Source organism: Onychomys torridus, unplaced genomic scaffold (assembly GCF_903995425.1).
Source record: "Onychomys torridus unplaced genomic scaffold, mOncTor1.1, whole genome shotgun sequence".
Classification (NCBI taxonomy): domain Eukaryota; kingdom Metazoa; phylum Chordata; class Mammalia; order Rodentia; family Cricetidae; genus Onychomys; species Onychomys torridus.
In genome coordinates, this window is record NW_023413825.1 from 181,438 (window position 1) to 325,616 (window position 144,179).

General features: G+C 44.4%; 3 protein-coding genes and 2 pseudogenes across 4 annotated transcripts; 1 reads left to right on the forward strand and 4 right to left on the reverse strand.

The window, feature by feature from the left end:
* The window catches only part of LOC118576495, a 15,306-nt pseudogene extending 14,241 nt beyond the window's left edge, over positions 1-1,065 (forward strand).
* A 26,207-nt stretch (positions 1,066-27,272) lies between these two features.
* On the reverse strand, positions 27,273-62,675 carry LOC118576496 (annotated as a pseudogene).
* A 19,422-nt stretch (positions 62,676-82,097) lies between these two features.
* Positions 82,098-93,930, reverse strand: LOC118576497 (hereditary hemochromatosis protein homolog; the record flags this gene model as incomplete). The annotated part of the gene is made up of 6 exons (XM_036176745.1): positions 82,098-82,176; positions 84,640-84,771; positions 84,875-85,153; positions 87,765-88,037; positions 88,282-88,501; positions 93,877-93,930. Coding segments are annotated over 5 exons (924 nt in total), but the record flags the coding sequence as incomplete, so codon positions are not given.
* Positions 93,931-96,791: 2,861 nt separating this feature from the next.
* On the reverse strand, positions 96,792-114,759 carry LOC118576511 (zinc-alpha-2-glycoprotein-like). Of its 2 annotated transcripts, none has more exons than XM_036176761.1 (6): positions 114,526-114,759; positions 104,665-104,928; positions 104,174-104,446; positions 101,081-101,359; positions 100,846-100,977; positions 96,792-96,933 (listed from the first exon to the last, which is right to left on the reverse strand). In XM_036176761.1, the coding sequence occupies exons 1-5, from the start codon at positions 114,620-114,622 to the stop codon at positions 100,880-100,882; spliced, it is 1,011 nt and encodes a 336-aa protein (XP_036032654.1). In that variant the 5' UTR covers positions 114,623-114,759; the 3' UTR covers positions 96,792-96,933; positions 100,846-100,879. The 2 variants fall into 2 exon arrangements, with proteins under 2 accessions (XP_036032654.1, XP_036032653.1); XM_036176760.1 differs by lacking the exon at positions 96,792-96,933 and adding an exon at positions 97,126-98,051.
* Positions 114,760-124,021: 9,262 nt separating this feature from the next.
* Positions 124,022-125,087, reverse strand: Igfl4 (IGF like family member 4). Its single transcript, XM_036176746.1, has 4 exons — positions 125,072-125,087; positions 124,646-124,690; positions 124,291-124,550; positions 124,022-124,117 (listed from the first exon to the last, which is right to left on the reverse strand). Exons 1-4 carry the CDS (start codon positions 125,085-125,087, stop codon positions 124,022-124,024), a joined length of 417 nt encoding a protein of 138 aa, XP_036032639.1.
* Positions 125,088-144,179: the final 19,092 nt, after the last annotated feature.

Here is a 144,179-nt window from a genome sequence, read left to right on the forward strand (position 1 = left end):
TCCACCTGCAGAGGAGGACGTGTTCTGGGTAACTCAGCCCAATCATGTCAGTCAGCCTCAGTCCAGATTCTTTGTTTGTCACCATGCACATGGCCCTGAGCAAGACCCTGTGGGCATCAGGAAGCCCTGGCTTCAGACTTCTGTTGTAGATTCAACTTTTGTTGACCCTAGACAGCATCTCTTCAAGGCTAGAATTTGACTTCATGTTAGAGCTGACAGGGAACAAGGCTTTACTGATTGTACAAATTCCATGTCCTAGAGAGTGGTGAGCCAGCTGTGCACTGCTATGACAGCTGCAGTTCATAGGTCATCTGAGTATCTCCTTCTCTTGAGTCTCAGTGGACATGTGCTAGGACATAAGTCAACTCTTGTGATGGGCTTAGGAGACTTCACAGGAAGATCATAGTCCCCAAGAGGAAGGGACAGAGGAGACAGTTCTCCAGGCAGCTCCTTATCCTCAGAAGTCTAATCTAGGGAGTCCTTTTCTGCAGGCAAAGAGTAACAGATGTTGAATAACAGCTGCTCACAGCTTACCATCCCAAAGTCATGTCACTGCTCGTATCTAACCTTAACTTATAGACATGAGTCCTATTATAGGGAAACTGAGGCACAGCAAATTCAATATCAGGATCTCACAGGCTCTGGGTGGAAGATCAAAACTGACTATAGTCACAGTTCTAACTTATCAACCATGGAGGCTTTATTGAGTGTGAACTATAGGTGGGGCTGGTTAAGATCTCTGAAGGACTAATGTCATTGTGTCCACTCCTCTGTTTCTTTATAGAGCCTGTGACAAAGCCCTTCCTGGGAGTCTCTGACACCACAGTCACAGTACAGAGCTCTGTTCTTTTCAGTTGCCTCTCAGCTGACACTGGAATCTCCATCCACTGGATCTTCAATAACCAGAGTCTGCAGCTTACAGAGAGGATGACTCTGTCCCCGACAAAGTGTGGACTCAGTATAGATCCTGTCAGGAGATATAAGAGTGAGTATAATTGTGAGGTCTCCAACCCAGTCACTTCAAAGACCAGTCTCCCAGTCAGCCTGGCCATAATGAATGAATGACCTGTCTTCTAATCCTACAGCAGGGTGATAGCATTTTTTTTTTAATCAGTGAGGTACAAAATGGAGAAAAGTTACATAGTAAAAATTGTCAGTTACCACTCAGGTACAGACAGCATGGTGACTCAAGCCTGTAGTCTTGTGATAAATGTGTGTACAAAGACAGGCCAGGATTTAAAGTGAGACTTAGTCTCCAAAGGTAAATAAAGACATCAATAAAGAAAGTGCAATTACAAAGGGTTGATAGGTTGTGGATCAAATATATAATCAACGAAATCTGTGGGAACTAATTTCAGCAATCCCCCCAAACTTCTTTATGCTCTGAGTCCCCTGTTAAAAGATGCAGTGTTCACACTGAGGTAAACATCCTCTCATATGTTCCAATAGTTTACATTGAACACCTAACATCGATGCTCTCTAGACGACTCTCACCCATGTGAAGTGAGGAAGAGTGACAGAAGAAGGAACTGCCCATGTTTCTCTGTGGACATAACTGGTTTCTAAATAGTTTTGACTCATAGTTCTTTGATGCACAGAATTCAAATGCATTGTGTAGGGACAACTGGCATGTTTCTATCCTGAGTGTGGCATTCACAGTGCAAGCTTGCACACAATTCTTTTTCCTGTTAATAATACATTTTTTCGAGATGTCTCACTTTAGCCATTTTGAAGCATACAGAACATTCATATTGTCATCTGGTCACCACCATTGTCCATTTGAAAAGCATTTCTAAGCCCACCCTGCTCCCCCCATCCCTATATAACCCCATCTACTTCTGTCTATGTGCATATGACAAAACAGGACATCTAATGGTTTGTGGTCAAGATTAGTTTACAGTAGTACAGCTCAGGTGGGCGTGTTTGCCCATCATTTCCAGAAACTTTTGTGGAATCTTAAGATTTTCTCCAAATAAGTTCATGTCATCTGCAGACATATTTTACAGCCAATTAATTGCCCACCTTTTAGTTATTTGTGTTGCCTAGTTGTTCTGTCTGGGATTCCTAAGGGAATACCAAGCAGAAGTGGCCCCAGCAGCATCCTTGTGTTGATCCTGATCTTGGAGGGAAAGCTCAGTGTCCTCACTGAGTAAGGAGTTGGCTGTGTGTTTCTACTTGCCCTCTACTGCTCTGATGTATCTTCTACCCCCTTCTTTGGCTGTTTTCATCATTAAAAACTGTCCACTTTTGTTAGATATCTTTTGTGACTCAGTCTTATGAGTTATACATGGAATCAGCTTTGTGTCTCTTCATGCTTCTATTATCTGTAGGTTCTGGGCTTCTGGGAATTTTTCTACTTCATCTAGTTTACCCAGTGGTTGGCACTAACTGTTCAATACTCATGGAATTATTAGTGTTCTGAGGAGTGGATAGTAAGGTCTCAAATTTCACTTCTAGTGCTAACAATGTTAATCTTTGAAAAACAAAGTTAATCTAATTAAAGGTAGTTAGTACTGTTAATCACTTTGAAGAATAATCTTTTGATTCATTGATTTTCTCTACAGTTGTTTTCAGTTTGTATCATTATTCTAACCTGTGGGAAGTGAGGCAGAGACCATGAAGAAATGGTATTTCCTGGCTTGCTCTCCATGGTTTGCTCTTACCTGTTCAGGCTAGAATCACCATCCTAGGAATGGCACTACCCGCAGTGGACTGGACACTCACATATTAATCAACAACCAAGTTAATGCTCCTTAGATTACCCACAGACCAAGCTGATGGAGGCAACTCCTTGAATATCTCCAGGTGTCTCTAACTTGTATCACATGACACAAACTAACCTACACACATGTCAAACACATTTGGCCCTTCAGGCTAGTTTCAGCAAGGTATTGCAACTGGTTTCTAAAGGTCAGAAAATCAGTATCCACCTGAACCTCAAGACAGCTGTCTACATGGTCCTTATTTATGAGAGAAGGGGTGTTAGAACTCAAGAGAAAAAAGGTGGTTCTGTTTCCAAGCCTGCTCTGACCCTTCCTGTTCCTAGATTCATGCTTTGTCCTTAGGGAACCAGTGGCTTTTGTCAGCCATCATGAAACATCTGAGCAGAATGGTTCATGTTCTGATCCAGCTGGACCACACTGACTAAAGGCAGGCCTGCTCTTAGTCTTGTGGGTGAGATTTCTGTTCACACATCAAGTCCTGAGGACAGGCTGTGGTGCTTCTCATGGAAGCAACATGGGAAATCTCATCACAATCTATCTACAGGACATCCTTAGACAACAAGCATTGTCCTAAGGAGGGCATTGGCCCAGGATGAGCAGGGAGGTCAGTGACTCTAGAGGGATACAGCACTTTGGGTTGCATGGCTGTCCTAAGTCTGTCTACCATCAAGCTCTGTCACTCAGCTCACACCTGAAGAAGTCTGTGTTTCTCCCAGACAGAACATGAGGCCCCATCATCTTTGAGCCCTCAGATCCACCTGTATCTGCCTGTGATTTACCTTCTCATTTATTTTCTCTAGACTATAGTTGGCAAGGAGACAAGAGGACAACACTAGTAGAAAGAGACCCTTGTAATTGTCAGAGGTCCCTCATAGGGCAATCCCTTCTCTGTTGTCTGCACAGCACTGTTACACACAACTACAGCAACAACTACAGCCCAGTGGAGGGTGAGGATTCAGTAGCATTAACATGTGAATCCAAGACTCAGGATATCACCTCTCCTGTGGTGGATAAGTGGTCAGAGACTCTCAGAAGGTGACAGGCTGGGGCTGTCTGAGAGCAACAGGACTCTCACTCTACTCAGTGTCATGAGGACTCAGACATGACCCTTTGAGTGTGGAATCTGGAACCTAGTGAGGGCAAAACAAAGTGACCCAGTCAACCTGAATGTTACCAGTGAGTTAATTTTGTTCCATCATGGACAGAGATAAATTGCCGAGTCCCGTTTCATTCCATGACACAGACCCATCAATGTGAACACCTAGGTTGGCAATGTCATTCTGTTCTTGTTTATTCACATCCATCCAGGTCCATCCTGGAGTCAAGAATGACATGGAGGGGCTTTGTCTGGAGAAGCTCAGATTTATCACCTGTGATGGAGAAATGTGACATTTCAGACTCATGCTCAGTTAACACATGGGAGTATAGATGGGAATTTTCTGTATATATGATGTGCTGGTGTTGGAATCAGGGCTATTATGCTTGGCACACAGTACCCACCTACTTCGGTACACTTCTAGCCTCCATTGGGTGGTATTTAATGGGTGTTGACATGGATTTTGTGCTATGGATATCACTCTTATAAATAAAATGCTGTTTGGCCAGTGGCCAGGCAGGAAGTATAGGCGGGACAAGAGAGAAGAGAATTCTGGGAAGTAAAGGGTGGGATGGAGAGACACTGCCAGCTATGGCCATGACAGAAAAGACATGATACCCATAAGCCACAAGCCATGTGGCAAAGTATAGATTAATAGAAATGGGTTAATTTAAGATAGAAGAAATAGATAACAAGAAGCCTGCCACGACCATACAGTTTGTAAACAATGTAAGTTTCTGTGTGTTTACTTGGTTGGTTCTGAGCGTCTATGGGCCTGGCGGGTGAGAGAGATTTGTCCTGACTGTGGGCTAGGCAGGATAACTCCAACTACAATTTTGAAGCTACGATGGCCTTCTAAGAAACAGGAACTTCCCATTCTCTCTGGTGATGTTACATTTGAATTTTTGTTTACACCATAAACCCATGCCCTCCCCCCTCAGTTTTCATCCAGGCAAGTATTAGTTCCTTTTCAGTTGCTGTGATAAAACACCATGGTCAAGGCAACTTATAGAGAAAGTAATTTATTAGGGTTTATGGTCCATCATGGCAGCAAAGCTCAGCAAGAAGCTACAGGCATTGTGGCAAGGAGCAGGAAGCTAAGAGCTCACCTTTTGAGCTGCAAGCACAAACCAGAGAGATTGAACTGGAAATGCTGCAAGGATCATCAGTCTAAGAGCTTACTTCAGTGATGATCTCCCTGAAGAGGTCATGGTTCCTACGCCTCACCAAACAGTGCCACCAACAGGGGTCCAAGAGTTTATATGGCTGAGAGTATGGGGGACAATTTCATTCAAACCATTACAAGAGGGCAAACTCCCAACTCTTCCTATTCAGCCTCTAGTTGACCTGCTCAATATTCTTGTCTTCTCAATAGGGAGCCTCAGCCATCCTCCCCAAAACTTTTACCTCCAGTATCATTCCTAATAATCAGACCCAATACATAGCTCTGTCACTGGTCTCAGTAGGACCATAGCCAAGAAAACCAAAGTCCTTTCTAATGGCAACAACCCTGGACTGTCAGCACCAAGCTTTGATGTGAAATATTTGTATTTTCTGAAAAGATACAGTAGTTAGTTCCTAGTTTGTGTCCCTGGGTACCAGAAAATTCCAATCTTCCCAACTTGAAGGTTCACTCCCAAGTCTCCCCCTCCTTGCTTCCCTGATTTCTTTTGTCCAACTAGAGATATATCCTGGAATGTGAGTATCATATCTTCCAGCCCCTGGCAGTCTCAGGTAGTGGGAAGGACTTCTCAGGGGGTGGAGTGTCCTCAAGGGCAAGCTGATTCTTTTTGTCTTAAACTCATGACTTTCTGTCCCCTCCATTAACTTTTAAAAATGATTTTATTTTTGTTATTTTGTGTGTAGGAGTATCTTGTCTGTATATATGTCTGTGCACCATATGTGTGATGCCCTCAAAGTCATAAGAGGGCATCAGATCCTCTAGGAATGAAGCTACATGTGGTTGTGAGCCATCATGTGGGTACTGGGGATGTTTTCTTCTAGCATTTTCAGTCTTTCATATTTCACATTGAGGTGTTTGATCCATTTGGAGTTAATTTTTGTGCAGGGTGACAGATACTCTTCTAAGTTCATTCTTTTCATGTCAACACTCCATTTTACCAGCAGCGCTTGTTGAAGATTCTGTCTCTTCTCCAGTGCATGCTTTTGACCTCATTGTCAAATATCAGATGGATGTAATTATGTGCATTCATATTTGGTATCTTCCATTTTGTTCCATTCATCTATATGTCTGTTGCTGTGCCAGTACCATACTGTTCTTATTACTATAGCTCTGTAATATTTTGAAATCTGGACTTGCAATCCCTCCAGCATTGGTCTTCTGCTCACATACCTCTGGCTATTTGGGGTCTTCTGAAGTTCTATATGAAGTTTAGGATTTTCTTTCTATTTTTGTAAAAAAACAAACAACAAAAATAAAACATGAAGTGGGATTTGATCAGGATTGCATTCAATCTGAAAACTGCCTTGTTAGAATGATTATTTTCACAATATTATTTATACTAATCCATGAGCATGACATGTCTTTCCACTCTTTAGTGTCAATCTCTGTCTTTGGGGATTTTAAAGTTTTCATCATAGAGGTCTTTCACCTCATCGTTTAAATTTATTCCTAGATTTTCTGAGGCCACTGTGAATGGGAATATAGCCATGATGTCTTTCCTAGTGTGTTTGTTGGTGTTGAGAGAGACTACTGATTCTTGTAAGTTGGTTTTGTATCCTACAACTTCACTGAAACTGTTGATTGTTTCTAGAAGTTTTCTTTTGGAATTTTGGCATCTTTTCTGTATAATGTAATACCATCTGCAAATAGGGATATTGTGGCTTCTGATTTTCCTATTTGTGTCCCTTTAATTTCCCTCTCTTGTCTTCTTGCTCCAGCTGGTACTTCCAGCACTATATTGAAAGGGAGTGGAGATAGTAGGGGACCTTGTCTACTTTATGGTCTAAATGGAATTACTTAAAGATTTTCTCTCTTTTATCATGAAGGCATGTTGGATTTTTGTCAAAGGCTTTTTCTACATCTATTTGGATGATGATATAGTTTGTGTTAAAATGTGGTGCTTACACATCATAGAACACTATTCAGGTAAGAAAAATGAAATAATAAAATTTGCAGGTATGACTAGAAATTATACTGACTGAGGTGACCAAGACTGAGAAAGACAAACAACGCATGTTTTTCCCTATTTTCAGTTACCACCTTGGAATCTTCAGATGTGTGTACATAAGAGAGAGAGCCATAGAAACCAGGAAAGTTGGAAGAGACCATTGGGGTAGAAGGAGCAGGTCATGGGTGCTATGAAGGAGGAACTAGGGGAGAAGAACAGTCTTAAGTGGTGAAGGAGAATGAATACAATATAGAGGGAGAAGGAAGGAGGAGGAATAAATACCACTAAGAGTGTTTGAAAAAGTCATAGCGACTCATTCTGTTTAACCTAAAATTATATCACACACACACACACACACACACACACACACACACACACACACAGAGAGAGAGAGGGGGGGGGATATGAAATTGTACTATTTGAGGTGACCATGCACCCTAAGAGCCTCTATCAAAACCCCAGTACTAGGGATGTATCCCATCACTTGTTGGATGATTCCTCTCTGATTACAATTGAGATAGTCGCCAATCTATGAGTATAGCAGAATATCATTAGCAATAATTTCATTGAATTTTTCCCTAGTCATGTTTGATTTTATCCTGTGTCTCTGAGGTGTCTATGTAGGGACTGGTGTCGTCTCAGGATACCCCAAGACCAAGTTTTCAGCACAAAGGAGATTTATTTGCCACAGAGGGACAAAGGGCAGGGAATAAGAGACAAAGACAGAGGATAGAGGACTGGAGAGAAGGGAAAGGGAACAAGGAAAAGGAAACAAAGGACTTCCTCTGGATGGAGAGGAGAAAGACATGGCCCATAGGCAAATGGTGGTTTATAAGGGTAAAAGGGGAAACTCTGTGTTAGGATGAGTTGGTTTATTTTGATTGGGGATGCTAATTAGAGCAGCCAAAGGGGCTTTTGATTGTTGGACTTCAATTCTTTGATAGATGGAACTTGGTAGTCAGTCTCAGGAGGAGGGATTGGCTAAATAAGAGAATAGGCCTTGGTGGATAGCTTTAGGAATATAATCTAATGTCTTTCAGAAAGGCAGAGGGAATTGGAGAGAAGGACAAGGCCTTCCAGAGCCATGTTTGCCTGCTGAGGCTGTCTAGAGTCCCTTCATTCCCTCATTTTTGTTTCATTATTGGGTCACTGGGTGTTGGATAAGTGGGTGCTGTTCTCTCTGGCTGCTTCCTGCTGAGTTGGGGGTGCTTATTGTTGGTGGACCTAAGGAAGCTAGATTGTTGGTCCAGGCCAGGAAGAACAGGCTGTGTCAGTCGACTCCAGGTTCTGTGGGACCATCTGATGCTAGGGAAGTGTAGTCTGTGAGGCTGGACCAGGATGTAGATTTTGAGGAAATAGCTGGAACTATCACTGGAGTTGCTGTAGTTCATTTGAAAAATGTTGGAACAGATAGACTAAGGACAAAGGTAAAGTTAGGGAGTTTAGAAGAAACTTATTTTTATCTTGAATGTATATTTGAAACTTTTAGGTTCATGGTCTTGATAGTTGGGAAGACCAGGGAAAGTGATAGGCAGTAGGTGGGGAAACTTGACTGTTGGTTGGCAGGAGTACTAATCTGGAAAGTGTTTGAGAGTTCTTGAGAGGAGTTAGGACAATTTACATCATAATTGAAGTATTTTAGGAATATCATGATTTGGGATGCTCTTGGTAAAAGGTGAGAGGGATGGTCTGTAACAAGTTTTTGGGTTTGGTGTAGAAACGTTGAAAGAACTTTGTTGCTGGATATTTGATCACATTGTGACACTGAGACTATTAATAAAGTTAACCTTGAATCAGGTGGCCGAGTCAATGACTTGTTGACCAGAATTAGCCACAGAGATTTGGGAGGGCCCAGGATATGATAGACACAGGAAAGAATAAGGAGGGGCTTAGAAAGATTCAGGGGTGCTGTGGGGTGATCTTTCCATATGTTGTCAATATGTGTTGTTACCATTGGTTAATAAAGAAGCTGATATGGTCTATGGCAAGGCAGAATAGAGCCAGGCAGAGATACAGGAAGAAGAAAGGTGGGGTCAGAGCAAATGCTGTGAGTTGCTGCTTGGGAAGCAAAATGTTATGGGACAAAGGTAAAGCCACAGAACACATGATAATACATAGATTAATAGAAATGGATTGAGTAAGGTTGTGAGAGCTAGTTAATGATAAGCCTGAGTCATAGGCCAAACAGTTTGTAATTAATATAAGACTCTGTGTGTTCATTTGGGACTGAGTAGCTGCCGGACACAGGAAAACTTCTGGCTATACATGAGCCTTTTTGATCTCAGAAGGGTGAAGAGAGAGGGTCAGTTGGTCATTCCTCTTCTGCTCTCTTGATTTGTTAAGTTTTTACCCCAATATTTGACTCCCAAGTTTTTATTGATAATAGAAAAATTTAAATAAATCTTCAGAACTTGGCTTTGGTTCCCAAAGGGGACTTGGATGGTCAAGGGGACAAGCAGTCAGTAGTGAGGGTGGGGCATTGGCAACTGGGGTATTGGTGACAAGAGGGACTGCAACTAACAGAAGGCTTTGAAGAGAGGGGCAAAGAAAGTAATGGGAGGCATTGAAGGAGATATCAGCAAAGTTTAGGAGAGAGAATTTGTTGGATGACCATGACCCAAATGAGGACGTCTGGACAGTTAATGAATTCAGGGTAGTCAGTTGGCAATGCATATGTGGCAATCATTTGGCCAGAAGAAAAATAGGAGAAGATAGATGAGATTTGTGGGGAATGCGGATCTTGAGAGAACAGAAACTGGAGGGTAAGGATGGCTATGCAAAGCAGGCCTTAAGAGAGTATCCTGTGTTGAAGGAGGATTAGGTATGTTGTTATTTTGGTTATGTAGTAGGGTAGCCTGGAGGGAAGTGGAGTGAGCCATAAAAGTAGGATGAAGGGCAGCTTGATGGGCTGTCATGTTGGCATGATTGTTGTCATACTGATAATGGAGGGGTCAGGAACAGGTGATCGGGAGGGAGATATTGGTGAGACTAGATTGTGAGAGGGGATCCACAGACTATAAGGGGAGATCCCAGAGTTTGTTAGATTTAGAGGCTGTGTCAAGAGTGTGTAGACAAGGTCAGCTGCAGATAGTGTTGTCTAGAGTTTTGATAGGGACAAATGTAGGAAGTGATTATGTTTTTTGGAAATATAAAGATAGAAACATCTGCATAGATCTGGGAGGTGGAGTGATGGACTAGAAAGAAGAATGTTTTAAGTTTAAGGAATTGTTTGTTATTTGACAAAGAGGCTCTTGTGGGGTTGGGGGGGGGAGTTCCAAGTTCCAGAAGCAGCTTAGTATAAAGGACATACTAGGATTGCTAATCCAGGGACCCATGAGTGTAGAAAATGGCCATGCCCAAAAAGGAAGGCAGTTTAGATTTTGTTGGGGGCAGGGCTAAGGAGCAGAGATGGGCAAAGTGGTCTAAAATGAAGTGCCTATGGGTTGGGTTGAAAGAGAATCCAAAATAGGTGACTTTGAGAGAGGAGAGTTGTTTTGTTTTGGTGACCCAGTACCTACTGAAGCCAAGGTAATTGAGGAGTGAGACTGCATCAGACTGGCTGTCAGAGAGGGAAGGATTGTAAAGGAGGAGGTCATCTACATACTGAAGCAGGGGGAGAAAAAATGGGGAAGGCAGGCCAAGTTCTTAGCAAGAGTCTGGCTGAAAAAGGCAGGGACTATCTCCAAATCCCTGGAGAGGGACAGTACTGGTCAGTTGTTGAGATTATTGAGTATCAAGTTCCATCTAATGCAAAAAAGGTCTTAGGAAGTGGACATTTGTAGTATAGAGAACGTATCTTTAAGATTCAGGACTGAAAAGTGAGTGGTTTTGTCAGGGAAAATGGAGAGGATTTTATAATGGTTAGAGACTTAAGGGTGCAAAGGGATGACAGCAGCATCAATGGAGCCAAGGTCCTGAACTAGATGGATGGTTTGGTTAGGTTTTCAGACTGTTAGTATGGAAGTATTGTAGGGTGAGGAGGTATTGGGTAGAAATGATGGATTTGAGGCCTAGGCAGAGGCTGGTTATGAGTAGAGAGTGTTGGGGTTTGGAGATAGGCAGAAGGGTCTTTGCATACTATAGAGAGGGATTTATAATGCACAGCAAGGGGAGGGAGTTGACTAAAGATGTGGGCAGAGGGCAAGAGAGGTTTTGAGATTTTTGGAGAGTGGGACAGTGCAAACAGAGAGGCTGAGGAAGAGGAGGGATGCAGGCGTGTCCTGGTAGCTGTTGTTGGGGTAGAAGGCAAAATTTATGTCAGTTCTAGAGAGGACACCCTCTCCTGTAAGGGGACAGGGACTGAGGGAATGGGGAGAAAATCTCTGAAAGGAGTGTGGGGGGGTCTGGAGGACTGGTTGTACATTCTCATTATGAGTGACGGTGAGTGGGACTCCAACAGAGGCACAGAGATGAGAAAATAAATCTGAAACAACTATTCATAGGCCTTACTTTCTCAGACCCATAAGTCGCTTTCTTAAGCTTTCATGTCTTTAGACCTTAAACACATTTTCCTGGACTGCCATAACATCAGACCTATATATATATATATATTTAAATGACCTTCTTAGACCTGTATAACTTGCATCATTCATTTTCTCTGACCTACACAATTTACTTGTCTGTCTCTCACAACCATTAGAAATTCTAATTTCTGTTAGCGTGAAGCCTGCCAGCAAGGTAAACTGTACATACAAAATGGACTGACCAGGCGGCTGGGTGTTTGCCGTTGTTAAAGCTATAGTTAGTCATCAATGCCATTGGAGATCTGAAAATGGTGAATTAGACTGGGAAGTATTATTTCAGTAGTTTTTGTGTTAGTTACTACAACAGAGACTTAGCCGTCTGAGGCGTGTGTGGTTCAGAAGGTAGAAGCAGTTGGTCTTCAGCTATCACACAAGAGCCACATTTTGTCTTTAGCTGTCACACAGCGCTGTGGCCTTCAATTGTCAGACCAGGTCAGAGGGATTTTTCCTGTAGGGGAAGAACTCGGGAAACTGACTTACTCTGCCCAGGCAGGGTACAGCAGTTAATCTAAAATGTCCACAGTTTGTGCAGGTTCCCGGCAGCCGGTGAGGCATGGGGCAGTTTTTCCCAGTGGTTAGCATTTACCACAGTCTAGGTGGAGCCAGTGGTGTACTGTCACATCTATTTCCTTTTGAGACCATAAAGGTTTTTTATTGTTGTTGTTAGCAGGGGGTGTCTGTTTATTGTGGAAGATTTTGTTGAACATTTTAAATCCCATATTCAGCAGATCTCTGAGGAGCTTGAGAACTAAGTATTTATTACATATTCCTGATTTTAGGGTTAACCTTGAAAACATATACAGGAGGGTAAATAAAGCTTATATTGGTAATTAATCATAACTATGAGTGTAGTTCCAAACACATTAAAGAATTTGATTATAAGGCAACTGATTATTAATTTGTATGTTTTAATTACCTTTGACAGTTTATAAGATGTTAACACAACTTTTATAAGATTAGGACTTGTAACTTTATTCCTGCTAAATTTGATCCCTAAAGTTTGAGTTGAAGATTTAATTGGAAATATTTTAGCATGAAAATACACCATAGACCATAAATGTAGTAAACTTTCATCATTACAGACTATTGCAGGGTTTGTTTTGTTTTGTTGTTTTGTTGTTTTGTTTTGTTTTGTTGTTTTTGTTTTTTTGTATGGCTCAGTTTAATCTGTAGGCAGTGTCAGGACAGGAAAGGGTTAAGGTAGGAAAGTGGCAAGGGCCTTGGCAGAGGGAGGTGTGAGATAGAAGACCATAAATTACAGGCAGCTGCTGGCCTCAGCAATAACAGGGTAACAGCTGTGGGTGGGGATCACATGGGAGCAAGTGTGGCCCGGATGGCTGGAGGGAGGAGGATGGGCAAGGGGATTCGGTTTCAGGACCAGAGTGTGCTTTAGGATGAAAGGAGGGGGAGCTTTGGGGGGTGACAGCGTGTATGTGGGGAGGGTCATAGTAACCCAGACACAGATCTAAGAAAGCTGCAGTACTTCCCAGGAAGAAGCTGAGGGACCAGAGGGACATTGCAGAGGCCCAGAAAGAATGAGGAGAGCTGCGGGACTCAGCAGGGCAGCTCTTGGGGGAGGTAGTGGAGAAAATGTCTCACTGTGCCCCAGCCGTGGTCTAAGGAAGCTACAGTTTCTAGGGGTACAGGAGAGAAGACATGGATCTGTTTGGGTTGCTCGTCATTAAGGAGTGTTGGACAGACTGATTTTGGACCTTTTTTTTTTTTTTTTTGCTTTTCAGTGAGTATTGACTCCTCCTCACCAGGCCAGGCTGAACCGGGCCATGCAGAGTGGCCGGAGCTGACATTGGACTGAGTGTGGCCAGTGGCAGATGGATGGGTAGAAGGAGGTGGGGTTGTTGGAGCTTTACTGGAGCTCAGGAAGGCTGTAGAAGTGGGGGCTTCAGCAGCTGTGGGCGGTGGGAACTGTAGCAGTGGCCTCAGCAGCTCAGGCTTGAGGAGTATGGCCTGCGGCATCCTTGCTAAGGTTGAAGCTTTGGGCACAGGCTGGCTCTGCAGCAGCATGGGCTGTATGGCAGGGGGCCAGGGCCAAATGCACAGCAGTGTGGCAGCTGGTGGGCACAGAGTGCCTGACAGTCTGTTATTCCTGCAGTGGGCAGAGAGTTAAATAGGACACAAAACAATGCAAAAGCTGATAATGGAGTGTATAAAAGTTCAGAGTCACACAGAAGACTTGGAGCAGACAAAAGAGAAAGCAGAGGCATGTTCAGGCACCAAAGTTACTGCTGGGTGCCTAAGGGCACCGTTGATATGAACTTTTTGGGTAGAGGGAACGTTTCTATCAACAGTGAAGGTGGGTGGGCCAAGATTGAGAGACCAGACCGGGCATCGCAATATCTCTTGAAAGACCAAGAACATGATTTCTGGGAGGAAGGGGTTGTCACCCAGATTCCATCACTAAGAGAGTGACCCTAGAGGGTCTGAGGAAGAATCCTTATCAGCAGGGTTCTCAGAGGGGGAAGGGCTCTGATTCTGGCAGTGCAGCCACCAAAAGTGAAAGGAAAGCTGGCCAACCACACCCAACTGAATGGAATGTGCTTATCAGATCTGTAGGAATGCAGGGAGTTCAGGGGAAAACTCCCCAGTTCCCCACTGTCGGATGGAGAAGGCTGGTGCCTGAAGTGTATGTGTGTGTGTGTGTGTATGTGTGTGTGTGTGTGTGTGTGTGTGTGTGTGTGTGTGTGTAAGGATTAAGAAAAGGAGGTGAAGTGTGTGCGTTGGGGGGTATGCCACTAAGTAAACACCACCAAGCACAACAGGTTTACTGGGGGAGAGTGAAAGAGTGTAAACCTGTCTAGGGGTTGGGGCATGAGAGAGACAGACAGACAGACAGACAGACAGGAGAGCAAGAGGAGCAAGAAACAAAAACAGCAAAAGAGAGAACTGTGCTTGGTGGACACTTTTAAGGGGTGAGCATGGTGACAGGTGATGATGTAACTGCTTTGGCAGTGGAGGCAGGACATTGCTGCAGTGGGAACTAACATTCCTCCCTTTTATTATAAAAATGTGGGGAAAAAGGAAGGGGTGGCTGGTGAGGCGGAAAGGGGGCACTGTGTTCTCTAGACTGCTTCCTGTTGTCTGTGGCGATGGCATCTTGTGGGGGGCCTGAGAAAGCTGGGGTGCTGGCCAAGTCCTGGGATAGCTGGCTCAGGTCCATGTGAGGTGTGAGGAGGGTCCAAGCCCACTCCCTGGAGCTTACAAGAATTCTGCATTTACAAAAAGAGATAAGTGTTAGACACATTAGCAGGGGATCCTGTAGGCTGATCTGATTCTCCTCACCAGTGTAGGGAATGGTATTGGCTCAGGACACCCCAAGACCAAGTTCTCAGCATAAAGAAGATTTATTTGTGGCAGAGGGACAGAGGGCAAGGAGTAAGAGAAAGACAGGAGACAGAGGATGAGGGAGAAGGGGAAGGGAACAAGAGAGAGGTAGGTGGGGTATTTGTGCTGGAGGTAGACAAAGGACTGCCTCTGGATAGAGAGGAGACAGACCTGGCCCATAGGCAAATGGTGTTTATAAAGGTGCAAGGGGAAATGCTATGTGAGGATAAGGTGTTTAATTTTAATTGGGCAAATTAATTAGGGCATCCAAAAGGGGCTTTTGATTGCTGGACTTTGCTTGCTACAATCTAAGCCACTCACAAAATCTATTCTATTTCCCCCTCCTAAGGAGATCTATGTGCCCCCCCCCCACCTCCACCCCTAGCCCTCTTGTTACTCCCGTCAGTATTTTGTGTCCACTTGGGGTTCTAGAAGTTAGTGCAGGACACACCCAGAGTATACAAACTGCAGTATCAGAAGGTTTCATGTGAATTCACCCTGGTGAGAGCAGGATGTGTGGTGGGGTAGCTCAATCAGAGTCAGAACAAGATTGTCTGGGTCTCACCATAAAGATAGCCCTAAGAAAACCTTGGGACTCAGGGAGGGTCTGGCTGAGGGAACTATGGAATCTTACTAGAGGGGGACTGACCACCAGGAAGTCCTGACTCCAGGTGAGCTGGGGAGTGTGGAAAGGCTTGGAATCTGACCTGTTTGAGCTAACAGGGAAGAATAATTTATCAGTTGTCTGAATCTTCTAGCTCATGGATCCAGCCAGTGCTCTGCCATGAGAGCCAAAGTTGGGCGAGGCCACCTGAGCATGTCCTGAGTCTCAACATGGAGAGCACAGCTGCATAGGCTCTCGGGCCTGTAGCCAACTCTGATGGGCTTATGACACTTTACAGGAATGTCATGGTCCAGAATTGCGGGGGTGGGGGGTGGGGGTGGGAATAGAGGATATAGGTCCTCTAGATGACTGCGTGTCCACAGGGATTAAGTGTAGTGGATTAACTCCTGCAGGAAAATAGTAACAGATGCTGATGATGTGGACAGATGTTCTGTCCTAGTTACAGGCCCTTGTTCATATTTAAGGCTACATTATAGACACTGCAACACTCATTCACCATGTGTGCTGTGGCTGGGAACCTGAGGCACAGAAAACACAGTGGCTACACCAGGCTCACACAGGTCGCAGGTGGCAGATATGAAGCACCAGCCAGCTGTAATGATACGGTTGTGTGGGAGGCCTTGGCAGGTTTTAGACCAAGGTGCCCCGAGGTGGGTGAGACATGCCATACTAGGTGATGCACAGTGGAAAGTTACTCACACAGCAGACTTGTTGTCCACGTGGCAAGTTTATTTGGAGGGAGGGTAGAGAGAACGGAGGGAAGGAGAAAGGAGAGAAATGCACACTGCCTCTGGTGAGAGGGGAGAGAGACAGAGCAAAGGGGAAGGAATTCTGCCTTAAAGGGAACATAGGATGGCATCAGGAGGATGCTAAGTGGGTCCCCAGGGGGTGGGTCAGAATACTAACACCAGCTATCTGTCTGCAGCCAGGTATCCCATGTCTCTACCCTAGAGGCCTTCTCAGGTGTCTGTGGATCTGGGAAGACCTGTTTTTCAGAGATGTTAATCTTGGTCCTCGGTAGCTTAAGGGGGCATATTGTCCAGGACATGAAAACCAATGGACAGTTAGATTTGACTCTAGAACTAAATCACGTGCTTCTGGAGAATTTCTGCAGAATTCCAGGACTCCCCAGCTCATGTATTAGACAGGAAATCATTTTCTGACATGCCACTGTCTCTCCTCCTGGAATGTGAAGGACAGGGCCTTGCTTTGTCACTGCCAATAGATCCTGAACCTAACACAGGGCTCTCTATGATCAAGATGTCACTCATCTCACCTGACTTTAGCATCTGTTGCTCATCTTACCTCATTGTGCCCTTCAGAGAAGTATCCCTTTCAGGGATTGGCCTTAGATCCTGGGTATTAGTAACAATTGTTTCATATGGAGAAAGTTCACATCCCATATCCTTAACCCAGATCTGCCAAACACACATGTCCCTTCCAGCCAGAGTTGCAGAAAGTTCTTGTTCTCTACCTTCTACCATTCAGGTCTACCTCTGAAAACATCCATCTGTGAGTACTGGAGAGATGGCTCAGTGGTTAAGAGCACTGATTGCTCTTGTGGAAGACCCAGCTCACCCATTCCATCTCATATCCAATCTGTAATTCCATATCCAGGGGATCCAATGTCCTCTTCTAGCTTCTGTGGGCACTAGGCATACTTGTGGTGCATAGACATGAATGCAGCCAGAATAATCATACATGTTAAAAACAAAACAAACAAACAAAAAAAACCCAAACTAGCTGGGCAGTGGTAGCGCACACCTTTAATCCCAGCACTTGGGAGGCAGAGGCAGGCAGATTTCTGTGAGTTCGAGGCCAGCCTGGTCTCCAAAGCGAGTTCCAGGAAAGGAGCAAAGCTACACAGAGAAACCCTGTCTCGAAAAACCAAAAACCAAAACACACAAAAAACAAACAAAAAAAACCAAACCAAAACAAAAACATAAGAAAAGAACTGCCTGAGTTTCAGTAAACGTATCTGCATAGTCCTGACCTGTGGGAGACAGGGCATTACAGGACAAGGACAATAATGGTTCTGTTTCAAGCTTGCCTCTACCCCATACCCGTCACTCTTCTATATTAATTCTGAGACTCATTCTTTGCTTTTTGGGGTCCTGTGACTCATGTCAGTCACCATCAAACACTTGGTAAGATCACCAATGTTATGGACCAGGCTGGTTAGTGAGCTGAATGCCAGGTCCACACCTGGTCCCATGTGTGCGATTTCTGTACACATATCAAATCTCGAGGGCAGGCTGTGGGTGCTTCTCAGGGAAATTCAATGGAAAGTCTTACTATGTCCTATGAGGAGGCGGGCCTTGAACAGCAAAGCCTTGAAGGATGCTGGTCCAGGCTGAGCTGTGGAGGTCAGTGCAGCTGGAAGGATGCAGCACGCTCTGTTTCCTGGAGGCTGTGGGCCAGTGAGGATCAGGAGAAACACTGGGTCTCTGATGCCAGTTCTTAGGACTATACCATCAAGTTCTGCAGCCCAGCTCACATGTAACAAAGACCTTTTCTCCCACACAGCTTAGGAGACCCACCTGTTTTCCCTCCTACCCTCTCTTCCTCCCCCCTCCATGGCTGCACCTGCTGTTTCAAATAGTAACTGTGGCTCTGCCATTACTGGTCTGAGTCTCAGGCAGTGACTTGGTGAGACCTGCTGGATCTCCCATCTGCTGCTGCCACCAAATGCAGTTTTTCACTAAGTCTCTATCATTCTATTTACCAAGAAAGACTTGGGAATCAGAGGCTGGGGTGAAAATCTGCTAGCTCAGAGAGGTTGAGGAGAAACTAGCTGACCTCCTTTCTCCCCATCCCATCTTAGAAAGAGCATCCTTCTGCTCTGCCAAATGAAAAAAGACTGCCACACTCAAAGTCCCTCCCTACTACTTCCTATGTGTCTCTCTATCGAGCTTCTAGACTCCCTTTGAATCTCTATGATTACTTTTTGTCAGCTAGTTGTTGGCTTCACCTCCTGACCCAAGGTTGAATTTATTTAATTAACACAAATTCAAACTTGGGATTCACAGTGTGATCGAATGTAGTGCAAGGCCCCCCATCTCTGAGCACTCAGGTCCTCTGCATTTGCCTGTGAGTCATCTTCTGCCTGGTTCTCAAGAAAGTGGATTGGGGTGGGGTTTAAAGAGATCAACACTAGTTGAAAGAGTCCTTTTTAAGGACTGGAGGTCCCACAGGGTGCCATCTTCTCTCTGTTGTCTGCACAATACTGCTACCCAAGGCCAATATCATAAGCAGCAACTGAAACCCCACAGAAGGGGCATGAATATGTGCACCTGAGATTCAATATACAACCTGCCTATTTGTTCAAATGGTCAGAGCCTCTCACATGGTGACAGGGTATATGTGTCTGAAAGAAATGTGGCTCTCACTTTACCCAGTGTCACAATGAATGACTTAGGATTTTGAGTGTTGAACCTGTAACTTACTGAGTGCTAACTGAAATGACACAGCCAACCCGAACGTTAGCTGAAGGTAAATTTGACTCCTTCATGACTGCAACTAACTAAATACATGGAGAAGAGCATGGCCCCTCAGTTCCTCTTGGGTTCATGACCCAAAGCCCTGACATGGATACTTAGGTTGGACATGATACCCTATGCCATCCCCACAAAGACCTATGTGGCCTAGCCTTATGTCAATGGGGCTTGGGAGCCATTACTGTTTGGTGATGATCCAGTTGTTCCCAGTGATGGAGGAAAATGGGCCTCTCAGAGTCAATCTTAGTGAACACATGAGAGCGTAGTTGTCTTTTTAATGTGTGTGCTGATGGCGACAGAAGCCATGGCATTGTGTATGGTAGACAAGCACTCATTGTCCACTAAGCTACACCCTGATCTGTGATTGGAATCTATTTAGTTGAGGTTGTAACATAGCCCAGAGACACTGTGGCCTTCTACAGGCCAAGAGCTCCCTCTTCCCTCAGTTCATATCAGAAGTGGCTTTATTCTGTTTTCACCATGTGGCCCTGATGCCCCATTAATAACACCTTAGACTCTTATTTCCAGCCAGGAACAAACCTGCCTCTTGCCACAAAGTCCTTCACCCATCTTTATAGTCTCGAAGGGCATACAGATGGGGACCTCCAGGATCCTTATGAAAATATGTTTTCCTGAACATCACCTATTAATAAAAGGGATTTCATACTTGCCTTTTCCATAGCTCTGCCACCAGCCTCAAGAGGGTAACAGATAAGAAACTACATTCTTTGCTGAGCTTTGGAGTGGAGTCATTTGCTTTTCTAGAAGGTGAAGATGATTCCTAGCTTGTGTGGGTGCAATAAAATCTCAGTCACTTCCTCGGCCTCTAGATCTGGCCCTGAGTTATCTTCTCTCTCTGCCTCTTTGATGTATCCAAGTTGGCCAGGTCTGGCCTGTGGTGTAGGAAATTGTGGAAAATCTCAGGTAGTGGATGGGACATTCTGGGGAGAGGCAGAGACCTTGAGGTCAAGTAGATGTCTCTCTTTCACTAACCCATGTGTTTGTAACCCCTCCTTTTCCTTTTTTGTGACCATCATGACCAAGAAGGGTCACCCAGGGCTTTGGAAAATGTTCATAGTCACTTACCCCAGATGATGGGTGAAAATGTACCATAGATGGGCAACAGCAAGCAGCTCCGGGCTCTGCTCCCAGGTCGGTTCCTGTCCCACCTGGTGACTGACTCACCTCTGATGTCATTGTGGTTGGAAGGGGAAGTGAAGGTGCCTGGAAGGCCTGTCCTCAGTCAGAAGAGGACATGTTACTAATTTCACTACTCTTCTCACGGGTGAAAAATGTCACTGATGGACACCAGAGAGTCCCCTGGTTGAGGATCAGGGAAGTGGGGAAGTGAGCTTTAGGGTAGACCGACTCTGAGCTGAGTCCTGGTTTTGAAGGTCCAGCTGTGTGAGGCTGTGGGATGAGAGGATTTGGAGGTTTCTGTTTTGGAGACATATTCCTTTAGTATGGGTGAGTTACTTTGTCTACAGTTTTGTGACATGTAATTTCCAGCATGTGAAAGAGTAGGGTCCGGACTGGCTGGTGCACTGTCTGTGTTGGTTAATGTAAGTAGCCATCCACGGAGTTTCTACTTACGCAGTCTCTGCCATGTAAGTGAGGACTGGAACAGTTTCCTGGTAAAAGATGACACTTCACAGCTTCCTTTGCAACCAGGCAAGGAAACTCTGGGAGAGAGGAAACATAAGACACATGTTGTGATCATTTCCAGCCGTGATTTAGAGTTACGCTCCTCCCTGTGTGCACCATAAACACAGCCCTGACTATCTAAGGTTGGGCACCTATTTTTCTGCCTTTTTCCTTTTTAAGCCCTCCAGAAATCTAACAGGTTGTCCTCATTGGTCAATGCTCAGTCCTGGGCAGAGGCCCCAGTGACAGGGCTCAGGGCTGCTGCTCTGGTCAGGTTACAGTAGTCCATAGCTAGAGGTTTCACAGTAGGGGAGTTTTCTCTGGTTTGCAAATTTTGAAGCAAGCTTGGGGAAAATCCCCAATGAGACATGTTCTTTTTTGTTTTCTCCTGGTTTCCCCATGGCATTCCTCAAAGCTCAAAATGTGTAGCAAATACTTCCATAAAGAAATGCTTCTTCCTCTTTCTCAGCTAACTATAAAAGAGTGGAATCCTTGTGGCTTTTGTAATAAGTCTTGGGCCAGCACCAAATGGGAACTGAATTTGAGGTGAGCACAGCCTAGGCCAGTAGTTAATTACCTGAGTGTTAATAAATCTAAACGAACATTCCTATGGCACCATGTTCCCTGCAAATGATTTTTAATTTTATCTCATTTTTATCTGGATTCACTATAGCTTAAAGGAGTAACTCAGGCATATTTAAGGCCAGCAGGACACAGTAGAGCTAACTGATGCTGTGTTGATTATACTGCATCCCCTAGGTGCAATACCACAACTTTTAAAGTGTGAGACAAAGCTATAGGTTTGTGTCTATGCATTCTTGTGTTGCCAAAGCCACAGAAGTATTAAAGCGAACTGATTAATGAAATGGGCAGTGCGCACTTGCAGGTCAGGGCCACTGTGGAAGCAGCTATAGAAGCTATAACAGTGACTACTACAGAAATGTTACTTAAAATACACCTAAAAACTGCTGGGTCTGGGAATCGTGCAAATATTGAGGATGAGGCCACCAAAATTAGATGAGGAGAAGCAACTTTATTCCATCACCATGGGGTACAAAAACTTCTAACTAGTTAGGGCCACAGACAGTTAGTTGGCTCTGTGACCCTGAGAAATGACTGCATGTGTCTTTTTATAGTAAAAGACCATAGGATAGGGAGTGCATTTCTGGGGTCAGAATTTGTGGCAGGGTCCTGTACTGTTGTTCCCTTTTGGGGGAGGGGGCCAAGCAAGCAAAGAGTCAACGACACAGACTCTGGGAGAATGTCCAAACAACAAGCTCAGTTTATTCAGTTAGAGGCAAGCCATTCCACTATTAGGATAAGAATTTATACTGTATCAAGCTGGTAATAGAAAATAAATTAATTTTAAAATGGACAAGTACTATAGAATTGTATTACATGAAATATATAGAATATACAAATTCATAGAGACAGAAAGATTAGACGTTATCTCAAGATGGAAAAGAAAATAATATAGAGCAATGATTTTGTAAGTACAGAGTTTCTGTTTTGCATGATGGAAAAGCCCCACAAATGGACAGTAGTATCAGGACATAATATCATGAATGTAATTAACCAATACAACTAATGTAATTAATGAATACCATAAATATAGTTATTGAATGAATATTGCAAATACCACAAATAATATCATGAGTGTAATCAATACCTTGAATGTAATTCATGCCAGTGAATTGTGAACTTAGAAATGTTTACAATTGCAAATATTATATTCATTAAAAAAATAAGGTGGAATGTAATCACCATACATTATATGTGTGTATGAAATTGAAGACAGTGATGTTCCAAAAACAGGAAGTGGTGATGGTGTCATGGGTCTATGAGGATGCTGGACTAAAGTCTATCAAATTGTGCAAACAGGAAAATTATATACTATGTGAATTATCTGTCAATAAAGATTTTATAAAACATTAAAAAAAAAGGGGGCAAGCCTTATATACCCTCCACCCCACCTTGGGGGAAGGTCTGATGAATACTCATCTGCTGGTGTGACGTGGCTGCCTCTTATTGGCCCAGGTCATCTCAGATCATGTCTCAGCTGCTGTTGCTAAGGCCATTAGGCAGACCCAGGTCGACTCTCAGAAAGTATCTTTTTTACTGGTTTGGGCCTGCTGGCCCTAAAGCCTGTTAGAGATGAGTCACCACATAAGAATTTATAGCCATTGGAGATTACTCTGGAGGTCAGGATTTACCATTACTAATCCTCTGGGAAGTGCAGGGGTTTAAGATTTACAATTGACTTGAGTCACCCTCAGAGTCAGAATTGACAACTTCTGGTTACAGGGTGTTAGTTTAAGATGTTTACATAGCCATGGGGTCTGTTCTAACTACTTTTCTGTATCTGAGAGAATGTAGGACAAAGGCTCAGGTAGCTTGTTTTGAGACAGTTAGCACCCACAGAATACACATATAGGCTACAGGTATACAATTTTTCATATTCCCGGGCTTTTTAAAACCTTCCTTTCTCTAGAAAGAGCCTGAGGATCTGTCCTTCAAGATCACATGATGTATCATCAAGATGCACTGGAGCCACAACTAGGGAGGCTGTGGAAGCAAGAGAGGCTCTTATTATGAGCACAGGGGAGGGGGGTTACACAATTACAGGGGATACAATTGATGGAGGTCATTTTGAAGTGTCCCCCACCCTCTTAAATAAAGGAACTCCTGGTAAGTAACATACATGAAGGGTTAAAAAAGACAGTGACTCCAATTATAAAATTAGGTCCATGTTGTAATTGCTCATTTTCTCCATATGTCTCATCAACAATCCTACTGCCTGGGGCTATGGCTAACATTCAAAGCTCTGGCTGAACCTTTCCTTCAGGAGACACTATAACAGAATGTGGGCAATGCAGGTGTCCTAAAAAGTTGTCTTCATTCAGATCCCATGGGCATCTTCAGGACAAGTTGACCAGTTGACCAGTACCTCAGGTTGTTCATCCAGAGGCACAGAGTTCTCTAGAGCCCTGGAGCACACCACCCAAGAGGGAATCCCACTCTCAAACCAGGTCACCACTCTCTCACTATGTACTGAGAAATGTTCATCCAATGGGGTAACCTGTGGGTAATTAGAGATTGGAAAACTTAAGTGATGAATGAATTGGTAATGTCTGAAAAACTATATCCAACCCCTAGTAGATCTCAAACCCATAAGCCTAACAGGTCACTCAGATTGGAGGGACACATTAGTACTGACCCACCAATGATAAATAGGAATGGTGAATGATACCCCAGTACAGTTAGAGATAACAGTGCAGCCCCCACATGGGAAACATGTAGAACAGTGGTTCTCAGCCTTCCCAATGCTGTAACCATTTAATACAGTTCCTCATGTTGCAATGACTGTGAATCATATTGTTATGAATCATAATGAAAATATCTGAGCTGGGTGGTGGTGGTGCACGCCTTTAATTCCAGCACTCGGGAGGCAGAGCCAGGCAGATCTCTGTGAGTTCGAGGCCAGCCTGGTCTACAGAGTGAGATCCAGGACAGGCACCAAAACATCATAAAGAAACCCTGTCTTAAAACAAAAACAAAAACAAAAACAAAAACCAACAACCAACCAACCAACCAATCAATCAATAAACAAACAATAAATAAATATAGAAAATATCTGATGTGCAGGATGTCTGATATGTGACCCCAAAGGGGTCATGACCCACAGGTTGAGAACCACTGAAGAAGACCAACTACATCAGTCCAATACTTACAAATGTCATCTAATGTTTTAAAAGCCAGATATTTAAAAATAATCCTCGCTTTGACTTACATTACAGTCCTTTTTAAAAAATCAATTAATTTTACATTGGGAGTGCAGTTTCCACTCTCTCCTCTCCTCCCATTCCCTCCCCCGACCCCTTCTGTGTCCCTCAGTAGATCTTCTCCTCCTCCATTTCTATTCAGAAAAGGACAGAGGATATTGACAAAACACAGTGTAATGCCTGTGTGTGACCCCCCCCCCCCAACAAGACCGCCAAGGAGCCTATTTCCAATGTAAGAACAACCAGCCTAGGCAGGGACCTTCCCACCACCACTTTATAGAGGTGAAAAGAGGGAAGGTCCCCTGCACTCATTTTAAGGGGTTTATATAGGAAAGGGTCACATGCAGAATGTTACATATCTTAGCAGCTAGGGATGAGGTAAGCATAAGGTTGCTAATTGCTAACAGGGTTCAGGGTATCTACAGAGACATACATTTTTATTCCCTATGTCCTGTTTTTGTTGAAACATTCAGATTTATTGTTGCATTCCAACACTCTCTTTTGAGTTCAGCTTCTGGTCAATCGAGCTCATTACTCTTTATACCTTATTTTGCCAAGTCTAAGATATACAGATTTATTGTCCCAGCCTTATCTTTCCCACAGGTTCAACTTTTGATCAATTAAAAAAAAAAAAAAAAAAACCACTGGTCAGCAAATACCTTTGGAGGAAGAAGTGGGGAGTGGGAACATCTTTTAAGATGGCTACTAATTTCTGCCTTTCATTCCCTCCTCTCCAAGTAACTTGAGGACACCCAATCATGCAATACCTTGTTTGCAAATGTCTATCCCGAGTCAAATGGCTCATTTCTATATCTTGGTTGAGGGTCTCATACTGAGTTTGAATCCTCTGTACCATTAATTGGATGGACCCAATCTTTCTCTGATGAATTGCATCACCTTGTTTAGGAGGCAAGGCCCAAATGTTAATATGAGGTCTAGTAACAGTAGGGGTCCCAAAGGAGTGGAGATTAGAGTCATTAGCCAGTGGGAACTGTTACACCAAGATATGAACATCCCTGGCCAGCTTCCCTGTCTCTTTTTCATTTGTTGAGGCCTTCTCTTACTTTGGCCATAGAGTCCTTAACTAACCCAGAGTGATCTCTATAAAAACAACATTCTTCTCCCAGGGCTACACATAGTCCACCTTGTTGCAAAATGATGAGATCTAGTCTTCTCTTGTTTTGCATAGCTACTTCCACTAAGGAAGTCAGATATTCTTGTAATGAGAGGTGGAGGTTTCCAATCTCTCTATATCTAAATCAATAACTGCTCGAAGGTTAGAATAATGTTGATTCTGGGTGATCAGGGAGGCAGTTCCAGTCCCCATCCTGACTAGGCTAGCTCCCAATAAGACACTGAGAGAGTGAAATCAGTCATGGGTTCCCTTTTGGTTCTGATATGCAGATTCCCAGTCTTATCAAGGAATTTGTCTTCTGCATGATAAATGAGTCTAGGGGCCAGGCGAACTAGTACACAGAAACCCTCAGTGCATTTGAGAGTCATAGTGTAAATACAGGGGGTGAGGCCAGTGGAACACGCCCACCAGGTATCATTGTGGGGAATTAGGTAAAAGGCCTCTATAGGACTGGTCTGTGTGAGGAGTTACATAAAGACTGTCTATTGACTGGGACATTTCTGATGCATGTCCCTGCCCCAGCGATCTGCTGGAGAGTCAGCTGTGCCATGGACCTTCATTGACACTGAGTAGGATCTAAAGTTTGACTGAACGTTCCTACTACAGCCACACCCTCGTAGTAAGAGGGGCCATGTTATAATAAAGCCAGCAAGCCATGGTCAAATCAGGCTTTGAAGCATTAAGGACTGAAAAGGACTGAGCTACAATACCTAGAAGCAGGTCTTCTGACTGGTGAGTGTCAGGTGCTGTGGGGTGGTTTGCCTTAAGGACATATGGGGCTACAGTCACTTGAGATTGTTGGGTACAAGTCTATGTCTGTGTCGGTGTGTTGATCACAACCGTTATCTGGGAATCCAGGGTTGGTTTAGGCATAGGGGGAGGAGCTAGGATGACGTTAGGACCTAAGGGCTGTTGGTGTATAGGCTTGATCTTTAGTTTAAGGTGATAAAGCCTTAATCCCCATGTCCTTCCCCTCAACCAATCTGTAAACTCATGCCCCCTTTTTGTAAACTTGATGATTAGGGGGCTACATTGATATTTAACATATTCTCCCCGCCCCACCCATCATCCTACAGTGTCTGAGCTAAGTCCCATGTAGACCATTGAATAACCTTTACAGTAATTCTGTGTGAGTCCTGCTCCAGAGTGATTTTTGATCACCATTGTGAGGTCCCAAGAGGAGCTGGGTCCCCAATAGGTGTTGTTAGATGTTTCACATCCCCATTCTTTACAGAAAAACTCAGCTGGTCCCCCACATCTGTTAGCTTCTGACCTGTTCCTTCCATCTCCAGGGCATATATAAACAGGGATGTTCCTCAGGTATCACCAAAGTGATGGATGACTACAGCCTATCCAATCTCTGCTTAGTTCCTCTGTCTTTCCTATTCCCGAGGAGGGGCAGGGTATGTGGTTACATTGCTCCTGGCCCTCACATTCAGGGAGCTCCTTCCCCAGGACTTGGTCCAGCAAGTTCCAAGAGCCAGCTGCCAAGTCACATAAATCTACTCTAAGATCTGGCCACCATGTGCCTTGAGGTGCCTCTGCTGAGGCCACTTGGATTTGGTCACCGTTTTTAGAAGTGACCACCCAGGTTTGTTTCCAGGGTATGTGTGGATTCACAAAACCACAGGCAGGAGAAGAGTCGTCATCAGGATGCAGTCTCTGGTCTGGATGGGCCTTGTCATGGAAGTCTGACCTTGAGCAGGTTGGTTGGGTGCCAGGCTGCTTCCCATCCTTCCCCTTGGTAGTCATCTTTCTGGGTGAATGGGTTGGTGGGTCACGCATGACTGAGGTGAACCCAGGTGGTGATTCCATCCACTTTCAGGGCTGTCGATGTAGTCATCAGGATTACAAAAAGGTCCTTTCCATTGTGGCTCAAGGGTCTTTTGTCGATGAGGATGGATGAAGACCCAGTCTCTGGGCTGGAACCTGTGGGGCTCAGGGGGATTGCCAGACTCATAGAGGGTCTTAAGTCTAGGTCAGACATGCTTGTGTGCATGTTGAAGATGCTCAAGAGAATCAAGCACATCTTGATCATTCATTTCAGCTATAAGTTTAGACTGGAGGTTGGGGATTATAGGGGGAGGGGTACCAAACATAATCTCGAAGGGAGTCAAACCCATCTGGTAAGGAGAATTTCTTACATGATAGAGGGCAAAGGCAAGGAGAGTAACCCAGTCTGTGCCAGTCTCTAGGGCTAATTTGGTTAAAGTCTCTTTAAGAGTCTGGTTCATTCTTTGTATCTGTGCAGAACTTTGGGGTTGGTACTCACAATGCAATTTCCAATTAATCCCCAAGATTAATCCCCTAAGATCTGACTCACCTGGGACACAAATACTAGTCCATTACTGACCCTATCATTACGGGGAACCCATAGCTTGGCAAGATGTCTTCTAATAATCTTTTTGCCACTGTCTGAGCTGTGCATCAACCCATCCAGAAAAGGTCACAGAACACCAGGAGGTACTTGTAGCCAAACTTACTGGATTTGATCTCTGTGAAATCAACTTCCCAGTATGCACCTGGCTTCTTACCCCTTACTCATTTCCTGGGGTTTCTGGGTGGGTAGTAGCATTGGTTAGCAGACAAGCTTTACAACTGTTGACCAGATCTTCTATGGCTTGATTCCTATTTTGTATTTTCACTTCTGCATGTCTTAATAAGTCTGCATCCACTAGATGCCCATGTGGGAGGCACAATGTATTCGATGTAGGAGGTTAAGCCCTAACTGCCTTGGCAGAATTACCTTATTGTCAGTAGCCCTCCACCACCCCTTGGGGCACTGAGTCATGGAGAAGGTCCTAATCCAGGCTTTATCTTCCTCTATATAATCAGGGGTTTCTTGCAGCACAGGTGGGCCTGGGTCCAACAAGACTGGTGCTAAGATGTCATGGCCGCTTCCTGGGCAAGTTGGTCAGCCAAGTTATTACCTCTCAATATTGGCCCACTGCCCTTCTGATGCCCTGGACAGTGAATTATAGCCAGTTTGAGGGGCCCCTACAAGGCCTTAAAGAGATTCTGAATTTCCTCCTTATTTTTGATAGTCTTTCCTTCAGCAGTTACAAGCCCTCTTTATTTATAGATGGTCCTGTGAACGTGAGCCATGGCAAATGCATAGAGACTGTCAGTATATATGTTGATCTTTTTCCCATGCCCCAGCTCTAGGGCCTTAGTTAGGGCTATCAGTTCTGCTTTCTGAGCTGATGTTCCTGCTGGCATTGGTGATGCCCAGACTACCTTGTCTGTTGTGGTGACAGCCACCCCAGCATACCTCGTTCCATTCCTCACATAGCTGCTCCCATCAGAGAACCATGTTTCCTCAGCATCTTGTAGTAGTGTGTCTTGGAGGTCCGGTCAGATGCAATGAACCTGGGCTAGTATTCCAGAGCATTCGTGAAGTGGTGCATCCCGATCTGGGTCAGGTAGCAAAGTAGCCAGATTCAAAGCTGTTGGGACCTGGAACGTTATACTGGCTGGACTATACAACAAAATCTGGTAGTGAGTCATGCGAGCATTGCTTAGCCAGCCGTGGGGGGCCTGTTTAAGCACTCCCTCTAATGCATGTGGGGTTGCTATTGTGAGGCTTTGTCCCAAAGTTAGTTTATAAGTGTCCTTAACCAGGAGGGTTACTGCTGCTATAATAATGCACAAACATGAAGGCCACCCAGCCACTACAGGATCTAATTTCTTTGACAAGTAAGCCATTGGCCATTTCCATGGTCCTATTGTCTGGGTGAGCACTCTCTTTGCTATTCCTTTATGTTTATCTACAAACAGATAAAATGGTTTGGTAATGCCCGGTAGCCAAGTGCTGGAACTTCTAGGAGCTTTTTAAGAGCTTCAAAAGCCTGTTGTTTTTCCTCCATACAAATAAAGTCCTGGCCTTCTTTTGTGGCTCCATATAACGGTTTGGCCAGCTCAGCTCAGCCTGGGATCCAAAAACAGCAGAACCCAGCTGTGCCTAAAAACTCCCTCACTCCTTTAGCAGAAGCAGGAGTGGGGATTTTTAACAGTCTCTTTGCGTGCGTGCGTCTGAGAGCCACCTTTGTTCCCCCTCCAGGACACATCCCAGAGATGTTACCTGCTGTTACAGATCTGAGCTTCATGGCTGAAGCTTGGTACCCCAGGTTTCCAAGAGTTTGTAGTAAGCTTTCTTTCTGTACCTGCCAGGCAGGTTTCTTGATCTGTGGCTGCAATCAGCAAATCATTTACATACTATAACAGACTGATACCTGGGTTGTGGGTGTGATATTCACCCACGTCCTCATGGAAGGCTTCATCAAAAATGGTTGGTGAGTTTTTGAACCTCTGAGGTAGTCAGGGCCACGTCAGTTGTCCACTGACCCCAATCTCGGGGGCCTGCCACTTGAACGCAAAATAAGGCTAATTCTGGGGTGTCAGGGATAGGCTGAAGAATGCATCCTTAAGATCTAGGACCATGTACCATTACTAGTCCAGATACAGAGTGCTGAGTAGAGTACATGGGTTTGGCACTCTAGGGTGACTATGACCCTTTTATTTTTTCTCTCAAGTCTTGGGCCGGCCGACAGTCATTAGTATGGAGCTTTTTGACTGGCAGGAGGGAAGAGTTCCAGGCTGACTGAATAGGCTTTAGTACACCTAGTTCCAGCAGCCATCTAATGTAAGGAGTTATCTCCTTTTTAGCTTCCAGAGCATCAGATATTGTCAGACTTTTACGGGGTCTGCACTTGCTTTTATTTCCATGTACAAGGGGTGGGTGGTGGGTGGTGGGAGGGGTGGGAGGGGTGAGGGGGTGATGGACTGCCAAGCCCACGCCTCCAGTCTCTGCCTATGCCAAGGGGAACTTGTGAAGCCAGATCTGGACAGACTCATCAAACTCTGGGGGCCTCTGGTGAAGTCTATATTCCTCCCCCAAGTCATGTGTTATCATTGGAGTGGTTGGCTATCCTGCTGGAACAATTTTGCTCCTTTTTCAGAAAAGTGAATTTGTGCTCACATTTTTGCAAGCAAATTCCGGCCCAGGAGGGAATATGGGCACTCAGGTATTATCAGAAAAGAATGGGTTACTCACCCCATTCCTAGATCCACTGATCTTTGAGTAGTCCATGGGTATGGTTTGGTTCCCGTGGTGCCCTGGACCCATGTTCTCTTATTGGATAGAGGGGCCTCCTGGTTCCAACAGTACTGAGTTCTCAGCTCTGGTGTCCACCATAAAGTTTATCTTTTCCCCCTCTACTTTCAGGGTTATCCTGGGTTTGGGGAGAGGATCCAAGTCCTGACACCCCTAATTGCTGTCTATCTGGAGAACTTTGGTTGTTTCTTTTTAGGGCATTCCCTAGCCCAGTGTCTTCCTCTTTGCAATAGGTGTATTGATTTTTTTCCCCAGTCTCGGGGTTTTGTGCTCTCTATCCTTGGACCATACCTTATTCAATCTTATATGCCCTTGCCTGTAGCTGAACAGCTTTTCTCCAGGTCCCATCAAGCCCCAGCAGTCCGGTAGCCCGCTTGTAAAATAAACACACAGACGCTTATATTATTTAAACTGTTTGGCCTAATGGCTCAGGCTTCTTGCTATCTACTTCTTCTATCTTAAAATAACCCATTTCTATCAATCTATACTTTGCCACGTGGCTCATGGCTTACTGGTACCTTACATCTCCCTTGTCATGGTGGCGGCTGGCAGTGTCTCTCCCCTCAGCCTTCCACTTCCCTGAATCCTCTTCTCTCTTATCCCACCTATACTTCCTGCCTGGCTACTGGCCAATCAGTGCTTTATTTACTAACCAATCAGAGGAATGCATTTGGCATACAGAACATCCCACAGCACTTGCCCTGGTGTATGACCGCATTGGTTAGAATATCAACAAGTTGCTGATGATGTCTCTCCTGCTGGACTTCTAGGATTCTGGCCAGGCTTCTTTCTGGTCTCTTCTCTTTTTAAATTTCTTTTTCCTTTGTACTTTCCCTATTATTATAGCCTCTCTCTGCCACCATCATTAACTCTCTTATACCTCTTTCCCTTCCCCTAGCCTGTCTAGTTTCTGAAGTTTTTTTCTGATGTCTGACGCTGCCCAATTTACAAAAGCAAAGATTAGAGTCAGCTCTGTTTCTGGTGCTTCTGGATCATACAGAGTATATCTCCTGAAGGCCTCCTGCAGGTGTTCTAAAAACGCCACTGGACTCTCTTCAGCTCCCCGTCTGAGGTTATATCCCTTACTCATATTTGAAGGCTGTCTAGCTGCAGCCTTGAGACCCACTAACCAAGTCTGGTGATAGACCTTGAGTCTCTCTTTAATTTCTGCAGTGTTATAATCCCAATTGGGCCTTATTGTCAGGAAATCCTTGTCTGTGATGGCAGGATCAACTGTCGGCTCTCCATTTGGCCCAAGGGACCAATTTTCAAGACTCCAATATAATCCTGCCTCTTTCTTCTCTGGTAAACAGGACCTGTAACAACTGCTGTACATCTTTCCACATGGGTGTGTGCGTGAAGAGGATAATTTCCAATAGATTAATAAGATCTTGAGGGTTCTCAGAGAAAGGGGTGTTTTGCGAATGCCATTTGTATAGGTCACTGGTAGCAAATGACCAGTAGTGAAACTCCTGGCTCCCATCCATCCTCACCAGATGGCCCTATGGGTCTCAGGGGTAGGGCCATAGGTCCCTGAAGTTGGGGTGTGCCTCCCCTTCAGTTCTGGGTAGCTCAAGCAGGACCCCCTTCCTCAACACTTTCCTTTCTGGGATCTCTTACTCCCTCCCTTCCCTGGCTCGGTGCTAGGGGCATCACGGGCTGCACTGATGCTGGGTCCTGTGGTGTGAGTGCCACTGGCAGTAGCACTGAGCCCAAGTCATTAGTTGTAGCGAGAGTGTGGATGGGCAGGTGTTGGGACAGGAATGGAGGAAGCCACCTCTGGAATGGAAAGGGAGCCTGCAGTGGGATTACTGCTTTGAACCTGGGGAGCCAGTGGCGGGAGTGCAGCCCTGGGGGAGCCTGAGGGATATAAGGAAGGGGAAATACATCTTCCTCTGGGGTGGCATCCCATAGAATCAGAGAGGAATGTGGAGCCTGTTTCTTCTCTGATGTCAGTATCTCCACCTGTTGAGGCAAGGAAGGTTTAACCCAAGGTGTGTGTGTGGGGGGGTTCAGTTAATGCCCTCCAAATGACTACATATGATATTTGGTCAGGATAACCATCCCGAGGATGAAAAACTATCTGTTCTACCACATTAATGAGATCGGCATCGAAAATTCCTTCTAGAGGCCATCCAACACTGAATCTTGGCCATTCTGAATTACAATAAATGTTAAACATATTCTTGCTGATCTTAACATTGTTCTTTTGAGGAATACTTCTCACATCGCTCCAGTGTGCCAGACATAAACATAGAGGTGAGGAAGTTTTCTATCACATGTTAGCTGTTACCATCAAGTCAATCGTCAACATCACACATAGAGAGACACGACAGCTAAGGCAATTACAAGGGCCCAATGACACGAACAGGCTATCTCACACAGATTCAGCAAATGGGAGTCCTGTCTCTGCCTCCAAACAGAGTCTGGAGGACTTATAACTCTGAAAACCTTATAAACTGGAGGCTCTCCATCCTCCAAGAGGGATTCCAAATCTCTGTCACTGGGGTCTGGGATGTCTCCCAGATTCCTGCAATCTGGGTTATCCAGTGCATCTGCTCAGCTCCACTGATCGCCTCAGAAAAGCATACTCAGAGGATTCCATGTCTCTGAGTAACAACAGAAGCTTGCAATTGACAGAGAAGACAGGGACACAACAAGAAACAGATAAAACTCACCAATTGGTCAAAACCTTCAGAGTTGGGGTCCTGGGGTCACGAAGGGGGGAAATCCCAGACAAGCCCCCAAATGTAATGTGCATGGGTGTACTCCCTCCAACAAGACCACCAAGGAGCCTATTTCCAATGTAATAAAAAAAGGTTTCATATAGTCTGGCCTAGGCAGGGACCTTCCCAATACCACTTTACAGTAGGTAAAAAGAGGGAAGGTCCCCAGCACTCACTTTAAGGGGTTTATATAGGAAAAGGTCACATGCAGAATGTTACATATCTTGGCAGCTAGGGATGAGGTAAGTATAAGGTTGCTAATTGCTAACAGGGTTCAGGGTATCTACAGAGACATACATTTTTATTCCCTATGTCCTGTTTTTGTTGAAACATTCAGATTTATTGTTGCATTCCAACACTCTCTTTTGAGTTCAACTTCTGGTCAGTCGAGCCCATTACTCTTTATACCTTGTTTTGCCAAGTCTAGGATATACAGATTTATTGTCCCAGCCTTATCTTTCCCACAGGTTCAAGTTTTGGTCAATTAAAAACAAAAACAAAACAAAAAACAAACACTGGTCAGCAAATAAGAAGAAAGGGGAAGGGGGAAGGAATACTTTTAAGATGGCTACTAATTTCTCCCATTCAACAGCATATCAAGTGAGAGTAAGACTAAGCACTTTACCTTGTGTTAAGTTTGGGCACAGTGAACTTGTTTGAGCAGCAGGGATTCAAAAGACAGCAAAAGGGTCAGAGACAGCCCCTGTTCCCACTGCTAGGAGTCCCACAAGAAGCCCAAGCTACATAACAGTCACATCTATGCAGAGGGCCCAGGTCAGTCCCATGCAGGCTCCCTGGTTGTTTGTTCAGGTTCTATGAAATCCCATGAGCCCAGGTTAGTTAATTCTGTGGGCTTTCTTGTGATGTCCTTGACCTGTCTGGATCATGCAATCCTTCCTCCCTCTCTTCAGCAGGATTTCCTGAGCTCTGCCTCATGTTTGACTGTGGGTCTGCGTCTATTTCCACCAGCTGATGGATGAAGCCTCTCTGATGACTATTGGGCTAGAGACCAATCTATGAGTTTAGCAGAATATCACTAGGCATCATTACCTTAACATTTTTTTCTACAGTTATGTGAGGTTCTATCCTACGTCTCTGAGCCATCCAGCCTCTGGGTCTGGCACTCCAGGCAAGTGTCAGGTGTGGGCTCACTCTCTTGGCATGGGTCTGAGGCTGGACCATTGGTAGGCCACTCCCACAGTCTCTGTGTCACCCTTCCCTCAGCACATCCCATAGTCAGAACACAATGTAGGTGGAAGGTTATGTAGCTCAGTTGGGGTGCAGACACCTCCACTGGAAGTCTTGCCTGGTCACGGGAAGTTGCCAGTTCAGTGTAGGTGTGTCTATTGCTAGGAGTGTTAGCTGGGGTTGTCCTTGTAGATTCCTGGGAGTTTCCTTTGCACCAGGTTTCTCTCTGACCCTGAAATATCCCCTTCCCCATTGGTTCTTTCGGTACTCTCCCCCAAACCACCCCACCTGATTCCCGACCCCACCCCTACCTTGATTTGACATACTTTACAGCCAGTTTTTTGTAATTGTTAATCTTAGACCTTAGAAACAAATATCATGTATATTATTTTTAAGTCTTCTCCTTAACTACATTAAGTGCCTTACTCAGACCTTTGTAACTTATAAAAACCTTTTGGTTTTTCATTCTATAACCATATGTCCATATAATCTTTATACATCAATCTTTACTCCTTAAGTAATTTGTATCATTTTATAACATTTTACTATTTTAATACCACATCACTTGTTTATCACATTTTTATTTTTTTTTAAACCAAAACAATGTACATAGATGTCCCATTATTATTTTTAAAATAAAATTGTTTGGGAGGGCCTGTTCACCTCCTTTTATTGTGAAGGGAGTATTAACATTTATCAAATTTTGTTGTGATTGTTTTAGGCTGGCATGGCTGAAAGTAGAAAGAGAGTAGTTCAACTTAGAAGATAGGGCAGAAGTCCTGTATTGGATCTTTAAAGATCCATTTGATTATTAATACAGATTTAAAGACCCACATAGATTAAAATATTTTCAAAGTCTGTCAAATGTTTGCATTTATGTATACATACACTGTCTCAACCAGATGTTTCATGAATATCTTTTGAGAAGTTTCCATGTTTGAATCAAGATGCTAATTGCAATGGACATCATCATCTGGTGAATTGCCTCTCAATCATCTTTAGGGCTACCAGGTCTCCTCTGTATTGTTTGGCTCTTTGCTTTCTACATATTTGTTGAAGAGACAGGAACATTTGTGGTTTGTCACAGTCTGGACTTTGCTGTGAGTATCCTGCCTGCTTTCCTGCCCCTGTGTTTCATAATGTAGCTAAGAACACATGGGGAGCAGCACCGTACATCCACCAGGGGGCGCTGCCTCCCAACAGCGGGGCAGGTTAACAGGTCCTGGATGGAGCCATCCTTGGATCCCTCCATTTACCAGTGGGGCAAAAAGTTGCTTATGTGACTACCTTTCTACCTGTACAATTTACAGAGAGAAGAAAAGTCCTGTCACTCTCTTTCACAACCTGCAGGGATGCTCACCTGGTCTCTTGCTGTCCTGTGTGTTCTTGCTGCTCTAGGCCCGGGCTAGAAATACCAACATGGCAGGAAAAGCAGAAGCCACAAGAGCAGAAGCTGAGCTGGTGGTTCCACCGGTTTTCCTGGCTTGATCTCCTGGAGGTCACCATGAAAGCTGTGGTGACTGTACTCCACAGGGGCTTCCCGACCCTGCCTCCCACCCCCTTAGGAGGGATGCTTGCCCAGTATTCTCACCAAGGACAGGAGGAACCTCAATGGTCTTGCTGCGGTGCCTCAGGCGGCAGGTGAAGTGTGGTTCCTGTCCAGGAAGAACCCAAATAGACACCCAGGTCTGGTAGGTCCCATCTCCGCTGGGCAGGATGGTCCCAGGCCCAAAGGTATGCTGCTGTACTGGCTTCCCATGCTGAAGCCAGGCCAAGGTGGCCACTGGAGGATTCAGACTAAAAGCCCAGCATGTCAGAGTGATCTTGCCCAATTTGTGTACCTTGCTGGTCACTGTCATGTTTGCGGAGCCTGAGAGATGATAAAGTGGGTCAGTTAAATGAGGACCTTTCAATCTCTGAATGGAGTGTTGCCTAGAAGAATCATCTTGCTCACATTCACTTCCAACCCTCCCTCCCCCACTAGATGACACAGTCCCAGTGGTTGTAACACTGTGGGAGGCTGGGGCTCAGCTCCAATGGCCCCTGATGCTCTTGATCCCTTATTTACATGCTGATGAGGACATGGTCTTCCTGCTGTCACCAGCCACCAGCTTCTCTTTCCAACACAGGTCATAGATGAACAACAGGCACTGAGAGGACAGAGGCTCAGTGTTTATAGGGGCCACAGATCAGACCGTGGTGGCCTGTGCCTCTTCTCTATGACAAAGCCAGCTCTGCAGTCTATAGGGGACAGGAGAGGGACTCTCTAAGTACAGTCAGCAGACTGTGGCCATGATTCTTTGTTCCTGGAGTTGCCGAAAACTGATGACCAGTATCTTTCTTCTTCCACAAATGTCCCAGGACAACCTCTTATTTTTTGTTACAAGATTTATTCAAAGCTTTAAACCTCACATTTCAGATCCCAGTCAGGTCCATTATCATAACACTAGAAAGGTAGAGGCAGGTAGTGGGTGAGTGCAGATGAGAGGCATTATGAGACTCTGCTTTAAAGAAAAAGTAAAGCCAAGTGAAAATATGAAACTCGATCTTTTAAATATTTTAGATTAGTTTACTTTATTTTATGTATATAAATCTTTTGTCTCCAAGAATGTACGTGTGCGATGTGTAACCCAGTGCCTTTAAAAGTCAGCAAAGGGCATTGGATCCCCTAGAATTGGAATTACAAATTGTTTTAAGCCTCCATGAGGGAGCTGAGAATTCACCCTGGGTCCTCTGCAAGAGCAACCAGTGCTCTTACCCACTGAGCCTTCTCCCAAGCCCCAACTTGGGGGGAGGTGACAAAGATACAGGTTAAAAACAAAGCAGGGCCTGAAGGTGGTGGTGGCACATGCCTTTAATCCCAGCATTAGAGAGGCAGAGGCAGGTGGATCTCTGTGAGTTCGAGGCCAGCCAGGCTACAGAGTGAGTTCTAGGACAGGCTTCAAAGCTACACAGAGGAATCCTGTTTCAACCAAAAAGAAAAAAAAAAAAAAAAGCAGGTCAGAGTGTCCCACCCACTGCAGAACTGTGGTGGATAATAGTTATCTCCTGCACACCTGCTGACAGACAAGGCAGAGCTCAGTGAGGCTGAGGACCCTAAAGGCCTTTTCTGGTGAGAATCTGAGGGCAGAAACAACCAGTTATTATGAAGTGTCCACATGTGGCCATTTGCCTCCTGCCTCCTCTCCCTTAGAGTCAGGTCCCCTGTGGTCAGATGAGTGTATGACATTCACAAACAGCTCCTTAGGCTTCTGATACTCTGTGGGTGTCAGTCCCCATCTATCTGGAGAACTTGAGAGGACATGAAGACCTCACTCTCAGAGGCCTGCTGATTCAGCTTGTGATGTAGAAGAATTTATAGGCAATGATGGGCCAAAGAGCCATCTAGGCTACAGGGACTGAACACGTAATCTTAGTGGACAGTAGCTCCTTATTTCATAGAAGAAAAGAAAGCCTGTTCTGCATGCTCTGTGGCAGAGTGAGGGACCATCCTTCCTAGGACAGGGTCCTGATTGTTTGCCTAGAGCTGTTTTCCCCTTGAAGATCCCTGGATGATAGGTGGTTTCTTCATCCTGACTGCCCTCTCACCACACTGTTTTCTGTGGACACTCATTGTTGGGTCTCTGTGTACATGATGCCCAGCAGAGAGTGTCGATCCACAAGAGGCAAGAAGGAATTCTGGTTAAACACTGAGCAGTAGCCAGTGTTATTTCAAAATTTGATAGAATGATCTTGGGTAGATTGTTTTAGGCATATTTAAGTTCATAATTAGAAAAAAAAGATTCCTGGTGATAATTCAATCCTGTGTACACAATGAAGCTTGAGACATGACTACATTAAAGTCTTGTAAGGTACCAGTGACATTGTTTATAAAAATAGATCCTATAGATGAACTGAAGAAATGGACTCAAGATAAACAAGTTCATGATGAAGGTCTAGAGGAGGATAGTGTTGTAGATTGAATGAGTCAAACAAGATTAGGATAAGGGTCTTGGGGAACCTGTGTGCCCTGATCATACAGATGGCACATAGGTCAGAAGGCTCTTACCCACATCTGTCTGCTCCCACATTCCTGGGTGGGAAACAGCTCTCCATTTGAAGAGACACCCCTTTGTGTTCAACATTTCTGGGTTCCCTGATGCCTATCTGTGAGCACAAGGACCCAAAGGCCCCCTACTGCTCTGTGTTTTTGTCACAAGATTAAATTGAAGAAGAAGCATGGAACTCGACCTTTCTTTTTTTCTCTTTCTTTCTCTCTCTCTCTCTCTCTCTCTCTCTCTCTTTCTTTCTTTCTTTTTTTCCGAGACAGGGTTATTCTGTGTAGCTTTGTACCTTTCCTGCACCTTGCTTTGGAGAACAGGCTTGCCTTGAACTCACAGAGATCCACCTGCCTCTGCCTCCTGAGTGCCGGGATTAAAGGTGGGCACCACCACCGCCCAGCTGAATTTGACCTTTCTTAATTAAGAGAAGAACAAGAGCAGAATGACTTTGAACCATGACACAGATTACGTTGTGAACCAGCTCTAGGTACAAAGGTCTCCTATCTTGATGATCCTCATTATGATGATCCCATCTAAGGGACAGGACTCCACACATCAAATTGTCTCAGATCATCAAAGTGAGCACCCCAGAAAGTGGGGGCAATGGAGTGAAATCTAAGATTACTCACATCTGGGGACTTATTCCTATACACTCATGGCAGAGATACCTTAGCTTCCCCATCTGAGGTGCACGACAGTGGCTCTGGAGGAGATTGCTCACACTCCATATGAGTGTCACCTTAGGCTATGTGATGCTTGTCCAATTTAGTGAGAATCTAGCACTTCATAAGCACTGTGGTAAGATGCAGTCAGACTAGTGAATGAGAACCCACAAACCCATAGTCATTACCTGTATCCATGAATTGGTTCCCCAAATAAATCAAATATTTCTGGAGATGGTCAGGACATATGTCATTCAGAAAAGTCTTAACTTGATCCTCACTGGGGCCATGCCTCTCCCAGAATGTCTTGGATGAGTGTGCTGAAGGCACAGACACTTTCCACATTTGGATCTTCTGGTCAAAGGTGAGGAAGTCTTGGCCATCATAGCCCAAGCGCCAGAAACCTCCAGTGTTGTTTCCTTGGGTTTCACAGCCAAAAGTTGCCTGAAGGGTGTGAATGCCTGGCCATACCAGGCAGAGACTTGTCACCTTACTTTTTAAGGACCTTTTCCCCCTGTGTCTTAAGGTGAGTTGGGCACATCCTGTGACCTCTCAGGAGTCAAGCCCTGCATCCTTCACAGAAGCATCACTGGTTTATTCAATCCTAGCTGTGTCTGCCCCCCAACCCTGACTTTAGAGACCAGAGTTGAATTCTGTGCTTCTGTCTCTGCCTACTCACCTCCATGCTGGCCCTTCTGGGTCATAACCTCACTCAGCATCCTCCTGAGTTGCTCCTCCTTCTCCTGAATGTCCTCAGTCTCTCTTGCCCACATCTCAGCTCCTCCTTGTCCCTTGATCCTCGGCCCGCAGGGCTCTGTTCTTGTCCTCTCACCATCATAGCACAGGAAGAGCTCATTATCAATGTATCCCTGGGCCCTGAATTCCAACTTCCTTGAGCCCTGCAGAGACAAGGCCATGAGGTCATAGTGCAGAGTATGGGTTCCTGAAAACGGAAGAGAAAGATGACACAATTAACAAGTTGATGGTTTTCACAGTCTTCTCTGCCTTGAGGAATTGAACTCAGACTATACTGTGTTGCTGTGTGAGTGTGAGAAGCCAAGTGGAGTGTTTCGTTATAGCGTGAAAGACAAAAGGAATGGGAGAGTGAGAGTCAGAAGGAGAGACTGTAGTAGAGAGATGTAAAACCGCCTTCTGCTGTCTGAGGGCCTCGGCACCACAAAGCCATGGTGCTCTGGATGTCTTCTGCTGCCATCCAGGGCCCTGGTGTTGTCTGGGCTGGGCTGCTGCTGAGGGTCATGTGTGTGTCTGTGGCCCTACAGCAGCCAGGGTTTGATTCAATGTCTGTGGCTCCTGTTGCAACTGGTCTATGTGGTTGCCTGGGGTCTGATCAGCTGACCACGACCATGTTGGTGTCCAAGGACCGTCTGTGCTACAGCTGGCACCATACAGATCTGAGTGGCCTGTACTTTTGCCAGTGTAATGGTGATGTCCCAGCCATAGCTGCTTCTGAGTGCCATGTCATGGGTGTGGCCCAACTGCAAGGGTCTGTGTTGGTGTTCAAGACTCCTGTTACCGTGGACAGCCATGCAGATACCTTTGTTCTGGAGCCATGTTTGTGTCTGAGGGCTACAGTGTTGCTGGGGTCATACCAATCTGCCTGGACTGAACTACCACTGGGGCAATGGTGACATCCAGAATGGCTGCTGCTGAGGATCATGTCTGGGTCCATGGTCCTGCTGCATCTGGGATCTATGTTGATGTCTGTGGCCTGTGTGATTTCAGGGGGGCATAGGAACCTATGGGTGATAAAATCTGAAGGTCAGGCTGAGCTGTCCCTGCCATTGGTGGGCCTGGGGAAAGTGACCCTGACCCTCACTGGACACTGAGCAAGAGAGCTGGTCCCTACCCTCATGGGAGAACTGGCTCCAAACTTGGGAGAGATGGCCTCACCACTCACTGCAATTGAGGGAGAAATGACTTTAATGTAATGGGCATAGGGTATAGGGTAAAATGGCCAGACAAAGAAACACACCCTGTGGCCCTGGAACCAGAACCAGTGAAAGAAATACATCTTGTCCCTGAAAGCAGAACAAGAAAGTTAAGAAGGGCCAGTGAAAGAAACACACTTTGTCCCTGAAACCAGAGCCGAAGAAACATTCTCTGCCCCTGATCAGCTGAGCATGAAATCAGCCAATCTCCGATTGTCCAAGATGCATGATTGAAATCTGACCAATTCCCACCCTTAAAATTTTCACTGTGGAAAAACTCTGCCCCCAAGAAGTCCTGTATAGGCCCTGTGTCTGTTCCTTGGGAGTTTACCTTTTTCCACCTTGGCAGAGGCAGCCACTGGTCCGGATTCCTCCCTCCCAATAAATCTCTTGAATGAGTTTTAGGTGAAGATTTTCTTTCACTGGGATGGAGATGCACAGAGAAGTAACAATTTTTGCAGGAGCAGGAGCAAACAGCTACATTTCTTGGGGGTGGGGGGAAGGAGTTCTGGCCTAGCAGAGTATGGCAGAGAAGTAGCAATTTTCATTGGAGCAGAGAAGCAAGAGACATCTCTACAGGGAAACGCTTTTAGTAGAGTGGAGTACAGATGAGCTGTAAAAAATCTCTGGGAGTGGACCAGGATTAGCACATTCCTGTGGGTAAACCATCCACCATCAGACCACAGCCATAGGTATATAGTCTGGCTTCTGAAAGCCAGGATACCATTCCCTTCAAAGCCATACACGTAGCTTGGCTTTCAACAGGCTACCTTTCTCTTCAGAGCTGTAGGTATGGCCTGGCTTCTGATAGCCAGGATTCCTTTCAAAGCCTAGTCATGGGTTTGCAGACAAAAAAACCCAAAAAAACAAAAACAACAACAACAACAACAACAACAACAACAAAACAAAAACAAAACCAAAAAAATCACAGGATTGTACTAGAATATTTTAAGGTGTGTTACTTTTGTTTATGTTGCATTTGTGTAACTCTGTGAAGCTGTGTTACTATTTCTGTCTAAAACACCTGATTGTCTAATAAGGAACTGAATGGCTAATAGCAAGGCAGGAGAAAGGATAGGTGGGGCAGAGAGAACATATAGAGGGAGAAATCTGGGAAGAGGGATGGAGAATGAGCCAGAAAAGGGGAGGACATGAAGAGCCAGCCACCCAGCTACAGAGCCAACAAGCCAGGATGTAAGAGTAAGATTTACAGAAGTAAGAGAACGGGAAAAGCCCCAGAGCAAAAGGTGGGTGGGATAATTTAAGACAAGGAAAGCAGACTAGAACCTAAGCCGAGCTAAGGCCAGGCATTCATAAGTAATAATAAGCCTCCATGTGTGAATTTATTTGGGAGCTGGGTGGTGGGCCACTGAAAAAGAGTAAAGAAAACAACAATATTACAGGACCATTTCCACAGTTCCAGAAAAATACTTTGAAAAACATCAAGTATGCACATAAAGAAAACAGCAGAAAACATGAAATACACGAAAGGACAAAGAATTTTACTGGAGTATTGACCCAAAGAAATAAGGAGCCGGAGCTAAGAGTGAGAGCATGCATGGGGCTGTGCATCCAGTCCCTACAACCACAGTGAAAACTCTAAATAGTATATAAGATGGGAATTCCACTGAAGAAACCTATAGCATCTGAAAGTTAGGACTCATGATGGGATTTGGAGCCAATCTGGGTGTTTGGGCTCTATTATGGTGAGCAAATAAATATATGGTGGGGTATGAAAGAGAGAGAGACAGAATGGTTCATGTCCTATGAATGGAGGCAGATCCAGAGAGGAGAAGGCAGTGAGGAGTTTGCTGAGGTCAGTTGCCTGCTTGACACCCAGGGCCAAGGTGATATCTGGGCCTGAGCTGCCTGCAAGGGCCATGTCTGTACTGATGGCCCTGTCAGAGCCATGGTCATGTCTGTGGTTCCTGTTACCACCAAAGCAGAGAGGATAGGGTTACACAGAGTGTGACTGCCTGCACTGGCTGCAACAGTAGGAGAACTGGTCCTATACCCACCAGCTGCAGCACTGGAGAGAGCAGGTCCCTGCACCTCACCTGGGCATCATGACAGAGATGACTGTGGGCAGGGGAGCAGGTCAGCTGGCCCTGAGGGCATGAGACTGGGAGAGCTGGTTCTGCCTCTCTCATCTGCCATGTGGTGGCACAGGCAAAAGATGTTCTCCCATGCTAGTCCCTTACCACTTGTGGCATGTGAGAGAGCTGACCCAGCCTCTCTCCAACTAGGGGGAGCAGGCCCTGCCCCTTGTCTGGGCAAGACAATGGAGCTGACCCTGTTGATGGGTGTGTGGGTAAGACAGTCCTGAGAAAGTAAGCATGAGAAATCCGGCCCCACCTCTCATCTGCAATATGATGGTGCTTATCTGCAGAAAGCCTCCTCCCCCACACATACCTCCTTCATCCGGTGGCAGGTAGGAGAGCTGTCCCTGAGGTCATGAGGACCAGTGCACTGGCCTGACACTTCTCTCTGGCTGCAGCACTCAGGAGAGCAGGCCCTGCACCTTGCCTGGTCAACACAGTCGAGCTCCCCTCTTTTGGGGGGGGGGGTCTGGTGTGCCAGCTCTGATGGCATGCGTGTTGGAGAGATGGCCCCAGTACCTGCCTGTCATAGTGCAGTGTGGGTAGAGAAGAGATGCCTGCCCTCACTCCTCAACCCTTGCTGCCTGCAGCAGGTGAGAGAGCTGGCCCCTGGGTTGTGAGAGTGGAAGAGCTGGCCCTGCCCCTCCCTGGCTGCAGCACTTGGAAGAGTGGTCCCTACACCTCTCCTGGGCAACACAGTAGAGCTGGCCCTGGTGGTGTTGGTGTTGGCAAGCCATCTTGGAAGACATGAGATGGACAACAGGCCTGCCCCTTTCTGCTTACTACATAGGGTGAGTTAGCCAGGGTGGCGATCCTTCTACGATCTGCTGGAACATGTGAAGGGGCCAGCCCTAAAGACCTGAAGTTGCATGATCTCCATGACACAGGACAACAACAGGATATCCAAAAGGAGCCCCAGTGAGTGCCCAGTATCAATGGTGTAGCAAACCCAGAAATCTTGAAACCAGGTCAGTAACTCACTGCAATGAACACTTTCAAGTAAGATATGTAGACTAAGGTGACTCACTGTGTCACACTAGATTCCATGATGAGATTGTTCTTTTCTTTTGAATTCTGTTTTGTTTTATCTGGGCGGGGAGGTTGAAGGGTAGAGGGCAGAAGGGAAGGGATAGAAGAGAGATGAGACATATCAAGATCATAATATGAGATCCACAAACATCAATAAGAAATTAAATTGGAAAAAAAAAACAACATTCTTATTCCAACTTTAGTAGAATTTGGACAATGGAGTGTGAGCATACCACAACATGTTTGGTAAACCCAGAGTAAATCTGAAACAATGTCCTTGAGTCTACTGACTTCTTGTCCACGCTTGTCCAGACACTTCCCTTCTGCAACACCTCCTCCACTTCCCCTTTCACGTGGTCCTCACACCCATCATGGCTCTTCTCTACCTCCCTGGTGTAAAGGATACTACTGCTTCCCTTTCTTATTGCTTGTTTTCATACATATCTCTCCCATCATTACCACCTCAAGAGCTTGCCTGCCACCTTCTCAGAGAGTAACAGAGACCCCACACACATACACATTGTACCAAATACTCATTTCACAACAAGTTCTACTGACACTAACCCCATGGATTCCCACAAGTACCTTGGGAAGGAGCCTCTTGCCCACAGGAATATTCCCCTGGGTGTTATGAACCAACCCCGGTGACAGTCAGTACCTATGTCTAGCAGAAAGTTCCTCAAGGAAGCTAGGTATCTCTGGAGCTGAGCAGAAAGTCCTTCAAGAAAGTCTTAACTTTATCAGTTCTGGGTGTACATATCTCCTTCCCAGAAGGGCTTGGTCTGTTGGGTAGAGGGCACAGACACTCTCCATGTGAGGGTCAAAGGTGAGGGAGTCCTGCCCATTGTAGCCAAGGAGCCAGAAACCCCAGTGCTCAGGTTTCTCTAAAGCTCACAGTCCAAAGTTGCCTGTAGGGTGTGATGGCATGGTCCCCATCAGATAGGGACCAGTCATCTTCTTGTCTCTGGATCTCATCTCCCAATGGGGTTCAGAGCAGGCAGGGTACATCCTGTGATCCACCAAGATGTGAGGCTCTTGTACCTCATAGGGAAGGACCAGTGGTTTGTTTAGTGAACTTAGACATACCTTGCCCACACCCTGACTTCAGGAACCAGGGCACTGAACTCTATTCACTTACCTCTGTCTTGGCCTTTCTATCCTGTGACCTCAGCCAGCATCCTCCTGAGTTGCTCCTCCTTCTTCCAAAAGTCCTCAGTATCTCTTGCCCGGGTATCAGCTCTCACATATGCTGACATTGTGTCCCTCAATATATTGTGCACCCTAATAAACTTATCTGGGGTCAGAGAACAGAACAACCACTAGACAGACATAGAGGCCAGAAAATGGTAGCACACATACCTTCAATCCTATCACTTGGGAGGCAGAGATCCATCCAGATCTCTGTGAGTTTAAGACCACACTGGAAACCAACAGGCATGGTGACATACACACTTTTAATCTCAGGAAGTGATGGCAAGAAGCAGAAAGGTATATAAAGCATGAGGACCAGGAATTAAGTTTATTAAGCTTTTAGGCTTTTAGTAACAGTTCAGCTGAGATCCATTTAGATGAGGACACAGAGACTTCCAGTTTGAGGAAACAAGATCAACTGAAGAATTGGTGAGGTGAGGTTAGCTGTGGCTTGTTTTGTTTCTCTGATCTTTTAGCATTCACCCCAATATCAATCTGGCTACTGGGTTGTTTTTTTTTAATAATACCTTTAGAAATTTGTCTACATCTGGCACCCAATTTGTCGGATATGAATTCACCTAAAAGCTACTTGCCTGTGGCCTTACGGGCCCCAGCTCTGGCCCGAGCTACATGCAGCCGGTTGTGGTAGCACATGCCCGTAGGATTTGCTAGAGAAGACAGAAACAGGAAGATCCCAAGTTTGAGGCCAGCCTGGGAGGCTTGCTGAGGAGAAACTGTGGCTGGGGCTGGGCCACAAACAGTGGCAGCAGGACCATGAAGTGGTGGCTTCTGCTCTAAGCTACAAACTGCTTCTCATCATGTTGGTACTGGCAGCTAGGCTGCTACCAGGGATGAAGGGTTTACTGCTGCTTGTTGTGAGAACAATTGCCAGGACCATTGTGTCACGAGAAAGCATCGGCAAAGGTCAGTTTGGAAAAGTTTAACAAGACAAATGGTGGGGATAAGTAGTTGCTGTGAAGATATTCTCTTCTAGGGAAGAAGGTTCATGGTTCTGAGAGACAGACATTTGTCAGACTGATTGCTCCAAGCAGAGGAGGTACAAAAAACAAAACAAAACAAAACACCAAAATCTTCAGGGAACCATAGCCACGCCTAACAGCGACTTTGAAATTTTCAAAAATATGACATGATCCCACAATGACGATTCCACAGGGACAATGATAAAGCCATTAAGCTGATTAATACAACCCAAAGATCTGCTCTGGACTACAAACTACTCAGGACAATTTTGAGATAGCTAGCTGAGAAGATCCAGATTCACGGACTACTTGAGCAAGGACTTGAGACAAGCCCTGCACTTTCCCATTATGCAGAGACTGGACAAATAATACAGCTAACTCTCCTAGGACTTGACAATTAACCCCAATTTTTTCTTTTCAGGATTCCCTAAAGATGCCTTCACCCTAGGGCAGCAGGAAGTAATTTTAAGAACACAACGCCTAAATTCCCAAGAGGTGGGGTGGATGGTCTTTGGTTATTTAATGAGTTATGGATATTTGTCATTGTTTATGATGGTTGGCTACAAGTTGTTAATTGTTAATGGTCAGGGAAAAAAAGCTAAACAAAGGAAATTAGATTCAGGGTTCTTGTTGTTTTTTTTTTTTTAAAGAAAGAAAGAAAGCCAGGCAGTAGTGGCGAATGACTTTAATCCCAGCACTCAGGAGGCAGAGCCAGGTGGATCTCTGTGAATTCAAGGCCAGCCTGGACTACAGAGTGAGTTCCAGAAAAGGCACAAAGATACACAGAGAAACCCTGTCTCCAAAAACCAAAAAAAAAAAAAGAGGATATAGATATGAGGTAGATCATTGAATCTACTCTGAAAAAAAAAAGATGTAGAAATAATAGGATAAAAGGGTAGATTATTGAATCTACTCTGAAAAGAAAAAAGAGAAGATATAGAAATGATAAGATATAAGGTAGATTTTTTAATCTACTCAGAAAAGAAAAAAGAGAGAATATGGATATGATAAAAAGGTAGAGTATTGAATCTACTTTTTAAAAGGAACTACTTGTTTTAAATATTTTACATTGGATTGGATTTTTGTATATTATATACAAATTTTGTATTGGACTCACCAAAATAGGATAAATAATTAAATTTTTGTCTGAATATGTTAAATGAACTAGACATTGTTAATGTAATTCTTTACTGTATATGTTGCGTATACTTATTGGATAGTTATAAGCTTCTTTTATTATCTTAGACAAAAAAAGGGGAAATGTGGTGATATTGTGTCCTCCAATATATTGTGCACCTTAATAAACTTATCTGGGGTCAGAGAACAGAACAACCACTAGACAGACATAGAGGCCAGAAAATGGTAGCACACATACCTTTAATCCTATCACTTGGGGAGGCAGAGATCCATCCAGATCTCTGTGAGTTTAAGACCACACTGGAAACCAACAGGCATGGTGACATACACACTTTAATCTCAGGAAGTAATGGCAAGAAGCATAAAGGTATATATCAGGTGTGAGGACCAGGAACTAGAGCCTTTTAAGCTTTTAGGCTTTTAGCAGCAGTTCAGCTGAGATCCATTTAGATGAGGACACAGAGGCATCCAGTTTGAGGAAACAAGATTGGCTGAGGAATTGGCAAGGTGAGGTAGGCTGTGGCTTGTTCTGTTTTGCTGATCATTCAGCATTCACCCTGATAACTGGCTCCTGGGTTTGTTTTTATTAATAAGACCTTTAAAAATTCATCTACACCCACATGTCCCTTGATGCTGGGCCCCAAGGGCTCTGCTATCCTGCTCTTTACCTTGTAGTACAAGAGAGCTCATCATCAAAGATCTCAGGGCCAAGAACTGGCTCTGCCCAAACCCCTCCAGAGACCAAGTCATGAGTTCATAGCACAGTGTGTAGGGTCCTGGGGAGATAAGTTCATGGGTTCCCAGAGTCAGCTCTGCCTTGAGAGATTGAAACCAGACTATTCCATGCCTCAATGTCTCATAGGTAGATATGAACAGCATGAGCTGTGCTCCCAAATAAATAAGTGAAAAAATAATAAAAAATTTAAGAAGGTAAACAAAACAAAAAGAAAATAGAAATTCTTTGAACTAAAAAAAGAATTATGAAAAACCTGTCAAGCTCTCTAAAATATTAAAGAAATTAACCTAAGGGCTGGAGAGATAGCTCAGTGGTTAAGAACTCGGACTGCTCTAGAAAAGAAATGGTATTTGGTTTCCAGTATCCACGTGGTGGCTAACAACCCTCTGTAATTCCAGTTCCAGGAGATCCAACACCCTCTTCTGGCCTCTGAGGGTACTGCATGCACGTGTTGGACATACAAACATGTAGATAATGCATCCATACACATAAAAATATATTAGCAAATTTAAAAGAAATGAACTTGTATTTGGGGTTGGACGCACGTGCACTTGAGTGGCTGAAGCAGGAGGAAGACAGGGTCTAGGGTTCCCACAGAGTGAGACATTGACAGAGGCAATCAAGTAAAACCTCAAAAATTTACCACTGAGAAAACTAAACTGGGCTGTACTGGGTTCTGGGATTGATTGGTTTAGTCTTCCAAGTATCTAAACAATCTTATGTAAACTCCAGCAGAACAAGGACCATGGATGGCCCCTCAGAACGATTAGGCTGCCCCCTTAACTTCCATCTGCCGCCCTGCCTACACCTGCCTGGATTCTCCTGTGCACATCCTCCCCACACTGCCCCATTCGCTTGGTCCCTTCACTTGCTGTAAGTCCCCTACATCTCCATGGTGGGAGACAGACAGGGCCACTCTAATACTGTGAGGAGCCAGATCCATTCAAGACCTCCTCAGAGGCCCTGATGAAAGACAAAGGGAACTTTGGGTTTGTGTCCTTGTCCAGGAGTGGGCTTGGCCAGGCTGGAACTGTACTGGAGCCAGTGCCTTGGAGGCAAGGTTGCAGTTTCCAGGGACCCAGCTCCTCCCTCTGGGCAGTGGTTATCTGTCCTAAGGGAGCTGTGTCTATAGTATCCTGTGTTCGTTTTCCAACATTGACTTAACTCTCTGCTGACCTTTGCCATTTCTATCCTGCAAAAAGTGTATAAGATGTTACACTTCTTAATAAACTTGATTGGCATAAGGCATCAACTATTTCTTTTGTATTTAGCTCCCATCTTCTCTATTTCCCATGCCTGGTCCTCAACTCAACATTAAAGTCCTGAGCCACCACCTGCCCAGCTTAGGTGAAAGTTTAAAGACAGACTATCACCTACAAGTGTGGTTGGAGAGCTTCTCTCCAGGTCCCACTAAGCCCCAGCAGTCCAGTAGCCCACTTATAAAATAAACACACAGACATTCATATTATTTAAACTGTTTGGCCATTAGCTCAGGCCTACCATCATACTCTTATATTTAGCCCATTTCTATTAATCTATATTTTGCCACGTGGCTTGTGGCTTACCGGTGTCTTTACATGTTGCTTCTCCTGGCAGCGGCTGGCAGTGTCTCTCCTCCCCAGCCTTCTACCTCCCACAATTCTCTTCTCTGCTTGTCCTGCCTATATTTCCTGCCAGGCTACTGGCCAATCAGCATTTTATTTATACAGAGTGATATCCACAGCATACAAGGGTGATGTGAGTTTCATATTAATGTGTTTGCACCGTGGAATTTGATAGGAGATTGCTTAGACCCGTGTCATAAAGTTGGTTAACAACTTTAAATTGTAGTTCAACACCCACATAAATATGGTTGGTTTACTCCAAAATATGGGAACAAAATATAAAAATTAAAAATAAAAAAACAGCAATAAAAGTCCTGAGAACAAAGAAGCAGTGTCAGTTATTGAATCATTTTTACTTCCTGATGCCTCATAGGATGAGGGGGAAGTTGCCCTTTTAATGATATGGTTTTAAAATCCCCTGAAATGGCTCCTACTCCTCTAGGGGAGCCAAGTGCACCTCCTAGTCCATCCCACACAGGATCATTAAGGGCCCTGTTAAAGCTTTCTGCACATCATTTCAGGGGAGCTGGAGGGGTTTGAGACCCAGGATAAAGTATTTTGAACAAAAAAGCCTGCTGCAAGCCACAAAAATATACAAAGTGGGATTTCAGCTGATTATGACAAGATAATACCTGGAAGATGCCAAGGGCCTTCCAGAGGTCACGCTGAGGCTCAAAGAGCCTTGGTGATATTGGCTTTCGATTATCAGCCGTTTCCTGCTATGAGTTTCTTGTGTGCTGTTGTAGCTTTTCCATCATTTATTGGGCACCATTTCTCCTCTACTAAAGGACTATTTAGATAACCATGTGTGCTAACAGCTATGCACAGCCAGAACCCCAGTTCATGCCTCCCTGTAATTATCATCATTGGCAGCATCCGGCCAGGTCCATACCCAGACAGAGGAAAGCCCCTTATCAGAGATATCTCTGTACTCGCTAAGAACAGACTTAAGCATCCAGACTACCAGTTTGAGAAGGCCTGGCAGATGTGCCAATTAAGCTTAACTTCCTCCTTTCCCAGATCTTACCTCTAGTTCCAGATCTCCCTTTAACTATCACCAGAGGCATCTAGCTGTACACAGGTTGCCTAGCGACCAAGTACACTTTTCCCCACCCTGCAGAAAAAGACGGCAGATAGCTTGGACAGATATGAGCCACAGGAAAAAAGAAGGCAGTTTTATTTTTTTCCCATTTCTAGCAACTTATAGATTCTTGACATTTTTCTACCAATCATGTTTAAGACTATAGTGGAGAACATAAGATCCCTCTTCTTAGATATTACCCAAATTTAGCCTTAGTTAATTCATTTCCCCATTAGTCACTTCACTTTTGGGCTGCAAATGATAATTAACAATTACTGCCCCTCTGAGTGATTCTTATCACCCCTCCGTTTGACCCTGGAAGCCTGGTGGTCACTGCCTGAGGAAAATTCTTACCTACCTTTATGACCCCATAGAATTCAAGCCTGGTGACCTTGCTTGACCAGGGGATTGCTATTGCTTGGGTTTATAACTGGACTCCTGAGAGACTTGGGGAGGTCGGAGAGATGGAGAATGGAGGAGGTTAAGGAGGACTTTGACCAGAGAGAACATGTGGATGAGAAGGAAGATGAGGAGGAGTCAGATGGGGAAGTACTAGCTGGGTAAGAACGAGATGAGAAGAACCTAGATGAGGCAGAATTAAGACGAGATAATTAAGATAGAACTTAGAGGGATCAGTGGATAGATACAGAGAGAAATCAGGCAAGAAAGGAGGTAGACAAGAGAGCAGAACTGAAGCCGTGAAAACAGAATGTTATTCCAGAGAATTAAAGTGAATGGACTAAAGAGCTCGGTGTGCTGAGATTCTATTTCATGAAAATAGTCCTCGCTGTTCCTAGTTCTCACTCCTGAGCCCCTGGGATGTATACTATTAAGGCTGGTCCCTGTAATATTATACAAGAAAAGCCTGCTTGTTTTTTAATGGATTTCCCTCTACTAGAGCAGGGGATTCGACAGCATAGAAAAAGAGAGGTGCAGTGAAACACAGTGGTTACTGCACAGACTCGGGGCTCCCAGAGCAGCATCCTGCATTGCCCTGCAATCTTACACTAACTCAGACAACTCCATAATCTCCACACATCAGGTTTTATCACTGACCATCACCCCTGGCCATTCCCCAAGACTGTGGTCTGAGGCCTCATTTTTTCATTCTTTTGTTTTGTTTTGTTTTGTTTTGTTTTGTTTTGTTTTGTTTTGTGGACTCTTGTCCTTCAGGAACACTGAGTGACTTGTGCCATTCTTAATTGATCCTTGATTAAACGCGGGACACCTGAGATATTAAAGCTAATGGATCTCATTTATTTTTTTCTTCTTTCTGCCACAGCCATGGGAAATAAGGACTCCAATCCCATAAGCCCCACATATCCTCTGGGATGCCTTTTAGAAATCCTCAAACCTTTCAGCTTAAATGTTCTGCTTACAGATTTCTAAGCTTATCCTCCTCTGTGCTAAAAAATGGCCTCAATAAAAAAGGCTACATAATGGCTCCCTGGACACTGGTATTTTATGGGAGTTATCTAACTTCTGTCAGTGAATGGGCAAATAGAAAGGGTTACCTTCTATCCAAGCCTTTGTCTATCTCAGCTCCAAACCCTCTCTCCTTGATCCCTGTTCACCTGCCCATGTGCTCCTAGGTGTGCAACCAGACCCAGAGGAATTCCACACTACTGCTCTAGACACTGCTAATGAGCCCCCACCTTTCTGACCTCCTGCTCCTTCCTCTCCTCCAGGGACTGTTCCTTTGACTCCCCAAGCTCCTTCTTCCTCTCTGGTACTGGGCCGATTCAACTGCCCAACTCTGGTTCTCACCTTTATTCTTCCTGTCATGCTTTCTTGAGCTGCTAAGGAACCCAACCCCAGTCAGCCCAACCTGGCCACCATCTTCCCTTCGTGAGAGGTAGCCAGAGTGGATGGACTGGTTAAGGTACATGTCCCTTACTCACTGGCAGAACTCTCTCAGCTGGAAAAAAAATTGGGTTCTTATGCATCTAATTCCACTTCTTTTATTAAAGAATTCCTATATATTAACCAATCTTATAATCTTGCCTTTAATGATATATAAATGATCCTAACTAACAACCTACTTTCTGAGGAGTGCAGACGAGTTTAGGAACATGTGATGATATTTTATTTGTGCTGAAATGTGGTGAAATTTTATTTGTGTTTTAATAAATTTTGCCTGGAGATCAGAGGAAAGCCAACCACTATAGCAAACACAAAAGTCAGGCAGCACACACCCTTAATCCTATCACTTAGCAGGCAGGGTCTCTGTGTGTTCAAGGTAGGGAACAGAGCCTTTAATCCCAGCATCAACCAGACAGAAAGTGACAGAGCTCTGTAGGAAGAGGAAATGAAGGAGCTGGGCTAAGAGAGCCAATGAGAGGGCAGAACAGCAAGGCAATAAAGGGAAGTAACTCGCATTTGGAAGCTGCAGAGTTGGTGAGGTAAGATTAGCTGGTGGCTTTCCCTATTTCCCTGATCTAAGGCTTTCACCCTATATTTGGCTCTGTGTTTTTTATTTAATAAGATCATATAGAAATTCATCTACAGAGACAAGCTAGGATACATTCAGAAAAGGTCCACCAGATGAAGGCAGCATATCTTCCCAGGGCTGAGGTGGTTCCCCATCAGGATCCACGATGGGATTATAATACCCCGGGAGGCTCTCTAGCTAGATCAGTTTATGACCTGCCTCCTAGCAGGTCTTTGAAAAGCTGCCCACAGACCAGTAAACTATGAATAGCTTCAAGACATAGTTCAGGACAGACAGGAAAATCCACCTCATATTCTAATCTAGATCCTGAGAGCCCAGAGGGCAGACAGCTCCTTATGACCCATTTTTTTACAGAGCTTCCCCAGCATTAGGGCTAAGCTTAAATGTCTGGAGAGAAGATCCCAGACCCCATAGACAAAAGTCTTAGGACTGGCTTTTAAGATGTACCATGGGAGAGATGAGAAAGCCCCTAAACAGAAATACCACATGCTGCCAAGGCCATCCAACCACCTGCAGCGACCGCCAGAGTACCCCCAGGTCCTTGTTTATTTTAAATGTGGTCCATAAGGCCATTGGGCTCATAGTTGTCCTGCTCTGTGTGGGCTGCCTGGTCTGTGTCCAAAGTACCACCAAGAGGGACATAGGTCAGTTGACTTCCCCCGTGCACCTCATGGCATGGGAACATCAAACGTAGACCACCCTCCAGGTGACCTTCTAGGCTTGGCCATGGACAGTTGATGGTGCCCAGGTTCGGACCTGATACCTGTCATCTGCCACAGGGAGCCTCAGGTGGCCATTCCAGTATCAGGGTGATCCATTTCCTTCTTTGTAGGCACTTGGACAACTTACTAGTTCCTGATGGAGTTTTGGGGACCCACCTCTCCTTCTTGTCTCCCTATTGTCAGGTTAGGGGGACAGCCTTATATGCACCATCAGTCCCTACCACTTAATTATATTTTCAGGGTTATCCTTATTACCCACATCTTTTGGGTTGTGCCAATTAACCCTGTGCCCTTAATGGGAAGAAATATTTTAGCCAAGATAGGAGCTTCTATTTCATTTACTCCCCCATTTGCCTGACTCACCAGCAGCTCCTCTCCTCCTAGCCACCTACCCCATAAGCTCTAATGTGTTATTTCCCTTGCTGACCTCTCAGGTAGACCCCCAAGTCTGGGGCACTCAAGACACTTCTATTACTAGGCACCATTCCCCCATTAGTATCCAGTTACAGGACCCTACCTAGTACATAACTCAAGCTTAGTAGCCTCTCTTACTCTAGAGCCTTAGGAGACTTAAACCTATCATCTCTGATCTTCTAAGAAAAAAGGTTACTTTGCTCCACCTCTTCTCCTTTTAATACCCCTGTACTTGCAGTTAAGAAGTGTAATGGAACCTACTGCCTGGTTCAAGACCTCCAGCTCATTAATTCTGCAGTGGACCCACTCATAGGATGGATACCCAATCCTCATACACTCCTCTCTACTGTGGAAGAATGCCCTTGTACACTGGTTTAATAAAATGCTGATTGGCCGGTAGCCAGGCACGATGTACAAGCAGGATAAAGCAGACAAGGAGAATTCTGGGAAGAGGAAGGCTGATGCAGGAGATGCAAGCCCGCCATCCAGGAAGCAGCATGTAACGACAGACAGGTAAAGCCATGGAACATGTGGCAACATATAAATGAACAGAAATAGGCTGGGCTGAAATGTAAGAGCTAGTCAGTGGTAGGCCTGGGCTAATGGATGAGCAGTTTTAATTACTATAAGCCTCTGTCTAAGTCTGAGTGGCTGCAGATCAGGTGAGATACAAAAAAACTTCCAACTACACCTCTCCTCTATCCCCTCAGGAACCTCCTATTTCTCAGTTCTGGATCTCAAGGATGCTTTCTTCTCTATTCCTCTCATCCCTCAGTCTCGACATACCTTCCCTTTCATCTGGACAGACTCTGACACTCACCTGTCCATGCAGCTGACCTGGACTGTCTTGTTATAGGGATTCAGAGACAGCCCACATCTATTTGGTCAGGCCTAGCCTCTCACTTACCTTCTCTGTCTCTCCCTGATTCTAAACTCATATAGTATATAGATGACACTCTACTCTGCAGCCCATCATTACAAATTAGCCAAACTAATATCTCTGCTCTCCTAAGTTTCTTGTCCAGCTGGGGTTATAGAGTCTTGCCTTAAAGGTCCAGCTGTCCACTCCTCAGGTCACATATTTGTTTCTAAGCATTACTCCAACCCCCAAGACTATTTAGAAACTTTATAAAGAAATCACCTAATCCAGTCTCTTGCAGTCCCCTCTACTAAACAGGAGATTCTATCATTTCTGGGAATAGCTGGCTTCTTATGGTTCTGGGTGCCATCTTTTCCCCTCTTTCTTAGCCCCTTATATGAGGCAGCTCTTGGCACCCCTCATGAACCCTGCCTTCACCCCACTACTAAACCCTTTGGGAGCTCCAGCAGGCTCCCCTCCAGGCCCCAGGACTTCACCTCCCAGACCTAAGTCATCCCTTCTCCCTCTATGTAACAGAAAGGGAGGGATACACCCTTGGACACCAGCCCTAGTACACCAGCTGGGACCCTCCTTTGTGCCTGTAGCATGCCTGTCAAGAAATTTAGACCTCACCACTCAGGGATGGGCACCCTGCATATGTGCTTTAACAGCTGCTGAGCTCCTTGTTCATGAATCAAAGAAACTAACCTTTGCATCACCAACCACTGTCTTCTCCGACAACAACCTGTCCCATCTCTTAACTTAGAAAGGCTTACAATCTTTACCTCCTTCCTGAGTTCTTTCTTTCCAAGTGGTGCTAGTGGAAGTTGCCACACTTACTTTCCAGACTTGCCCTCCCCTTAATATCTCAAATTTTGTCCCTCAACCTAATACCGACTCCTCCTCATCTCATTTCTGCACTGAAACCCTAGGGGAACTATTGTCCCATCCTTCACACATACAGGAGGGCACATTGCCTCAGGCCACTTATACCTGGTACACAGGTGGCAGTTCTATTTTACATGAGGGGACCTGTAAAGCAGGCTATGCCACGGTGTCAGACACTGGGGTGGTTAAAGCCGAGGCACTGTCTGCACACAGTATTAACCAACAGGCTGAGCTGATAGCTCTTACCTGTGCCTTCCAGTTGTCACAGGGACAATCCCTAAATGTTTACACAGACTCCAAATATGCTTTTGATATCCTCCTGTCCCGCACTGCTATCTAGAAAGAGCGTGAGCTTCTTACACCAACAGGAGGATCCATATCTAACTCAGGCCAAATAATGGCCATGCTAAAGGCCTCCCATCCCCCAAAGCTACAGGAATTATTTGCTGCCCATCTCATCAGACTGACAGCTCCATCATCTCCAAGGGAAACAGATCAACCAGATAGCTAAGACAATGGGCCTCTAGCCATCCCACCCACCACAGGGAATCCATAACAACCCACATCCTCACAGCCTCCCCCCACACACACACACTCGGCATATTCTGTCCTATGTACATCAGCACTTTCATTCTAACTGGCATGCTCTGTCTTGTTTTGTCAAGGCCCACCTGCAGCCCACCCCTGAGGACTTGCACTTCTTAAGAACTATTCCTGCCTCTTGTAAAATTTGTCAAAAGTTAGATCCCAGTTCCAAATATCAGAGCCAACCTTTTCTCACTCATCAGGCTAGGAGCTCCCTTTCAGGGACTGACTGGCAACTCAATTTTACCCATATGCCCCCTGCCAGATGAGTTAAATACCTCCTTGTCCTAGCAGATACATTCTTTAGCTGGGTGGGGCGTTCCCATTTGTGTTTGCTTTTTGTTAATGGGCTCAGACAGTCTCTGGCCTCCTTCTCCAGGAAATTATGACCCGATTTGGGATCCCTGCCTCTCTCCAGTCTGATAATGGCCCAGAGTTTTGGTTTACCTCCCAGATTTCTCAAACCCTATCTAAAGCTTTTAACAACCCTTAGCATTTCTATACCCCTTACAATCTTCAATCCTCAGGGAAGGTAAAATAGACTAACAACTCCTTTAAAAATATACTTATTAAGAAGTCACAGGAACTTCACTTTGACTGGATATAACTATTGCCTCTGGCTCTTTTCAGGCTCTGGGCTCTTTCCATGCAACCCCTTTAACTTACGCTGTTTGAACTCATGTATGGGAGGCCAGTCCTCACCCCTGGCCTTCTATTCAGACCTTTACCACTCCCTGACCTGCTCACCCCCTACTCTACCACCTCTATTCTCTCCTATGGAATTTTACTGACCATTCCCTACCCAGGCCATGTTACAACCCCTGCCCACCCCCAGTCAACATCAGGGATCATGTCCTTCTTCCACCCAAGGCCAGCACCCATCCCACTTCCCCCTAAATGGCAGGGACCCTTCAAGGTAATTCTTGTGACCTCCATAGCTGCTAAGCTCAAGAGCTTTCCTCACTGGGTTCACTTATCTCACCTAAAACCTTTTACCTCACCCCTACCCCGGGGCAATTCCTCCTCATACACAGTGATACAAACAGGGCCCTGCTCACTTAAGCTCTAGAGGACAAAGAGATCAAGTGCCTGTTTCCAATTCCAGAAGAATAAGAATTCATCCCACAACTGTACCAAACCTCACTGGATCGGAGACCCCATATGTTTTTTCTTCTTGATTCCCCCTATGCATTCTCCTATCTCTACTGATCACATTCTGCTTCATCAGTTTCCTGCCCCCATCTCTATTAACATATTCAAATTTCTAATTAACTACTCAGCTGATTGTTACAGGTCTACCATCAGCCATAGATCTGGAGGTGCAACGACCGTTCAAATAACCCAGGTAGTAACAAACAGTAACACTCCAGAAATATTCATATCCCCTGACTCAAAAGGTTCTAAACTCTGCAAAACAGGCTTTAATATATAAAAGTTTATTATTGTTAACTGCCCTCAGCAATCAATCACCCGTGTCTCCTGGATGCTGAAGTGATATGGCAATAATGAAAGGAAACAGATGCCTTAAGGTTTGTCTCAGGTGAAGATTAATTGATAATAACAGAAAAAAATAGTTTCTGATTCCTCTCTCTCTCTTCGCTACATGACTCCATAATTTTAACACTAACCAATAAAATTCTGATATCAGAGTACTCAACACTATAATATCGTAGCTACAAGCTCAGGACCTTCAATTGCCTTTGGTCACTTCTTAATATGTCAATTTGTCTCCTTCGTAAAGTTAAAAATTCTTCTGAGATCCAGGGAGTTGACTTGGACCTACCCGGACAGGTCAGATCCACTTCAGGTAAGTATCATTCAAACATTCCTGGTCCTGTGACCCCCTCCCTCATCCTTAGGGTTCCTCCTTGTCTCCTCCCTCACCAAGTACTAGGACCTAAGAAAAAATATTTTCTAAACTTCAACTTCTGCCTCACCAGCATCCTGTTGGGCCCAAGCTGTAAGATCCAAGTAACACTGGATGATTGCCCAGAGCTCAAAACAGCATTGAGGACAATCAGCTACCTCAGGACAACCGGCTACCTTGGAAAAAGTCCCCTGCTCCCCCAAATTAACTGATGCCCACCAAGTCAGCTGGGAGCAGTTCCAAGAGACAAGGTATGCCCCAGTTCTCATTCACCCACTACTCCTAATCCCTTACTTTTTATAATAACAAAGAGGGTGGAAAGTTATTATTCCTTGTCATTTCTGGAGTCACATGACCACACACGTGGTGTCAGCAGTCAGGCAAATGCTTAGTCACTCCAGGGCCTTACATCCTATGTGATCTTTGCATAGCATGGTCAAGTAATCTGCACAAAGTGAGGTCACGGAATCTATGTGCATGTGTGGCATAGCTACATAAGCCCATATGTGCATCCATGAGGTGACCTGTAAAAGCAGACTCCACCCTGCCCTCCCTGCACATTTCTGTCTGGTAGGCCTACTCCGGTCTATCCTTTCCTTTCCCTGATAAAATCTTGTATAGTGGGTTCTGTTGTACCTCGTATTCTCTTGGGCCCTGTAATGAACATCAGTAAATAAATAACACTGGGGACCCCTCCCTGGCCTGTGGTTATCATTTGTAGGGTATAAGGGCAGTGAAAGAACCACTGTCCCTGAGACAAGAGCCAAAGAAATACACCCTGCCCCTAACCATGTTCAGGTCTTGAAATCCCATCAATCCCTGAGCACAAAATCTAACCAATCCCTGAACTTGACTCAGAGTCTGATCAGAGTTTCCCCAGCAAAGTGTTACAGCCTTTGGTCTGGGAATGGTTTCCTTAATGTGAGTGTAAGAACTCTGCTACATCAGGGGAGGGGTTTACGGCTCTGCTCTGCTCCAGAGAAAGAGTCATTACAACAGACCTCACTCAATAGATTTATTGGAAGGGAAAAATCCAGGAGAGTGTTTGCCTCTGCCAGGGTGAAAAGCAGTGACAACTGAACAGGATACAGAGCTCACCTAGGTTCTTGGGGGCAGAGCTTTCCTGCTCTGGGAAACCGTTGACCATCCTGCCCCCACCAAGTGCCCAGGAGTCTGTGATTATACTATGCTAGGACAGCCAAGGACACTTCCTCCCAAAGTCAGTGTCCTTTAGACATTAAAGTTTCCTCCAAATGCATCTCCAGATATGCATCTTTCCAGGGACTCAACTAGACAATACACACATAAACACAGAGAGAAACACACACAGAGACACACAGACATGCACACAGACACTCACAAAGACACATACACACAGAGACACAGACACAAACATACTACACAGACACAAGATACACAAACACAGACACACACACAGAGACACACACAGACACACACATAGCACACACACACACACACACACACACAGCACATGAACACACACACACACAACACAGAAACACAGATACAAACATACAGAAACACACAGGTATTCTGCAAGTCACAGGAAAATGGAATGGAATCCAGCTTCTATCACAAAAGCTATTACTTGGAAAGGTCAAGGACTTTTCCGAAGGTTAATCCATGGCTTAAGAAGTCTTGGTGATATTTTGGCTTTTGTATACATATTAGCCGATTCCTGCAATGATTTTCTTATATGCTATGTATGCTTCCAAGAACTCTAACAGTGTATTTACCTGATATTCTTCTCAAGCATCCTCGGCCATAACAGCAAACCAGGCACCGTGTAGCTATGAGGCAGGTTCCTAGCTCTGCAGTTACCCCACCCTGCCAGTATGTGGCGGCACAGGAAAAGAGAGGCAGTTTTGTTATAGTGACTTACAGACTCTTTTACATAAACACCTGTGAGGTTGTAGTTTGAGCACATTTATGATAGACTGGTAACAGTTCCCCTAACCACTTATAAGAATATATATTGAGCACATAAATTCCCTTTCTGACTTACTCCAGGACTTATCAACCCACCTCCTCTAAACACATCCCCATTGAGGATGAAGCTGGCGGTGAGGCAGAGACCAGAGCCGGGAGATGGAGGGGAAGGAGCCGAGATGGAGGAGAATGAGGATGAAGAAGAGGATGGAGATGGAGGAGAATGAGGATGAAGAGGAGGATGGAGATGGAGGAGAATGAGGATGAAGAGGAGGATGGAGATGGAGGAGAATGAGGATGAGGAGGAGGATGGAGATGGAGGAGAATGAGGATGAAGAAGAGGATGGAGATGGAGGAGAATGAGGATGAGGAGGAGGATGGAGATGGAGGAGAATGAGGATGAAGAGGAGGATGGAGATGGAGGAGAATGAGGATGAAGAGGAGGATGGAGATGGAGGAGAATGAGGATGAAGAGGATGGAGATGGAGGAGAATGAGGATGAAGAGGAGGATGGAGATGGAGGAGAATGAGGATGAAGAGGAGGATGGAGATGGAGGAGAATGAGGATGAAGAGGAGGATGGAGATGGAGGAGAATGAGGATGAAGAGGATGGAGATGGAGGAGAATGAGGATGAAGAGGAGGATGGAGATGGAGGAGAATGAGGATGAAGAGGATGGAGATGGAGGAGAATGAGGATGAAGAGGATGGAGATGGAGGAGAATGAGGATGAAGAGGAGGATGGAGATGGAGGAGAATGAGGATGAAGAGGAGGATGGAGATGGAGGAGAATGAGGATGAAGAGGATGGAGATGGAGGAGAATGAGGATGAAGAGGATGGAGATGGAGGAGAATGAGGATGAGGAGGAGGATGGAGATGGAGGAGAATGAGGATGAAGAGGATGGAGATGGAGGAGAATGAGGATGAGGAGGATGGAGATGGAGGAGAATGAGGATGAAGAGGATGGAGATGGAGGAGAATGAGGATGAAGAGGATGGAGATGGATAAGAGAGAGGTGTGAGAGGATGGGGAGAAGGGACCTGGAGGAGGTAAGTACAAGAACAGAGAAGAAGCGGTGCAGAGAGAAAACTGACTCAAGAAAAAAGACTGTATGAACTAAAGGGTTACATGTGCATAGACTCATTTACTATTATCAAAGATTAGATTATCAGCTGGTCACAGATTCTTCCCAGACCCTGAAAGGGCTTTCAAGGGTGTGGACTCCTATAGTCCCTATGACAGACACAGACACACAGACACAGACACACACACACAGACACAGACACACACACACAGACACACACACATTCACATAGAAACACATGTACACAAACACACACACATTACACAGACACACAGACAGAAGCACACTCACACCATGCAGACACACACGAGACACATACACACACACACAAACACACACACAGACACATATACAACACAGAAACACAGGCCCACACTCACATAGAAACACACAAATACATACATTACACGGACACATATAAGCACACACACACCATGCAGACACATACAACACATACTCAGACACACAGACACATATCACACACATGCACACACACAGACACCCAAACACAGAGACACACACAGGCCCATACACAGACACACTCACACACCACACAGACACACACAGAGAAACATACTCACGCCACATAGACACAGACACACACAGATACACACACACCCACACACTCACATACTAACAGACACATAGACACATATTTACACACCCCAAGTTCCCTCATGCTGCCCCCCACAGCACAGGGACATAGGAGGGCCGTCTCCCTGCACAGCACTCACCTGCACAGGTGACCAGCAACTCCTCCAGGAACAGGTACTTTAGTGACAGCTGGACCAGGACTAGGGCTCCACGTTCCAAGGACAACATCATCTTCATCTGCCTTCATGAATCATCTGAGTTCTCTGCAGAGTCAAAGCCAGACACGCTTCTCTTCTAGGTCCACCCAGCCCAGGAGGCCAAGAACTGCAGTGTGTCACAGAGGGTGGAGTAGATCTGGCAGCAAGTGAACAGCTGGGCTGGTGTGGGGTTCAGTGGAATATGTGAGGAATCAAGCTGTGGGGTCAGGCAGCCCTGACTCAGATCCTCTACTTCCTCCCCCTCAAAGCATTACAGCTTTCCTTTACAGCTATCCCACTGCACTCTCTCAATAAGCAGGAAAGTTTCTTTTTGATTTTGTTTTGTTTTATTTTGCTTTTTTCAAGACGGTTTCTCTGTGTGGTTTTGGTGCCTATCCTGGAACTCACTCTGTAGATCAGGCTGGCCTTGAACTCACAGAGATCCGCCTTGCTCTGTCGCGGAAATGCAGGGACTAAAGGTGTATGCCACCACTGCACATACTTCTTGATGTTTTAATCAGGAGTCTGGAATACATATAAAGAAAGCCCTCATCAACCAGAAACCTGTGATTCATTATCCACGCCCCATATCAAGATTCCATAGGCCACTCAGTGCTTGGAATTCCCCTTCTGCAACTACAAAAACAAATTATGTAAGCAGTTTATATACTTCTCACTAGTTTAGAAACTCAGGGTGTCACCTTGGTCTGCTGGCGTGGTCCAGAGGGTGCCTCGACTGTTCTACTCTGGTGACCGGTCTAGAGAATAACGTAGCTGTCATCATAGAGCCTTTGTCCCGTGACTGATGGAGGCAGATACAGAGATTCTCAGTCAGGCACCAGGCTGAGCTCCAGAATCCAATCTATGAGAGAGAGGAGAGATTCTGCAGGAGCATGGCAAGATCATGATGGGAAGACATGCAGAGATGACCAGCCATACTAATGGAAGTCTATGAACTGTGGACTGCTGGCTGTGGAACCCCCATGGGACTGGACTAGGCCCTCTGTATATGGAAGACAGTTGTTTGGCTTGAACTGTTTAGAAGGCACCCAGCAGGGGGATCAGGATCTGTCCCTGGTCTACAGGCAGGCTTCTGGGAATCTGGTGCCTGTGATGTAACACCTTGCACAGCCTTGATGCAGTGGGAAGGGCTTGGACCTGCCTAGGCTCAGTGTGCCAGGCTCTGCTGACTCCCCATGGGAGACTTTGATTTTGGGGATGTGGGGATGGAGGGTGGCTTGGGAGAGAGGGCTGGGGTTTGGGGAGGAGGAAGAAGGAGGGATCTGTTGGTGGTATGTGGAATGAGTAGAAAATTTCTTACTAACGAAAAATGGAAAAAAAAAGAAAGCTGGCAAGAAACAAGCCAAGCTAAAGCCAGTTATTTATAATTAGTAATAATAATAATAATAATAAATAAATACAAAGATTGAATGCAATACTTGAAAAAATGAAACTCAGGGAGTAAGGGTGGTGCTGTTAATCCTAGAAATTTTTTTTGATAAATGAATTTATTTATTTATGTGCCATTTATTTTACTTCCCTGGCACACCCATCTCCTAGGGGAACAGAGAAATTCATGAAGCCAGCATAGCTGCTTGACAAAGCTCCAACAAGGCTGAGCCACATGCTATGATTGATAGTTGACCTGAGGCCCTTCACACTGATTTGAATCTCTGTGTGTTACACGCTTGGCAGGCTATTACCGTAATGATTCACCCATGTTGTTTCTGTATCTTCTTGAGGAAGTCCTGAATGTACTACCCCCTGCTTTCAGGGAAGTAACCTTAGTGGATCACACTTGGGAGTCTTCTCTGTGCCTTGGAGCTTGGTATTTGCTCCACACAAACTGAAGAACAAAACAGAACCTTACAAATTCAGAGGAGGCTGACATGGTTGAGCAGGATGGGAGAATTGACAGCAGATCAGTGTAGCTGGACGTTCTCCGGTGCTGCCTTGAGAAGAAGTCCAGACAAATCTCTCCCACCCAAAGTGCCACAGCTGCCTATAAAATAATTATTTAGAGGTTTATATTAATTACAAACCTATGTGTATCCTATGGCTTCAGCTTCTTGCTAGCTAGCTCTTTTAAATTAGCCCATTTCTTTTTTTATTTAAGAAATTTTTTATTCATTTCACATACCAAACAAAGATCCCCCTCTTCCTTCCTCCTGCCCCTCCAGAGACACATAAGGAGCATTCTCAAACTTGGTCTATACCAGCATCAGTCTCATACCCAAATTGGGGAAAGACACAGCAAAATCCCCAAATCACAGACCAATATCCCTAATGAACTCACAGACAAAATCCTCAATGAAAGACTTGAAAACCGAACACAGGTACATATTAAGGACATCCTCCACAATGATCAGGATGGCTATATTACAGCAATGGACCAGTATCTGCTGTGGATATCGCTCTGTGTAAATAAAGTTCTGATTGGCCAGTGGCCAGGCAGGAAGTATAGGCGGGACAAGGAAGAGGAGAAGGCTGGGAAGTAGAAGGCTGGGGAGACTAGGTATTTAATAAACATTAAAGTTGCACCTCAGTGATTTTATACACAAGAATGTACCTTGCTCTGGCAGCTAAACTTTGTAATTTAAGAGTCACCTAGGTGATAGTCAACAGAAACTGCGATGTTCATTTCTTGTGATGCAGCAAGACAATGATCTAGGCAAAGGGCTTGGAACAGCTTCTGACTCCATGAGTCACCACCATTTGGGGTTGAAAAACCTTTTCACAGGGGTAGCCTAGAACTACCTGTATGTCAGATGTTTGCATTGAGATTCATAACAATGGCAAAACTGCAGTTATGAAATATTAGGAAAGTTGAGAACCAGTGACTTGGAGAATGTTTCTCCTTACTCAAAGTTTATTCATGCTTAAGAATATATATCTAGGGTTGGGAATTTAGCTCAGTGGTAGAGCACTTGCCTAGCAATTGCAAAGCCCTGGGTTCGATCCTCAGCTCCAAAAAAAAGAATATATGTCTAGCTTCTTTGTCTTTGCTAACTTTGTTAAGCTTAAGCTTTTTGGATAAACTGAGTCATATAAGTGTTTTATATTGATACTAAAAGGAACTTAGGACCCTTCCATTAACATATGGCTATTTTGTTTTGGTTTCTTTACTAAACCCCTATTGATACTAGAAGAACTTCAATTCAAAATTATTTTTTAAGGCTACTTATTATAGACTGTTAGAAAACATAAGTAAATAGTCACCTTATAATTAATCAAGTTCTTTAATTGTACTCATGCCAAGAAGTGATATAATTAATTACAGGGATAACATTTACTCAGTCTCTTGCATAAGTTTTCAGCGTTGAGCTTAAAACAAATAGAAACAAAGTTTGTCTATTCAGATATACCTGGACAGCCCTCATACTTTAGAGATCTGTGGAATATGGCATTTAAAATGTTGATCTAAAAGCTTAATGTATCAGACAGACTCCCAGATCCTAGCGGTGACCCAAGATCTCCAAAGAAGATATGTATGGGACACCACAATGTCTCCACCTGGATTATGGCAATGCTGACACCAGGGCAACATGTTCTAATGCAACAACACCTACCACCAGGATGTGGCCTACAGTGTGGACAAGCAGCAGGCAGGACACTGGAGAATTAATTGCACTCCATTTGCCTAGACATAATAAGATCAGTCTTCCTTGTGTCCCTTCCACAGGATAAACTAAGCCTTATGGGCCCGATGGTCAAAGATTGATGCTGTTCTGATACTTATGCCTCCCAGCACTATGGAGACCTGGGTATGGACTGGCCCCTGTCATTTACAGAATCAGAAGCTGCTTAGTCTGCCCTTAAATTTATCCTTCCCAGATCTCTGATAGTACTGTCATTGAGGATAGCTATAACTTTGTCAGCTTGACAGCATCAGACAACCAGATTCTTCCACAAGGCTATAACCAGCTTGTTAGCTCATTTTTAAGAAAATGTCCTAAGATATAAAAGTTTGAATAAGTCATAAAGGGTTAAAGATATTAAGGCTTATAAGCTTTGAGAATCTCAGAAAATGATTTAAAATATAAATACAAGTTGTAAAGACATAAATAAGTGATTTAGATTATGAAAATTGATTTCTATTGCTCTCCCCTTCTATGATATAACAATTCAGAGCTTAATATTTAATAGAGCTCTGATAAGCTGGTTAAGCAATGACTACTTACTGTTCAGTCACAAGCTCAATATTTTAGATTTATTTTGATTATCATCTAAATATAAATTTAAAAGTGTTATTCATCAGGTCAAAAAACTCTGTCCAATTTATACATGGCTCTCTGGACAGAAGGAAAATGCACATGCTTTTAACCCAAATCTGTAGTTCTTACTAGGCCTCAAAGGTATGAATCCACTTCTGCTATTTTACAGATATTTAATACCTGCTTTGTCTACAATATGGATTTCAGTGCAGATTGGTAATTCTAATGTATCTAAAACTTTTATGTTGTTCTGTAATATAATTCATATAGGGCTCAGAGGATTAAGAGTCATAAAACTTGGATCCACTTCACAGATGTCAGAAGGACCCCAGAAAAGTACAGCTTAAATTTTCCCCACTTGTCTATTCCTAAGGGTGATATTTTTTTTCTCTCTCCTGGTTTTGGGACTTCTGCTCTTTCCAATTACTAAAAATATAGGCCTAAAAATTCCAAATAAATTCATAAATTTTAACTTCTGTTCTTAGCTTAAATTTGTCTCAACAAGTTCCTACTTGACTGGCAGACATCCCCAAGCTTCAGTTGTTGACTACACTGCTCTGGATGACTATGAGCTCTGGACTTGCTAAAAGCTGACATGGACCAGCCCAGTCAATGTAATTGTTCCTTGTCTCTATAGATGCCATATGCTTCTGACAAATGGCCCATTGTCCAACCTTTGACTAGCCTTTCATCTTTTTTGGGGTCCTGACAACAATATCCCAATGCCAGCTTGAAGTAGTTCCAGAAGTGGATACAATGTCCCATGTTCTCTGCCCAAAATAGGTTGAAGAGCCAGGTCAAAAGGAAACTCCCTAGCATAGGGGCAAGTTGGCCAACTATAATGCTCATTGACATACCAGGAAAATAGGTTTAGAGTTGTAAATTGATAAGTTTATTAACTGAAATGGTTCTGCAATAAGACAAGGCACTTGGCTTTCTTTGTGCAGAACCAAAGAGGTGTTATATAAGATCATAACATTGTTGTATTCTAAGATCAGAACTACAGGGCCTCAAGAACGGCAATAGACACAGACGTTGCTGCCCTGGAAAAATCTGTTAGCTAAGGGTTCTTAGGTCCCAGCACAACAAGTAGGATTCATGATTGATTCCTGTCATTGGCACTTGTGAAGGGAGGAATGTGAAGGCAATATGAAGGCCTAGACTTGACTTTGCAGACTCCATCTTAGGGAAGAGCTATCATCTTAGACCACCTGGTTATTAGGGGCTGTACTCAGTTCCAGGAAGAATCTGAGGAATGTGCCATGACAAAAACAGAAAAAAAAAAAAAAAAAACCCTCAATCTCATACCCTAGAAGCAGCCAATTAGTTTCAAATGTGATTTTACACCAAAAGTCTAGACCAATAGTTTCAAAAATTCAAAAATTGCCCCATATCCCTTCACCCAATCCCCAAACGCCAAGGCATGTAATTCCTGGCTGGCAGTTTTTACCTTTAAAAACTGTCCTATCTCTGAACCCACCACTGCTACTACATTTCCCTCCATCTGTGAGGTGGCAGTCCAGGTTTGAACCTGACAATAAAAAGACCCTAATATGCTTCCATCAGAACCTGGCTCCTTGGTGGTCTCTGGGGGTTTTGTGACACAGGTACAATTGTATCATCTCTATCATGATTGTGTGTGGTGAAAATTTAGTTTTGACACTAACAGTGAATCCTTGCTCTTCTTTCTCTCTCTGTGAATTACAGTAAAATCTGGGGAGACTGAAGGAATGTGACAGAGTTTTAAAGCCAGGGTGTCCAAACTTCTGATGCTTCTGAAAGAAGCAAGTTGGCCATACTTTCAATCCAAAAATCACTTGTGGAAGCTGATAAGAATGAAAATGTATGTCAAAAAGACCCACATAATAATTCCAACTATGTGGCAGTCCCATGGGGAGAGTGTGTTACAACCCTCAAGCAGGTCCCAAGACTTAATCATAATTAAGTAGTACAACTTGATTTGTTGTTTTGACAGTTTGTTAGAAAAGTAAAAGAAAGGTGGCAACACAAAACTGTGGGAGGTTTGATTCTGCATTTGAGAAGTGAATTCATCATTACTCCGGATGTTCCCAGGGAGCTCCTCAGAGATTTGGGTTCTGGTTTCACTCTTCCTGTGCTTCCTTCATGCAACATTTTTTTAGGCAAGTCAGTACTGCCCTGAAGAAATGATGTGAATGAGATATGGGTGTGAGACAGGTGTGTTTATATCTAAAAGATCAGATCCAGAGTTTTGAATAGTCATGAGCCAAGCTTTCTTGAAGTTGATGTTAACAGAAATGGAATCACAAATATACCAAAGTACTATTGCCCCCCAAATCTTTAAATCTGTTTTCAAATTCTTGCATCAAATAAAAAACTAGACTACAGATTTTTTTTTACTGTGCAAGAGAGATATTTTGTCCAGTTTTAACAGAGTTCTCAAAATTGTTTGCCTTACTTTTAACATTCATAATTTAAGTTTTTAGAATGTTAGTGTGACTTCAAACACTGGGTTGATAAGTTGGCTTTTACTTTGAAGATACAAGTTTGACTCATTTTAAATGAGCAGTTATAACCACTAAAATGCCAAAGGCTTTATTAGAGAGATGCAGGGATGGCTTACCAGACGTAAGTAAATAAATGTTATAAAGCCTAATAATTGTTAGTTGTTTATTGGCACTCTTACCCTGCGAGAAGACATTCTGAACACAACAAGACCACAGAAGAGTATTTATTAAAAGAGGATAGAGAATGTAACAGGCCTGTGTGATGCACACGTGAGTGAGGAGACAAGAAGAATCATGCAAGATGGTGCCTGCTTTATAAAGGTTGGGCCGCGCATGCGTACAGGAACTCGTGTGGCTACTCCATGAATGCGTGTAGATTACATGGCTGCGCATGCTTTACGCCACTTAAAGCCACGGAGTCCCAGTCCCACAAGACATTTGACCCGGAAATGGCTATTTTGAACTGGAAATAATTAGGCGGTCCGCCAGTCAAGCCCAACCATGTGAACATGTTGTGATTTCCTATCAGTAATGGGTTTATATAAAAAAAAAAAAAAAAAAAAAAAAAAACAAAAAAAAAAAACACAAGATCATTTCCATACTTGCAGAAAAATCCTTGAAAAAAATCAAGTATGTAAATAAGAAAGCAGCAGAAAAGATATGAAATATATGAACAGACAAAGAATTTTACTGGAGTATTTGTAGCTCAAAGTTTTTCTGTGTCCAGCCTGGTCCATAGCTGCTCAGACCCAAGTAAACACACAGAGGCTTATATTAATTAAAACGGCTCAGACTCAGCTTTTCTGTTGCTCATAACCACCTGACTTCAATGGAAACTTTGAGTGCTATGTAGATGAGTAGAGGTGGAGGAGAGGCTGAAGCTGAGGCTCCTGCTGGGAGAAAGGCATCTGGGGCAGCTGTGGATGCTGTGGATGCTGAGAGTTCCTGATGAGTCCTGGCAAATCCAATTCTGTTCCACATGGAAAGTGTGATGCAATTTTTACAGAGTGACTTTTGCACCCTGTAACACATAGAAAGTAATCCTTTCATGACCTGTTAGACAGGAATCTAGAAGTCTTAGATTCTCCACCAACCAGACCAGCCCCACCTTGTGGCAGCATTCCTGCTGACCTATATCTGGCCAGGTTCCAAAGTAGCAGTCCCTAGCCCTAATCTGTCTTTTGTTTTGCAGATACCTGTTGTTTCTTTTGACCCTTTGTAATTCTTTTCTGAGAGTCTCCAAAGAATGCAAAGCCTATACAAAACTTGGTTTAGGAAAACTGGTACCTGATGAATTGAGAAATTTGGTCCTTAGAGGCTGATACCCCTGCAGCCACAAAAGTCTAGATTCATTCTTAAGGTGCCTCTGGGTCTTCAATCAGTGGACCTGCATGAGCCCACACTCCTGTGCTCCCCATGAGGTGCACACCAACCCACTGTGTGTCTTGAGGGCAGCGCACACTAAAAGGCCCACCCCCACTGTGTTAGAGACTCCCTGCATCCTTCCCCAGCTGCAAGCACCCCGCCCCCCAACAGAAGGCCAGTCACCCAGCTCTGGGATAAGGGCTTCCAGTTCCTTCCTGCAGCAGCTTCCTGACTACACTGTAGTGGTCAGTACACCCCAATACCCATGTGTCCCCCAGAGCACAAGGAAGCCTCTGCAATCTGTAACCACACCCCTTAGGTCAGCCAGGGGCATGTGTTACAGAATTGCTAGGTTCACTTAGCCTTCAGTGAGTATTCTCCCTCTTCACTCCCACAAGAATTTTCCAAGCCCTCTTCTTATTTCTTTCCTCTCCATTTACCATGTTCTCCAGCTCTCTGACTCACTCTGTACCCCTCTTCTCCTGACAAGGATTCCCACCATGCCCAAAGCTCATCCTCACCCCTCCACCCCAAGGAAAAGGCAGGATTCCCCTGAGATTTCCAGAAGCAGCTAGCTTTCAAGACCAACAGTAGAGCCAGGCTTCCATCCTGTCCCTAAGGGTTCCTGTGGCAAACACACCCCGCACCTCTTAGCTCCACACAGCAAGCCTACCATTCCTCTCTTATTCCTCATGGCCTGTGAGAATGTCTCCAGTTGCTGTCTCCCCATAGCCCTTTTTCTGACTCTTTAAGGTCAGGTGAGTATTTTGCATCTGAATGTCTAAGAGACACTGATATCCCTTACACCTACAAATGCCCCCTAATATTTCCAAATGAATCATCAACATAAAGAGTTTGAGCATCATGCAGAATGCACGTTAAAGGATGTAAAAGCATTGAATCCTTGTGTCTTCTGTAATAAGTCTTGGGCTGGCAACAAAGGGGAACTGAATTTGAGATGACCACAGCCTAGGACAGTAATTAATTGCCTGACTGTTAATAAATCTAAATAAACATTCTAATGACACCATATTGCTGTAAGTAACTTTTAATTTTATTTTATTTTTATCTGGATTTATTATAGCTTAAAGGGGTAAAACAGACATATGTTAAGCCAGCAGGGCACTGTAGAGTTAACTGATGTTATACTGTATAGCACAAATCCTAAAAGGTCTTATTAATACAAACAAACCCAGGGCTAGGTATTGGGGTGAATGCTGGAAGATCAGAGAGACAGAAAACAAACCATAGCTAACCTCATCTTGCCACCTTCTCAGTCTATCCTGTTTCCTCAAACTGGAAGCCTCTAAGTCCTCACCCAAATGGATCTCTGCCAAACTACTGCTGAAATCCTAAAAGCTTAAAAGCCTCTAGTTCCTGGTCTTCACACCTTTTATACCTTTCTGCTATCACTTCCTGGGATTAAAGGCGTGTATTTTTCCCAAGCAAAACCTAAGATCTCAAGTCCTGGGATTAAAGGTATGTGCCACCATAATGTTGCTTGTACTGTATCTCCTAGGTGCAATACCTCAGCTTCTAAAGTGTGTAATGAAGCTTTCATGTGTGTGTCTATACATTCTTGTGTTGCCAAAGCCAGAGAAGTATTAAAGCAGGCGATTAACAAAATGGGCAGTGTGCCCTTGCTGGGTCAGGGCCACTGTGGACTCAGCTGCAGAAGTTATAGCAGTGACTAGTGCAGACCTGTTAGTTGAGATATGATCTAAAAACCTTCTTTTTTGTAGAAATAGCATGTTATAGTTCCCAGAGAATTCCTTGTTCAAAATAGCATGGTGTCTCATCAAGCTGCACAAGAGCCATAAGAAAGGCTGGGGAAGCAAGAGAGGCCCTCAGGAGCAGAAGGGGGATTTACATAATTACAGGGGATACAATTGATGAAGGTCATTTTGAAGTGTTCCCCCTATTCTTAAATAGAGGAAATCCCAGCCAGCAGCATACATGAAGGGTTAACACAGGCAGTGAGTGCAAACACTAAATGATGTCCATGTCATAATTTCTCATTTTCTCCATATGTCCCATAAACAATCACACTGCCTGGGATTGTGGCTAACAACCAAAGGTCTGGCTGAACCTGTCCTTCAGGAGACACTATAACAGGTTGTGAGCAATGCAAGTGTCCTAGAAAGTTGTCTTTATCTAAACCCTGTGGGCATTTCAGGACAAGTCAGCCAGTTGACCAATACCTCAGGTTTTTCACTCAGACGCACAGAGTTTTCTAGAGTCCAGGAGCACACCACCCAAGGGGGAATTTCACTCTGAAACCAAGTTACCAGACTCTGACTGCATACCGGGAAATGTTTATCCAATGCGGTTACCTGTGGATTATTAGAGATTGGAAAGCCAAGAGATGAGTGAATTTATAATGTCTGAAAAACTATATCCAACCCCCAGTAGATCTCAAAGCTATAGGCCTAAGAGTCCACAGATTGGAGGGACACATTCGTACCTACCCACCAATAATAAATAGGAATGGTGGATGATACCCCAGTATAGCTAGAGAGAACAGTGCAGGCCCCACGTGGAAAACATCTAGAACAGTGGTTCTCAGCCTTTACAATTTTTCCGTTATTTTTTTTCCCTTTGTTTTTTTGAGACTGGGTTTCTCTGTGTAGCTTTGGAGCCTATCCTGGAACTCACTCAATAACCTAGGGAGGCCATGAACTCACAGAGATCCAGCTGAATCTGCCTCCTGAGTGCTGGGATTAAAGGCGTGCGCCACCACTGTCTGGCTCGGTTCTCAGTCTTTCTAATGCTGTGATCCTTTAATACATTTCCTCATGTTGTGGTGATCCCCAACCATAAATTATTTTGTTGATATTTCATAATTGTTATTTCAATACTGAAATGAATCATAATGCAAATATCTGATATGCATGATGTCTGACATGTGACCCCAAAGGGGTCACGACCCACAGGTTGAGAACCGCTGAAGAAGACCAGTTAACTTGGTCTGATAATCATAAATGTCATATAAATTTAAAAGCCAGATATTGAAAAATTAACCTTGATTACACATACATTACAGTCATTTGTAAAAAAAAAATTAATTTTACATTTGGACCATATTTTCCCCTCTTTTTTCTCCTCCTATTCCCTCCCCTCCCCCTTCTTGTGCTACCCAACAGATCCACTCCTCTTCCATATCTATACAGAAAAAGGCAAGGGACATGGACAAAACACGGCATATCAAGTTAGAATAATCACCTCTCTATGTGTTAAGGTTGGACACAGTGACCTTGTATGAGCAGCAGGGATCCAAAAGCCAGCAAAAGGGTCAGAGACAGCCCCTGTTCCCACTGCTAGGATTCCCACCAGAAAACCCAGCTACACAACCATCACATCTATGCAGAGGGCCCAGGTCAGTCCCATGCAGGCTCCCTGGTTGTTTGTCCAGTTTCTATGAAATCCCATGAGCCCAGGTTAGTTAATTTTGTGGGCTTTCTTGTGATGTCCTTGACCTGTCTGGATCCTGCAATCCTTCCTCCCTCTCTTCAGCAGGATTTCCTGAGCTCTGCCTCATGTTTGACTGTGGGTCTGCATCTCTTTCCACCAGTTGCTGCATGAAGCCTCTCTGATGAATGGTGGGCTAGAGACCAATCTATGAGTTAGCAGAATATCACTAGGCATCATTACCTTGACATTTTTTTCTACAGTTATGTCAGGTTCTATCTCTGGGCCATCCAGCCTCTGGGTCTGGCACTCCAGGCAGTGTCAGGGGTGGGCTCACTCTCTTGGCATGGGTCTGAGGCTGGACCATTGGTAGGCCACTCCCACAGTCTCTATGTCACCCTTACCCCAGCACATCCCACAGTCAGAACACAATGTAGGTGGAAGGTTATGTAGCTCAGTTGGGGTGCAGACACCTCCACTGGAAGTCTTGCCTGGTCACGGGAAGTTGCCAGTTCAGTGTAGGTGTGTCTATTGCTAGGAGTGTTAGCTGGGGTCGTCCTTGTAGATTCCTGGGAGTTTACTTTGCACCAGGTTTCTCTCTGACCCTGAAATATCCCCTTCCCCATTGGTTCTTTCAGTACTCTCCCCCAAACCACCCCACCTGATTCCTGACCCCACCCCCACCTTGATTTGACATACTTTACAGCCAGTTTTTTGTAATTGTTAATCTTAGACCTTAGAAACAAATATCATGTATATTATTTTTAAGTCTTATCCTTAACTACATTAAGTGCCTTACTCAGACCTTTGTAACTTATAAAAAACCTTTTAGTTTTTCATTCTATAACTGAAAGAGCCCTGGGATACTTTCGTCTGCGAGAGGGCTCCCCCAGAAACCAAGATTCCAAACCAGCAGATGCAACACACAAGAGGAATGTATTCAGCACTGGCACAAGTGGGCTCTCTGTCCTGGTTAGTCAGAGAGCCCGGAGCAGTGGTTACAAGCATTTTTAAAGGCAGAAACTACAAAATTATCATAAGATACCAGGTGTCCCGGGTTTGGCCCAATTTAAAAATCATCATATATTTCAGCAATCATTTTGTTACACGGGAAATTTTGTAACATTAGTAGTAAACTGGTTGGCTCGGGGAGGTCTAGGGGGAGCGGTTACTCTGGAGGGGAGTTCGCATAGCTACAGGCTTATGATTGGCTGACATTTGACCTAGTTTGCTGGACTCGCCAGATGGTCCTTATCTTGGGTCCTCTTTGAGGAATTTTTTAAACAGGGACTTATTATTATTTTAATCTATAATTGCAGACCTTGTCCCAAGGCTGACTGCTGGGCTCTGAAACTTTTTACTTATTTCCAGGGAGAGGATGGGTCAGTGTCTAACGCAAGCAAGTTTATAGAAGCAAAGTCAGCAATTTGCAATTGTAAAATGTATCTCTAATTTTTTTCCCTCATTCCCTCCTTTTTCTTTGGACTAATTTTAATCTTAAAATTTAGGGTGTCTGTATATTATCTTGTGGAGTGTCAGTCGTTCTTAATGCTTGGTATTGTTGGGTTAATACCATAGCCTGCATAATGGACAGTCTCTCTCGGATAAACTGAAGCAGCCTATTAAGAATGTAGGGGCCAAAAGTGAAAAGCAAAAGTAGGATGATGATGGGCCCTGCTAACACAGACAACAATGTGGTGAGCCAGGGGGATTTGGACCACCAATTTTCAAACCAACTGGCTCCGGCGGCCTTTTCCCATTTTCGCTCCTCCAGTCGCTTATGAAGCTTGGCCATGGAGTCATGTACTTCCCCAGTGTGGTCCGCATAGAAGCAACATTCTTCTTTTAGGGTCGCAAATAATCCTCCATCTCTAATGAAAACCAAGTCTAGGCCTCTTCGATTTTGGAGCACAACCTCTGACAGGGAGGTGAGGGAGGTTTCTAATGCAGAGATGGAAGCCTCTAGCCCCCTCAAATCCTCTGCTATAGCGGCCTTTAGCTGTTCCATGTGCTGATACCCTTGCACATAAGCAGCACTCCCCATTCCCGCCCCCGCTATGCCCGCTACTGTTCCCAGTCCCATGAGGACAGCTAAGGTCATGGTGACAGGTTCTCTTTTGTATCGGTGGGTCAGGCCTTCCATCTGTTCTTCAAAAGATGGGGAGTCATGGTATATAACCCGAGGGTACAGATGCACTAGAACGCAGAAACCAGTCTGGTTTATCAGCGTTGGTGAGATACAAGGGGTTAAACCAGTGTTACAAGCCCACCATCCCCCGTCTGAGGGTGCTAAGTATTTGCCTGTGATAGCTGTAACCTTTTCTGTGCGGGCACAGAGCTGACTCTTTTCAGGGGGTGGTGTACCAAGACATAGTCCCTGTCCTGATACCTCAGATAAAGTTAGTTTGCTGGCACCTTGCCTTCCCAAGGAGCATGAGTCAGTGTTGTTGTAGGTACCGTTGCAGGCTGTTCCCTCATGATAAGGGGGTCCCTCAGAAAGGCAGAGCCAACAGGACCGAGTGAGGTCACTTTTGGTGGAGTTAAGGGCAGAGAAGGCTCCCTTAATCAGGTTGTATAAGGGGGGCATCAAGGACATCTGTATGGTTGTTGATGGAGGGGGAGGGTGGTTTTTTGAAGTCACGGGGGTGTGGGTTGTGGTTATAATCTTGGGTGGCAGGGCTTGGGGTACCCGAGAGCGGGGACAAAGGTCCTATCATCATTGGATGAGACAGGGGATTTTGGCGGAGGGTAATCTTAAACCAGAGGCCATCGTCATTTCCCTCCTTGTAGAGGCGTAACCCCCAAGTCTGACCTTTTTGCCACTGGGCTAGATTTTCAACTCGTTTCCCTGGTTCTGTAAAGATGATGGACAAGGGGTTACAAAGAGCCTGTTTTGAGCAGTCCACCGCAGAGCCCTTTTTGACCTGAATCCAATCATGACTGGAAGATGGTCCCCAGTAGGCATCCCCGGTAGTCTCACATCCCCATTTGGCACAGTATAGGGACTCAGGCCCTCCATATTTTAGAACTTGTTTTCTACTTATCCTATCTCTAGGACAGACGTAGAACTCCAAACCACGGAGTTTGGCGCGGGCCTGTGGGTTTGAGCACCCATACCAAGGGGGAGGGACTATTTTTACTCTCCACTGTAAATCGTTTGGGTTTTCTTGTTCTGGGATATCCCAGGTGTCCAGCCCCATGAATAGTTGGCACAGGTCAGGTGTTAGGGTGGGCCACCAGGTTCCGGGGGTGTGGTCGCCTTCAGTTAACCAGACAACCTGTCCAGTAGCAGTGCTAACTTCCCAAACCAGATGTTGGGGGGAGTGTGGATTAGCTGCTGAGCTAGCTCCTAGGTTACAGGGTAAAAGTACCAGTAGGAGAAACAATACCAGCTCGGCAGACTCGAAGTTTAAGGGGATTACTAGTCTTTTCCAATTTTCAGTCCAGTCCCGGCTGGCGTTCTGGCTTAAGATGGGAGGCATGGATCCAGGCAGCGATGCCATTGACCTTTACTGCCGTGGGGGTGGTCAGCAGCACAGTATATGGGCCCTTCCAACGAGGCTCGAGGGTCCTGGATTGGTGTCTTCTCACGTACACTTCGTCGCCGATCTGGAAGGGGTGTGGGACTGTGGAGCTCCCAGCTGTATAGATGGCAGCCAAGGGCTTCCACACCAGTCTCTGGATGAGTTGTAGGGCTCACAGCCACACCTGCAAACTTTGGGTATTTGCAAAGGAATCAATGGCGGGGTCAAGGAAATCTGCTATAGGAGGGGGTCCCCCATATAGGATTTCATAGGGAGTCAGTCCATGGCTCGCTGGAGTGTTTCTAGCTCTAAACAGGGCCATGGGAAGGAGTTGGACCCAGTCTTTAGTGCCAGTTTCTAGGGCTAATTTGGTTATGGTCTCTTTAATCGTTCTGTTCATTCGCTCTACCTGTCCTGAACTTTGGGGTCTGTAAGTGCAATGTATTTTCCAATTTATCCCCAAAAGCTTGGCCACCATCTGACTTACCTGAGAGACGAAAGCAGGGCCATTATCTGACCCTATTACCTTAGGGAGCCCAAATCGAGGAAAGATCTCTTCTAAAATCTTCTTGACCACCACTTGTGCTGTTTCTTGTTTGGTGGGGAAGGCTTCTGTCCAGCCAGAGAAAGTATCTACAAAGACTAGGAGATATTTAACTCCATATTTGCCAGGCCTGATCTCGGTGAAATCGATCTCCCAGTTGGTGCCGGGTCGTTCTCCTCTCATCCTGACTCCAGCGGGTGCCTGGAACCGGCCTGCATTGACCTTGGCACAGGGAATACAAGAGTCTACAACTTGTTTAATTATGCCTGATAAATCTGGGATGTAATGAAACTGTTCCTCTCTCTGTAAAAGAGTTTCTAGCTTTTTATAACCCAAGTGAGTCCACCTGTGCAGGTAAGTGACCAGTCTCCTTGCATCCTTTTGGGGCAATATACTTTTATTTTTGTATTCCCAAGTTCTGGTCGAGTTGTTAAAGGTTGCCTTTAACTTTTTGGCCATCTCTATGTCCTGATCTGAATACTGGAAGAGAGGCTGTTTGTTTGGCTGCCCTTCCTGGGATGTGGTTAAGGCAAGGGTTTGGTTTTGTAAGGCTGTCATCCTAGCAGTTTCATCCGCCAACCTGTTTCCCACCGCTACAGGGTCCCTCCCCACCTGGGGACCCGGACAATGGATGATGCTCACCTTTTTAGGTAGGAAGAGGGCCTGTAGGAGGTCTAGGATTTCTTTTTTGTTTTTAATATCTTTTCCCACCGAAGTTAACAGGCCCCGCCTTCGATAAATCTCTCCATGGACATGCGCGGTAGCAAAAGCATACTGGCTGTCTGTGTAAATGTTGACCTTTTTTCCCTGGGCCTTTGTTAATGCCTGCGTCAGGGCGATGAGTTCGGCCCTCTGTGCTGAGGTTCCAGGCTCCAGGGCCGATGCCCAGATGACTGTGGTCCCATCTACTACTGCTGCCCCCACCTTTCGCTCACCGTTATGCAGGAAACTGCTCCCATCCGTGTACCAGGTGTGTTCAGCATCTGGCAGAGGTTGGTCAGTTAAGTCTTCACGGGTCCCGTGTACTTCTGACAGAATTTGGTGACAATCGTGTTCGATGGAGAGGTGAGAGTCTGAGTCCGGAAGCAGAGTCACTGGGTTGAGAGAGACTGCAGCCCCAAACCGAATCCAGTCGGGATTTAATAGCATCGTCTGGTAATGAGTGATCCAGGCATTTGAAAGCCATCGGTCAGGGGGCTGGCGAATAACTGTCTCTATGGCATGGGGGGCCGTCACTGTTAAGGGCTGTCCCAAGGTTAGCTTATCAGAGTCTTTTACCAATATGGCCACAGCTACAATGATACAGAGACATGGGGGCCATCCGGCCGCCACATTGTCCAGTTTCTTTGAAAAGTAGGCCACCGGTCTTTTCCAGGGCCCTAATTTTTGGGTCAAAACTCCTTTTGCAATTCCCTGTCGTTCATCCACATATAAAGTGAATGGCCTGGTCACATCTGGGAGGCCCAAAGCTGGAGCTGATAATTAGGCCTTTTTAATTCGATCAAAGGCCTGTTGTTGTTCTTTTTCCCACCGGAATGGGGCATTGGCCTTGGTAAGGGGATACAGAGAGGCTGTCAGCTCAGCAAATCCTGGTATCCATTAGCGACAAAATCCAGCTCTTCCCAAGAACTCCCTCAGGGCCCGTGCACTTGTGGGCGGCGGGATCTGGGTGATGGCTTGTTTACGACCCTCTGTTAGCCATCTCTGTCCTCCTTCCAGCTTATAGCCCAGGTAGGTCACTTGTCTGACACAAATTTGGGCCTTTTTAGCTGAGGCCCTATACCCTAATTCCCCTAGCCTTTTTAAAAGGGCCCCGGTACCTTTTGGACAGTCATCTCGAGTCTTGGCTGCTAGGAGCAGGTCATCTACATACTGCAGAAGAGCGAACTGAGGATGGCTGACTCTGAAATCGGCCAGGTCCTGATGTAGAGCCTTGTGAAACAGGGTCGGGGAGTTTTTGAATCCTTGCGGTAATCTTGTCCATGTGAGCTGTCCTGAAAAACCTGATTCTGGATCTCTCCATTCAAAAGCAGAGATTGGCTGACTCTGAGGGCTTAGTCTCATGCAGAAGAAAGCATCTTTAAAATCTAGCACTGTATACCATGTGTGGCTTGGGGGCAGCGTACTTAGCAAGTTGTAGGGATTGGGCACTGTAGGATGTATGTCCTCTGTCCTCTTGTTTACTTCTCTTAAGTCCTGTACCGGATGATAGTCCCCCGTCCCAGGCTTTTTGACTGGCAATAAGGGGGTGTTCCATGGGGATTGGCATGGTTTTAGGATGCCCAATTGTAGCAGTCTTTGTATATGTGGCCTAATTCCATTTTTGGCTTCCCTGCTTAGTGGATACTGACGTATCATCACCGGGGTAGACGAGGGCTTAAGTCTAATGATCACGGGGTGGGGGGGGGGGGGCTGGTTTGCAGCCAGTCCCATTCCTGCAGTCTCCGCCCAAGCCTGGGGAAAATCTGATAACCATTGGGGGTCGATCTGGGCTGACTGAGGGCTTTCATGTAATCGATGTTTATCCTCCAGGCGCAGAGTTAGAACTTGGAGGGGCTGTCCTTGGGGTCCCCTAACGGAGGCCCCTCTTTCTTGGAAGTAAATCTGGGCTCCTACTTTTGAGAGGAGGTTTCTCCCCAACAATGGATAGGGGCAGTCTGGAACTAGGAGGAATGAATGAGGGACCAATCCCGTCCCAAGGTGTACTTTTCGCTCAGTTGTCCATCGGTACAGCTTTCCTCCCGTGGCACCCTGCACCCAGGACGTCTTAGAACTCAAGGGACCTCTTGATTGAGTTAGGACCGAATGTTGGGCACCGGTGTCAACCAGGAAGGTTACTGGTTGGCCCCCCACTCGAAGGGTTAACCCGGGCTCGGGGGGGGGGGGGTCCTGGCCCTGACTGTCCTAGTCTTCATCATCCTGTAGGGACAATATTTCTGTCAGCTTCCAGGGTCCTCTTGTCTGTCTTTTATTTTTAGGGCAGTCCTTGGCCCAGTGTCCTATTTCCTTACAATATGCACACTGGTCACGGCTCAGTTGAGGTCTCTTTTGGTCTCCCAGGCCCCTACCTAACCTAGCTCCTCTCTCTTCTGGCTGTCGCACTACGGTGGCCAAGATTTTACTTAGCTCCCTAGTCTCTTGTCTCGCTTGTCCTCTCTGTCCTCCTGCTCCCTATGCAGTCTTTCTTCCTTTTCTTCTTGTGTCTCTCCTTTATTAAAAATATTTTCTGCTTCCTTGACTAAATCCTGTAAGGTGTACCCCTGAAGCCCCTCCAACCACTGTAGCTTAGTCAGTATGTCTGGGGCTGATTGCCCGATAAAGGACATGATAACATCGGATTGCCTATGTGTAGCAGAGGGGTCAAAGGGCGTATACATACGATATCCTTCCATCAACCTCTCTAGGAATCCTGTCGGTGTTTCCTCAGCCCCCTGTATTATCGCACGTACCTTGGCCAAATTGGTGGGGCACCTTCCAGCCCCTTTGAGACCCACCAACAGAACCTGGTGATAAAGACGGAGCCGCTCCCTACCAGCTGCAGTGTTGAAGTCCCAATGAGGGCGGGTTAATGGGAACATTTCATCGATCTCATTAGGCAACTGTGTCGGTCTGCCATCTTCTCCTGGAACATTTTTGTGAGCCTCTAGGAACACTGGCTGCCGTTCCTCCATGGTGAGGAGAGTCTGTAAGAGCTGCTGACAATCGTCCCAAGTGGGCTGGTGGGTTAACAGAATTGATTCAATCAAGCCTGTCAGGGCCTGAGGGTCTTGTGAAAAGGATGGGTTGTGAGTTTTCCAGTTTTATAAGTCTGAAGCAGAAAAAGGCCAATACTGAAATTGGCTGGCCACTGTCCGGAGGGGAAGAGCATGGGCTGTCCAGACCCCCTCATTGTCCCCTCTTCGATCATGGCGGAGGCGCATACGACTGCTGGGAGGTGGTGAGGGAGCCAGAGGCTGCAGTAGCACCTGGGGACCCGCCTCCGGTTCAGTGGAATCTGGGGAGGGAGCAGGTGGGGAAAGGGAGCCCTCTAGGTGGCCCCTTTGTTCTTTTCTTATCGAGCGAGTGGGTTGGGCATAAGGTGGTGGTGGGGTCTAACAGTAGTGAATCTGTCTGATCATCAGATAAAACAGGGGGAGGTGAGGAGGAAGAGTCCTTAGCTTTTAACCCAGACAATTCTTTTAGGGGATAGAGGGAAGATGAGCGTGTAGGGAGGGGAACAGGGGGTGTGGACAGAGGCTGGGGAAGGAAGGGCTTGATCCACTTTGGGGGATCTTGGGCGAGATCCTCCCAAATGACTATGTAGGGGACCTGATCAGGGTGTCCATGAGGGCTGGGCTGAAAAACTCGAGCCTTCATCTGTAAGAGAACATGGAGATTAAAAGAGCCATCCTTTGGCCACCCTACATTAAAAGCAGGCCATTCTGAAGAACAGAAAGCGATCCATTTTTTTTTCTGGACCTCCAGTGACAAGTTGTGGGCCCGGGTCGTAACATCTTTCCAGTGATCTAAAGTGAGGCTTAAGGGGGTTGTTAGTCATTGTCCCATTTTTCTAGAGGCCACCAGACATATAAAGACAATAAACAGTAAACAGAAACAAACAAGACTAGACAGATGCCACGTGGTTCCTAGTGAGTACAAATGAGGAAGGAAACTTCAAATGGGAGGGGCCGGCCGTGCCTTAACTCCCTAGAACAAAGAGACACTCGGATCTCTTCCTCCCTCCAAACGACCCTAGAGTGGGACTCCAGGGCGGGACCAGGGGTCTGGGCACGTCTGCCTTCCCCACTGGCCCAAATACAAATTCAGATACAAGTCCTGTACAGGCACTTTTGGATCCCAAAACATAGAACAACAACAAAAAAAACATTAAAGACATGAAACGTTAGAGCTCTGTCTTACCTCCAACTGGCCTTGGAATTTGGGTCTGGGAGCGCCCAAATCCCAGATGAGCCCCCAAATGAAAGACCCCAGAGTCCTGGGATACTTTCGTCTGCGAGAGGGCTCCCCCAGAAACCAAGATTCCAAACCAGCAGATGCAACACACAAGAGGAATGTATTCAGCACTGGCGCAAGTGGGCTCTCTGTCCTGGTCAGTCAGAGAGCCTGGAGCAATAGTTACAAGCATTTTAAAGGCAGAAACTACAAAATTAGCATAAGATACCAGGTGCCCCGGGTTTGGCCCAATTTAAAAATCATCATATATTTCAGCAATCATTTTGTTACACGGGAAATTTTGTAACATTAGTCATAAACTGGTTGGCTCGGGGAGGTCTAGGGGGAGCGGTTACTCTGGAGGGGAGTTTGCCTAGTTACAGGCTTGTGATTGGCTGACATTTGACTTAGTTTGCTGGACTCGCAAGATGGTCCTTATCTTGGGTCCTCTTTGAGGAATTTTTTAAACAGGGACTTATTATTATTTTAATCTATAATTGCAGACCTTGTCCCAAGGCCGACAGCTGGACTCTGAAACTTTTTACTTATTTCCAGGGAGAGGATGGGTCAGTGTCTAACGCAAGCAAGTTTACAGAATCAAAGTCAGCAATTTGCAAGTGTAAAATGTATCTCTAATTTTTTTTCCTCAATAACCATATGTCCATATAATCTTTATACATCAGTCTTCACTCCTTAAGTAATTTGTATCATTTTATAACATTTTACTATTTTAATACCATATCACATGTTTATCACATTTTTATTTTTTTAAAACCAAAACAATGTACATAGATGTCCCATTATTATTTTTAAAATAAGATTGTTTGGGAGGGCCTGCTCACTTCCTTTTATTGTGAAGGGAGTATTAACATTTATCTAATTTTGTTGTGATTGTTTTAGGCTGGCATGGCTGAAAGTAGAAAGAGAGTAATTCAACCTAGAAGATAAGTCCTGTATTGGATCTTTAAAGATCCATTTGATTATTAATACAGATTTAAAGACCCACATAGATGAAAATATCTTCCAAATCTGTTAAATGTTTGTATTTTTGTATACATACACTGTCTCAACCAGATGTTTCATGAATACCTTTTGAGAAGTTTCCATGTTTGAATCAAGATGCTAATTGCAATAGACAACATCATCATCTGGTGAATTGCCTCTCAATCATCTTTAGGGCTACCAGGTCTCCCTCTGTATTGTTTGGCTCTTTGCTTTCTACATATTTGTTGAAGAGACAGGAACATTTGTGGTTTGCCAGTCTGGACTTTGCTGTTGAGTATCCTGCCTGCTTTCCTGCCCCTGTGTTTCATAATGTAGCTAAGAACACATAGGGAGCAGCACTGTACATCCACCAGGGGGCGCTGCCTCTCAACAAGGGGGCAGGTTAACAGGTCCTGGATGGTGGCTCCTTGGGTCCTTCCATTCACCAGTGAGGCAAAAAGTTGCTTATGTGACTACCTTTCTACCTGTCCAATTTACAGAGAGAAGAAAAGGCCTGTCACCCTCTTTTACCTGGTCTCACCTGGTCTCTTGCTGTCCTGTGTGTTCTTGCTGCTCTAGGCCCGGGCTAGAAATACCAACATGGCAGGAAAAGCAGAAGCCACAAGAGCAGAAGCTGAGCTGGTGGTTCCACCGGTTTTCCAGGCTTGAGGTCCTGGAGGTCACCATGAAAGCTGTGGTGATTGTACTCCACAGAGGCTTCCCGACCCTGCCTTCCCCTCTCCCCTCCTAGAGTGAAGCTTGCCCCGTATTCTCACCAAGGGCAGTAGGGACATCAATGGTCTTGCTATGATATCTCAGGCGGCAGGTGAAGTGTGGTTCCTGTCCAGGAAGAACCCAAATAGACACCCAGGTCTGGTGGGTCCCATCTCCGCTGGGCAGGATGGTCCCAGGCCCAAAGGTATGCTGCTGTACTGGCTTCCCATCCCTAAGCCAGGCCAAGGTAGCCTCATGAGGATACAGATTAAAAGCCCAGCATGTCAGGGTGATCCTGCCCACTGGATATGGCCTTCTGGAGATTGTCACCTGTGGGGGACCTGAGAGAAGATAAAGTGAGTCAGTGATGGTGAGGACCTTTCTATCTCTGCATGAAGTAGTCTAGAAGAACTCCCCTGTTCATATTTGCTTCCAGCCTCCCCTCCCTAGATGACACATTCACAGTGGTTGTAGCACTGTGGGAGGCTGGGGCTCAGCTCCAATGGCCTCTGATGCTCTTGAGGATCCATCCCTTATTTACATGTGGATGATGACAGGACATGGTCTCCCTGCTGTCACCGGCCATCAGCTTCTCTTTCCAACACAGGTCATAGATGAACAACAGGCACTGAGAGGACAGAGGCTCAGTGTTTGTAGGGGCCACAGATCAGACCCTGGTGGGCTGTGCCTCTTCTCTATGACAAAGCCAGCTCTGCAGTCTCTAGGGGACAGGTGAGGGACTCTCTAAGTACAGTCAGCTGACAGTGGCCATGATTCTTTGTTCCTGGAGTTGGCCAAAAACTGATGACCAGTGTCTTTCTTCCTTCACTAATATCCCAGGACAACCTCTTATTTTCAGTTACAAGATTTATCCAAAGCTTTAAACATCACATTTCAGATCCTAGTCAGGTCCATCATCATAACACTAGAAAAGTAGAGGCAGGTGTTAGGTGAATTACAAGACTCTGTTTGCTAAAAAAGTCAAGCCAAATAAAAAAATGAAACTTGATGTTTTAAATATTGTAGAATTATTTACTTTATATAAGTGAATGTTTTGCCTGCAAGAATGTACATGTACCATGTGTAACCTAGTGCCTACAAAAGTCACCAAAGGTATTGGATCCCCTAGAACTGGAGTTACTAATGATTTTAAGGCCCCTCATGGATACTGGGAATTCACCCTGGGTCCTCTGCAAGAGCAACCAGTGCTCTTACCCACTGAGCTGTCTCCCAAGACCCAACTTCAGGGATGGGGAAGGCAAAGTCACAGGTTAGAAACAAAGCAGGTCACAATGGGCCACCCACTGCAGAACTGTGTAGGTCACAGTCATCTCCTGTACACCTGCTGACAGACAAGGCAGAGATCAGTGAGGCTGAGGACCCCAAAGGCCTTTCCTGGTAAGAATGTGGTAAGAAACAAACCAGATATTATATAGTGTCACCCTGTGGATATTTTATCCAGCCTCCTCTTGCTGGGAGACAGGCTACCTGTGGTCCGATGATTTCTACACAGCTTCTTTGGCCCCTGGTATCTATGGGTGTCAGCCCCCCATACGTGAAGAAGTTGAGAGGACATGAAAATCTTTCTATCAGAAGCCAGCTGATCTAGCCTGTGATGCAGAAGAATTTTTTAGACACAGATGAGACGAAGAGCTTCTTTGGTCTTCAGGGACTGGAAACCTGACCACAGTGGACTGTAGCTCCTTATTCCATAGAATAAAAGAAAGCCTGTTCTGCATGCTCTAAGGCACTGTGAGGGACCAACCTTCCTAGAACAGGGAACTGATTGTTTGCCTAAGGCTCTAAGATTTTCCCCTTAAAGATCCCTGAATGATAAGCGGTTTCTTCATCCCGACTGCCCCCTCACCACACTGGTTTCTGTGGACACTCAGTGTGGGGGTCTCTGTGTACATGATGCCCCAGCAGAAAGTGTCGATCCACAATAGGCAGGAAGGAAGTCTGGTTCAACACTGAGCAGTAGCCAGTGTTAGTTCAAACTTTGAGAGTCTGATCCTGGGTAGTGTGCTTTAAGTATATTTAAATTCAGTACTATGGGAAAAAAAAGATTCCTGGTGATAATTAACTCAATCCTGTGTGCACAATGAAGATTAATACATGACTATATGAAAAGTCTTGTAAAGTACAAGTGACATCATCCATAAAAATAGATCCTATAGGTTAACAGAAGAAACAGGCTCAAGAAAAACAAGTTCATGATGAAGGTCTGGAGGAGAATAGTGTTGTAGATTGAATGAGTCAAGATGAAGATAAGGGTCTTGGAGAGCCTGTGTGCCCTGATCATACAAATTGCTCAAAGGTCAGAAGGCTCTTAACCACATCTGTCTGCTCCCAGATTCGTGGGTGGAAAACATTGGTGCCTTTGAAGAGACACCCCTTTGTGTTTAACATTTCTGGTTTCCCTGATGCTTATCTGTTAAACACAAGGACCCAAATTCCCCCTTCTGCTCTGTGTTTTTTGTCACAAGATTAAAGTGAAGAAGAAGCATTGAACTTGACTTTCTAATTCAAGACCAGAACAAGAACAGAATGTCTTTGACCCATAACACAGATTATGTTGTGAACCAGGTCCAGGTGCAGAAGTCTCCTATCTCAACTCCTCATCATGATGACCCCATCTAAGGGACAGGACTCCACACATCCAGTTGTCTCAGTTCCTCAAAGTGAGTACCCCAGAAAGTGGGGGCAATGGAGTGAAATCTAAGATTACTCACATCTGGGGACTTATAGCTGTGAACTCATGACAGAGATACCTAAGCTTCCCCGTCTGAGGTGCACAACAGAGGCTCTGGAGGAGATTGCTCACACTCCATGAGTGTCACCTTGGGCTATGTGATGCTTGTCTAATTTAGTGAGAACCTAGCACTTCATAAGCATTGTGGAAAGATGCAGTCAGACTCAGTGAATGCAGACCCACAAACCCATAGTCATTACCTGTATCCATCAATTGGTTCCCCAAATAAATGGAATATCTCTGGAGACGGTCAGGACATATGTCATTCAGAAAAGTCTTAACTTGTTCCATACTGGGGCCATGTCTCTCCCAGAATGTCTTGGATGAATGTGCTGAAGGCACAGACACTTTCCATGTTTGGCTCTTCTGGTCAAAGGAGAGGAAGTCTTGGCCATCATAGCCCAAGCGCCAGAAGCCTCCAGTGTTGTTTCCTTGGGTTTCACAGCCAAAAGTTTCCTGAAGGGTGTGAATGCCTGGCCATACCAGGCAGAGACTTGTCACCTTTTCATTTTTATTTTGTTTGGTCACCTTACTTTTTAAGAACCTTATTTCCCTCTGTCTTAAGGTGAGTTGGGCACATCCTGTGACCTCTCAGGAGTCAAGCCCTGCATCCCTCACAGAAGCATCACTGGTTTATTCAATCCTAGCTGTGTCCACCGCCAACCCTGACTTTAGAGACCAGAGTTGAATTCTGTGCTTCTGTCTCTGCCTACTCACCTCCATGCTGGCCCTTCTGGGTCATGACATCACTCAGCATCCTCCTGAGTTGCTCCTCCTTCTCCTGAATGTCCTCAGTCTCTCTTGTCCACATCTCAGCTCCTCCTTGTCCCTTGATCCTCGGCCCGCAGGGCTCTGTTCTTGTCCTCTCACCATCATAGCGCAGGAAGAGCTCATTGTCAATGTATCCCTGGGCCCTGAATTCCAACTTCCTTGAGCCCTGCAGAGACAAGGCCATGAGGTCATAGTGCAGAGTATGGGTTCCTGAAAACGGAAGAGAAAGATGACACAATTAACAAGTTGATGGTTTTCACAGTCAGCTCTGCCTTGAGGACTTGAGCTCAGACTGTACTGTGCTGCTGTGTGAGTGTGAGAAGCCAAGTGGAGTGTTTTGTTAGAACACGAAAGAGAAAAGGAGAGGGAGAGGGAGAGTCAGAAGGAGAGACTGTAGTAGAGAGATGTAAAATGGCCTTCTGCTGTCTGAGGGCCTTGGTACCACAAAGCCATGGTGCTCTGGGTATCTTCTGCTGCCACCCAGGGCCCTGGTGTTGTCTGGGCTGGGCTGCTGCTGAGGGTCATGTGTGTGTCTGTGGCCCTATAGCAGCCAGGGTCTGATTCAGTATTTGTGGTTCCTGTTGCAACCAATGGTTCTGTGGTTGCCTGAGTCTGATTAGCCAACTGGAACCATGTTGGTGCCCAAGGACCATCCATGTTGAAGCTGGCATCATACAGATCTGAGTAGCCTATGCTGCTTTAGATATAATCGTACATACCAGCCAGAGCTACAGCCAAGGACTACATCTGGATGGGGCCCTACTCCAGTTAGAGTCTGTGTTGATGTTCAACACACCTGGTTCCATCAAAAGTCATGTGGAAGCCTAAGTTCTAGGGCCATGTTTGTGCCTTAGGGCCTGGCATTGCTGGGGCCATGCCAATCTGAGTGGACTAGCCCTTACACCTGGGGCAATGGAGACCTCTACCCCGGCTACTGCTGAGGATCAAGTCTGGGTCCATCCTCCAGCTGAAACCTGGAGTCTGTGTTGATTTCTGTGTATTTGTGACTTCAGGGGGCCATAGGAACCATAGATGATGAAATCAGAGGGCCAAGGTGAGCTGGTTCTGTCCTTGGCTGGGCCTGGGAAAACTGGTCCTGTACCTTGCTGGACACTGAGCAAGAGAGCTGGTCCCAATCCTCATGGGAAAGCTGGCCCTACTTTTGGGAGAGATGGCCCCACCCCTCACCACAGTTGAGGGAGAAATGACCCTAATGGTATGGGCACAGGGTATAGGGTAATAGGGCCACCCAAAGAATCACACCCTTACCCTGGAATCAGAGACAGTGAAGGAAACACACTTGAGCCCTGAAAAGAAGTGTATCCTGGCTCTGACAACAGAGCCAAAGTAAACACTCTGTGGTCCTGAAACCAGTGCTAGTGAAAGGAACACACCCTGGCCTTGAAACCAGAGCCAAAGAAATATACCCTACCTCGCCCAACAAAGCAGGAAAACCAACCAATTCCTAAGCAGGAAATTCAGCCAATCTCTGAGTTTGTCCAAACACAGCGATTGGAATCCAAACAATTCCCACCCTGAAATCTTTCTCCTGGGAAAACTCTGCCACTAAAAGGCACTGTATAAGCTGTGTGCCTGTTCAGTTGGGAGCTGCCTTTTTTCACGGTGACAGAGGCAGCCTCTCTCCTGGATTCATCCCTCCCAACAAAACTTTTTAATGTGTTTTGGGTAAGGACCTTCTTTCACTGGAGTGGAGCTGGGCCAGAAGTAATAACTTTCTCTGCAGCCGGAGCAACTGCTACATATTTGCAGGGGGGGGGGGGAGCCTTAGCAGAGTGGAGCAGAGAAGTAGCAATTTTCTCTGGGGCAGAGAAGCAATGCCCATCTCTACCGGGACACTCTTAGCAGAGTGGGGTAGAGGTGAGCTGTAATGGCTCTCCTAGAGAGGGGCAGGATTTCTACATTCCTGTGGGGAAGCCATCCCCACTAGAACACCACCACAGAAATCAGAGGGCCTGAAATCAGAAATCATAGGTATAGTCTAGCTTCTGACAGCCAGGATACCTTTCCCTTGTAACATGTAAAGGCACAGTCCTTTTCCTGATGGCTAGGATATCTTTCTCTTCTGAGTTGAAAACACTTATCTAAGAGACTAGAGCCTCCCTCTCACCTCGCTCCAGTGACCCATTGCTCCAGTGACCCAGACTGATCAGCTCAGCTAGCAACCAGACCCATAGCTAGGTTTTGGGTTCATCCATCCTAACGCCTACCCATTTTAGGACCTGCTGGAGCTCCTGAAGTAACTGGTCCTATGGAATGATACCCACAGGATCTCTATGAGACAGGGCTGCTGCGGGATATCCCAGGGGAGTTTCAGTGGGGTTGCTGTGATGACAGTGTACCAGAAACCAGAGGCTTTGAGCCAGATCCATGACACATTGCAATCAACATGTGCTAGTAAAGCTGATTGGACAAAGGGGTCTACTATGTGATTCAAAGTATTACAAGGGAATACTTCAAAACCCTCTACTCCATCATGTTGGAAAATCTAAAAAAAAGGTTACATTTCTAGATTCAGGCAAACCATCAAAGTTAAACCATGAAGAGATCAACAGCCTAAACAAACCGTAATAAATGGAAGGTTGAAATAGTAATGATAATCCTTCTGACCAAAAAAATATGAACACATATACAAATAAACATACAATAAAACAAACACATAGTGTCACAGTAGAATTCAAGGGTTTTTAAAGATCTACAGCCAATCCTTCTTAAATTATTAAAAAAGAGAGAGACCCATAAGGAGCATTCTCAAACTTGGTCTATACCAGCATCAGTCTCATACCCAAACTGGGGAAAGACACAGCAAAATCCCCAAATCACAGACCAATATCCCTAATGAACTCACAGACAAAATCCTCAATGAAAGATTTGAAAACCGAATACAGGTATATATTAAGGACATCCTCCACAATGATCAGGATGGCTATATTACAGAGATGCAATATATGAAATCTATGAATGGACAAACAAGTTTACTTGAGTTTTGAAATGAAGGAATAAGAAGCTAGAGCTAAGAGTGAGAGCATTCATGGGGCTGTGCATCCAGTGAAAAAGCTATAGAATATATAAGACTGGAATTCCACTGAAGAAACCTATAGCATCTGAAAGTTAGGACTCATGGTGGGATTTGGAGCTGATCTGGATGTTTGGGCTCTATTACAGTAAGCAAATATATGGTGAGATATGAAAGAGAGAGAGACAGAATGGTTCATGTCCTATGGACAGAGGCAGATTCAAAGAGATGAAGGCAGTGATCAGTGTGCAGCGGTCAGTGACCTGCTTGCCATCCATGGCCATGGTGATATCTGGGCTGCCTACAAGGGCCACGTCTGTGCCCATGGCCCTGCTGCAGCCATGGTCATGTCTGTGGTTCCTATTACCACCAAAGCAGAGAGGATAGGATTACACAGAGTGTGACCCACCCTCACTGGCTGCAACAGTAGGAGAACTGGTCCTATACCCACCAACTGCAGCACTGGAGAGAGCAGGTCCCTGCACCTCACCTGGGCATCAAGACAGAGATGACTGTGAGCAGGTCAGCTGGACCTGAGGGCATGGGACTGGGAGAGCTGGTTCTGCCTCTCTCATCTGCCATGTGGTAGCATGGGCAACAAAAAGATGCTCTCCCATGCTAGCCCCTCACCATTTGTGGCCAGTGAGAGAGCTGGCCCCTGGGTTGTGAGAGTGGAAGAGCTGGCCCTGTCCCTCCCTGGCTGCAGCACTTGGAAGAGTGGTCCCTACACCTCTCCTGGGCAACACAGTAGAGCTGGCCCTGGTGGTGTTGGCATTGAGAAGCCAGCCTGGAGGACATCAGAGATGGACCACAATGGGCCTGGCCCCCTTCTGCTTACTACATAGGGTGAGCTAGCCAGAGTGAAGCTGGAGAGGTCACCCTGGTGTCCAGGATTGTAGGATGACTCATCCCTAACAGGCTTGAGGGCCAGCAGGCCCAAACAAGTAAAAAAGATACTTTCTGAGATCCAGCCTGGGTCTGCCAAAGGGCCTTAGTAACAGCAGCTGAAACATGATCTGGAGATTACCTGGACCAATGAGAGACAGCCACGTCACACCAGCGGATGCATTTTCATCAGACCTCCTCCCAGGGTGGGGTGGAGGGTATAGAAAGCTTGCCTCTTCTTGAATAAACTGAGCTTGTTGTTTGGACATTCTCCCAGAGTCTGTGTGTGCCTACTTGGTCCCCTCCCGCAAAGGGAACAACAGTGCAGGATCCTGCCACACAGGATGAGGAAGATGTGGCAGGCTAAGCAAACTAGCAATCACCCAGGCCCAGAACCAGGCTGTGAGTTGGCCCCTCCCATAACCCACCCTTTCTGTGATCTGCTGGAGCATGTGAAGGGGCCAGCCCTAGACCTGAAGTTGCAGGATCTCCATGACACAGGACAACAACAGGATATCCAAAAGGAGCCCCAGTGAGCGCCCAGTGTCAAGTCTCAAAACCAGATGAGTGACTCATGTGCAGTGAACACTTGCAAATAATGATATGTGGACTAGAGAATGTGTGACTCACTGTGACACACTATGGATTCCACAATGAGATTCTTCTTTCTTTTTCTTTTGAATTCTGTTTTGTTTTATCTGGGCGGGGAAGTTGAAGGGTAGAGGGCAGAAGGGAAGGGATAGAAGAGAGATGAGTGATATCGAGATGCATGATGAGAATTCCACAAAAAATCAATAAGAAATTAAATTGGGAACAATCAAGCAAATAAACAAATGCTAACATTCTCATTCAAACTGTAGTAGAATTTGGACAATGGAATGTGGGCATACCAGAACATGTTTGATAAATCCCGAGTAAACTTGAGACAATGTCCTTGAGTCTACTGACTCCCCGTCCACACTTGCCCAGACACTTCCTTTCTGCAACCCCTCCTCCACTCCCCCTTCACTGGGTCCCCACAACCATCATGGCTCCTCTCTACCTCCCTGCCCTACTGCTTGCTTTATTACATGCCTCTCCCATTGTTACCACCTCAAGAGCTTGCCTGCCACATCCACAGAGAGCAGCAGAGAACCCCCATCCCCACTGTCACACTGTACCAAATACTCACTTTACAAAATGTCCTACTGCCACTAACCCCTCCTTCCATGTTTCTCTAGGATAAGGGACATTCAAAACCCTCATCCTACTTGCTCACCTGAGCTAACACTGACTGGTACCTCCCCATGGCCCGATGCACAGGAAGTCAGTCAGTTGCAGCAGGAAAAAACAGAGGTCTATGACCTGCCATGAATCCAGCATTTGCAGGAGTGATCTTGAGCAGAATAAGTCCCCAGGAGCCTAAGACCACACCACCAGGCTAGTACAGACAAAGATCCCCTTCTCCAGTGTCTCACAGTATCCTTAGATAGTGAAGTTCTCCTCCCCATTCTCTGATACAGTTCTCCCCATGGATCCCACCAACCTCTGACTCTTCACACACACCAGATTCTGACACACTCCCACTGCACTTCACAAAACAGGCACAGACTGAGTTGCTGCCCTCTCTTTCCAGTGCTCACCTTCACAGGACACCCAACCCCAAAAAGGGCACAGCAGCAGCAGTTGGGCCAGGATTATGGCGTTCTGGAACAGTGCCATCTCCATTGGTCTTATGATCTTGTCTTGGAACAGAAAACCAGTAGTTTCCCAGCTTTATGTTTGCTTGAAGATGGAGCCAGACTCAGTCTTCCTCTTCTTCATGACCACTGGACTTCCATGGAAACTTTGAGTGCTATGTCAATGAGTGGAGGTGGAGGCGATCCCAAGCTGAGGTTCCTCTGGGAGAAAGTGCAGATGCTGTAGATGCTGAGAGTTCCTGATGAGTCCTGGCAAGTCCAGTCCTGTTCCATATGCAATTTCTTACAGAGTGTCTTTTGTACTCTGTAATATATAGAAAGTAATCCTTTCATGGCATTTTGAACAGGAATCTAAAAGTCTTAAATTCACCACCAACCAGACCAGCCCCATCTTAGGGCAGCATTCCCGCCAGGCTATACCTGGCTTGGCTCCAGAGAGCAGCACCTAGCCCTAATCTGACTTTTGTTTTGCAGATACCTGTTGTTTCTTTTGGCCCTATGTAAATCTTTTCTGAGAGTCTCCAAAGAGTCATACAAAGCCTATGCAACCCCCCCCCCCTTTTTTTTTTCCTGGTTCAGGAAACCTGGTAAAACTGTGGTACCTGATAAATTGAGAAATTTGCACTTGGCATTGTCTTTTTGGAAGCTTCTTTCAGGTTGTTTTGAACGTATGGAAATCAACTGGCTGAAGTGTAAATACGGAGAAAAATAAAAATGCCCTGGGCAAAGGGAAAAGGTTTCAGTTCTTAGAGGCTGATACCCCTTCAGCCACAAAGGACTAGATTCATTCTTAAGGTGCCCCTGAGTCTTCAATCAATGGACCTGCATGAGCCCACACACCTGTGCTCCCATGAGGTGCACACCAACCCACTGTGTGTCTTGAGGGCAGTGCACACTAAAAGGCCCACCCTCTCTGTGTTAGAGACTCCCTGCATCCTTCCCCAGCTGCAAACACCCCGCCCCCCAACAGAAGGCCAGTCATCCAGATCTGGGATAAAGGGCTTCCAGTTCCTTCCTGCAGCAGCTTCCTGACTACACTGTAGTGGTCAGTACACCCCAATACCCATGTGCCTCCCAGAGCACAAGGAAGCCTCTGCAATCTGTGACCACACCCCTTAGGTCAGCCAGGGGCATGTGTTACAGAATTGCTAGGTTCACTTAGCCTTCAGTGAGTATTCTCCCTCTTCACCCCCACAAGAATTTTCCAAGCCCTCTTCTTATTTCTTCCCTCTCCATTTACCATGTTCTCCAGCTCTCTGACTCACTCTGTACCTGTCTTCTCCTGACAAGGATGGTTCCCACCCTGCCCAAAGCTCATCCTCACCCCTCCACCCCCTGGGAGAAGGCAGGATTCCCCTGAGATTTCCAGAAGCAGCTAGCTGTAAGACCAACAGTAGAGCCAGGCTTCCATCCTGTCCCAAAGGGTCCCTGTGGCAAACACACCCCTCACCTCTTAGCTCCACACAGCAGGCCTTGTTAGTTATGCGGCGCTAGGAACACGTCCTGAACACGACAAAACCACAGAAGAGTTTTATTAAAGAGGATAGAGGTGACAGGCCTGCGTGAAACACAAGTGGGTAAGGAGATAAGGGGGGCTCATGCAAGATGGTGCCCGGCTTTTTAAAGGTTGGGCCACGCATGCGTACAGGGACTCCTGTGGGTACTCCAGGCATGCGTGTAGATTACATGGCTGCGCACGCGCTTTATGCAACCACATAAGGCCACAGAGTCCCGGTCCCGAGAGATGTCTGACCTGGACATGGCTATTCTACACCGGAAATAGTTAGGCGGTCTGCCGGGCAAGCCCAACTGTGTGAACATGTGATTGTCTATCAGGCCTACCATTCCTCTCTTAGTCCTCATGGCCTGTGAGAATGTCTCCAGTTGCTCTGTCTCCCCATAGCCCTTTTTCTGACTCTTTAATGTCAGGTGAGTATTTTGTATCTGGATGTCTAAGAGACACTGATATCCCTTACACCTAAAATGCCCCCTAATATTTCCAAATGAATCACCAACATAAAGAGTTTGAACATCATGCAGAATGCATGCTAAAAGGATGTAAAAGCATTGAATCCTTGTGCCTTCTGTAATAAGTCTTGGGCTGGCAACAAAGGGGAACTGAATTTGAGATGACCACAGCCTAGGACAGTAATTAATTGCCTGACTGTTAATAAATCTAAATAAACATTCTAATGGCATCATATTGCTGTAAGTAACTTTTAATTTTATTTCATTTTTATCTGGATTTATTATAGCCTAAAGGGGTAAAATAGACATATGTAAAGCCAGCAGGGCACTGTGGAGTTAACTGATGTTATACTGTGTAACATGAATCCTAAAAGGTCTTATTAATACAAACAAACCCAGGGCCCAGTTTTGGGGTGAACGCTGGAAGATCAGAGAGACAGAACACAAACCACAGCTAACCTCACCTTTTCAACTTCTCAGCAGATCCTGTCTCCTCAAACTGCAAGCCTCTGAGTCCTCACCCTAATGGATCCCAACTGAACTGCTGTTGAAAGCCTAAAAGCTTAAAAGCCTCTAGTTCCTGGTCTTCACACCTTACATACCTTTCTGCTTCCTGCCATCACTTCCTGGGATTAAAGGCATGTGCCACCATGCCTGCCTGTATTTCCAGTGTGACCTTGAAGTCACAGAGATCCAGATGGATCTCTGCCTCCAGAATACTAGGATTAAAGGTGTGTTTGCTACCATTTTCTGGCCTCTATGTCTATCTAGTGGCTGTTCTGTTCTCTGACCACCAGGTAAGTTTATTGGGGTGTACAATATATCAACCACATTTCTCTTTTTTTTTGTTAAAAATAAAAAGTTATAACTAATATAAGGTAAATTATATACAATAAGCATATACAATAAATACAATCAAGAACTACATTAAGCATCCGAAGGATTGCATTTGAATGTATGGATAATGCCCTGGCGGTAATAGCTAACGTTTTCCTTCGCCATTTATTGTTGAACCAATAAAGTCTGTAAATCCTAAAAAAAAAAAAAAATTACATTAATAATGTCCATCCCATTACCATTTGACAGATTCAGACAAAACACTTCATTATATATATTAACAATGCCCAGTCCATTAACATTTGACAAATTCAGACAAAATATTTCATTACTTATCCTATTTAATACAAGTAATTCCTTTTTAAAGTACATTCCTTTCTGCTCACAGCCATCACTTCCTGGGATTAAAGGCATGTATCTTTCCCCAGCAAAACCTAAGATCTAAAATCCTGGGATTAAAGTATGTGCCACCATGACGTTGCTTGTACTGTATCTCCTAGGTGCAATACCTCAGCTTCTAAAGTGTGTAATGAAGCTTTCATGTGTGTATCTATACATTCTTGTGTTGCCAAAGCCAGAGAAGTATTAAAGCAGGCGATTAACAAAATGGGCAGTGTGCCCTTGCTGGGTCAGGGCCACTGTGGACGCAGCTGCTGAAGTTATAGCAGTGACTACTGCAGAACTGTTAGTTGAGATATGATCTAAAAACCTTCTTTTTTGTAGAAAGAGCATGTTGTAGTTCCCAGAGAATTCCTTGTTCAAAATCGCATGGTGTCTCATTAAGCTGCACAGGAGCCATAAGAAAGGCTGGGGGCGCAAGACAGGCCCTTATGAGTAGAGGGAGTTCACATAATTAAATGACATACAATTGATGGAAGTCATTTTGAAGTGTCCACCACCCTCTTAAAAAGTGGAAGCCCCAGTCAGTAACATACATGAAGGTTTAACACAGGCAGTGAGTCCAATTAAAAATTGATGTCCATGTCATAATTTCTCATTTTCTCCATATGTCCCATAAACGCTCACATTGCCTGGGATTGTGGCTAACAACCAAAAGTCTCGCTGAACCTGTCCTTTAAGAGACACTATAACAGGTTGTGGGCAATGCAAGTGTCCTAGAAAGTCATCTTCATCCAGATCCCATGGGCATCTTCAGGACAAGTTGACCAGTTGACCAGTACCTCAGGTTGTTCACTCAGAGGCACAGAGTTCTCTAGAGCCCTGGAGCACACCACCCAAGGGGGAATCCCACTCTCAAACCAGGTCACCTGACTCTCACTGCATACTGGGAAATGTTCACCCAATGGGGTAACCTGTGGGTAATTAGAGATTGGAAAACTCAAGTGACGAATATACTGATGTCTGAAAAGACTATATATCCAACACCTAGTAGATCTCAAACCCATAAGCCTAACAGGTCACTCAGATTGGAGGGACACATTAGTACTGACCCACCAATGATAAATAGGAATGGTGAATGATACCCCAGTACAGTTAGAGAGAACAGTGCAGGTCCCACATGGAAAACATCTAGAACAGTGGTTCTCAGCCTTTCTTAATTTTTCATTTATTTTCTTTGTTTTTTTTTTAAGACAGAGTTTCTCTGTGTAGCTTTGGAACCTATCCTGGAACTCATCTATACCCCAGGCAGGCCTTGAACTCACAGAGATCTGCCTGGCTCTGCCTCCTTAGTACTGGGATTAAAGACATGAGCCGTACCGCCTGGCATGGTTCTCTATTTTTCTAATGCAGTGACCTTTTAATATATTTCTTCATCTTGTAGTGACCCCCCAACTGTAAATTATTTTGTTGATATTTCACAGTTGTAAATTACTGCTGGTATGAATCATAATGCAAATACCCGATATGCAGGATACCTGATATGTGACCCCAAAGAGGTCATGACCCACAGATTGAAAGCCATTGAAGAAGACTAATTACCTCAGTCTGACTTATAAATGCCATCTAATGTTTTAAAAGCCAGATATTTAAAAATTAAGCTTGATTAGACATACATTACAGTCATTTGTAAAAAAAAAATTAATTTTACATCTGGACCATATTTTCCCCTCTTTCTTCTCCTCCAATTCCCTCCCCTCCCCCTTCTTGTGCTCCCCAACAGATCCACTCCTCCTCCATATCTATACAGAAAAAAGCAAGGGACATGGACAAAACACAGCATATCAAGTTAGAATAATCACCTCTCTATGTGTTAAGGTTGGGCACAGTGACCTTGTATGAGCAGCAGGGATCCAAAAGCCAGCAAAAGGGTCAGACAGCCCCTGTTCCCACTGCTAGGAGTCCCACCAGAGAACCCACCTACACAACCATCACATCTATGCAGAGGGCCCAGGTCAGTCCCATGCAGGCTCCCTGGTTGTTTGTTCAGGTTCTATGAAATCCCATGAGCCCAGGTTAGTTAATTCTGTGGGCTTTCTTGTGATGTCCTTGACCTGTCTGGATCCTGCAATCCTTCCTCCCTCTCTTCAGCAGGATTTCCTGAGCTCTGCCTCATGTTTGACTGTGGGTCTGCATCTCTTTCCACCAGTTGCTGGATGAAGCCTCTCTGGAAGACTATTGGGCTAGAGACCAATCTATGAGTATAGCAGAATATCACTAGGCATCATTACCTTGACATTTTTTTCACAGTTATGTTTGGCTCTGTACTAGGTCTCTAGGCCATCCAGCCCCTGGGTCTGGCACTCCAGGCAAGTGTCAGGGGTGGGCTCACTCTCTTGGCATGGGTCTGAGGCTGGACCATTGGTAGGCCACTCCCACAGTCTCTGTGTCACCCTTCCCTCAGCACATCCCATAGTCAGAACACAATGTAGGTGGAAGGTTATGTAGCTCAGTTGGGGTGCAGATACCTCCACTGGAAGTCTTGCCTGGTCACGGGAAGTTGCCAGTTCAGTGTAGGTGTGTCTATTGCTAGGAGTGTTAGCTGGGGTTGTCCTTGTAGATTCCTGGGAGTTTCCTTTGCACCAGGTTTCTCTCTGACCCTGAAATATCCCCTTCCCCATTGGTTCTTTTGGTACTCTCCCCCAAACCACCCCACCTGATTCCCGACCCCACCCCTACCTTGATTTGACATACTTTACAGCCAGTTTTTTGTAATTGTTAATCTTTGACCTTAGAAACAAATATCATGTATATTATTTTTAAGTCTTATCCTTAACTACATTAAGTGCCTTACTCAGACCTTTGTAACTTATAAAAACCTTTTGGTTTTTCATTCTATAACCATATGTCCATATAATCTTTATACATCAATTTTTATTCATTAAGTAATTTGTATCACTTTATAAAATTTTGCTGCTTTAATACCATATCACATGTTTATCACATTTTATTTTTTAAAACCGAAACAATGTACATAGATGTCCCATTATTTTTAAAATAAAATTGTTAGGGAGGGCTTGCTCACATCCTTTTATTGTGAAGGAGTATTAACATTTAACAAATTTAGTTGTGATCATTTTAGCTGGCATGGCTGAAGGTAGAAAGTAATTCAATTTAGAAGATAGGCAGAAGTCCTGTATTGGATCTTTAAAGATCCATTTGATTATTAATACAGATTTAAAGACCCACATAGATGAAAATCATTCAAAATCTGTTAAATGTTTGTATTTATGTATACATACACTGTCTCAACCAGATGTTTCATGAATACCTTTTGAGAAGTTTCCATGTTTGAATCAAGATGCTAATTGTAATAGACAATATCATCATTTGGTGAATTGTCTCTCAATCATCTTTAGGGCTACCAGGTCTCCCTCTATATTGTTTGGCTCTTTGCTTTCTACATATTTGTTGAAGAGACAGGAACATTTGTGGTTTGCCACAGTCTGGAATTTGCTGTGAGAATCCTGCCTGCTTTCCTGCCCCCTTGTTTCATAATGTATCTAAGAACACATGGGGAGCAGCACCGTACATCCACCAGAGGGCGCTGCCTCCCAACAGCGGGGCAGGTTAACAGGTTCTGGATGGTGGCTCCTTGGATCCCTCCATTTACCAGTGGGGCAAAAAGTTGCTTATGTGACTACCTTTCTACCTGTCCAATTTACAGAGAGAAGAAAAGGCCTGTCACCCTCTTTTACCTGGTCTCACCTGGTCTCTTGCTGTCCTGTGTGTTCTTGCTGCTCTAGGCCCGGGCTAGAAATACCAACATGGCAGGAAAAGCAGAAGCCACAAGAGCAGAAGCTGAGCTGGTGGTTCCACCGGTTTTCCTGGTTTGAGGTCCTGGAGGTCACCATGAAAGCTGTGGTGATTGTACTCCACAGGGGCTTCCCGACCCTGCCTTCCCCTCTCCCCTCCTAGAGTGATGCTTGCCCTGTATTCTCACCAAGGGCAGTAGGGACATCAATGGTCTTGCTATGATATCTCAGGCGGCAGGTGAAGTGTGGTTCCTGTCCAGGAAGAACCCAAATAGACACCCAGGTCTGGTAGGTCCCATCCCCACTGGGCAAGAAGGTCCCAGGCCCAAAGGTATGCTGCTGTACTGGCTTCCCATGCTGAAGCCAGGCCAAGGTAGCCTCATGAGGATACAGATTAAAAGCCCAGCATGTCAGGGTGATCCTGCCCACTGGGTATTGTCTTCTGGAGACTGTCACCTGTGGGGGACCTGAGAGAAGATAAAGTGAGTCAGTGACAGTGAGGACCTTTCTATCTCTGCATGAAGTAGTCTAGAACAACTACCCTGTTCATATTTGCTTCCAGCCTCCCCTCCCTAGATGACACATTCCCAGTGGTTGTAGCACTGTGGGAGGCTGGGGCTCAGCTCCAATGGCCTCTGATGCTCTTGAGGATCCATCCCTTATTTACATGTGGATGATGACAGGACATGGTCTCCCTGCTGTCACCGGCCATCAGCTTCTCTTTCCAACACAGGTCATAGATGAACAACAGGCACTGAGAGGACAGAGGCTCAGTGTTTATAGGGGCCACAGATCAGACCTTGGTGGGCTCTGCCTCTTCCCTATGACAAAGCCAGCTCTGCAGTCTCTAGGGGACAGGAGAGGGACTCTCTAAGTACAGTCAGCTGACTGCGGCCATGATTCTTTGTTCCTGGAGCTGGCCAAAAACTGATGACCAGTATCTTTCTTCCTTCACTAATATCCCAGGACAACCTCTTATTTTCAGTTACAGGATTTATCCAAAGCTTTAAACATCACATTTCAGATCCTAGTCAGGTCCATCATCATAACACTAGAAAAGTAGAGGCAGGTGTTAGGTGAATTACAAGACTCTGTTTGCTAAAAAAGACAAAACCAAATAAAAAATGAAACTTGATCTTTTAAATATTTTAGAATTATTTACTTTATGTAAATGAATGTTTTGCCTGCAAGAATGTACACATACCATGTGTAACCTAGAGCCTACAAAAGTCACCAAAGGTATTGGATCCCCTAGAACTGGAGTTACTAATGATTTTAAGCCCCCTCATGGATACTGGGAATTCACCCTGGGTCCTCTGCAAGAGCAGCCAGTGCTCTTACCCACTGAGCTGTCTCCCAAGACCCAACTTCAGGGATGGGGATGGCAAAGTCACAGGTTAGAAACAAAGCAGGTCAGAGCATGCCACCCCACTGCAGAACTATGCTGGGTTCAGTCATCTCCTGCACACCTGCTGGAAAACAAGGAAGAACTCAGTGAGGCTGAGGACCCCAAAAGCCTTTCCTGGTGAGAATCTGAGAAACAAACCAGTTATTATGAAGTGTCACTGTGGATACTTTCTAGGCTCCTTTCTTTTGGAGACAGGCTACCTGTAGTCAGATGAGTATATGAGATTCACACACAGCTCCATGGGTGTCAGCACCCACCTACCTGGAGAACTTGAGAGGACATGAAGATCTCACTGTCAGAGGCCTGCTGATTCAGCCTGTGATGCAGAAGAATTTGTGGACACTGAAGGGACAAAGAGCTTCTCTGCTCTACAGGGGCTCGACACCTGACCTCAGTGGAGGTAATTCCTTATGTCCCAGAAGAAAAGAAATCCAGTTCTACATGCTCAAAGGCACAGTGAGGGACCATCCTTCTTAGAACAGGGAACTGATTGTTTGCCTAAGGTTCTGAGTTTTTCCCCTTGAAGATCCATGAATGATCAGTGGTTTCTTCATCTTGACTACCCTCTTGCCACACTGGTTTTTGTGAACACTCTGTGGGTGTCTCTGTGTACATCACGCCCAGCAGAGAGTGTCGATCCACAAGAGGCAAGAATGAAGTCTGGGCCGGGCAGTGGTAGCACACGCCTTTAATCCCAGCACTCGGGAGGCAGAGCCAGGAGGATCTCTGTGAGTTCGAGGACAGCCTGTTCAACAGAGTGAGATCCAGGAAAGGCGCAAAGCTACACAGAGAAACCCTGTCTCGAAAAACAAAAACAAACAAACAAACAAACAAACAAACAAACAACAACAACAAAATGAAGTCTGGTTCAACACTGAGCAGTAGCTAGTGTTAGTTCAAACTTTGAGAGTCTGATCTCAAGTAATTTGTTTTAGGTATTTTTAAGTTCAGTACAATTGGAAAAAAAAGATTTCTGGTGTTAATTAACTCAATCTTGTGTGCACAATGAAGCTTAAATACATGACTATATAAAAAGTCTTGTAAGATACCAGTGACATTGTCCATAAAAATAGATTCTATAGATTAACTGAAAAAAACTGAAAAAAATCTATAGATTGACTGAAAAAAGATAAACTAGTTTATAATGAAGGTCTGGAGGAGAATAGTGTTGTAGATTGAATGAGTCAAACAAGATTAGGATAAGGGTCTTGGGGACCCTGATCATACAGATGGCTCAAAGGTCAGAAGGCTCTTACCCACATCTCTCTGCTCCCAGATTCCTGGGTGGGAAACATCTCTCCCTTTGAAGAGACACCCCTTTGTGTTCAACATTTCTAGGTTCCCTGGTGCTTATCTGTGAGCACAAGGACCCAAAGGCCCCCTACTGCTCTGTGTTTTTGTCACAAGATTAAAGTGAAGAAGAAGCATTGAACTTGACTTTCCTTAATCAAGACCAGAACAAGAGCAGAATGACTTTGACCCATGACACAGAATAGGTTGTGCACCAGCTCTAGGTGCAGAAGTCTCCTATCTCAACTCCTCATCATGATGACCCCATCTAAGGGACAGGACTCCACACATCCAGTTGTCTCAGTTCTTCAAAGTGAGCACCCCAGAAAGTGGGGGCAATGGAGTGAAATCTAAGATTACTCACATCTGGGGACTTATTCTTATGCACTCATGGCAGAGATACCTAAGTTTCCCTATCTGAGGTGCACAACAGAGACTCTGGAGGAGATTGCTCACACTCCATCTGAGTGTCACCTTAGACAGTGTGATGCTTGTCTAATTTAGTGAGAATCCACAGTTTATAAGCACTGTGGCAAGATGCAGTCAGACTCAGTGAATGGACTTACCCACCCATAGTCAGTACCTGTATCCATCAATTGGTTCTCTAAATAAATCGAATATCTCTGGAGACTGTTAGGACATATGTCATTCAGAAAAGTCTTAACTTGTTCCATACTGGGGCCATGCCTCTCCCAGAATGTCTTGGATGTGTGTGTTGAAGGCACAGATGCTTTCCACGTTTGGATCTTCTGGTCAAAGGTGAGGAAGTCTTGGCCATCATAGCCCAAGCGCCAGAAGCCTCCAGTGTTGTTTCCTTGGGTTTCACAGCCAAAAGTTTCCTGAAGGGTGTGAATGCCTGGCCATACCAGGCAGAGACTTGTCACTTTATTTTTTAAGGACCTTTTTTCCCTGTGTCTTAAGGTGAGTTGGGCACATCCTGTGACCTCTCAGCATTCAGATACTGCATCCTTCACAGAAGCATCACTGGTTTATTCAGTCCTAGCTGTGTCTAGCACCCAATCCTGACTTCAGAGACCAGAGTTGAATTCTGTGCTTCTGTCTCTGACTACTCACCTCCATGCTGGCCCTTCTGGGTCATGACCTCACTCAGCATCCTCCTGAGTTGCTCCTCCTTCTCCTGCATGTCCTCAGTCTCTCTTGTCCACATCTCAGCTCCTCTTTGTCCCTTGATTCTAGGCCCCCAAAGCTCTGCTGTTTTCCTGTAGCCATCATAGCTCAGGAAGAGCTCATTGTCAATGTATCCCTGGGTCCTGAATTCGAACGTCCTTGACCCCTCCTGAGACCAGATTGTGAGGTCATAGTGCAGAGTATGGGTTTCTGAGAGAGGAAGAGAAGCATGACACAATTAACAAGTTGATGGTTTTCACAGTCAGCTCTGCCTTGAGGACTGGAGCTCAGACTGTACTGTGCTGCTGTGTGAGTGTGAGAAGCCAAGTGGAGTGTTTCGTTATAGCATGAAAGAGAAAAGGAATGGGAGAGTGAGAGTCAGAAGGAGAGACTGTAGTAGAGAGATGTAAAACAGCCTTCTGCTGTCTGAGGCCTTGGCATCACAAAGCCATGGTGCTCTGGATGTCTTCTGCTGCCACCCAGGGCCCTGGTGTTGTCTAGGCTGGGCTGCTGCTGCGTTCCATGTGTGTGTCTGTGGCCCTGTAGCATCCTGGTCTGATTCCAGGTCTGTGGCTCCTGTTGCTGTTGAAGACCGTGTGGCTACCTGGTGTCTGATTCCTCTTTCTCTCTTGATGTATGACTCTGTAACTTTAACACTAACCAATAAAATTCTGATAACAGAGAACTAAACACTGTAATATCATAGCCACAAGCTCAGGATTTTAAATTCCCTTTGGTTGCTTCTTTATATGTCTAAAATTTGTCTCTTTTGTAAACTTTAAAGTTCTGAGCTCCAGGGAGTTGGCTTGGACCCATCTGGACAGGTCAGATTCACTCCAGATAAGTATCATTTAATCTTCCCATGGTCCCAGGACCCCCCTCCCTCATCCTGGAACCCCTCAGGGTCTGCCCTCTCCCACCCCTCATCCCCCTTCCCCCCCACCTCCGTCTCTCCTTCCCCTCCAAGTACCAGTATCTAAGAAAAATTTTTCTAAACTTCATCTTCTGCCTATCCAGCATTTTGTCAGATCCAAACTGCCAGATCCAAGGGACACTGAAGGATGATTCCACAGAGCTCAAACAGCAGCAAAGACAACCAGCTACCTCTGGACGACTGGCTAAGCCCACCACATCAGCTGGAAGCAGTACCCCCATTCCCATCCACCTGCCACCTCAACCCCTCACTTTTTATAATAACAAAAAGGGTGGGATGTCATCATTCCAGACAGCTTCCTAGCAGCTCCCAGAGTCCCGTGACTGACCATGTGCTGTCAGCATTCTGGCAAAATGCTCAGTCATTCCAGTGCCTTATGTCTTACATAATCTGTGCACATCTTGGCTACATAATCTATGCATATGCATGGTGTGGCTACATAAGCCCCTGTATGCATTCTCGAGGTGATTCTTAAAAGCAGACTCCACCCGTTCCCCACCCATTTCCGCACACTTCCTCTCTGGCGGCCTTGCTCATTTGCTTATGAAAAGGCCATTGTAAGGGAAACAAGCCCCCCCCCCCCCACTAGCTCTGCTAATTGTGGATTCAGTGGGAAATATTGCACCCTGCCCCCACGCCCCATACTAGAAAGTTAGCCCATCATGCTGTGCTAACAGGATGCTTGCAGGATAACCGCCTGCGGTTGTGCTTGCAAGATAAGTTGCTTGAGAAGAATGCTTGCCAAATAACCCCTTGCTAGATAAGCTTGGAATTCGTTTACCCACCCAGATTCTGAGAAAGACCGTGAAGACATCTGGCCCCCAGATGTCTGCACTCTGGATGACCCCACTCCCCTGCCCTGATAGAACCACCTCATAAAAGGCCATAGACTCGGGGTCACCAGTCATTTCTCGCACTGGTGGCCCACGAGCTCGTGTTAATAAAGCTTCTTTTGCGACCTGATATCGGAGTGAAGCTCTCTGTTTTGGACGCTGACCCTAACACTTGTCTTTCCTACCTGCCTCTCCCCTACCCCTTGGCCCCATCCCTTAATTAAAACTCTCAAAGTGAATTTTGTTGTATCTTGTGGTCTGTTCTCTTGCCCAGTAAATAACAAGTAGATGATTGTAGGAGATCTGGGGAAATTACGTCAGAAGAATTCAGTCATCTTGTTTACAGAGGCTTTCAGCAAGTCCAGAGCTCACTGGTTTTTCTGCACCACCTGGAGCTGACATGTTGAAGACTGTGACATGGTTTGGAGCAATCTGCCTTCCACAGATGCTTACTGGATGGCGTCTGTCAGCTGAGTGGACATCTTCTGAGACCAAGAGAGACTAGGGACAGAAGGGTAAGTTCAACAACTTAGGGAAATTCTTTTTTTCTTTTTGAATTCTGTCTTTTTTTTTTCATTTTTCTTTATTAAGAAATTTTCTACTCACTCCACATACTATCCACAAATCCCTCCTCTTCCTTCCTCCCACTCCTCAGCCCTTTTTCCCAAGCCACCCTGTACTCCCACATCCCCCAAATGGAGTTCTCCCATGGGGAGTCAACAGAGCCCAGCACACTGAGCCTAGGCAGGTCCAAGCCCCTTCCCACTGCAACAAGGCTGTGCAAGGCGTCACACCACAGGCACTGGGTTCCAGAAGCTTGCCCATGCACCAGGGACAGATCAACTTAGGGAAAATCTTTGTCTTGGGTGTGCACTTGAAACTTGCAGGGCTGTGGTTCTGGTAGCTGGGAAGGTGGAAGGAATCACTTCAGGGGAGGGTAAGAGCCCAGCCTCAGGGATAGGCAGGAGGCAGGAGAGCTTAGGCTGTTGACTGGCAAGAGAATGTATCTGAGTCCCTTTGACCTGTGACAGGTGGGTCTGTTATTTGTTTGTAGTGCTCTTACCCTGCAAGGAAATGTTATGAAACACGACAAATCCACTAACAAGAGTTTTATTAGGATAGGAAAGAAAGAGACAGATGTGAACAGGCCTGTGGAAAACACACGTGGTCAAGAGAGGAAGTGGAGCCGGGCAAAATGGCACCGGTTTATAAAGGGTGGGCTGCGCCTGCATACACAAGGACCCATGTGGCTACTCTACCCATGCGCGCAGATCACATGGCCGCACTGCGCGCTTTATGTAACCACGCAAAACCACAGGGTCCTGGTCAAGGGAGACGTTTTGACCTGGAAATGGCTATTTTGAACCCGAAATAGCTAGGCGGAAGTGTCTAGGTCCGCTGGACATGCCCAGCTGTGGGGGCATGTTGTGAATTCATATCAGGGTCCATGTAGCTTCAGACTCCCTGAAGTTACATGAGTTTTTTAAAGTTTACAAAAGAAAAGAGATAAAAGTTTCAGAAGCATCAGCATGACTGCTGTCTGCAATCTGCATGAAATCCGCAGTGTAGAAAAATCAGTTAACCTGTGTCTGTAAGCAGAGATTTTTTTCACCACAATGAGAATCACTTTTAATTCTATATTTAGAAAGCAACCAAAGGAAATTTAAAAATTTGAGCCCAGTAGCCAGTGCTTTGCCATGGCTAACTAATAACTTGTAAGACTCCATTGATCAACTTTTGAAGTCTTTACATCATGCATCATCTTTAAGTCTCATTTTTCACATATTTTTAAATCACTTCCTAGACTCTAACAATTTATATAAACTTCCATCCAATCATTTACCATGAGGCACAGGGGTTGATTACTGACAGCAGTCACTGAAATCAAGCTTTTAAATAAAGATAATAAAAGATAAACGTTTAGTTAGTAATAGTTGCATGATAGTTTGTGTTTGGTTCTACATTGAAACCTGTTTTGTGAGTTTATCTCTTTCAATGTGAAGCCCCTCAGCAAGGCAAATCTGTCTGTGAGTCTGCCTTTCTCAGCAGGAGAGAAAGCAAATCCTGATTTTTACATCTGAAATGGACTGACCAGGCAGCTGCAGCCTTTGGAGAGGAGGTGGGTGCTTGCTGCTGTCAGACTGATAAAGCTTCAGTTAGCCCTTAAAAGGGAGAAATTAGTAGCCATCTTAAAAGACTTTCCTTCCCCTTCTCCCTTCTTCCTCCAAAGGTATTTGCTGACCAGCATATTTTGAAATGACCAAAAGTTGAACCTGTGGGAAAGATAAGGCTGGGACAATAAATCCAAATATCCTAGACTTGGCAAAACAAAGTGTAAAGAGTAATGGGCTCAGTTAATCAGAAGTTGATCTCAAAAGGAATGCAACAGTAAATCTGAATGTGTCAACTGAAATAGGACAATGGGAATAAAAATGTATGTCTCTATTACTCTAATCCCAGTTAGCAATTAGCAACCTCATGCTTACCTCATCCCTAGCCCCTGAGATATGTAACATTCTGCAAGTGAACCTTTCCTATATAAACCCCTTAAAGTGAGTGCTCAGGACCTTCCCTCCTTTCACCTACTATAGAGTGGTGTTGGGAAGGTCCCTGCCTGGGCTGGAATAAATGAAACCTTTTGTTCTTACATTGGAAATCGGCTCCTTGGTGGTCTTATTGGAGGAGGGGATTCCGCACATGGCATTACACCATCAGCAGCATCAGAGATCCGAGAAAAATAATTTTGGGCAGGAAGTAGAGTCCAAATGACCTCTGTATCAATTAAAATGACAGAGACTTACCTGCTACCTAGACAGTTACCCTAGACTACTCCACGGTGACTTTCAGGGCTTTATTGGAAGGAGAAGCCATCGGTTTTTGGCTGTTACATAGGACAGCGTTAAATCTTTGATAGCCACCCACTAAACAAAAGTTGAATCCAAGTCATATACAAACATATGGAATCAAATTAAGATTCCTTATTGACATAGTCAGTGTTCTGTCATTGTAAAGAGACACCATGACCACTATAACTCTTATAAAGGAAAGCATTTGATTATGACTTGTTCACAATTACAGAGGTTTAGTCCATTGTCATCATGGTGAGAAGCATGGAATAAATCAGACAGACATGATGCTGGAGAAGTTGAGAGTTCTACGTCCAGATACACAGATAGGAGGAAGAGGGAGAGTCAATGGACATGGCTTGAGCTTTTGAAACTTCAAAGCCAACCCCACAGTGACACGCCTCCTCCCATAAGGCCACTCCACCTAATCCTTCTCAAACAGTTCCACTCCCTGGAGACCAAGCATTCAAATCTATGAGCCTATGGGGGCCATTCTCATTCAAGCCACAAGCTAAGTAAAGATTTTTAAATTATCAACTTTTTGTTATAAGTTTTAAGCTGATTTTTTGTTACAGATTTTTAAAGCACACCCGATAACTTTGAAGTCCTGAGATAAAAGGAGTTCACACAGTAGTCTTACAAATCTTGAGAAAAAGTTCATACTTTAGCAAAAATTTTAGAGATATGAGAAGAGAGCATTTAGACAGTGAAATAAAACTAAGAAGAGGGACATGAGATTAAGCAGAAGTGATCCCTACTGGGAACAGCTTACTTTTCAGCTGTTTTAAAGCACACAGGGCTTTTCCCTGGGCTGTTCCGCTTTGCTCTCCTGCTCCCTGCCACACTCAGGTGCCCACTTGACTCAAGACAGAGATGTTGGAGGAAGCTTTTAAACAGGCATCCTCGGGTGTAGAGGGAGGGTCATAACCCACTTCCAGACCCAACTTTTTCATGGAGTGAAACAGCATGACAAAATTTTTAAAAATATACTTTCAAAATATTCAGAGATATTTGAATCTCTGTAAAACTGGGTTTGCCAATGAGATAGACAGATAGATAGATAGATAGATAGATAGATAGATAGATAGATAGAGGAACATGGAAAGTGAAGAAGGCTCAGAGATAAGACATTCTTGAAAGTGGAGAGCAGAGAAAGTTTAGAGATAAGAGATTTGGGGATCGTTTGTGCGGTGGCAGAAATTGTTACAATCTGCAAGAATTTGGAAATCAAGCATGCCATCTTTGGCCACTGAATGAGCTATATTGAGACTACATCATTTGCAGTAAGACATAATGAAATCTCTGAGTCCAAGGAGGAGATTAGAGAAGGAGAGGAAAAGGTCACAAACAGGAACTTAGCCAGAGGGAGGATTCCAATAAGCTACAGGAAGCATGCAGGGAGGGAGAGCAAGGGTGGGAGAGAGAAGAGTTAGTGTCCTGGTGACAGGAATTTCAACCCAGGGTGTCCTCCCAGTGGACTGAGGCTTGTCGAGGAGAAGTGTCCCAAATCACAACTGATAGGCATCCTTTTCCATGCGATGGAGACCCACTAGGGTGGGAGAAGTTGCCTGGCTCACCAGTGTGACTTTTACAGAGGCAGAGTAAGAGGGAGGAGCAGTGTTGGCTCCAGGAGCCAGCAGAGTCTGAGAGGAAACTGTGAGGCAACACTTACCCAGGTACCAGGAGAGCAAGCAGAAGGCAGCAGTAGCTGAAGAAGTGGATGCTGTAGGCAAACATGGTGGTGGCAGAAGCAGGCAAAACCAAATGATCCATACCTCAGGGGAGTCCAGTCAGTGGTCTGGTTCAGTTAAGAGAGACTGGGCTCCTTGGAAAGGGCTTCAAAAGCCATTGTGTGTTTTGGCACCAGATGTATAAACTGTCAACATACTGCTACATGATATGGTTAAGGGGAAGGTTTTATCGCAGACGTGAGAGAATAAACATCCAGAGCAGAGACAGAAAGTAGCAGGCTGAACACGGTTATCTGACTGAACCTGGTTATATGAGAAAAGCAGAATCAGAGCAGGGATGGGATGCATTGAGACAGGGAGAGTTTTGGAAAGCAGAGAGGGTGATGAGGAAGACAGAGAGCTGAAGACAGAATGAGGGTAAAAGAGGGAGCACAGCCAAAACTGTAGGGTCGTAAGGAGAATGAGTAGCTGGTCCTTTCTGTAGAGGGGAACTGACTTCAGAAGTTCTTGAGGAATTTTTCAATTGTCCAAACACCAGAATTTGGGGAAATGGAGTTTCCTATGGACCTGACACCCTACTCTAGTCTTTATCCTTAAAAACCTCTGTTCTCTTAACTAACCATGGGCTCAGATTCCCGAAAGTGAATATGTTTATGTTGTGATTTTAATATTGTTTTTTTATCATTTTTTACATAAATACATACAACAAACATACTTTTTAATCAGCCTGCTTCCATCTTAGGCTTAGAAGCCATCTTATAGTAAAGACAAAATAGGTTCATTCTTGTTCATGATTAAATCTGTTTCTTAAGGATTGGGCTATGTCCCACCTGTAACCTTATATAAATGGTTCCATATTGCCTATTCTAGGAAACAGAAACCATGCTTTTCTTTTTCAAATGGTTATGATCACCTAGTTATGACATCCTTTTCATGATCACCTTGTTATGGCCACCTTGTTATGGCCACCTTGTTGTGACCACCTTGTTATGACTACCTTGTTATAATTACTTTGATATGACCATATTGTTATAGCCACCATGCTATGGCCACCATGTTATGGCCACCTTGTTATGACCACTTTGTTATGACTGCTTTGCTATGACCACCTTACAACCATGTCTTTGTTTCAGGAGGTTGTTATGACCAACTTGTCAAGCTTATGTTCTGCTTCTGTAACCCCCCTATTTGCCTGCCAAATCCCCCATTTGGAAAGCCCCTATTCCTGAACTATAAAAACCTTTGTGTTACCCATATCCAAGGCTGATCTCTTGAACCCTGCCTTTAGGGAGAGACAGCCTATTACATGAATAGAAAAGTTTGCTTTATTAATGTGGCCATGACGATTTTAGGTCAGTGATCTTTCTCCTCACATCTGTGGGGTTAACAGTACTAACAGAGGGAGCTGTGTCTTTGAGTTCAACAACAAAAACATCAAAAATCAAAGGACAATTACAGCTGCTGCCACAGAAGAGCTGCTGAGGTCATTCTGCTGGGTCTTAATGTGTGAAGAGGTAATCCTCCTGAAGCACACACTTTTCCCAATTGACAATTGCTTTAGATTAGAATGACTTATGTCTGTGCCTTTAAATATGAAATATATTTATATACCTAAATGCAATCATTTAAAAGATTTTAAAGTTATATTTGACCTCTATTATCTCAAATTAATAATCAAATGAATTTTCAAAGGTCCATTAGGATAAAAGATAAAAATTACTTTAATGAATAAAAATTCTAAAAATGTAAATATTCTTTTAATAAATATGAATTTGTAATAAATAAAATGGATATGTTTAAAAAATGAATAACTAAAACTTTCATGTATGTTGTTTAAGGTATATAAAAGTTATGAAAAGACTTAGGGATTATATACATATATATATATTAGAATTTCTAAGGTCTATGATTAACAATCACAAAAAGCTGGCTTTAATGTACATCATATCAATGTTTATTTTAAGGTATCTGGCTTTCATGAAAGAAAAAAGAGAATTTGCATTCTGTATCCTTGTCCAGGACTAGACTTAGCAAGGCCTGTCTGAGGCTGGAATAAGTCCCTTGAAGGAGTCAAGGTGGGACCTGACACCTCCCTGGGCTATGGGTATCACTGTAGGGTAAAAACAGCCAGTGAACACCCTGTCCCTGAGACTAGAGCTAAAGAAACACACCCTGCCCCTAACCAAGTTCAGGACTTGAAATCCCACCAGTCTCTGAACTTGGCTCAGAGTCTGACCAGGGTTTCCCTGGCAAAGTGTTAACAGCCCTCGCTCTGGGAATGGTTTCCTTAATGCGAGTGTAAGAACTCTGCTGTAGCAGAGGAGGGGTTTACAGCTCTGCTCTGCTCCAGCAAGAGTCATTACAACAAACCTCACTCAACAGATTTATTGGGAGGGAAAAATCCAGGAGAGTGTTTGCCTCTGTCAGCGTGAAAAGCAGTGACAACTGAACAGGATACAGAGCTCACCTAGGTTCTTGGGGGCAGAGCTTTCCAGCTCTGGAAAACCATTCATTGGCCATCCTGCCCCCACCAAGTGCCCAGGAGTCTGTGATTATACTATGCTAGGACAGCCAAGAACACTTCCTCCCAAAGTCAGTGTCCTTTAGACATTAAAGTTTCCTCCAAATGCATCTCCAGATATGCATCTTTCCAGGGACTCAACTAGATAACACACATTTGCACACACAGAGACACACAGACATTCACATACAGATATACACAAAGACACATACACACAGAGACACAGACACAAACATACTACATAGACACACACATACGTAAACACACACACAGACACACGCTCAGTACATGGACACATACACAACACAGATACAAACACACACAGAAACACACAGGCACACACACACACAAACACACACACAGAAATACACAGACATACAAAGACACATACACAGAAACACATGCACAAAAACACACAAACACACATTACACAGACACACATAGACACACAGACATACAAACACTAACACACCACACAGACACACACAGAGAGAAACTCACACACCATGCAGACACACATAACACACAGACACACACACAAACACATAGACACACACAGACACACACTCACACAGAAACACACATAGACACACACAGACACACACTCACACAGAAACACATGCACAGAAACACACAAACATATATTATACAGACACACATAGGCACACACACAGAGACATATACATTCACACACCACACAGACACACACACTCACAGAGACATACACAGGCACAGAGACACAGACACACATAGACACACACATGGAAAACTACACATACCACACAGACACTGGCACACACACCATACCTATACACATACACACAGCATACATACACAGACACACAGAGACACATAAACACAGAGACACAGACACTCACATACCAACAGACACATAGACACATATGTACAAACCCCAAGTTCCCTCATGCTGCCCCCCACAGCACAGGGACATAGGAGGACCCTCTCCCTGCACAGCACTTACCTGCACAGGTGACCAGCAACTCCTCCAGGAACAGGTACTTTAGTGACAGCTGGATGAGGACTAGGGCTCCACGTTCCAAGGACAACATCGTCTTCATCTGCCTTTATGAATCATCTGAGTTCTCTGCAGAGTCAAAGCCAGACACGCTTCTCTTCTAGGTCCACCCAGCCCAGGAGGCCAAGAACTGCAGTGTGTCACAGAGGGTGGAGTAGATCTGGCAGCAAGTGAACAGCTGGGCTGGTGTGGGGTTCAGTGGAATATGTGAGGAATCAAGCTGTGGGGTCAGGCAGCCCTGACTCAGATCCTCTACTTCCTCCCCCTGAAAGCATTACAGCTTTCCTTTACAGCTATCCCCACTGCACTCTCTCAATAAGCAGGAAAGTTTCTTTTTGATTTTGTTTTGTTTTGTTTTGCTTTTTTCAAGACGGTTTCTCTGTGTGGTTTTGGTGCCTATCCTGGAACTCACTCTGTAGATCAGGCTGGCCTTGAACTCACAGAGATCCGCCTTGCTCTGTCATGGAAATGCAGGGACTAAAGGTGTATGCCACCACTGCACACTCTTCTTGATGTTTTAATCAAGAGTCTGGAATACATATAAAGAAAGCCCTCATCAACCAGAAACCTGTGATTCATTATCCACTCCCCATATCAAGATCCCATAGACCACTCAGTGCTTGGAATTCCCCTTCTACAACTACAAAAACAAGTTATGTAAGCAGTTCATATACTTTCTCACTAGTTTAGAAACTCAGGGTGTCACCTTGGTCTGCTAGCGTGGTCCACAGGGTACCTGGATTGGTCTACTCTGGTGACCGGTCTAGAGAATAACCTAGCTGTCATCATAGAGCCTTTGTCCAGTGACTGATGGAGGCAGATGCAGAGATCCACAGTCAGGCACCAGGCTGAGCTCCAGAAATCCAATCTATGAGAGAGGAGAGATTCTGCAGGGGCATGGCGAGATCATGAAGGGAAGACATGCAGAGATGGTGTAAGAATGATATAGGATACAAGAAGACTAAGGTTAAATTAGGATTTGTCATTCCTAAAAAGATTGATTTACATCAAGTAGCTATGTGGTTAATTTAGAAACCAAAGAATACTTTTATTTAACAAATTCCTATTAGGTTATAAATTAAATATTATAAAGAATCGAATAATAGCTACAACAGTTCCTAAGCCTGAGAACTTTCTCAGGCTTAGGCTAATTTGCAAGTATTATGACTGACTATTAAAAGTTAATAAAATACTGCTCAAAGCATGGTGATTCACCTGGACTGAATCAGATGTTTTCTAAAATATCTTGAATCGACAAACTCCTGGCAGCCTGAGAACAGGCTGTATTATGCTTGCTTAGGCTGAAATGATCTGTAGAATTCTAGGAATAGGGATATAGAATAGGTAATAAAATCTGTTCTATCTGTACTTAAACTATAACCCTGGGCATACTAGAGAAGTACGACTGGGACAAAATGATGTGATCTGTATCTCTTTAGAAATCTTGAATCTGAATAAATAAAAAAAAATTCCCAATTGCCAGTCAGTCAGATTTGCAAAGTCTTCCCGCCTGGGTTTCTGACTCAACCTTTTCCTCCTCTGATCCTAACAACTTTTCTGGAACCTGTTCACTGCAGGGAATCCTCTCCCTCACTGCCAAAATTCCCCTCCCTCCTCTCCATCCTTCCCCATTATCCTCCCTTTCCCAGCCCTTACACAACTCCTCCATTTATATTTAGAAAAGGGCAGGCCCCCCAAGGATATCAACCACACATGGCATATCAAGTTGCGGTAAGACTAAGCACCTGTCCATGTATTAAGGCTGGGCAAGGTGACACAGTATGAGCAGCAGGGTCCCAAAAGCCAGCGAGACTCAGAGACAGGCCCTGCTCCCACTGTTAGGAGCCCCACAAGAGGACCAAGCTGCACAAATGTATGCAGAGTGCCTAGGTCCATCCCATGCAGGCTCCTTGGTTGTTTGTTCAGTCTCTGTGAGCCCCTCTGAGCCCAGGTTAGTTGACTGTGAGTTTTCTTGTGGTTTCCTTGACCCCTTTGGCTCCTACAATCCTTTCTCCTCCTCTTCTACAGTATTCTTGAACTCCACCTAATGATTGGCTGTGGATCTGCCTGTTTCCATCAGGTGCTGCATGAAGCCTCTCTAATGACAATTGGGAGAGGCACCAATCTGGTCACAAGAGATGACCAGTTCAGGCTACTCATCTGGTATTGTTAGGAGTCTTCCTGGGAAATTCCCTTCTGACAGGTTTCCACCTGACCCCACATTACCCTCTCCCTTTCCAGTAGTCTTTCAGGACTCTCTTTTTCCTCCAACTCCCCCACAATCTGATTGCGCCTTTTCCCATCCCCACCCACTCTCAGCCCACTCAAGAACCCTCCTCTATTTCTCAGGCATCCCCCCCATGAGCCCTCCTTGTTACCTAGTCTAATCCCAGCCCTTTAATCCCAGGCAGAGACAGGTAGATCTCTGTGAGTTCAATGCCAGCCTAGACTCCCTGGAGAGTTCCATGACAGCCAGGACTATGTAGAGAGATCTCCCCTGGAAAAGAGAGGGAGGAACACATGCGTTGTAAGAGCCCATGGTCAAGGCAATTCATCCAGTGTGAGTGGGTGGAGAGTCACTCATTCCTACCAGATGGCGTTACTCCATTTAAGGGATGTCTGCCCTGATGCCCTTAACACATCCCCATAGGTCTCTCCTTTGAGTACTCCTCAGTTCTGACCACTCCCATATTGAGAAATCAAGATTCCATTATGTAAATGTCTGGGGGATGCACACAAATCATAGTGATGGTTAAAAACCTCATTATCAAACCATATAAGATTCCATGTGACCTGCAAATCCACTGCATAAAATGACCAGATCTGATAGAGAGTGACTTCAGTGATATTGTTCCAGAAAGGTAAGGATAGTGAGAGAAGGGGGGGAGGGAGGGGGAGAGCAGGAGGGAGAGGAGAGGAGAGAGGAGAGGAGAGGAGAGAGAGGAGAGGAGAGAGAGGAGAGGAGAGGAGAGGAGAGGAGAGGAGAGAGAGGAGAGGAGAGGAGAGGAGAGGAGAGGAGAGGAGAGGAGAGGAGAGGAGAGGAGAGGAGAGGAGAAGAGAGGAGAAGGGAGAGGGAGAAGTAGAGAGATGAGTGTGGGGAGAGACAGAAGAAGGAGAAAGAACACCACATGGTCATCCAGGGATAAGAAGGAGGGTCTTATCAGAAACTGCACTTCTTGGGACACACAACACTGTCCCTGCCCCTCCTCCCCAAACCTGGACTGGAATAGGATTCCCAACTGGACACAGTCCTGAGAAATGGGAGAGGTTGTGCCACCAGGATTTGGCCTGGGATCTGGGCTGAATGACCCTTATTCTGGGAGGACCAGGGTTCCAGGCCGCAGCACTGAAACTAGAGTCAGAATATGCTGCTGGTTACAGAAATGAGTACCACTCCAGGTAGAACTGCTCCAAGGATGGTAGATCTGGTCCTGTCATCCAGGTGCTAGCAGGCACAGCCCTAGGCCAGTGTCTAGAATAGACAGATCTGGGGCAGAAGCCCTCAGGTTCTTACAGGACAGCGGTAAACAGCACTGTTCAGATAAGAACCAGAGGCTGGTTCATCCAAACCACTTGTCACACTGCAGAGGAATCTGTCATGTTCAACAACCTGATAAGTAAACATGGAAATTCAGAAGATATACAGTAGCCATCATGTTCTACAACTGTGCTGTTGAAGTTACGTCATTTTAATGTATTTATTTTTGGTTTTTTTTGGAGGCAGGGTTTCTCTACATAGCCCTGGCTATCCTGGCACTCACCATGTAGACTGGGCTAGCCTCCAAGTCACTAAGCTCTACCTGTCTCTGCTTCCCAAGTGCTAGAATTAAAAACCCAGCTCTTTAAAGATATTTTAAAGTCAGCATGCAAAGGAACAGGTTTCATCATGGTATGTTCACAGATATGTCATGACCATTCTTCTTTGTTCCCTACCCACTGCCCTCCCTGACTCTCCTGCCCCTGCTCTGATCCCCTCCCTCCCTCCCTCCTGTTATGCAGCCCTTCCATCTGCTTTCAGGTCACATGATTCCTTACAGCACTCCTCAGACCAGTGGTTCTCAACCTTCCTAATGCTGCCACCCTTTAGAACAGTTCTTCATGTCGTGGTGACTCCCAACCACAAAATTATTTTCATTGCTACTTCATAGGTATAAATATGCTACTGTTACAAATCCCAGTGCAAATATCTGTGTTTCTCCATGGTCTTAGGTGACTCCTGTGAACGGGTTGAGAACTATTCCTTAGACATTAGATTGTCCCCTTCTCTCTCATGATCCCCTTTCTACTTTATGTTTCTCACACACAAAAGCACACATATACACATATTCATATTTACGCACAAGGCATACACATACATATATACCCATACACATATACCCAAATGTACATTACACACACACACACACACACACACACACACACACACACACACACGCAAATACCATGCACATGAGCTTCTATCTAGGTATCTTATATGAGAGGAAACAAGCAATTTCATCTTTCTGAGCTAGATTTTTTTTGTGAAATAATGGCTCCAGCGCTTTCAGGAACATGGGTGTGTAACAGGAGACTGACCATTTATTGGTAGAATATTAAGGCAAATCCATGTAGTTAAAAGGGAGGTTTATTTGGGGGTTTTACTTACAACAAGTAAAGGGATAGGTTACAGGATCCGGGAGAGGTGAAGTGTAGTCCGGCGGTGTTCACTGGAGAACTCTGTTCAGTTTAACATCCAACATCCAGGATTACCAGGAAGATCCTTATCTCCGTTCTTAAGGGCTCCCATCTGGGCTCCGCCTAAGGGGCAGGGCATAGGTAGGTGTGACAGTTACCATTAGCTTCAATGGGGGTAGTACTTTCAGGTTTAAGCTGGAGCAGCTACCCACTACAACTATTTGTAATCCAAAGTGCGCTCTTTGAATCACCTAGCAACAGCTGACATATTCACCATAAGCCATGTTCTCCAGCACTGGTCTGAATGTGTACCTGAGGTTCCTTGAAAGCACGCAAACCTGAAACCACTCCAGTTATTTGGATATTACATGCCTTCCCACATCTGGAAACATGCCTAGTATTAGTGTGTGTGTGTGTGTGTGTGTGTGTGTGTGTGTGTGTGTGTGTGTGTGTGTGTTTTATTCACCAGTGTGCATGTATGTATATGGAGGTCATAAGGAGATCATGTGGAGGTCAAGGCCAACTTCAGGTGTTTCTGCATTGCCTTCAACTTTATGTTTTGAGACATTACCTCCCACTGAATCTAAATTCACCATTTTGTCTACCCTGGCTGGTAGTGATCCCTCCAGGCTCTGTCTGCCTCTGCTCCACCCACATACTGGTGTTACAGGTTCTCACAACCATCCTAACTTTTATGTAGTGGGAATCTAAGAGTCATTGTGTCTAGGATAAACATTAGGATGTGTTAGTTGTTTTTCACTATGGCTAGGGCAACAGTAAATGTACTAGTTATTTGTTGGAGTTACTAACACCTAGAGGAAATTATTGTAGAGAACAGTGATTGTTTTCTATGATTTATAGAGCTGTTTTTCTGAGGATGTTTTCCATCTGTTGCATGACTAAGTCACAAGACTATCCAGGCACAGTTAGGGCATCTTGCATTACTGGGTACTGCAAACATGGCACAGTAAGGACTGAAGTTGCCTGGGTGACGACTTCCTTCAGAGAACATAGAGAGTAGATCAAAGGGACTTGGTATGGGGAACTCGTTTCACCCAAAAAACAACAATTGTGTACAGTTAGTAAATATGCTCTGGATGGAGGTTCAAGGTTCAGTTCACAGCAACTGTTCCTCCCTTTGTTGCCAGAGAGTTTAAAATTACATTCTGGGGTGACTCTCTTTCAAACGTTCCACACAACACAAACCCTCCCCTTTTTACACAGATGATGGGCCTCCAAATAGGTCCTCTCCTTATGCAGCAAGCATGTTACCTCAGCCCCAAGATACCTGCAGTTTTTCAATGTAGAGCCAAACTTACCATTACTATGGCCACCTCCAATATTATATTTCACTTCAGCTGCAGCAAGAACTCAGCATTTGGGTGTTTTGTGCAATGTTCTTCACTTCAGTTTCACTATCAGACAGGTAACATTCACCCCAACTTGTGATGCATACTTTTTCCAGTTAATTTTACTTCTAACTTTTCTGAAGACACATGGAATCCTGCACTAAAGCCATTTTGAACTGCCTGGCTTTCTCTCCAGCTCTGCAATGGATAGCTTTTGAGGTGAGTGCTGGGATCAATGTCATTAGCAGAGTTTGTGTAACATTCTGACAGGGATGGGGGTTCCCACACCAAGTCTCACATAGGTCACAACTCAGGACAGATCAGAACCCTTACAGGTCACCTTTAAAGGAATTTACCTCTTTGATGCAGTCTGGGCTTCTATGAGAACAGAGACCAGAGCCTCCTCTTACAGAACTGTGAAAGGAGAGGAGAGAACCGCTCCCCTGAGTGAGACTGACGTGTGCTATCACTGTGCAATCCAGGTCATGATGTACTGTCCACTTTTTCTGTGATTTCAGCTGATGACTGGTGATTGTAGGCAGAGTCAGCTGTGAGCCACAGGCAGGTGGTCGATGCTCCTGATATCCTGGAATTCTGAAGATCCTGTGCTGGGGTGTAGCACATATGCAGAACAGCACATCTTTCTGATTTAAAGAAATATGGCAGCATGGGTGGGAAATATTCAGCATGTATCTGGCCTCATCTAATAAGCCTCAAGCACAGAACAGGTGCTGCCCAGCAATTCAGCCTCCTTCCCAACCCGTGGTGATAGAATCCTCTGTGCCATGATGTAGAGCACATGTGCTTCTTGTCTTTGTCCAGGGTAGCTGTAACCCTTGGTGACCCCTGAGGGGAGGAAACTCAATTATCTAGATGCAATACTGATGACTTCATAGAACAGAGCTCCAACTCAAGGAATAACCAATGATTTTATTTCTTTTCCTTTCTTTTCTTTTTTTGGTTTTTGGAAACAGGGTTTCTCTGTGTAGCTTTGCGCCTTACCTGGAACTCACTTGGCATCCCAGGCTGGCCTCGATCTCACAGAGATCTGCCTGGTTCTGCCTCCCGAGTGCTGGGATTAAAGATGTGTGCCACCACTGCCCGGCTGATTTTATTTCTTGCTCTTGGGATTTGACTGGTGGAAGCTGCTGCACCCTAGGCTTCCAGTAAGACAAAGACCAGGGATTATAGTGAAAGGGTGGTGGCAATCAAAAAACCCTGGACCAAGGAGGCCTTGGCTCTGGTTCCTCCCTGGGGCACAGAAGAGGGGGGTGGACATTTGTAAGAGATTCAGGAAGTCTGCTGTGAGACTGTATTTTCTAAACATGTCATGGAAACTGCACCCATGAAAGCTCAGCAATGTGGCTCTCCAAAGAAGACCTGAACAAGGTCACCCATAGTTGTTCTCAACATGTATGGGAGAAATCTCCTAGGGCCCAACCCCTAGATGAAGAGTTACAAGCAATTGATGACGGCGGAGATGGGAGAAGTAGACTTCCCCAGGGAGGAGATGCCGTATTGGTTATTCAATACCAGTCTGCCCTAGAAACATGCAAGCAACACTGAAGACACTGAAGTGGTTGTATTTCTGTATTTATTTGTTTATATATGTATACAAAACATAGAGGGGATACACATAATGGTAAGAATTAAGAAGGAAAGGGGTGTGGAGATAGAGAAAATGGAGGGCAGAAGTGAGGGTAAGAGCGTTAAAAAGGATATGGTCAATCCATTAGGTGCTGTACCTTTACAGAAAACTGACTCTCCCTCCCATAGCAACTATCAGTTCACATTGTTCTCTGAGCTATGGTTGGGACTGCATGCCTACTCTTTCCATGTTGGGATTTTGTCTGGCTTGAGTCCTTATGTGCAAGTGCCTCACTGTGTCCAAAAAAAGAGACTGTTTCTTTATAGTCGTCCACTGCCTTTGGATGTTAGAACTATTAATCCCTTAGTCCATAATGTGGGTAAGCTGGGGAAGGCACGATGGATCTAGGAGGAGTTAGGTGAGTGAATTAATATGACTATCATACATTTTTACAATTAAACAATGATAAAAAATGAGACAGAGAAAAGAAGAAAAAGCTCTCTATAAACCTACAATCTTGTAAACAACCTTAAAAGTTGGAAGGGGGTACCTACATGGCTGGAAAAAGCTCTCCTTGAAGTGATGGGTTATAGAACAAAAACTCCAGGGCCAGGAGCAGGATTGCTCATGATCGGTTGATCAGGGAGCCCCTGTGGACTCAAGAAACAACACAGGCTCTTGTCCTGGCTCTTGGTTGCCCATAAAAACTAGGTGATAACACTTGATTATCAAAGGCATCACACATCATAGTCACATGATACAGAGCCATGGAGATGGAGCTGTGTTCAAAGCCTCCTTCCTACCTGGTAGCTTTCATAGTGCCAGAAGATGCTATGCAGGCCGTTGGGGGAGAAAAGTCTTACCCAGCTGTGAATCCAACTATGATACCAACCTGCCAGGAACAATGTTCAATAGTGGCACAGATGTTATTCGGGTAACAAACATACTCTCTGACTGGATTGGAGGTCCAGTCCACAGGAGGGATTCCTTATGTGGCACCATAAACCCACTCCAAATCCCATGACATGGAAAGTCATAGGGACTGGGGGTGTGGTGCGTGCGTGTGCATGCTTAATTCTGTTGTTTCTCCAAATTCACAAATCTTGAACTACTTTCTAAATAAGAATGTTTATACTCACAGACAGTAAAGACTCTTCTTGGCTTTATCACTGAGTCTTCTCTTCAGTTGAACTGCACTGAAGGCAGAGAAGAATAAGCAGGTGCTGAGAAAAGTGATTGTTAGTGCTCAGCACTAGATTAGACAATTTTGTGTCTTCTCCTAGGTTCAGGGAACATTGCCAAAGAGGGGACATAAAGATTGTAAGAGCTGGAAGATGGGGAGAAGCACTGTAATGCCATCTTCTGTGCAAGACAGTCACTGCAAGCAGGAACTTTCAACTCTGGATACTGTGCTGGGTCTGCACAAGAATGGGCCCATCAATGCCAGGAAAGGATGAAGGAGGGATTTAGGGGGGTTCTGTCTCTCAGTCTAAATTGTTCCTTTGGATAAATTTGGGGGAAGGCAGAGTCAGTGACTTCAGCTCTGTGCCATTGGTGGCCTCTCAGGCTACAGTGATCAGTCCCAATGCAATGGTCACGCAGATGCACCAGATTAAACTGAGTAGGTCATACAACAAAGCCCTAAACCATGAACCCAGGAAAGGGACAAGTAGGGGGGAGGAGGTATTTCTTGTGGTAGGAGGGAGATTAGAGATGGTTGGGGAAGGTCATAACAAGAATGCATTATATACATGTGTGAATCCATCAAAGAACAAATTTAATAATAATTAAGAAAATAGAAATAGTGAAAAATCACTCTCCAAATGGCTGATCACAAAATATCAGATTCTGAAATGACTTGAAACTCTGTTCTCCAAGATGTTCTAGAGGAAGTCAGATCTGTCTGAGAGCTGGTGGGGTGAGGCTCCTGCAGAGACAGGGACATGAGGAGGTATAAGGTGGGAAACAGATACGTGGAGTGTCTCAGGTATAGAAAGGTGGAGCCTCAGCAGAGACAGCACTCATGGACATGTGCCTAAGACAGCCATGCTCCATCCCTGCTTTCTCCTACCCCTATCTGGACTGCAATAGAAAACTTACCTGGGCACAGATTGTGGAGATGGGGGAGGATCTGCAGTCGGGCTTCATGCCTGGGACCTTGAACCTAACAATCCCTTGATTCTTGGAAGCTGAGGACTCCAGGCAGCAAAGCTGAAAACAGGGCCAGTAGATACATCTGGGGCCACAGAGGCCGGTGCCATTCAGGGGCAGGATGGTGTCATTGTCACAGCACTGCTTGAAGGGGTTGTAAATCTGGTCCCCACATCTGGGTGCTGGCTGGCACAGCAATGGACCAGTATCTGGGAAGAGTCACAGCTGGATGAACTACACAGGACAGCCGAGGACCCCATCCACAGCCCATCCCCTCCCTCCTCACTGTGTGGTCCATTCTTACCTGTGGCTCCTGCTGAATGCAGGAGTGCAGAAACCAGGACTGCAGCTGAGAAAGAGAAGATGTGCAAGGTGCAGCCAGCAGGCCAGGATGGAGGCCAGAGATGGTGCTACAGAGTCATTTGAGTCTAATAGCTGAGGGTGGATTTGGCACTGATAGGAGTCCTGGGATGGGATTGACCTGTGAGGAAATGCAGGGAGGGCTCTAGGAAGAGGGTGATTGAAAGTCACAGACTTGAGGATTGCAACACAGTCAGAGGCTAGAAAGGATGTTTGGCGTGAGGAGGAGATGGGGTGTGAGATTGGGGATGAGGGCTGTACCAGGGGTGGGGCTGAGAACAGAACAAGTAAGAAACACATGAATTTGATCTTCAGAGGTAAAAGATGGGTACCATGACACCTCTGTCCCCTTGGCTTCATGTCTCCTTACCTAAAATTGCAGTCATCATAGTTCTGTTACTGTTGCAGAACAGTAGGAGGCAGAGAAGGTGCAGCAGTAGTACAGGTTCTGGCACCTTGAGCTGTTATTTATACCCCAACAAAGGCGTGGAGCAGTTTCTAGGCTTCTCATATTCCACACCTTGGAAATTTTAAGGGCTCTCTCCATCCTCATGTCAGTCCAACCCTGAATTCCCTAGTTTCAGGAAAGACCTCTGGGACTCACAGAATAGATGTAAACACAGGACTTCTGTTTTTGTTTGTTTGTTTTGTGTGGTTACGTGTGTAAAGAAATGCTTTACCATGTTTTGTACTGTTACTTTATCATCTCCACTATGATTGTGTGTGGTGAAAATTTAGTTTTGACACTAACAGTGAACCCTTGCTCCACTTTGTCTCCCTGTAAGTTCAGTAAATTCTGGGGAGGCTGAAGGAATGTGACACAGTTTTAAAGCCAGGGTGTCCAACCTTCTGATGCTTCTGGAAGAACCAACTTGGGCCATACATTCAATGCAAAATCACTAAAGGAAGCTGATAAGAATGAAAATGTATGTCAAAAAGACCCACATAATAATTCCAACTATGTGGCAGTCCCATGGGGAGAGTGTGTTACAACCCTCAAGCAGGTCCCAAGACTTAATCATATCTAAGTAGTACAACTTGATTTGTTGTTTTGATAGTTTGTTAGAAAAGTAAAAGAAAGGGGGCAACACAAAACTGTGGGAGGTTTGATTCTGCATTTGAGAAGTTAAAGAATGCATTGGTACTCAGGAAATTCCCAAGGAACTCCTCAGAGATTGGGTTCTGATTTCAATCTCCCGTGTTTCCTTCTTGAAACATTTACTTAGGCAGGGCAGTGCTTCCCTGAAGCAATGATGTAAGTGAGATGTGGGTGTGAGACAGGTGTGTTTATATTTGAATATTCAGACCCATGAGTCTTGAAGAGACATGAGCAAAGCTTTCTTGAAGTCGATGTCATATTGCAGCTTTATGCATTCCACTTTAAAATCAGAAGGAAACATGCATGTGTCAACAGAAATGGAATCAGAAATATACCAAAATACTATTGCCCCTAAAATCTTTAAATCTGTTTTCAAATTTTTCTTTTCAAAATAAAGATACCTTTGCCCATACCCAGCAGGAAGAAATTTTAAGAATACGACGTCCACATTCCCAGAGAGGTGGTGTGGGGCGGGTGGTTTTTTGGTCTTTTAATGGGTTTTGGGTCTGGGATAATTTTCATTGCTTAGGAGGGATGGTTACAAGTTGTTATTAAAGGTTAGGAAAAGCTAAGCAAAGGAGATTAGATTTAAGGTTCTTGTTAAGAAAAGAGAAAGAAAGAGAGAAATAAAGAAAGAAAAAGGCAATTACTAGTTTTAAATACTTTACACTGGTTGGATTTGCTGAAGGAGGCAGAGGCAGGAGGATCCCAAGTTTGAGGCCAGCTGGGGACTAGCTACAAACAGTGGCAGTGGGACCATGGAGGCAGTGGCTGCTGCTCTGAGTTGCAGGCTGCTTCTCATCATGTTGGTGACTGCAGTGATGCTGCTACCTGGGACAAAGTGTTCATTGCTGCTTGTTCAGAGAATTGTCAGGACTGTCGTGTTACAAGAAAGCATTGACAAAGGTCAGTTTGGAAAAGTTTGGCAAGAAAAATGGTGGGGAGAAATTGCTGTCAAGTTTTTCTCTTCTAGGGAAGAATATTTATGCCAAGAGACAGACATTTATCAGACTGTTTGCTCCAAACCATAGAGGAGGCACATACACACACACACACACACACACACACACACACACACACACACACACACACACACACACAAGGAACCATGACCATGCCTAACAGCGACTTTGGAATCTTCAAAAGGATGACAGGATCCCACAACGATGATTCCACATGGACTATGGTAAAGCCATTAAGCTGATTACCACCACCAAAAGATCAACTTTTGGACTACAAACTACTCAGGACAATTTTGAGATGGCTAGCTGAGATGATCCAGCCTGACAGACTACTTGAACAAAGACTTGTGACAAGCCCTGCACTTTCTCATTATGCAGCAGCTGGACAAATGTTACAAGACTTGACAGTTAACCCAAAAATTTTCTTTTTAGGATCCTCTAAAGATGGAAGTAATTTTAAGAAAACGATGCCTACATTCCCAAGAGGGGAGATGGGAAGTTTTTTTGTCATTAATGAATTTGGGATATTGTCATTGTTTATGATGGTTGGTTTCAAGTTGTTAATTGTTAATGGTCAGGAAAAAAACTGAACAAGGAGATTAGATTCAGAGTTTTTGTTTAAAAAAAAAGAAAAAAGAGAATATAGATATGAAGTAGATATGAATCTACTCTGAGAAAAAAGATAAAGAATAATAGGATAAATGGGTAGCTCACTGAATCTACTCTAAAAAGAAAAAGGGGAAGATATAAAAATGACAAAAGGTAGACTACTGAATCTATTATAAAAAGAAAAATACTTTTAAAAAGGAACTACTTGTTTTACATAGGATACGTAATGAATTTTATTTTTTTGTCTGAGTTTATCAAATGTTACTGGACTGGACATTGTTATATACTAATGGAGTTGTTTATCTAAATCGGTCAAATGTGAATGGACTAGACATTGTTAATGTAAATCTTGACTATGTATATTGTATATACTTATTGAATATGATTTTTCTTGTATTAGTTATAAGCTTTTTAAAATTTTAGACAAAAACAGGGGAAATGTGGTGGTATTGTGTTTCCCAAAATATTGTGCAGGCTAATAAACTTATCTGGAGTCAGAGAACAGGACGGCCACAATATTAAACATGAGGATAGGCAGTGGTAGCACATGCCTTTAATCCCAGCATCCCAGAGGCAGAGATTTACCTTGATCTCTGTGTGTTCAAGGATACAGCCAAACATGGTGACTCATGCCTTTAATCCCAGGGAGTGAAGGCATAAAGCAGAAGGATATATAAGGCATGGAGACCAGAAACTAGAAACATTTGGCTGGTTAAGCTTTTAGGCTTTGGAGCAGCACAGTTCAGCTGAGACCCATTCAGATAAGGACACAGAGGCTTCCATCCTAAAGAAACAAGATCAGCTGAGGAACTGTTGAGGTGAGGAAACTGTGGCTTGTTCTGCTTCTTGATCTTTGAGCATTCACCTGAATAACTGGCCTCAGGTTTATTTTATTAATAAGACTTGTTAAGACTCATGCTACATCAGACTACAGATTTTTCACTGTGCATGAGAGATGTTTAGTCAAATTTCAACAAAATGCTCAAAATTATTTGCCTTACTCTTAACATTCATAATTTAAGTTTTTAGAATGCTTGTTTGATTTCAAACATTGGGTTGATTAGATGGTTTTCACCTTGAAGATGCAAGTTTGACTCATTTAAATGAGCAGTTCTAACCTCTAAAAATGCCAAAGGTGTAAGCTAGAGCTTTAATCATGTTCTGGAACAAGTTTTGTTTTTGATGCCATGAATGACTTGATAACACATCAGAAATCATTAAACCTTTTTAACATTCAGCTTCAACTAAGCCATTTTATTTCCAGAAGGTAAACAAAGTACCCACGCTTTAAAGACATTCTTTGAATAAACAGTTGTGATGGTTAGGACCTGACTTTGATTCTCAGGACCCACATGGTAGAAGGAGAAAACCAACTTGCAAGTTGCGCTCTGTTCACATGCATACATGAAGAAGTAAGTAAGGAAATGGAATTAAAATGCTTTAAATAGTCAAAAGAACCTCATTGGGCACTTGCAATTCATGAGCACATAGGCCTGCACAAAATTTAGTAATAAAATAAAATAACCAAGAGAATCAGTTTGCCCAGGGATGACAGGAAAAAATTGCATTAAAGGAGACCACACAAATAATAGGCGGTTTCCTTGTGATGACCACTTGTTGAACTTCCATTGACAGAACACGTTTGGAGGACAGTTAAAGTGCCAGCCAATGTCACTTCCATGTCCCCTGCAAGAAGTGTAATCCTTCTTCCAAGAAAAGATTCCCCTTTTCAGTCTGAAGGGCTTTGAATTTGCAACATATCCCTTCAGGTTGAGGAATTGGAACACCGTACTGTGTATTCTGGGAAATGAGAGCATCATCTGTGGAAGGACGCATGTTATTAGAGTTCTCAGAAAACATGCCCTGGGATATAATTTCATGAGGTAGGCCTTTGTAGGTATTCAGATAGGGCAGCGAACTTTGCAAAGAGATCAGAATGAAAACCCAGTGCAGCTTGACTTTTTCAACTTGTATTAGATTTCACGGAGTCTGATATCAGGCAATTTGCTGCAAGCCGCAGGAAAATGTAATGGAATTCAGCTACTATCACAAAAGCTACTATTTGGAAAAGTCAAGGACTTCTCCAAAGGTCAAGCCATGGCTTAAGAAGTCTTGGTGATATTTTAGCTTTTGGATATATATATTAGCTGGTTCCTAAAATGATTTTCTTGTGTGCTTTCAAGAACTCCTAACAGTGTATTTATCTAAAATACCTATCAAGCATCCAAGGCCATACAAAACAACACCTGTGTACTAGGTCAGGTGTATGGCTTTATTTCTTGTGCAATTTAGGGTGAGACCCTCCTTTCTTATACAACCTTACTAATAGACCTCTACCTTCTTACCTAACCACTTCTAGGAATGTAGACTGAGCACATAGATCCCCTTTTGGATATACTAACCGGTCATTAGCACTCAGTTGACCTCCTTTTTTATCACTCCCATTTTGGATTGTAAAAGAAAGCCTGACAGTCACTACCTGAGGAAAATTCTTACCTGCCTTTATGACCCAGTAGAATTCAAGCCTGGTGACATTGCTAGGTCAGAGAATTGCTATTGCTTGGGTTTATAATTGGATTCCAGAGAGACTTACAGAGAACCGAGAGAATATGGAGACAGAGAAGAGAATAGAGAATGGAAGAACTAGATGGGTAAGAACTTGAGAGGAACAAACTGAGATGGGGAAGAACTAGATTGAAAGGTGAGAAGAGAGTACTAGAGGAATGATATGGGAGATGAGGAAGAGCCAGATGGGGAAGAACAAGATGAGGAGGAACAAGATAGAAGGAGATGAGAGAGGAGCTAAGATGGGAAAGAAGTAGATGGATGAGAACCTAGATGGGGCAGAACTAAGATGAGAGAATTAAGATAGAACTTAGAGGGGACAACAGATTAATGTAAGGAGAAATCAAGCAAGAAAGGAGCTAGACATGAGAGCAGACTAGAAGCTGTGTAGCAAGAGAACTGACTCAGAATAATAAAGTATATAGACTAAGGAGTTTCACGTACATAGATTCATTTCTTTTCATCAAAGATTCATTATCAGCTGGTTGTAGATTCTTTCCAGACTCTGGGAGGGGACTATCGAGGAGCTGGAACCCTATAGTCCCCAATAGCAGTTTATTGTAGGTATGCTTAAATATGATGGAATTTGGGAAAAGTCTCCAGGCAATAATAATTCCAGTTCCAGCTATACAATAAAACAAGATATGACTACATAGAACTTCCTTTACAAAATACATGTTACCGTGTGGGTGGGTTCTATAGCTCAAAGGCCTAGAACCAATGTGGTCTCTGATTGATAAACATAAAAGTTAGCAGGTCATAAAGTACTTGTGACATGCCCCCTAAGGATAGGTAATGGTTTAGGGAGGGAAGAGTTTGGGATAATCATTCTGGGGAATTAGGGTGAGATCTGCCCCCACAGATACCAAAAAGGTCATTAGGATGTTAACAAAATTCATTCTTAGGTTTCTGGATGGAATGCAGGTATTTGATTTTATTACCTCCATTGAGGAGACAACCCTGCATGGCTAACATTATTGGTTCTCATAGTGCTTCTCTGTGAGTACCAGGCCCTCCTGCCCTCTACAGTTTTACACACCAAGCATATAAGTGAATAGTTAGTGGGCTGTTCTCCATAAATACCGATTTTTGAACAAATTTGTCCACAATTAAAACTGTAGGTTATTTCTAGTTAGAAGACACAAAGTGAGGGCTCTTTGAATGGTGCTTTTGTTCCCTTCTGTTTCTTCAGTATGTTTTATCTGCTTGACCTTTTAAAATATCAACTATAAAATGTATCTTCAATTTACTGAGTATTTCATCCATCCCAGTGTGTGTGAATTCTTTTGTGAATAGAGGTATACATAAACCAGACAGACTGAGCTTTGTGGCTTGAAAAGTCAGGGAGAAACCATCTGAATGATAAACAATGTGTTCCACTTAGTACTTTGTTTCTGTTCTTCTTGACTCTCATCTCAAATGTGGATTTATTTGCCATGGTTTGTGTTGAACACATCACCTTCTTCTGTTATGGGGACCCCACCAGAGATGACCATTCAGACGCAGTTAACAGTCAATTGAAAGTCTTTATTTCAGCTGTCTGGGACTACATTCAGGTATTTGGGACCCAAGAGTAGCACTGAGTGTTTAGGGTAAGAAGTTTTTAAAGGCAAACACCATACCCTGCTATCTTCTCACTTGGCAGCTAGACTGGCGAGTTCTGTTCATGCAGGTAGTTTAACAGACACTAAGTTAGCTGGGACATCTTGATGTTTGGTGCCTAGAATAGAATTGGGTAATTTTTCATAGTGATTCACATCAGGGAAATCAAATTCTTGTTAAACTTGAAATTATGTCAGCAAGAATACAAGATGGATGGACCTCTGCACCATCTTACTCTGACACACTTCGATAATTTTCTCCTGGTGACGAGTTTCTTGGACCCGATTCCTACAACTGTGTTTCTACCTTTTGCTCCCTCTTGATATGAATATCACTCTGTGTAAATAAAATGCTGATTGGCCAGTAGCCAGGCAGGAAGTATAGGTGGGACAAGGAGAGAAGAGAATTTGGGGAACAGGAAGGTGGAGGGGAGAGAGATACTGCCAGCCACCACCATGACAAACAAGATGTAAGGTACTGGTAAGCCATGAGCCATGTGGCAACTTATAGACTAACAGAAATGGGTTAATTTAAGATATAAGAACTAGATAGCAAGAAGCCTGCCATGGCCATACAGTTTGTAAACAATATAAGTTTCTGTGTGTTTACTTGGTTGGGTCTGAGCATCTATGGGCCTGGCAGGTGGGAGAGATTTGTCCTGACCGTGGGCCAGGCAGGGAAACTCTAGCTATACCCTCTCTTTTTAAATTCTGGGAGAGGGAGGCATCACCTCAATCAGAAAGTTGATTTCTTGATTCCTGGATGGAATATGGAGGTACAAATGAAGTTCATGTACTGTGGGTATTAGTAGTCTGAGCTTTCCCTTAAGGACCTGCTGGGTGTCCTCCTGATGCCATCCTACATTCCCTTTAAGAAGAAAATTCCTCCCCCTTTGCTTTCCACTTCATTCCTTTCTCCCCTCGCCATTAGATGCTCACACCTCCACTTTCCCTCCCTTCTCTTTCTTTCTGTCCTCCTCTTTCCCGTCTTTCTCTTCACCTTCCTATTATAATAATTCCTCTTTCAACATGTATGCAGTGCCTGGGGTTTGAGTGGCTTTCCACAAGCCACAGCTTGCAGCAGCGTCTGCATGGCATGCTTTCCTTATGCATGGGACACCATGGCTTGGCCAGCCAGGGCCTCCTGTGCACTATATCATTACAGTAGATGTACTTTTCTGTCCCGCCAACCCACTCCTGAATAAGCACACAGAGACTTATTTTAAGTGCTTGGCCCAAAGCTCACTCTTGTTACTAACTAGGTCTTTCAACTTAAATTTACTCATATTTCTTATCTATGCTTTACCATGTGGTGATACCTTTTATTTTTTTTCAGCACTGGCATGTTCATCTCCTGCTTCTTCTGCATCTGTCTAGTGACTCCTCCTGTCTCCTTATCTGCCACTTTTTTTTGTCCACAAGTCCTGCCTAACCTCTACCTGCTTAGCTATTGACCATTTAGCCCTTTATTAAACTAATGAGAACAGCAAATAGCCAAAGCATACATAAAGATTTTTCCATAGCAATGCACAATAGTGTAATGATCATTAATCGAGCAAGGTGGGTCTCCGGGCTGTTAACTTTTTTTTTGCAGAAAGATACTACTTAGGCAATGTAAACAATAATGACCTTCCTCGTGTTCTTTAAATTTTTAAGTTGTGTGTTGGCTTTTTTACTCCAATGCAATGCCTCAGAGGATGAGGAAGAAGTTACTTTGTTTGATGATGCAGTTTTAAAAACCACCTGGAATAACTCCTACTCCTTTATCTGAACCAAGCATCCTCCCCACCTTTCCTCACACACAGGATTACTAGATTGTTGTGGGGTATCAACCAGAGAGGACCCCCGGTGAAACTCTTCTTCTTTTGTAGAAACCTGAGGAGCTTGAACGTTCTGATAGTGTTTTGGACAGAAAAAGCCAGTTTGTTTACTTCTGAATTATTGCCACTACAACAAGGGATCTGACAGTGGAGAAAAAGACAGGCATTGTCGAAACTGGCTTGCAGATTCTGGAGCCCTGGTAGGATGTCAACAGCCCTGCTCCCCTGATCAGCCTAAAACCAGCCTCCGCTTGCAGGGGATCCACACAGAGCAGAACAAATGGCCCCTGGCCTACAGGAGGGGTGAAGGTGTCTGTGGGGTGAGGATGGGGGTGGGAAGGTGATGGGCAGGCTCAGACTCTGACAACTTCACAATGACAAAGATTTAAAATGTTTCCCACCTTCAAGTTGTTTCTGTTTTCACACCTCCCTTAGCTTCATTCCTACACATGGATTTTTACAGGCTAAAATAGTGAGACTTATCTGGTCGATGAGGCACCCCGCCCTGCGCTGGCACCATCTAAGTGGAGCAGCCACTGGCTACCCATGGCAGCAATGCTGACTGGAATGTGGGCTTTACCCACCTCTCAGATTCTCTTGTTGTGTCCTTAACTGCCTTCCCGAGTCAGACCCGCCCACTGGCTCTGTGACAGGTGAAAACTAAACCTGAGCAGGTATCATTTCTTAGGGACACTTAATAGATTATTCTGATCTCTTTACCCTCTTCTCCAAGCACACTCTTGACTACCTATGGGCTCAGATTCCTTGAACTAAAAAGATGTCTTTGTGATTTTAATGTTTTGTTAATTGTTCTTACATATTATGTAACACTACCACACCAAGAAAGAGCAAACATTGACCAATTTCAACAGAAAATTAAAGGACAATTATAGCTGCTGCCACTGAAGAGCCCTTGAGGTCGCTGAGTTGCTGGGTTTTAAGGTCTTACAGAAGGTGATTGCTCCCACTCTAGGACACACCTTTCCCATTGGATGGTTGCTTTACATGAGAATGACTTATGTCTGTGCCTTTAAATGTGTGTGCATGTGTGTGTGTGTTTGTGTGTGTGCATACATACATACATACACATTCAAATTATTTTAAAGCTATTTTAAACCTTTACAGACTCTTTGAATACAAACTAATAAATCAGAAAGGGCTTTTAAAGGTCTAATACAGGGCTCCTGCCCTGTCTTCTAAGTTAATAACTGCTGTCTTCCTACTTCATAAGTTGAACTACTATGCTCCTCCTACCTTGAGCCAAAAATGATCCCAACAAAACTTGTTAAACGTTAAGACTCCTTCAAAATAAAAGGAGATGAACAGGCCATTCAAACCAATTTTATTTTAAAAGTAAAAATGGGAATATCTATATGACTATATTACCTCATAGTATTAAAAACTAAGAATATTACAAAGATAAGAAGATATTACATTAAAAATAAACAGTATTAATACAAATGTTATAAGAATAACAGATAAACTTATTTTAATAATAAAGTTATACATGAAGATTGACTTGGATATATGTGTACAAAATAAAAAAAAAACTAAAAGACTTTTTATGTTATAAAAGTCTTGAGTAAGTTTTTAAGGTTTATATAAGATAAGACTTGGAGATAGTATATTTGATATTAAAGCTTATAAAGAAGACCTAAGATCAACACTTACAAAAAACCATCTGTAACACATGCATAATTAAGATTTTTAAAATAATATTTGGCTATTAAAATACTACATAATAGTTATAAGTATCATCCTAGGTAATATTAACCCCAAAGATGCCAAGAGAAAGACCATGAGCCTAAATCTTCATGGCCAAATTAATTAAAGTGAGCTTTTTTATTCATGTACATGGGCTACCTCCCTCTAAGAAAGGGTTTGAGAGGTCAGCATTGGATATGAGGAAGATAAGGTTTCTATAGCTCAGGGGTAGAGGGTTTCCAAAATGGGGGATTTGGTGGGCAAAATAGGCAGGAAGAAAAGGGGATGTGATATAGATATGATAGGATGAAAGGATAGATTAATGAACCTACTTTTAAACAAGCAACAGCTTGTTTGAAATGTTTTACATTGGTATAGTTTTTAGTTTACTGATATAAATTTAAAGTTAATTTTGTTATATTGTGTGTATATTTCTACTTTTATTTAAGGTATTATGCTTGTACAGCTCATTTAAAATTGTAATGGATAATTAAGAAATGGATTAATAATTAGTCATCTATGATAATCATACTTGTAGCCATGTTAGTTAAGTCTTCTAGGTATACATAGATATAATTCAATTAGGTAAGTAATCTTCAAACACTTCAAAGACCTACAGAATATGGCATTAAAATGTTTAAAAAGTTTAGACTTTCTGGACAGTGAAACATGTCTGCTCCTGGCAACACCAGATTTACTTCAGAGAGGAGGATGGGCATTGAAGATACTCTATATGGAGTTTTTCTTCTTCTTGGCAAAAACAGCCATTTTGGCAAGAAACTGTTCTTGCTTGGACTGCTTGATTGACTGAACATGCAGGACCTATAGGAAGGTGACCACTGCACTTTGTTTGGCAAAATTGTCCTTCAGGTTCCTGCTTTGCAGAGACAAACTGCCAGACATTCTATAGGACACAGAGAAAAATGACTGGGAGACTCTAGCCCTGTGGGCTGAAGACAGATGCCCCAACTTTACAAAGGAACTTTGGATAACTGTCCAGGCTGTCAGCTGTCTCTCACAAGACTCCTGAAAGTTGCTTGTGTCCATCTCCCATATCTCAGGTCTTTGATGTAGTTGAAAACTAGATAGTTATAATTTCCTTAGTTATGATAAGAGATAAGTTAGATATGAAACCTTAGACTCACAAATATAAGATAGATAAGATATCTTCTTTAATTTTGCCAAATACAAATAGACTAGATAGTATTAATTAACTAAATATTGTAATTGTAATTCTTGCTTGATGATTTTTTATATGTAATTTTACTATGTGAAAGTTAAAACCTTCCTTTTTGAAAAAACAGAAAAGTGGAAATGCTGTGAATATCACTCTGTATAAATAAAATGCTGATTGGCCAGTAGCCAGGTAAGAAGTATAGGTGGGACAAGCAGAGAATTCTGGGAACAGGAAGGCTGGGTCAAGAGATGCTGCCAGCCACTTCCATGAGTACCAACATGTAAGATATTGGTGAGCCACAAGCCATGTGGCAAGGTATAAGTTTATAGAAATGGGTTAATTTAAGATATAAGAACAGCTACCTAGAAGTCTAGCCATTAGGCCTAACAGTTTAAATAATATGAGTCTGTGTGTTTATTTTATAAGTGGGCTGCAGTACTACAGGGGCTTGGTGGGAGCTGGAGAGAAACTCTGCAGCTATAGTTTAGTATATTATTATCATGGTAGGATACAGTGGCATATAGGCAGACATGATGCTAGAGAAGGAGCTGAGATTTCTATATCTTGATCCTACAGGCAACAAGAAGTGAACTCTTGCTGGGTGTAGCTTAAGCATAGCAGAGCTAGACGCCCACCTCCCTCAGTGACACACTTTCTCCAATAAGGCCATACTTATTCCAACAAAGCTACACTTCCTAATAGTGGTATTCCCTGTGGGGGCCATTTTCTTTCAAACCACCCTAGTCCACTCCCTGGCCCCATAGGCTTGTAGCCATATCATAATGCAAAAATGCATTTAGTCCAACTTCAAAAGTCCTCATAGTATATAACAGTCTAAAACTTATTTAAAAGTCTAAAGTTCAAGGTACCTCTGAGATTCATGTGATGTATTAACTGTAATCCCCTGTAAAATCAAAATAAAAAAGGAGATCATGTACTTCCAACATATAATGGCACAGGATATACATTGCTGCTCCAAAATGTAAGGAAAGGAGCATAGTGAGGAAATACTGGATCAAAGCAAGGTTGAAAACCAGCTGTGTAAACTCCAAACTGTGCATCTCCATGTCTGATGTCAAAACGCTCTTCAGATCTTCAACTCCTTTTAGCTTTGTTGACTGCCACACACTTCTTCCTTTTGGACTGATTCCACTCCCAGTTAGCAGCTCTCCTTGATAGGTACCCCACAGCCCTGGTATCTCCAACATGTTGAGGTCTCTAAGGCAGTCTAGGCTTCAACTTTACAGCTTCACACAATGGCTTCTCTAGGCCACCACTTAGGGACACATTTGCCTGGCCTCAGTGGCTTTTCTTAGCAGAAGAGAGATTCCATAACCCCTTTTTTGTATCCTTGACTCTAAAGTCAGAACCACATGGTCAAAGCTGCCAAGTTCTGCTGCTTTCTGGGGCTGGAACATGGCCCCTTGTTCAATTACATCATCATTATCAGCTTTCTGCTTTGAGTAGTTTACTTCACTGCCTAAATTTGGCTGTCCTAAAACTGGATCTATAGACCAGGCTAGTCTCACACTCAGAGTGCTAGAGTGCTGGAGTGCTGGGATTATAGGTGTATGTACCATAATAACCAGCTTTAAGCTTTTCTTTAGTTTCTTTTTCACAGTTTGGAAATTTAGTTGTGTGAGATCTTTCCCTGTGGTCACCACTCCCTTTTTTCCATTTCAGAATCTGTTTATCTCCTTCAACACAGAACTTAGTTGCATTCCACTTCCTGGTTCCTCCTTTCACCTCAAGTTGCACATTTTGTATTTTCCCTTCTTCAGCTTGCTTCTTTTCATTATAATTATAGTTAGAGTTCTTTTCACCATCTTCATTAGAGTGAGGTGCTTTCCATAGAACTTTGATAGTGTGTTTTACTTCTTTGGGCACACAGTTAGCTGTGGGTTTCTGTTTAAGCTATATAATTTTGATGAATGAACAGAAATGTTACCAGTATATACTTCTCTATGGATACAAGAAAGTAGCAATATTCTCAATCTCAAAGACAGTCTTTTATACATTTTGCAAAGACCTTAGAATAAGTCCAATACAGACTAATGCCTCCATAGAATATACACAAAGACCATTCCCTGGTATTGTTTATTGCTAAATTAAAGCCAGGCTGCTTACATCAAGATATAGTCCTTGTGGTAGCTCCTTTTCTGCACATACCCTGACTACTCAAGGTCCAGTCAATTGTTTATTGGTTGGGTAGAGCTATGTGAGAGCTTGTGGCTGCATTCCTGTTGAGCTACTCCTGGCCTGACTCCAGAAAGTAGCACCTAGCCCTAATCCATCCCCTTTTAACCCATACCTTTTGTTTCTCTTATTACCCTATGTGAATCTTGTCTGATTGTCTCCCAAGGATACAAAGGCATATGCAAAACTTGTTTCAGAAAACCCAGCAAACCACGGTACCTGCTAAAAATTGAGGAATTTGCATTTGGCATTATGTTTTTGGGAGCTCTTTTCAGTTTGTTTTGAGCATATGGAATTCAACTTTCTAAACTATAAATACTTAGAAAAATAAAAAGGCCAGGCACAAAGGAAAAGGAGTCAGTCCCTAGAGCCTTGAGTCCAGAGAGTCTGGAGTGCCTCTGAGTCTTCTTTCCACAGATCTGTGTGAACCCACACACCCTTGCTGTAATACTTTGAGATGAGCTGATGCAAAATGTGAGTGAAAGGTGTGTGTGTGTATGCTGGGTGAGATATGAAGAAGAAGAAGAAGAAGAAGAAGAAGAAGAAGAAGAAGAAGAAGAAGAAGAAGAAGGAAGAAGCAGCATGAGAGAAGTGTGAGGAAGTGAATGGGTAAAAGAATGAGGAAATGTGATAGATAGACTAACAATTGTACCTAATTACCTTTAGATAAAAAAGTTTTCTATACCACCAGGCAGTGGTGGCACATGCCTCTAATCTCAGCCCTCGGGAGGCAGAGCCAGGCAGATCTCTGTGAGTTCGAGGCCAGCCTGGTCTACAGAGTGAGATCCAGGACAGGCACCAAAACTACACAGCGAAACCCTGTCTCAACCACCCACCACCAAAAGTTTCCTACCCTTTGCTTCTCTGAGCCATTCCTTTTATTATACTGAGTGGATCATGGGAGCTGGGCTCTCAAGGTCCATAATAAAGAATGGTCTCTAGGCAACATATTAAAATTCTCCTCTGAAACATCTAGTGTAGTGGTTAGCCATTCCAGCCTTGGCCTGGAAGTTTCAACCCCCATTGAGGCTTCGGTAATGGTCACGCCCACAAGGTAGGGCTGAGGGAGGATGCTGAAGACCCAGGATTGAGAGGAGAGGCTTCTGTTGGTTCCAGGACCCTGGACGCTGGAGGTAGACCGAGCAGAGTTCTCCAGAGAACACTGCCGGACTGCGCCATACCTTTGACAGACCCTACAACCTATCCCTTAATTTGTAAGTTACCCTACAAAATAAACCTCCCTTTTAACTATGTGGAGTAGCCTTAATAATTTTACCAATAATCTAGAGTCAGGCTCCCACAGTTCAAGTCTTGCATGGCCCTACCAGTATAGACCTTTAAGTCATTCTTAAAGCATTATTCTGCTTTCCTAACCCAAAGTACCAAAGTCTAGATTCTTCCAAACAAAAATGTGGTCAGGCCTATTACAGCAATACCCCAGTCCCAAATTCTGTCTTAGTGTTTCTATTGCTGTAAAGAGATACCATAGTCATAGCAACTCTTATAAAGGAAAATATTTAGTTAGGGTGGCTCACAGTTTTAGAGATTTAGTCCATTATCACCATGATGGGACATGGCAGCGTGCAGGTAGACATTGTGCTGGAGAAGGAGCTGAGAGTTCTACATCTTGGTCCTGCAGTCAGCAGGAAGGGAACTGTGTCACAGGGCACAGTTTGAGCATAGGAGACCTCAAAACCCACACTCACAGTGACACAATTTCTCCAACAGGGCTAAACCTACTCCAACAAATTCATACTTACTAATAGTACCACTCCCTATGAAGGGCATTTTCTTTCAAAATACCACAACTGGAAATTAAAATTTAGGAAGCCAAACTAAAAATCTCAGAGGTAAGCCTCACCAATGACTATAAGACATAAAAGAGAATTTTAGGTACTGAAGACAAGGTAGAGGAAATAGGCACCTCAGTAAAAGAAAATGTTAAATCTAAAATACTCAGACAAAAAACATCTAGCAAATCTGGGACAATAAATTTATGAATAAGAGAAATAAAGGAAGGAGAAGAAACCCACACCAAAGGCACAGAAAATATTTTCAACAAAATTATAGAAGAAAAATTTTCTGAGCCTAAAAAGGAGGTCCTTATTAAGATACAAGAAGCATGTAGAACATATATCAAACATAAAATAGACAGGATCAGAAATGAAATACCCCATTAACACATAATAATCTAAACAACAGTAAAGATACAGAGCAAAGAAAAGATACTAAAAGTTGCAGGTGAAAAACCCAGACCCATTAGAATTACTTTTGAATTCTCAGTGGAGACTCTGATAGCCAGAAGGGCATGGACAAATTTTCTACAAACTAACATAGCACAGGTGCCAGCCTAGACTACTATACCCAGCAAAACTTTCAATTACAATCGACAAAGAAAGAAATACATTCCACAGTAAAACCAAATTTAAGCAATATTTATTTATAATCTAGCTCTACAGAAGGTGGTAGAATGAAAATATCAATCTGAAGAGGTTCACCACAACCAAGAAAACATAAGGAATAAATAACCCCAGACCAGCAAATAAAAAGAGGGGGAAAACCTACACCATAACAAAAAATAACAGAAATCAATAAACACTGCTTATTGATAATTCTTAACATTAATGGATGGACTCAATTTTCTAGTAAAAAGATAAAGATTAGTGGGTTAGATTAGAAAACAGGATCAATCCTTTTGCTGCATACAAGAAACACACCTCACCATCAAAGATAGACATCACTTCAGGGTAAAAGGTTAGAAAAAGATAATCCAAGCAAGTGGACCCAAGAAGTAAGCAGGTATAGCTATTTTAATATCTCAAAATATAGACTTCAAACCAAAACTAATCAGAAGAGATGAGGAAGGAAATTCTGAAGTAGAATAAAGTTTAAAAACCAATTATTAGATGCTGCCTATCTGGCCAACATTACTTCACTTGCTTCCTGGAACAGAATGACCTAGAGAAATAGTTGAAATAATGGACCATTGCCTTAAACAACCTGCTTGCTGCCACAAAGAATTTCATACAACCTCACTTTCCTGCCTTCTTCACCTTGTTTTTTAGTATATAAAATGAAAATCCAAACTAGACCTGAGATTGAAGCCATGTAGAAACTCTTCTGGTTTTGGTTTATGAGTGACATTTCCTCTCTTCCAGTTTTATTTGTGTTGGAGTTGCTTATTCCAGAAAGATACCCACATTTCTGGAGGCACCAGTGAGATTTCCTTCGCCTTGACCCCAGTTGATCAAGAGTGACTGCTGCTATAGGGCCTCTCAGCCAACAAAAGAACCAGAAAACTTTTTCTCTCATTGGGATTCTGGCAACCCCCTCCAGTGGACAAAATGACTGTAAGACCCAGGACCAAAGTCTCTGAGTAGGATAAGATGAAATGAGGTTTGTAATTCAGACCAGGTAGTGATCCCCAGGGAGAGGCCAGAGGAACTTGCTTGGGCTCGATCACCAAGCAACAGATTGCATACAAAGCCTTGAGGGTGGCATCGGTATTGGCCTCTGTAGAAATAAACAAGGAATTTAAATTGGAACTTCTGAATAGTTAACAAGTGTGTGAATTCTCTTAATGGCCCATATCCATTTAGCTACAGGATTTGATTATGTTCCAACCTGGGGTTCTGAACGGGCATTACCTCCCATAATAAAAGGTGACCGGTATAGGGATATCTGTGTGTCCCTCAGGTAAGACCTTTGAAACTGTGGTGAGGTGGCTGGCCAGGCAAACAACTGCTTGAGGGAAAAGCTGATCTTTACCCTACACCTTCCATACAACACATGGAGGCACATATGACCTCTCCCAGCTCCTGGTCAGGGAACTCTTCTCATCATGGCATCTACATGGTCCCAATGTGAGACTTTCACAGTCCTACAAACAATGCTCAGCAACTCTAAATAGGGATTTACCACTGACTACTGAATAAATATGAAGCCCTCCAAATTAAAGACTCTCAGTGAAATCAGTTGGTGTTCCTTGCATATTGGCTGGCTATCTGAAGGAATTCTAGATTTGACTCTGAGTGACAGAATCTGAGAAGTTTTTATGGGACCACCAGGACACCCAGTTCAGTTCCCATATATTGATTCATAATGTCTGCTGGCCTAACACCTGCCAGAATGGCTTCACTACCAGATACTGGTATTTTCTTAGCCTCAGATCATATTGGCTATAAAGACCAAAGAGACCGTGTTTAACCACCCTGCACCACTGCTTCCAATGGACTCAGGGGACCTCTGAGAATGTAGATACATTCTCCTCCAGCAGTTCTTAAATTTTGGCTAACACTGCATAAAAATCACTTACTTCCTCAGCTCTTAAAGTTGCCTGTGTCCAGTGGTGGATACACCACATCCATACCAAGACTGCTGTGGACCAGAGCCAGGAATGAACTATGAGAGCCAACCCAGACTAGTCTTTAAAACTGAGCATCTCAAAATAAACCCAGAATGGAGATGATGGCTCAGCTCCTACTCTGCCTCTTGATACTCTTGAACTCTGTGAGTTCAAGGCCCCACTGGACTACATGAGAGAAACAAAACCAGGCAGTGCCTTTAATGCCAGGAGGTAATTATGGCAGGACACAGAAAGGTGTATAAGGTGTGAGGAAACAGGAACTTACTTTTGAGGCTGAGGCTTTCATAGAGATAAGCTAGTGGCTGGCTGTTCTGTTTCTCTGATCTTTCAGCTTTCACCCCAATATCTGCCTGTTTTTTTTTTTTATTATAAGAAACTTTAAAATTCATGTTATAATGGAGCCCATGCCTGATACTGCTTGGGTGGTCAAGAACCTGAAACTAGATAGCCACTGGACCTAGAATAAAACCAAATCCTATTTTTTTCTTTTAAGGATTTTTTAAAAAAGATTTATTTATTCATTATGTATATAGTGATATGCTTACATGTATGTCTGCAGGCCAGAAGAAGGCATCAGATCTCAGTATAGGATGTGGTTGCTGGGAATTGAACTCAGGACCTCTGGAAGAACAGCCAGGGCTCTTAACCTCTTAGCCATCTCTCCAGCCTTCCTATTTTTATACCAAGGAAATATAGCAAGAAAATGACCCATATATTTTGACATACTTATATATCAGGGCCTCACTCAGACATCATCAAAGAAGTTTCCTCCTACCATAGATAGGAACTAATACAGAGACCCTGTTAGTTAGGGTTTCTGTTGCTTCAATGAAACAGCATGACCCAAAAGCAAGTTGGGGAGAAAAGGGTTTATTTGGCTTACACCTCCATACTATTGTTCATTATTGAAGGAAGTCAGGACAGGAATTCAAACAGGCCAGAACCCTGCAGGCAGAAGCTGATGTAGAAGCCATGGAAGGATGCAGCTTACTGGCTTGCTCACATGGCTTACACAGCCTGCTTTCTTATAGAACCCAGGACTACCAGTCCAGGGATGGCACCACCCACTTTGGGTTGGAAACGTCCCCATTGATCACTAATTGAGAAACTGCCTTACAGCTGGATCTCATGGAGGCATTTCCTCAACTGAGGCTCCTTCCTCTCTGATGACTCTAGCTTGTGTCAAGGTGACACAAAACCAGCCAGTACAACTGACCTCTAGTCAACTTGACACACAAACACATCGCTATTAATCCACAACCCTTCCTTTCTTATTAATCTCCAAGATCTCAAATTAAAAATATAAATAGCTTTAAAAGCCATGGAGTTTTTACAAATTCAAACACATTAAAATTTCAGTCCTTTTAAAGTAGCTAGTT

Coding starts and splice junctions, on each gene's coding strand:
- LOC118576511 (XM_036176761.1), bottom strand. CDS start 114,622: ATGAAGACGATGTTGTCCTTGGAACGTGGAGCCCTAGTCCTCATCCAG. Junction 104,447..104,664: donor CCAGAAGGGCCAGCATGGAG/GTGAGTAGTCAG, acceptor TGGTATGGCCAG/GCATTCACACCCTTCAGGAA. Junction 101,360..104,173: donor GAACCAATTGATGGATACAG/GTACTGACTATG, acceptor ATCTTCTCTCAG/GTCCCCCACAGGTGACAGTC.
- Igfl4 (XM_036176746.1), bottom strand. Junction 124,551..124,645: donor GCATTCAGCAGGAGCCACAG/GTAAGAATGGAC, acceptor GACTCTTCCCAG/ATACTGGTCCATTGCTGTGC. Junction 124,118..124,290: donor TCTCCACAATCTGTGCCCAG/GTAAGTTTTCTA, acceptor CTGTCTCTGCAG/GAGCCTCACCCCACCAGCTC.